The sequence below is a fragment of the Sminthopsis crassicaudata genome, chromosome 1 (assembly GCF_048593235.1).
Source record: "Sminthopsis crassicaudata isolate SCR6 chromosome 1, ASM4859323v1, whole genome shotgun sequence".
Classification (NCBI taxonomy): Eukaryota; Metazoa; Chordata; class Mammalia; order Dasyuromorphia; family Dasyuridae; genus Sminthopsis; species Sminthopsis crassicaudata.
Window position 1 is genome coordinate 216,478,150 of NC_133617.1, and position 144,179 is coordinate 216,622,328.

A 144,179-nucleotide genomic window follows, 5' to 3' on the forward strand; every position below is an offset into this window, starting at 1 on the left:
TAATAGACACAGCAGGACAAGGGGCATCTCTCAAAGCTTGGTTTAATCTGGTGACTGTTTCATGGAAAACAGGTGCACCACATAATGGACATCTATATGGAACAAATCTCAGCCTACTTCCATTGTAGGACATCTAGTGATAAGTCTTGAACTGTCTTAAGTTTCAGAAACAAAAATCTTTATGACAAAGTCACATAATACCTTTGTTCCATGTAAGAATGGTCATTCTTTTCTTGGTAGCTTTTCCTCAATGTTCCCAAAAGTGGGTAGCTAAACAGGCCTAGTGGGTGTGACTTTAAAAAGGGTTCATTAAAAACTACTGTTTAAGTTAATTGTCTCAGGAAAATAAGAATATGAAAATCTGGCTCACCTGGTACCTTTGGATACCCTTCTTTCATGATTCTACAGCACAAAACTCAGCAAATCCTGGGAAAACAACAGGCTCCATAGCTTCCTTCATAACACCTTAGGAAAATGAAAATGACATATCACTAACTGGTGAGCAATTTATAAATCATTGCTCTAACTTTATGTTTTACTATAAAATAACAAGTAAGATTCTTCCTTCTTGCCTTTAAGATGGCATATTACTGAGAATATCTATTTTCCTATCCAGGACCTGAAGTTGAATGGATCACTCCAGCTCATTCTATTGATGTACCAAAATTGAGACTTTCAGAAATGTCAAACCATCTAGAATAAGTCAAAACTTTGGACTGCAAGGTTTTCACCAGAAAGTCCTATAGAGGGCCATAACTCTGAAAAGGTATCTAGGACAGCATGGTGTTTATGGTGATGTAATGGTTGCACATGCTCAGTGTGTTGTAGTGATGTATTTAAGGGAGTCTCAGACACAGAAGGCTCTCTCAGCCACAACACAGAGAAGACTTCAGGCTCCAGGCTCTATCTTTGACCATCCACATGGTAGCTCTCCTTCCTCCTTCACTTCTCTACCTAAAGACCAAGGACTTGGGGTGATACCAAGGTCCTCCAGAGAGCTAGCCTGGACATTACAAAGGCCATTTTTATAATTATCAAAATTGCTCAGTCAGAATACTTTACCAGAGCTCAGTATGTTTCATTGATACTTTAATGAATTACAAGAATGAGATGTCTAATTCTACCAGGCTGTAGGGAGATTCTCAGAGGTGTACTTCCCAAAGATATGTAAACTGAGTTTTAGAAAAAGTAATCTAACTCAAGATACAGAATAAAAGTCTATAGATCAAATTACACATAATAGAAGTATCAAAATATTTTAATATTTCATCATAGCATAGAACTGTTCCCTGGCTTTGAAATATTTGTCAGTGGAATGCATGCTCTAGTGAACCCACCTACAAAGCTGGAAAAACTTTGAAGATGAGCTTAGTAATTAGTTTTGTATCTGTTATCTAAAGACTGCCTGTATCATTGGAGAAGTTCATTACCAGAAGGTTGGCCATCAAACTTGATGAATATTACTTATTAATATGTAAACAGATTGTAATATTTGGTAATTGAAAGAGTATTCAGAAATAAAATACATTTTGAAGTTAAAGAAGAATCACAGAATTTCAAAGGCACAACCATCAGGTTGAGCCTCCTTTAAAAATTACTTTATTTTTAATTTATCAAATAAAAGAAACATTTCCATATCAATGGAAAAAATAATAAAATAATAAAAAAATAATAAAAAGATTAATTCACGTGAAACTGCAGATCTATGAACAATTTGGTATTCTTTTAAAATATTCAACAAAATTGTCACATAAATTTGTTTTGTTTTCTTTTTGGTCTTCCCTATCTCCCCTAAAGATGGTCACCATTAGATGCAACATGCATGCATATACATATATATATATGTACATATATATATATATATGTATGTCTGTGTGTGTATGTGTACATATATATGTGTATGTGTGTATATATATATATATGTGTGTGTGTATGTGTATAATATACATGTACTGTTATTATATACATATTTATACCAATTCTTTCTTTGGTTGCAGATATCTTTCTTCATATGTCCTTTATAGTTAATTTGGGTATTTATAATATTTTAATATATATTTATAATTTATATAAATATTTATAATATATAATATAGTTAATTTGGATATTTATGACATTCAAAATGACTTATTAGCTCAAAGCTGTTCTTAAAATAATATGGCTATTACTATATACAATGTTATCTTAGTTCTGCTCCTTTCACTCTTTATGATTTCATTGACATCTTTCCTTGTTTTCCTAAGATAAATTGATCATAGTACATATCACAACTTGTTCATCCATTCTCCAATTGATGGACATTTGTCCAATTTCCACAAAAAGATCTGTTATAAATATTTTAGAACATATACATTCTTTTCCTTTTCCCCTAATCATCTTTGGAAATAGATCTAGCCATGGTATTGCTGGTTGAAAGGGTATATATGGTCAATTCCTTAATGAGAATTATACACAATGGATATCAGTTTTTGAAATTCAATAAAAGTTCTCCTTATCTGAGAGTACTCTCTGCCAACAGAGATTGGAAAGCATACATGACATAACAGATGATCCTTGATAGTTATTGTGGCCAAAAACCATACCTACTCTAGAGGTAACCTATTAAAACAATTCTGAATATAGCTAGACTGATCCTTGTATCATGGATGACATCTAGCACATTACTAAGAACAAACCCCCAAGATTATTCTAGCTTGGTAGGAACTACAAAACTCTTCTATTGTGTGTGTAATATATATATATATATATATATATATATATATATATATATATATATATATATATATATATATGTATTAAAAAAAAAAAAACTAGAGTCACATCCATGATATGATAAGGAATCAGGGTAGAACTTTAAAGGAAAAAATATTACATAACTGCATATAACTAATGTTAGAAAGGGAAATTGATTTTACTTATAGAAATGTAAAATGCCATAAAACTATTGAAAATGTTAGTAACTAGGGCTTAAGTAGTATGAAGAATATAGAAAGTTGGTGCATCTTGGAAGGAGTTAATAATCAAGTCTGCAGTAATCAGAAATAGTTCATTGTTTATTGCAAAAGAAAGAAATCTAGATATGGGAATCAGTGGAAAATATAGCAAGCTTCAATCAAGATATAATGGTATGGAATAAAAGTTGAGGAATCAGAAAGAAAAGTCATCATACAAACAAATATATTAATAATGGAAGATTTTAGGAGAGGGGATCTACACTGTTAGCTGGAATACTATGTAAACAATAAACAGGGATAGAATTTGGACTGAGCTATATGTCAAAATGAGCCAAAAGTTTTAGGAAAGCCAAGGAAAACTCTAAAAAAGCCAGGACCACATTTTTCTCACTGACTGATAGACTACTCTAGTGAATGCATTGTCATAGTGTTGTAGAAGGGATTTGCAAGTACTAGACATAGACATTTCTGTTATTTAAAGCTGTACACTCTCAGATTCAAGAAGCCACACACTGAATGAGAAACTTATGAACTTTAGAGGGGGAGAATATATTTATATATGTATATACATACAAATTTCCCTAGAAACTACTCTCATGGATGTATTACCATGTGTTTCCCTAGAAACAATGACCTCTGGGATAGTTTTCTAGAGCCTTCCATTATGTGTCTTGTGTACTGTGACTACATTTAGAACTGGCACCATTAGCTGGGGTAAATATGCTATTAAATACAATCCATGACAATATCCTCTCTGAGAGAACCAAGGATTGTATCTTTGACACAGAAATGTTGTGTCCCTTGTAAAGACATGGACAGGAAGGGAGAGTAGGAAAAAAGGGGGGAAAGAAAGGAAAAAAGAAGTAAAACCCATATCTAACTAAAAACTATTCTGAGGTTTTATTTCTTTGTTTTATGCTTGTTTTTGCAATTTCATCAATCCTACAATGACTGATTAGTAAGAAATGTCCATATCTAACATAATTCTGCAAATTCTCTGCAATATTTAGATTTAAAGTTTCCTGGACACTAAGAGATTAATTTACTTGTTAGTGACACATAGACAGTATGTGTAAAAAATAGGGCTTGAATCTAGGTCTCCCAAAATTTCAACCTCTCAATCTACTTTGATATACTTCCTTTGGAATATATAGAAATATAGAGATTTAATATACAATTATTATCCAGTGGAAAAAATACTGAATTGTACTGTGTGCCAAGCACTATCCTGGGAATTAAATAACAAATGAGTCAGATCTCTCCAGTTCTTAAATTATATCATTATTTTTTTTTAGTGCATGCTAGTTATTTCCAGCAAAAAGCACAGTAATAATGGCTATTATCTATTAATGCTCTAGTGGGCTTAGGAAGAAATTAGTCTCTAAAATAAATAGATAATTAGACATAAAGACATGCAAGTAAATAGTAAAATACTTAAATTGATAATGAATAAATAAATGTGTAAGTAGATAGTTGATAGATTTTAAAATATACCCATTATATATATATATTATATATATAACCCATTATATATATATATATGTGTGTGTATATATATATATATATATATATATATATATATATATATATATATATATACACATTATACATATGTGTGTTTGACACTAGTGAGACATAGTAACATAGTAGCCATATAGTTTGCCTGTGCTTTTTCTATGAGAAGCTCCTCATAGAGGAGTTGATGTATGGAATAAGATTTTACCTTTCCTAAGTTGTTCAATAAATAATTCTAAATTGAAGGAATGACTTTAATTAAATTTATATTTTGGAATAGAGACTTAGACTTTCATACTACTCAGTCTAAGTTATATCACTCACCTTTCTCCACAATGCTCAAAATCTTCAAATTTCAAGGAAATGTCATTATTCATTTCAATTTAATCCAACAAGCATGTATCAAGTGTCTACTATGTGTCAGGATTTCAGTTGGTTAATAAGCACTGACTATGTATTAATCACTATGCTGAGTGCTGAGTGCATCTTTCAGAGAGCCACAATTCTGCAGTTCAGCCAGTTCCATTTGGTAAATTGTATCCACATTTTCAATGTCAATAGAAAATGGGCTACGGAAAAGCTGTATGTCCTGTTCATGGAGATGAAGCTCTTTAAATCTAAACTTGAACTCCTTTTGCAATTTTCCAATGAATCCACATATGTTTTGTTTGGGAATGCACTAAGTGGTTTTTCTGCTAACAGATTTTGAGTTGTGGGGAGTTTTTCTCCTTCACTTGTTTGATGAGGAGGCCTAATTTTACTTCAAATGCTTTGACATATGATTGCATATCACAGATGAATTTCCCTTTCCTTGAAGTTGCTTATTGAAATTGTTCAGTAGCTCTCTTACATCTGTCAGAAAGGCAAGGTGCCATTTTCATTCTGCATCATTGAGCTCTGGTACTTCTTTATTTTTTAAAAGCAGAAAAGTTGTAATGTGTGGAAGTAAGTCATAGAAATGTTTCAAAACTCTCCCTCGACTGAGCCAACAGACTTCTGTGTGATATAGAACATCTTCATACTCAACATTTAGCTCAGACAGAAATTCCTGAAATTGTCTGTGATTTATTGCATTAGCTCTAATGAAGTTAACACAAGATAACATAATTTTCATAACAGAGTCCCAGTGATTTACTACACAGTGCTTGGTGGTGGATGAGGCAATATATGACTGTTGGATGAGAATGGTTATGTTTGTCCATCTCTTTGTTAATGCAAGCAATTACTCATTTCTTAGACCCCACCATGCTAGGGGCACCATCAGTTGTCACGCTGGCTAGTTTAGCCCAGTCCAGCTTCAAACCATTCATAGTTTGGCAAACCTTTTCATAGATATACTTTCCTGTAGTTGTTCCTTTGATACTTTGCAGTGCAGCAAGCTTTTCTATGACTTCAAAATAATCATTCATCCCACGAATAAAAATTAGAAGTTGTGCAGAATCATGAACATCATTGCTTTCATCGAGTGCCAAGGAAAAATAGGAAAAATTTTTGTGGAGTTTTGCAAATGCTGATGCAGATTGTCTCCCATTTCTTCAATCCTCCGTGTAATTTAGGTCCTGAAAGACTCACGTACTAAATAAATAGGACTTCTCTGGACACATCTCTTTGGCAACAGAAAGAAGGCATTCTTTTTTTTTTCTTTTAACACCATATTTTATTACATTTATGTCCTACAATTTGCTTAGACATTCCTTTTTTTTCCAAGGGTTTGTAATTTTTTTTATTAATTTTATAATTGTAACATTTGTTATAACATTATACCTTGTACTCCCCTCTGTTCAGAATTTTCCCCTACTTCCCTCCACCCCCTCCCCTAGATGACAGGCATTCCCATACATATTAAATATCTTATAGTATATCCTAGGTACAATATATATGTGCAGAACCGAATTTTGTTGTCGTTGTTGTTGTTCCAAAGGAAGAATTGGATTCGGAAGGTAAAAATAACCTGGGGAGAAAAACAAAAAAATGCTAACAGTTTATACTCATTTCCCAGTGTTCCTTTTCTGGGTATAGCTGATTCTGTCCATCATTGATCAACTGGAATTGGATTAGCTCTTCTCTATGTTGACAATATCCACTTCCATCAGAATACATCCTCGTACAGTATCATTGTTGAAGTGTATAATGATCTCCTAGTTCTGCTCATTTCACTCAGCATCAGTTCATGTAAGTCTCTCCAAACCTCTCTGTATTCATCCTGTTGGTCATTTCTTACAGAACAATAATATTCCATAACATTCATATACTATAATTTACCCAACCATTCTCCAATTGATGGGCATCTGTTCATTTTCCAGTTTCTAGCCACTATAAAAAGGGCTGCCACAAACATTTTGGCACATATAGGTCCCTTTCCTGAAAGAAGGCATTCTTTAACCAATTCTCCCTCCACAAATGGTCTGCCAGTGTGTGCTATACTTGAAAACTTGCTCACAGTGATGAAATATTTAGCTGCTTCTGCTTCACAAAAATACTTTGCTGAGTTGTCAATGTATTTTTCAGTTTTAATATTTTATCTTTTCTCACTTCTCTAACCAAATAATCATATTTATCTTTATGTTGAGTTTTAGAGTGTTGACGCAAATTGTATTTTTTGAACACAGACACTATATTCTGGCTTATCAGACATACAGCTCTTTCCTTGTACTGCATGAAAAAGTAATCATAAGTCCACTGTTCTTTGAATATCCTACACTCCAAGTCAAATTTTCTTGACATCATTATTTCTAAGGGATTTCAAATTGCTATTAGTAAAATACCAATATAGATAGATAGATAGATAGATAGATATAGATATAGATATAGATATAGATATAGATATAGATATAGATATATTCAGCGCTACCAAAACAATATACCAGCAATAACTTTGCCCACACAGAGACATACAGACTGCAATGCCCAACTTCCTCCAAGCTGCTTCTTCACTGTGATGCCTCCGTTTCCCGCACTCTCTCTCCCACTTCAGACCTTCACTACACACAAGTTACCACTCAGGAGGCCCTTCCAAATGCTCTGGCTTCCTCTGAATCCTGGGATCAATTCTTATGATCCAGTGCTACATGATCGTACGTGCTGCACTCGTAATTAATCATCATCTCAGGCAAGACTGGGCATATGTGTATATAACTGCACAATATATTATATGTGCAGAATGAGCTTCAATGACAAATCGTACATTGGGGCTTCTGGGGGAGGTCATCATGTGACTTGAAGCTGCATAAGTGTATGGTCATCTTAAGAATCTGGAGGGGGATGAAGCAGTACACCAGCTCTGCACCCCCTCATAAGATAAGTAGGGGGGCACAAAGGTCAGACTCCAGTCTGATTATGAGGTGATGACATATGTTAGCAATATTCCATCTCTTTATGAAACTACGGAACATACACACAATGATAAAACTGATAACCACAACAGCCAGACATGAGGTTACTATGGATACAGGGCCACAGCCTGGTACCAGGAGCCTCACTCTAGGTAACAATAGCAGTCAGTACCACAGCATGCGCTAGAGAGGAAGCTGTTACATTGTCATTACACCATAATGACAATGATAGAGTCAAGCTGGGACTTGTAGTACTAACTGTTACTATACCCATGCACCAGACACAGCCCATATATTCCTCCTGCAGTGGCTGTGACACGGGCTGCATGCACTGTACATCCCTTGTGCCTGTCTGTTGTGGTGGCTTCCATTACTTTACAAGGCCGCGGGCCGTAAGTTCTCCATCTTCTGCATCTCTCTCCCTTCCCCACACCATACACCCAGGCCTGGGAACTCACCTCACCTCGGTATCGCCTTACACTCTCCCTCCTCCACCTCAGCCCAGTGCAGGAAGTGTGTGTTGCTAATGGGAGTTTAGGTCAAACGTCACTTCCAGTCTGATTTTGCCATAACCTGGCAGGCCGCATAAACGTCCTCAATGGGCTACATTTGGCCAGCGGGCCATAGTTTGAGGACCCCTGGTATAGGGTGTTAGGTATTGGTCAGAGCATATTTTCTTCTATACTGTTTTTCAGTTTTCCCAGCTTTGTGTCAAATACTGACTTCTTATCCCAGAGGCTGAGGTATTTGGATTCATCAAACACTAGATTCCTATAGTCATTGACTATGGTATCTTATGAATCCATTGATCAATTACTCTATTTCTTAGCTAATGCCAAATGATTTTGAAGACTGGTGCTTTATAATATAGTTTAGTCTTGCTACAGCTAGAATGCAGAATGCTTTCATTTGCATTTTTTCATTAATTCCCTTGAAATTCTCGACCTATTTTTTTTTTCTTTCAGATGAACTTTGTCATTATTCTTTTCTAGCTCTGTAAAGTATTTTCTTGGGAATTTAATTAGTGTGACACTGAATAAGTAGATTAGTTTAGGTAGAATTGTCATTTTTGTAATAATCAGCTCAGTCTACCCTTGAGCACTTGATATTCTTTGACTTTATTTGTGAAGAAAGTATTTTGCAATTGAGTTCATATAGTTCTTTATTTTCTTTTCCCCCTGAGGCTGGGGTTAAGTGACTTGCCCAGGGTCACACAGCTAGGAAGTGTTAAGTGTCTGAGACCAGATTTGAACTTGGGTCCTCCTGAATTCAGGGCTGGTGCTCTATCCACTGCACCACCTAGCTGTCCCAGTTCATATAGTTCTTGATATTGTCTTGTTAGGTAGACCCCCAAATATTTTTTATTATCTACAGTTATTTGAAATGGAATTTCTCTTTGTACGTCTTGCTGACTTTGTTGGTAACATATAGGAATGCTGATTTATATGGATTTATGCTATATCATGCAACTTTACTAATGGTAATTGTTTCTAGTAGTTTTTTAGTTGATTCTCTAGGATTTTTTAAATATAACATCATAATATCTGCAAAGAGTAATAATTTTGTTCCTCATTACTTACTCTATTTCCTTCAATTTCTTTTTCTTCTTTTATTGCTAAATTTCTAATACAATATTGAATAGTAATGGTGATAGTGGGCAACTTTGTTTCCCTCTTGATATTACTGGGAATATTGTAGTTTGTTGGTGGTTTTAAATAGATGCTACTGATCATTTTAAGAAAAATTTAATTTACTCCTATGCTCTCTAGTGATTTGAATAAGAATGGGAGTCAGATTTTGTCAAATGTTTTTTTTCTGCATCTTCTTAGATAATCATGATTTTTGTTAGTTTGGTAATTAATATAGTCAAATATGTTAATAATTTTCCTAATATTGAACATGGCCTGCATTCTTTGTATAAATCCTACTTGGTATAAATGGTATATTGTCCTGGTGATAATTTGCTGGAATCTCTTTCCTAATATTTATTTTAAGTTTTTGCACCAATATTCATTAGGGAAATTGATCTATAATTTTATTTCTGTTTTGACAGTATCTGGTTTAGGAATCAGCACCATATATGTGCCAGAAAATTTGGTAGGATTCTTTCTTTCCCCGTTTTCCCAAATAGTTTTCATAGTGTTGGAATTAATTGTTTAATTATTAATTATTAACAGTAATTACTTTTTTAAATGCTTGGTAAAATTAAGTTGTAAATCCATCTGGCCTTTGAAATTTTTTTTCTTGGGGAATCCATTAATAGTTTGTTCAATTTCTTTTTCTAAAACATGAATATTTCAGCAATTTATTTCTTCCTCTGTTAATATGGGTAATCTATAGTTTTTGTACATATTTATATATTTCACTTAGATTATCAAATTTATTGGCATGCAAAGGGGCAAAATAGCTGCTAATTATTGCCCTAATTTCTTCTTCACTGGTGGAAAGTTCACAATTTTCATTTTTGATACTAGTAATTTGATTTTCTTCTTCCCTTTTTCTAATGAAACTTACTAAAGGTTTATCTATTTTGTTGGTTTTGTCATACAACCAACTCTGAACTTTATTCATTAGTTCAATAGTTTTCTTACTTTTAGTTTTATTAGTCTCCCCTTTTATTTTCAGAATTTCAAATTTGATATTTAATTGGGAGTTTTTCATTTGTTCTTTTTCTAGCTTTTTTAGTTGCATACCTAATTCATTGATCTCCTCTTTCTTTATTTTATTCAAGTAAACAACTAGAAATGTAATATTTCTCCCAAGAACTGTTTTGGATGCATTCTATAAATTTTGGTATGTTGTTCTCATTATTGCCAGTAACTGTCATTATTGTCTATTCTCTTGGATGAAATTATCAGTTGTGTCTATAATTTGTTGTTTCACCCACTCATTCTTTAGGATTAGATTATTTAATTTACAATTAATTTTGGTCTATTTTCCCTAGTTCTTTATAATATGTAATTTCATTGCATAGTGATCTAAAAGAATGCATGTACTATTTCTGCTTTTCTGCATGTGATTTTGAAATTTTTATTCCCTAATACATAGTAAATTTTTTGTGAAGGTTCCATGTACCATCAAAGAAAAAAAGTGTATTCTTTTCTGTCCCCATTCATTTTCCAAAGGGCTATCTTACCTAACATTTCTAACATTCTATTTATCCCCTTAACTTCTTTCTTAGATATTTTGTAGTTTGGTTTAACTAATTCTGATAGAGTAAGGTTGAGATCCCCCATTAGTATAGTTCCTCTATCTATTTCTTCTTGCAGTTCTCTTAACTTCTCCTCTAAGAATTTGGAAGTTAGATCACTAGGTACCCACTTGCTACCCTTGCTTTTTTCTTGCTTCAGCTGAAGCATAATAGATTCTGCTCCAGCCTTTTACCTTTACTCTGCATGTATCTATATAACACTCTGCTTTAAATGTGTTTCTTGTAAACAACATATTATATGATTCTGCTTTTAATCCAGTCTGCTATTTGCGTTCCTTTGCTGCAGTCATCCCATTCACATTCACAATTAAAATTACCAACTCTGTATTTCCCACTATCTTATTTCCCCCAGATTATACTTTGCTATTTCCTTTCCTCCTTTCCCTCCTCCACAGTGTTTTGCTTATGACAATTACCTCTCTCAATCAGCCCTCCCTTTTTACAGCCTTTCCCCTTTTCTTATCACTTTCCTTTCTACTTCTTGTTCTTATTACTTCCCCCTTTTCTTTCCCCTATCTCCTCCTATTTCCTTATAGGATGAGACAATTTTCTCTATTCAACTAAATATGTCTGATATTCTCTCTTTGAATTAAAATCAATGAGATTAAAGTCCACACAATGTTCATCCCTCTCCCTTCTTTCCTCAGTTGGAGTAGTTTGTTTTGTTTTGGTTTTTTTGGCCTCTTCATATGATGTAATTTACCCCATTTTACCTCCTCTTTCCTCTTGCAGTACAATCCTTTTCCACACTTAGTTTTCTTTTTTCTATTATCACAATAAAATCACATTATATCTATACCTTCTAAGTATACCCTTAACAAAAATACAGTTCTCAAGAGTTAAATATATAATTTTCCATATAGATTTGTAAACATTTTAACTTTAAAAAGTTTTTTCTTTCCATTTTGTTCTTTATGCTTCTCTTGAGTTTTTTATTTAAAAGATCAAATTTTCTGTTCAGCTCTGGTCTTTTTATCAAAAATAAATGACATTCACCTATTTCATAGAATATTCTTCTTTTCCCCTGATAGATTATGCCTAACTTTGTTGGATAGTTGATTCTTAGATGCATTCCAAGCTCCTTTGCTCGCCAGAATATCATATTCCAAATCCTTAAATCTTTTAAAGTGGAAGCTACTACATCCTGAGTAATCCTGATTGTGGCTAATTGATATTTGAATTGTTTCTTTCTGGCTGCTTCCAATATTTTATCCTTGATCTGATAATTCTGAAATTTAGCTATGATATTATGCTATTTCTTTTAGGAAGTGATTGGTGGATTCTTTGAATGGCTATTTTACTCTAGTTCTAGGATATCAGGGAAATTAATTTTCCTTGATGATTTCTTGAAAGATATTATTGAGGCTCTTTTTGTCATTGCAACTTTCAGGTAGTCCAATAATTCTTAGCTTCTTTCTCCTGGATCTGTTTTCCAGGTCAGTTTTTTTCCAATGAGGTATTTTACATTTTCTTCTTTTTTTTCTTTTTTGTTTTGTTTGACTGGTTTTTGATGCCTCAATGAGTCATTCGCTTCCATTTCTTCATTTCTAATTTTTATCAAATTATTTTCTTCAGATAACTTTTTTTAAATTTCCTTTTATATTTGCCAATTGAACATTTAAATGAATTGTTTTGCTCATTGGATTTTTTAACATTTAACCAATTCTATTTTTTTAGGGAACTGTTCTCTGTTTGTATTTCACCAATTTTGTTTTTTGAGGAGTTGTTTTCTTTATCTATTTTGCCAAATCTATTTTTTTTCCTGAAACAACTGGGGTTAAGTGGCTTGCCCAAGGTCACACAGCTAGGAAGTGTTAAGTATCTGAGACCATATTTAACTCAGGTCCTCCTGACTTCAGAGCTAGTGCTCTAACATACCATCTAGCTGCCCCCAAATCTATTTTTTTAAAGAAGTGATTTTCTTCAGACAGACAGTTTTTGTGTTTCCTTTTCCAAAGCTCTCATTTCCTTTCCCTATTTTTCTAACCCTCTTTTCTAAGATCCGTTTTGAATTTTTCCAAGAGAGCCTTTTGGATTAGAAAACAGCTCATATCAACCTGTGAGACTTCATCTGGAGATGTTTTTGTTTTGTTTTGTTTTGTTTTGTTTGTTTGTTTGTTTGTTTGTTTTTACGGTTTGAGAGCTAGTCTTCCCAGTCTCCATAAAAGCCATCAATGTATGGTTAGAGCTCTTTTTTGTTGTTGTTGTTGTTGTTGTTGTTTTGTTTTGTTTTGTTTTTACTGATTTTTAAGTCCTAGGTCAAAAAGAAGATTGTCTCTAGTTTCTCTACAGATGACAGCTACTTCCCACTATTCTGGGGACAATACTGTAGGCTTCCTTCCCCTGCTGGGTTGGCATTGCAAAATCCCACTTGTTATTCTGTGGTTCAGAAGTTCACTTCTTGCATTCTATAATTGTGGCTTCTGAACCAGGACAGAGTAGCCAGCAAGCTATATTTTGATTAATATCCTTCAGTATATTCCCCTGAGGCATGGAGGCCTCTCTGACTTGAGCTTTCCGGTGCTGCACCTGCACTGGACCACCTCCCCTCCTTGCCCAACTGAGACACATTTTTTCTTAAGGTTTTCCAAAATATTGTCTGCTGGAAATTTGTTAGACTACAAATATTGATGGGTTCTGTCACTCCAAAACCTGTTCAGAGACTTGATCTGGTATTGATGTTGGTGTCTTCTAAGGGAAGACAGGAATAATTCAAAGAACTCTCCACTCTCCATCATCTTGGCTCTGCCCTAAAATATGGGATTTTAGCTGAGATGTGAAGGAATCCAAAGATGCCAGGAAGCAAAGGTGTGGAAAAAGAGAATTCCAAAAATGTATTATAGTAAGAGAAAATTACTTCTGGAGCCAATAAATGGAAAGTCTTTTTTTGTGAAAAGGTAAGAAAACCACTTTATATCAATCACATAGTGAGAAAATAAAAGTATAAGAAGAATAGGATGGTAGGAGAGATACTGTTATATAGAGTTTTGAATTCCAGAGGATTTTATATTTGAACCAGTGTAGTGATAGGAAACCAATGAAATTGAATATTTAAGTAGGGTAGTGGGATGTTATAGTCAGAGTTTCCTTTTTGGAAGATCACTTTGGTAGATAAGTAGAGGACACACTAGAATATAGGGATTTTTGAGCCAGTGAAACTAACCAGGAAGCTATTAGAATACTATAGCAAGTTGATAAGCCAATAAAGGCCTACAGCTAAATGTTGATAGTATTATAAATAAGAATGAAGTATATTTGAAAGATTTTATAAAGATAAATTCACAAAACCTTAGTAACCATTTAGATATGAGATTAGGGCTAAGAAAGAAGGATACTGTAAAGGTTAAAAAGCCTCTGGAAGCAAGGAAGGCAGTTCAAGGCATGTGGGAGGACCTGAGGGATGAGAGGTTCTGAGGTGCAGGCGAGTCCTATGTGGAGGTGGGGCACAGCCCCATGAGGCGGTGTCTGATTCCAGGTACCACGCCTCCCTCCTTAGTGCTCTCAAAGCCTAGCACGCCTCCCTCCTTCTTCTCAGGCCAATTCCATTATGCCAGGTTCCTAGAGGACTTCCCCCTTCCCCCATATCATCAGTGGGGTATAAATATGTGCTATCTCAGAATAAAGTTCTCTTTTGCTTCACCCCTACCTAATGGTGGTCTGTCTCTATGGGATCCGGGTTGGTGCCCGAAGACGGGTAAGTGTGGCCTAGCCATGCCGTCGACGGAAGGGCATTAAGAATAGCTCTAAGGGGAGCTACCAGGTTAGAGTAGTCCATAGGGGTGTAACAGATACCATCAAGATTTTAAGAGTGATTAGAAGGATGGTGGATGGTGATACCTTCAAATACTAAGAGGGAACTCTGGAAAAAGGAAGTATCTGGGGGAAGTAAGTTTCATTTTGGACAGGTTGAATTTAAGATGTGTAAGGTCAGTTAATCAAAAAGTAGTTATTAAGTGCTTGCTCTGTAACAGGAATTGTGTGAAGTGTACCATTCCAGGAAGACAAATACAAACAGAAAAGCAGTTCCTATTCATAAGGAGCTCACATTCTAAGGGGATTGTGAGAATGAAGATAGGGTGGGAATAAAGGTATCTGGATCAGGATCATAGGATACAAAGTCTACAGATTATCCAATTAAAGATGTCTCATGAGTAGTATAGGTCACTGCTGGATAAATAAATTTGTGAATCATCAACAGAGAAATGTTAATTAATTCCACAAAAGTTTATAAGATCAATAAAAAGAAAAATTCAGTATATAGCCCTTACAAAAATGTTCCAATTCCTGCCCTAAAAGAACTTATGTTCTACCCTTCTCAGATAATTTTATATGTGCAAATCTGACATTGATAGATGCTTTACAATTTGAATGTATTCTCACACATACAATGTCTTCCACCCATAAAATCTGTGGAAGCAAAACGTGAAATATTATTAATTCGGTGTCACAAACTAGGCCAAAAGTATCACAAAGTGATGAAGTGATGGTTCCAAACTAAATGAATGGGAAAGTTGAGGCTCAAATTTAGGTCTTTCTGACCTCTGCTCAATGCTTAGATATCTCCACTACTTGGAGAATCTTTATTGCAGATTCCCAGAACTGAAATTTAGACTGAAATGTTTCTGAAGCAACAGAGTAAATGTCAGTATGTATGAATTTGAAATATGAATAGGAGCAAAGGATGCTGGCTGTTTGCCACTGTCACCAAAACAGGTAACTAAAAAGAAAAAAACAAAAAACAAAAACAGATTCTTTAACCTTAATGTGAAGAAGAATAATCTGTTGAGGTCATCTCTTTTGTTTAAGCTTCAGAATGAGGACACTATGATTTCCTTTTTTTCAAAGGCTTTATCAAGCCAACAGGGAGTCTGAGTATTTTATATCATACTCTGGGGGCTCATATCTTTTAGTCAACATAAAATGACAGAGGTGACTATATTCCATAACTGTTTCTATCTGGCATAGATCAAAATTGTTGGTGTATTCTGCATGCATATCACATAATCAACGAGGTATCAAGAGTCAAAAACTGCAATGTTGTTATCTTCCAATTCTTGATTTATGCAGTTACAAGGACAGGAGACTCTCTGAATGACATTTTCAAGACATGTGTTTAACCTACTTGTGAAACTCAGATTCATCCAGAATTGTGCAGGCATTTCTATAAGTGTTGGTAGGAACCAGGTTATTGAAACATTTCTAAATTGAATAATAAATCAGGCTACTAGAATCTCAGGACTACAATGTATATCAGAGGCAATCCAACACATACATGATCAGTTATCCTAGACTATTTTAACCATTTCAGGAATTAGAAGCTTTCTCAAAATACTCAAAAAAATCAGTCATCTCAAAAGAAGAAGCAGAAGAAGGAAAAGCTTATTCCTATGTACTAACTCACACAATGAAAGACATAATATCTAAAGAATATGTCATGAGAAAGTATTGGTCAGAAATTAGGGGATTTAGGGCATGCAATATATCTAAATATCCAATCACCAAGGGAAGAGAGAAAACAAATAAGTGTAAGTTGTGGAGGAAGGATGTGGTTGCTAGGTTTTTATGTTATTACTGGAGAAGCAAAGGGATATAACATCCAGGCTACACCAAATTCTCATTGCATTATCTAGTTTAATACAAGCAATTATTATGAGTATAGATATCTACTTAAATATAGACATCTACAGATGTTTTTGTTTTTTTCTCTAAAATTTCACTCAATGACTAGAGCAAGGGAATTCATCTTTGGAAATTTTCATTATCCTTCAAGATTAAATACCCCTGTCACATATCATCAGTATTCTCTGATCCTCTAATTGCATCCTCAGGCTGAAGAGCCATGATTTTCAAATCTACATTTAAGAAAGTAACAGCATAGTCTTCTCCAATCTATTTTATCTACCATCTGTACTGCTTTTAGATCCTTTTGGTCTTCTTCCTCATGCCCACAAAGTGAGTAGCTTCCCTGAACCTAGTTTCATTTATTTTTTACCTTTTTCCAATAGATTACACCTAAATATCTCAGATGGAGAGAGTACTGAGTACAGAGTCAGATCTCAGATACTCACTAGCTGAATGGCACTGGGCAATTCACTTAATTTGTTTGCTTTAATCCACTGGAGAACAAAATGGCAAACTGTTCCAGTGTATTAGTCAAGAAAGTCCCCTGGAGATTAATGCTGTATTATGATCCACAGTGTCACGAAGAGCTATATAATATTAGATTACAAACTCCTTGAAGACATATACTGTCTTTTTCCCCCTCTACTTGTATTTGATCCCCAGCACTTATCACAGTCTCTGATACATGACAGATACGTAATAAGTATTGTGTCTACAACATCAAACTGTCAATTCACATTGTGATCAAATATTGCAGATATCAAAATATTACCATATTGAAAATTACAACTCTGGGCAATGATATAAGTTGCCAACTAATTTATAGAATTATTAATTGATTTATTATGACCCAAATTAAAAAAAAAAAAAAAAACCTCTGGAAAGGAACATGAGGCTCACCTGCTCACCCTTGCTTTTGGATGAATTCCTAACATTATACTTGTTCACAGACAGATACAGCTGTGAATAATATAACTCAGGTTTGGTGCTCCCAGTTTATGAGTGAAAGCATGGGACTATTAGAGCAGATCTGTATGCACTGTGAGTGCCATAGAAGTGCCTGGTTTTACAGATGGTGACAACTTTAACAAGGCACAGAGAGTACAAAGCAAAAGGCACAGGAAAGAAAGGCAGATGGCATGTGGACAGAGGGGATGGGGTAGTAATGGAAGATAGGCAGTATGAGAAAAAGAATGGGGAGGTGGAGGAGCTCAAGTAGTCATTCTGTAATGGGGAATCTTTTTTTTTTTTTTTTTTTAGAATTTTTTTTCCACAGTATATATGCATGAGTAATTTTTTTATAATATTATCCCTTGTATTCATTTTTCTGAATTATTCCCCCCTCCCTCCATTCCCTCCCCCCAATGACAGGCAATCCCATACATTTTACATGTGTTACAATATAACCTAGATACAATATATGTGTGTAAATACCATTTTCTTGTTGCACATTAAGTATTAGATTATGAAGGTATAAGTAACCTGGGTAGATAGACAGTAGTGCTAACAATTTACATTCACTTCCCATTGTTTCTTCTCTGGGTGTAGTTATTTCTGTCCATCATTGATCAACTGGAAGTTAGTTGGATTTTCTTTATGTTGAAGATATCCACTTGGATCTTCTGGTTCTATTCATTTCATTCAGCATCAATTGATGTAAGTCTCTCCAAGCCTGCTGGTCATTTCTTACAGAGCAATAATATTCCATAACCTTCATATACCATAATTTACCCAACCATTCTCCAATTGATGGACATCCATTCATCTTCCAGTTTCTAGCTACAACAAAAAGAGCTGCCACAAACATTTTGGCACACTGTAATGGGGATCTTAGTTAGAAACACTTGGACTGCAAAAACCCATAGCAGATAGTAGATTGTGGGAGTGGGTGTGAGGAGGAGAGGAGTTAGGAATTTTGTTTTTATAGAGTTTTGGTGATGGAAGAGAGACGTATGCATGTCATCTTAGTTTATTTCATTATCTTATCCACATCATTTCAAATTTATCAACCAACCTCAGGATTAGTTCTTTAGCATAAACTTTATTGGTATTCTGCTTATCTCACTATGAATGCTTGAATTTATTTGAGGCATACAGACCATAGGTAGCAGGACCAAGGTTCTGTTACTTTTAAGCCTAGTTGGCTTCCCACAATTTAGAACATCATCTCAGGATATGAACTTAGTTAATTCATAAGATATTTTCCAGTTGTTCCTTTGATTCTCTAATTTATGAAACAGTGTGCAAGTAACTATTATGTTCTTTTAATTTATTACAGGTAAAATTTTCTAGTTCAATCTTATTTCCTAATAAGGTTACCTTATGCTAATCACATATAAACGTCCTTGCAATATTAGTGGAGGTGGGATAGCTGGTTGGTGGAGTAGAACAAAATACGATTTCTGAAAAATGACTGGGTTGAAAAGGAAACAGTATGCATATTTGGAGAGTATAAAAATATTCTGAGCATGTAGAAAAGTGAGAAAACTGAGGGGCAGAATTGGGGAGTGACTTTTTAAGAAGTGTATAGATTGGGATTTAGGAAGGTGGAGGAGAGAATGGAGGGACTTTTGGAAAGGTGTATGGACTGAGATTGGAGGTGGGGTGGAATGGGAATTGAGATTCTTAGAGAGGAGTGGTGAGCAGGATGGTGGGATAAAGTAAGATGGATAGGGTAAAAAGAGAAGCTATGAATAAAACCAGTTAAGTAAATAAATAGCTTATTCTAAAGAATAAGTGTGTATTATATATAAATATATATATGCATATATAGTATATATATTTATAGTAATATATATACATACACTTATTCCTTAGAATATATATATATATATATGTATATGAAATCACAACAATATATCACCATCATTATATACCACAACTTATTTAACCAATTAATGGGGATCTCTTTAATTTCCAGTCTTTTGCCACTACAAAGTGAGCTGCTATAAACACCATATTCACATACACACTTATAATTATCATTTGTGAATTTCCCTCTATCTTTATTCCTTAGAATGATGAGCTTACTGAACTTAGAAAGACAGGGAAAGATTTGCATAAAAGTGAAGTAAAAAGAACCAAAAGAATACTGTATGTAGTAATAGCAATTGTTGTTTGTCCTTCATTCTCAAAGATGATTATGGCATCAGGGAGGTAATGCCATGATATGCAAGTCAATTGAATTTAAATGATGGAGAGCTGTGCAGAGTTACCAGCTTCATTTTCTCCAATATCATCTCAGTCTAATGGCAAGATATAGATCAGGACTACTGGAAATGGCTCTGGATGCTGTGGGAGATCTTGGCCTTTTTAAGCTAATATCTTTAACAGATCTCAATTTGATTAAGGCAATGACTATTCAGTGATTAAGTATAAGTGATCTTTCTTATCATTCTGCCTCTCACTGATTGGCCCACAAAATGGGCAGGGTCCAGCTAGTCTTATTTGGACCCTGATTGTTTCAGAGTACTTGTAAATAGCAATTGTTTCTTTTTAGGCCAGAAAACCTAGGTCTTCCCCTCTAGATTGTTTGTTTGTTTTTTTTTGTTTGGTTTTGTTTTGTTTGTCACAGCAAAAAGAAAAGACCATTCTTTGTCTCATTTCTCTCTTATTTTGCCTTAATCACTGAATAGATAGTTGTCTCAATGAAACTGAAACTTGTTAAAGATCTTAGCTTAAAACTCATATTACATTAATAGCAATATTATTTTAAGAATGACTTTAAGGATGATGATCATTTTGACTATTATAAATCCACAAATTAAAAATAGATATCTGCATCCAGAGGAAGAATTGATTAAAAATAAGTATTTGTAAAATGATTATATATACATAAAATAAACTGTGTTTAGTGCTACTCATCTTTAGGGCAGAGAGGGAAAGAAAAAGAATGAACAAAAGAAATTAACATGATAACTTTGTTGCATATTTGAAGGAAATAGCAAATGTATATGGTAGATTTGCAGTTTCTTATGAAATCATCTTTTTTATTGTACTGTTATGAAAATGTTTGGGGTTACTTCCTCTGAATTGAACATAAAATTATATTTTTTTAAAGGTACAAATTCCACACATGATCCATAAATTTGATGTCAGCTACTAGGGAGGTTAAGGCTTTTGAATCTCTTGAACTACAAAGTTCTATGATATCACAGGCTATGTCACTTGGATTTTCACAATATATTTACCATTAATATTCTAAGTTCTCAGAAGTGGGAATCCATGAGAAAACTGGATGAAGTTTAGGGGGCAGCTAGGTGGCACAGTGGATAGAGCACCAGCCTTGAATTCAGGAGGACCAGAGTTCAAATGTGGCCTCAGACACTTAACACTTCCTAGCTGTGTGACCCGGGGCAAGTCACTTAACCCCAGCCTCAAAAAAAAAAAAAAAAAAAAAAAAAAACTTAAAGAAGTGAAACTGAAACCTAAGAAATGTAACATTACGATTTACAAAACTTATATATTTCAATAATAAATACAAGTGATGAGACATATTCAGGGTTAGGTTCACCTGGTGGAATTAAGCATCCCAGGATAGGCAGTAATCTCTGTAATACTGACAGTATTCTCTGTAAATTGGGATGGACTGAACTATCCAAATAATTTATTCAGGGGAGGGATTCACACTCACATGGAGAATTAAGCACTCTAGATAGGCTGTAACCTCTGTATTATCCAGTCAGTGGGAAATCAGGGAAGGGACTTGTGTTTCAGAGTATAAAAAGGTATGTTTTATTTATTTTAAGTATGCTTGTAAGTTTAGACAGCTTCTCTTTCAAGAACATAAAATGAAAGTCTTCTCTGGCTTCATAAGTGGGTCTGTAGAGTTCTCGATAAAATGCTTATCTCTTACAATCCACCAAGTTTAATGAGGAGCAAACCAGTGCAGGTCAGGAAGAAAACAGGTCAACATTCCCAAGTTGATGAGTAGCTGGATGTAACCTAGGAGTAGTCCCTGCATTTTTAGTCTAGGCGAGATGAAGGAAGGAAGGAAGGAAGGAAGGAAGGAAGGAAGGAAGGAAGGAAGGAAGGAAGGAAGGAAGGAAGGAAGGAAGGAAGGAAGGAAGGAAGGAAGGAAGGAAGGAAGGAAGGAAGGAAGGAAGGAAGGAAGGAAGGAAGGAAGGAAGGAAGGAAGGAAGGAAGGAAGGAAGGAAGGAAGGAAGGAAGGAAGGAAGGAAGGAAGGAAGGAAGGAAGGAAGGAAGGAAGGAAGGAAGGAAGGAAGGAAGGAAGGAAGGAAGGAAGGAAGGAGGAGTTAGGAAAAGAAAATTATTGCTTTACTCCTACCTAAACAAAAATAAAAATAGGCAAATCTATAACTCTATTGGCCTTTCTCATAGGAATAATTTGCACTGCACAACATCAAGCCAAGTCTAAGCTATCATAAAATAATCTAGCAAAATATGGCCATTCACTTGACTTTACTTCAGTTCATAAGATGATTAGATCTAAATGATTAGATGATTAGCTCTAAAACTGGAAGGACTGTGAATATAAAATCCTCATTTTATAGAAGTAAATGAGGCCCAGGTTAAGTGACTTAAATCTACTCAATTCAATTAACTTTTATTATGCATTTGAGAGGCACTAGGTTTTGAAAATTAAAAAAACAAAAATAAATCCTAACCCACCCCCCCACCCCACAAAGGAACAAAAATTGTCTCCAGGAAAATGTCTAAAATAGTCTTAAATTAACAGTGGAAAAAGGGATCTCTGAAGGTTTCTTTGAAATTTTTTTTTAATTTTAAAATGTATTCATTTTAATACCTATTGCTTTATGTAATAAGAGGAAGATCAGAACAAAAGGAAAAATCCATGAGAGAGGAAAAAGAAAAACAGAAAAAAGAAGTGAACATAAGATGTGTTGATTTCCATTCAATCTCCACAGTTCTTTTTCTGTATGCATATGTCATTTTCTGTCCAAGTCTATTGGGATGGCTTTGGATCATCACAAATTCTTGCTGTTATTGTATACAATGTATTCCTGGTTCTGCTTGTTTCACTCAGATGCAACAATTTTTTAACATTATATATTTAATATTTTCCTCCAATTACATCCAAAACAAAATTTTTGCATTTGTTGTTAAAATTTTTGAGTTCTACATTCTCTCCTTTATCCCTACCCACAATTAAGAAACCACATATGAAGTTATACAAAACATTTCCAAAACTGATTTAATGGGAACAGTGAGATAGTGAAATAGATAGGATACAGAGCTTGGAGTCAGGAAAATTTATCTTCCTCAGTTTAAATCTGGCCGCAAACAATTTCTAGCTGTGTGACCCGGGATAAGTCACTTAACCTTATTTGCCGAATTTCTCATTTGCAAAATGAGCTGAAGAAGGAAATGGCATACCACTCTACTCAGTGGTATGTAGAAGCAGCAATTTTCTTTCCCCCAAGAAAAGCCCAAATGGGGTCAAAGAATTGGATATGAGTGAAATGACTGAACAACAAAAATTATAATCCATCTAACAGTGCAGATCAGTCAGTATGTATTATGCAAAATTAATGGTTAGAACTTAGAAAATTGCCAGGGTCACAGGGTAGTTAAATGAGTTACCCAGTCACAAAGCTAAGATGTGTTGGAGGTCAAGTCAGGTCTTTCTTGACCCCAAATCCAGCTCTTTTATGACAATCTGCCTTTTTTATGCATAGCTCCATTCAAGATGACTCAATTTAATTTCACATTTTAAATGCTCAATTCAAGTAAGGCAGTTTGATACTATCACCAAGGTACAATATTCATCATGTGACTTGTGATTACTAAGAATACCAGACACTATACTAAATGTTGAGCATATAAATACAAAAGAAAAATAATTCCTCTTCTCAGAAAGCTTACATTTTAATGAAGGAAATTGAATGTACACATATGAGTATATGGATATAATTCGGGACTCAAGCCTTGTATTGTATGATACTCTCTACCTTAATGAGAACAATATTCCCTTCCTTGATAAGAAAGAGTTACCAAGAGATTGTGAGAGGAGAGATTTTTTTTTTTTTTTCCTTTTGGCTATGACTTTGAAAGAACACAAACCATCTATTCAGAGAGAGGTTTGGGGTGAGAGAAAATGCTGGGAAACTAGAGGAACCAATGAAATGAGCATGTTTCATTCAGTTTGCTACAGGAAAGATTCATGGTACTTTTCCTTTGGGCGAGATCAGCATCACTAAAATAAGATATCTTGATCTTAATTATCTGCATGTAGAAAAAGAATTTTGGATTTTGAATGTATATCAATACATAAGATGTTCACTTCTTTGTTCTGATTTTTTTTCTCATGGTTTTTCCCTTTTGTTCTGATTTTTCTCTCCCAACATAATTCATAAAGAAATATGTATTTTAAAAATTAGTATGCATATATAACCAGAAAAATAAAAATAATTTTAAAAAATAATTAGATGGGAAGAGGATAAAGACTTCAGAATAGCTAAGTGCAATCCTTGTCTGTTAAAAGATAACAATCAAATTAAATGAGATAATATTTGAAAAACATTTAGCAAAATGTCTGGCAAATAATAGCTACTTGATAAATGTTTATTCCCTTCCTCTTTGAGAAAGTACCTTGATCCTAACAATATTTTCCCTAAAGTAAGAATATTAAGGAATGTGACAATATATAACCAATCCTCTCTCAGAGGAGAGAAAAAAATCACACTCTTCTGTCCCAAATCTCTTGCTCCTTTCCTTCTAATTTAGAGAAGGGCTGGGTGGAAGCTATGCAAAAAATATCTATTTATTTCTCTCTGCAGGGAACATTTATTTTTAAAATGAATCTTATTGATATTTTATTTTTCTAATATCACCATATGTCAAATAGTATTCTTTTGGAGAGAAAAAAATCAGCCAAACTTGGAAAAATCTGAAGAAAAAAAAAAAAATCAGCCAAACTTGGAAAAGTCTGAAAACATGTGCAATGTGTAATATCTGTGGACTGCCTACCTCTACAAAGTAGTAGCTTGGGGATGGGTTCTCCACTTTCTTCAAATCCTGTTTGAGGTTTATAATATTTTTGTATTTACTTTTGATTTCTTAGTAAGTAGTTATTCTTCCCTTTATGCATTTTTATATAATTATGTATATAGTCTTCTTGGTTTTGCTTACCTCACTCTACACTAGCTCACATAAATCTCTTAATATTTTTCTGTATTCATAACATATACCATTTCTCATAAAATAATATTTTATTACATCTATATATCATGATTTGTTTGCCCAGTCCCCAATTGATTGGTGCATTCCAATTCTTAGCTATCATAAAAAGTTGTAAAAATATTTTGGAGTAAATAGGACTTTCTTCTTATTGATGCCCTCCTTGGGGTATAAGCCCAGTAATCGACTCACTGGTTCAAAGAGTATAAACATTTTGTTCATTTTATTTGTATAATTCTAAATTGCTTTCCTAAATGATTATATGATTTTACAACTCCACCAATAATACATTAATATGCCTATTCTCCCATAACTTCTTCAATATTGACTTTGTCATTTTTTTGTCATATTTGCCAATTTGCATGGCTTAAGATAAAATTTCGAGGTTACTTTGATTTGCATTTTTCTTATTGGATATTTGGAGCACATTTTTCATATGGTTGTGAATACTTAGCAATACGTGGGGGTTTTTTAGCTTTTTATTTTCAAAATATATGCACAGACATTTTTTCAACATTCACCCCTGGAAAACCTTGTTCCAAATTTTTTTCTTCCTCCTTTCTCCCACCCCCTTCCTTAGAGATCAAGTGATCCAATTTATGTTGAACATATGCAATTCTTCTATACATATTTCCACAATTATCATGCTGTACAAGAAAAATCAGATCAAAAATGAAAAAATAAAAACAAAACAAAAAAAAGCAAGCAAACAACAACAAAAATATGGAAATATTATGTTGTGATTGACATTTAATCCCCACAGTTCTCTTTCTGGATGGAGATGGCTCCATCACATGTCTATTAGAATTGGCCTGAATCACCTCATTGTTGTAAAGAGCCACATCTATCAGAATTGATCATTGCATAATTTTGTTGTTTCTCTGTACAATGTTCTCTTAGTTCTACTCACTTCATTTAGCATCAGTTCATGTAAGTCTCTTCAATTCTTTCTGAATCATTCTGCTGATCATTTCTTATACAACAATAATATCACATAACATTGATATAACATAACTTATTCAACCCAGCCAAGGGGCATGCACTCAGCTTCCAGTTCCTTGCTACTACAAAAATAGCTACTACAAACATTTTTGCACATGAGGGTCCTTTTCTTTGGTTTATTATGTCTTTGGGATATACGCCCAGTAGAGACAACCACATTTCTCATTTTGAGTACCTGTACTAGGACCCCTCCCTTCACAATCTCCTCCTGGAAAATACACTCCTCACTTCCTCCTTCCGCCTCCTCACAGCCCTTAAACTCAGGCATACTCAGGCTGGAAGGCAAAGGTTAGTTCTTCCCACAAGGAGGAGAGGAGACAGAATACACCTCCTCAGGCTTTGCAGAATTGATTGGGTGGTAGAAACAAGAAAGGAGATTTGTTCATATACTTTGACCATTTGTTCATCAGAGAATGGTTATTAAGCATATACAAATATATTTTGTTGTTGTTCAATAGTTTTAGTTATGTCTGATTCTTTGTGACCCTATTTAGGGATTTTCTGGTAAAAATTTTGATTCTTTTCCCAGAATTTTACAGATGAGCAAATTAAGACAAATAGGGTTTTGTGACTTGTTCAGGATCACACACCTAGTAAGTGTCTGAGGCCAGATTTGAACTTAGTTATTCTTGATTCCAGGTACAGTGTTCTATCTATTATGTCATCTAATTACCACACACACACACACACACACACACACACACACACACACACACACCATTAAATAAAGTCCATTAGCTTCCTAGTACCTCTAGTTCAAATATAATATACTTTATTTGGAATTCAAAATCCTTTTTGTTAGTCTCCTCTTATTCTTTCTGTCTTCTTATACTTTACTGCCCAATATATTGTCTTTGATTCAGCTCCACTGATCTCCTGGCTTTTTGATAAACAATTCAATCCATCTCTTGTTTCCAACCATTTTTTTCTGGCTATTTACCCTTGCGTGGAATATTCTTCTCTGATCTAATTTTTGGCCTTCCTGGTTTCTTTTAGGTATCAATTAAAATCTCATCTACTAAAGTAAGCCTTCCCTAATGCTCTTAGATTCCAAAAGTTTTCCTCTGTTAAGTATTTTCTATTTAGCCTGCATGCCACTTCCTTTATAAAATTTGTTATATGTTGTTTCTCTATCATACTGTAATTTCCTTGAGGGCAGAAATTGTATTTTGCTTCTTTTTATATCTTCATTGCTTAGCATAGTTCCTTTAAATGTTTATTAATTATCAGAGAAATTTGACATAAAAGATATTTTCTCTTCTTATAATCACTTTCCTTCTTATCCTAGATGTATTGATATTGTTTGCATGAAAACTTTTCAATTTCTAATAATAAAACTTACCTGTTTTACCTTTTATAATTGCCTTTTTCTCTTGTTTAGTTAAGAAAATACTTCCTATCCATAACTATGAGAAGTATGTTATCTATTTGTCTTCTTCTCAGGGTCATCAATCTATTTAGAACACAACATTTAGAAACAACCATGTGGACACACATATAACCTTAACATTCTACACATCTACTCCACATACCAGATATATACAAAATGAACACAGGATAATTTTGAAAGAACCCTAGTATCTGAAGTGATAGAAAAGTCATTTTAAAGAAAGCAGTACTTGACCTGAGTTTTGAAGAAAAGCAGGAGCTACACTCCATTAATTCTTTCTGACTTCTACAATGCTGGTTGAACTCTCTCTTCTTTGAACTACTACTTTGTTATTTCTAGCCTATACATAAAATTAGCACTTGGCTGATTTGAAAACTTGATTTGTCTCTCACAAACCAGATGTTTAATAGGTTAAGGAAAAGGACACTGCCTTAAAATGTCCCTTGGCTTAGAACATGACACTTAGCAGATCCTGAATAAATATGTATCTGTAGCCTGTTTGTGTACTAGACTTCAAGATCTAGCATCTGATTATAAGACTTTTAGCTTGCCAAATTATTCTGCACTGAATTTGAATTCTTTGAAGCAGCTGACATCTGTGGTCTATTTTCTTCCACTTTTGAAATTCCAACAAATTGCAGCAAGGGTTGTAGCAGCAGAAAAGCAAATATAGGGGATTCCCACTAAATGAGAACAAAAAGTCCTTCAGCAAGTTTCCAACATGAAAAATTACCTCAAGTTAAATTAGTATCCTCTCTCCTTTTGCTGCTTATGAGCAAACTCTTAGAGATGAAGCAAAGAACAAACAAAAATGTTCTAAAATGATCACAAAAACACTCATGTATAATGTTCCAAATATATCTTAATAAAAATAAGTTCTGTGTAAATATAATTTTATTTTGAAGCAAATGTCATTTGTCTTTGTAAGATTCAGCATTCTAATCATCTTCAGGTTGACTAGGTAAAATGAGCAGAGGGCGTATTGAAGTTGGGTTATTTGTGATCTTGATTGATTCAAGTGATTAATATTTTTGAGAGGGAGGGGGAGTAGTTTCCTGGAGATTAATGCATTACTTTGTAGCAAAATACTTAGACCATTGCTGAATGCCAACTCCTGAATTTAAAGAATATGAGATGTTCATTTTCTAACATATTTATATACTATTATTGCATCCTGTAAACCAGTGGTGAAGAAGGAGATAGTGGATATAGGTTGACAATAAAAATGTTAAATACACGAAGAAATGGTTGAATAACCAGACCCGAAGTATAATGATTAATGGCTTCATGTCAGCCTGGATGGAATTTTGTAATGATTTTTTTCTCCATTGGCATGGAAGGACATTCATTCTCTCCCACGCACTGCCAGGTAAAAGTAATTTCTTTATGGAGTATGGGTATGTTGTGTAATCTTAGTAAGGAATAGGGGAGCTTCTTGCTGGCCTCTTTTGAACCCTGCTGAATAGTTCTTAACTGATCCTATGGTCAACACAAAGAGTTCCATAGAACATGAGGTTGTGAAGCTTTTCCTCTGAATTCAGCTGGAGTCCCCAAATGAGGTGCTCCATCCCCTGTCAAAAGAAGAGGAATTGGTTTTACCATTTCACCATAGATTAAAGCTCAGAACCACCTCCTCTCCTGTGTCTCTTTTTCTGTTTCTGTCTCTGTGATTGTGTGCTTGTCTGTGTTTCTGTTTCCCTGTGAATGTGTCTATCTCTGTATCTGAGTCTCTTTTTGTCTTTCTCTTCCTCTTTTTTGTGTTTCTTTTTTGTCTCCATGTCTCTTTCTCTCTATGAGTATCTCTGTCTATCCACAGGACTGTCTCTTTCTCTTTTTATTTCTGTCTCTCCTCTCTCTTGATCTTTATCTCTCTCCATCTCTATGATTCTGTTTTTGTAAGTCTCTCTCTTTCAGTCTCTATTGGGGAATTTTTTTTTCAGGTATAGGTTGATTAAAGATAGCCTCTGAAGTTGAGGTCTCAGAAGTTGTTTCAAACTAAAATTTTGGAATTATGCTATTTAGAAGGTCTCCAGTGGATTGAGCAAATTCTTCACAGAAGGTTCCAGGTAAAGCATGGACATGAATAACACAGGATGAGAAATTTATGACATTCAGCTAGAGGGGAGGATGCACAAATCAATGAAATCTGATATTTGTTGAAGTATTGGAAGAAGGTTTAGTCATCTTCTGCAACTTTGGGAGGAAGAAAAAGAAAACTTAGTGGGTTTAGGGGATATTTTATTTTTGTTTATTTTTGTGATGAATGGGTATGATTCAGATCTGTTATTTCACTGATTTGAGAGTTCTCAGAATGAAAACTTCCTCCCAATGTCAGTGAAGATTGGCAACTACTCTTACTCAAAATATTAGTTTCCTGGGTCACTGAAAGATTAAGAGATTGACCTTTGGTCACACAAAATGCATGTTAAAAGTAGGATGCAATTTAAGCATACCTGTCTTTGAGGCTAATCCTTTACCCACAAAATGATACTGCCATTATTGGGAAAAGAAGTTCTAGGGTATATAGAAGTGGATATTCCTATTACAGAGCTAAAACTTGGACAACAGCAAGGAACAAGGCTATTCCTATGTTTTGGTCATTTTTAATTAGTTGCTTTTAAATTTTTGACATTATAAGTGTTCGTTAATGATATTCTAGCAAGTTGCTTTACCACTAAAACTTGAAATGTATTCCAATTAATCTGTCACTTGATGTAACAGTCTGAAGTTAAACTAACATATTTGATATTGTTGAGTTATAGTATATATGCATAACCTGAAAATAATTGCAGCCATAAAAAAAAATTCAAATTTTTTTTGTTAAGCCAGATTTTTGTGGGGACAAGTGTGTATGGAATTCAACTTATATTTCAAAAATATTTAGTTACTCTCCAATACATACAATGTTATCTGCAATTAGATTGTAACCATATTAATAAAAGACTGTGTTCTTCAACTTTGTATCCATTTCTGTACATAAATTAGAGTGTATTACTCATAGATAGTGTTTTATTAATGAATAAATTAAAAGAATGAATAAATAGTACAATTGTGGTTTTTCCAGAATATTATTTTAATGACAATTCCAATTCTATAGAAATTGAAGGATTGTAGCCAACTGCAGTTTCAAATAGATCTGATAGATAGGCAGTGACAACAGTTCTCATTTCATCAATCACTTTCTGACAGCTAAAGTATTTTTTTAATATAGGTTAGAATCACCTATCCTTAACAGGAGTTCTCCAGCACAGCTTCTGGTGTCCATGGTGACAAAAAAAAAAAAAAAAGTATCTATTCTTGCAAAATCTACCCTCCCTCCCAAGGTAGGAGCCCTGAATGCAAAACGTTAAAGAATCTAGGATCTAGATACAGGAATTGTATCAGGTCAAAAAAAAAAAAAACTTGAAAAAAATAGAAGAGAGAGAGGGAAAGATGCAAAAACATTATTAAAAGCCCAGGTGACATCCTGAGCAAGTGTAAACAGGTAGCTTCATACAGAAAGAATGGGAGTTTAAAAGGCATAGATGTCAGAGCCTTGGAAAAAAGTAAAGATGGAAGTAAGCTGCATTTTATTATTGGAACAATTGGATAGAGCAGCAAATATATGAAGGGGTACTGCTATGGAATTTCAGAATTTAGAATTTCCAACAGAATAATTTCAAGTTAAACTGAAAAATTTTAGCATATTATCACTTGCCTCCAGTACTTAGTGGATCTCCAGACCAGTCACTGAGATTGTTCTAAGAGGAGGCAAAGATGAATGATTATAATTTACTCCTGCTATCTATCTACACAATAAGGAGTATCTCCATACTCTTGGATTTTCCTCTAAGGATTTCTTCCCCATTTACCACCTCAAGAGGGTAAGTATTGGTCCTATTTATGTATGAGTAGCATATAATGGCTCTAGTAGATTTCATTTTATATACATTGTTTTCATACATTAATATGTCAACAACCTGTAACTGTATTGGTTTAAGCCTTAATTAAATTATTTTGCTAGTGAATTGATTACTCTTACATGATATGATAATAGAAAATGTTATATAAGATGAGGATTCAGACTATTGTTTCCATAGCTTATTACCCAAAGTTTTCACACTGATCAGGAGCCAGGATTCTTAGAATTTTCAGGGGCACAGTAGTTATACTTTAATATAATAAATTTGTTCTGTTCTACTTGGGCATAGTCTTTAATAATATCACTAATTTAATGAGAGTATCCTAGACTGTTTGCCTGTCACAGGCAAGAAATAGATATGTATTTCCTATTTGCAGTATCTATTCTGTTAGCATTCTTGCCTTCTCTTGTCTCAAAGGGTTGTAATTCCTGCCCTCTAATTCCTACCTACCCCCCCCCCACTCTTAGTAGTCAGGAGAATAAAAAGAATATTATGCAAATAGGAGAGAGAGAGTGAAAAAGTCCAAGTAGGAGACTGACCCTTTCTATTGGGTAGTCTGAACTCATCTCTGGGGATCTTCTGGCCCTCTTTTGAAGAGCACTGCAGGCCTCTGGAGTACACTATCACAGTTCTGCTTAGGCTTGTTCCTTAGATTGGTTGCCTACAGAGTGCAAACCGAAGATAACAGGCTCATCTGGGGGTGAAAACGCCAGGGATTCATTATGCCTAGTAAGCAAAGTAATTTGCAAAGTATGGACCAACTAATGATTAATGAGAGAGAGGAATATCACTGGTCCTGAAGAAAGCTCTGCTCAAGGCCGCCCTCTGGGATTCAGCCTCCAAATCAAAGTGACTGCTAGTTGAACAGTCTAAGAGGAAAGAGCTACAAAGATCCTTACCCTGCATGAAACAGTCAGAATCAGCTTCACAATGCAAAGTTAAGTTTTGAGAATTTCTTAATGACTGTGCAATATTTAATTATGCTAAAGCACCAATATATTTTTTTAAATTAAAAACAATTCAAATTCTAAAAATTGGGAAACTTTGTTTTAAAATTAATTCACTTAATATTCACTGAATAATTGATGTATGCATTGACCAGTCCTAGGTACTGTAGAGGATACAAGAACTCTCAATTATCTGGGAAACATTCATCAAGTAAACGCATCTACATAGAAAACAGATAAAAAAGGAAAAGAAAGGGAGGAAGTAAAAGCATTCCAAACTCTATTCTGCAAGCAGTATCAGAAGGTAATATACACCAAGGCTAATTTACTTTATTTATGGGAAAGCCATTCAAGGTGTCACTTTAGGTGATGCAATCTTATTTTAGACACTGTCTTTTTTTTTATTTAAATTTTTTTTGATTTTTTTTTTCAAAATTTATGCATAGTTTTCAACATTCATCCTCGCAAAATCTTGTGTTCCAAATTTATTTCTCCCTCTCTTCCCCCATCCCCTCCTAGATGGCAAGTAATCCAATACATGTTAAACATGTGCAATTCTCCTATACATAGTTTCACACAATTATCCTGATACACAAGAAAAATCTCATCAAAAAGGGAAAAAAATTATTTAAAAAAATGCAAGCAAACAACAACAAAAAATGAAAACACTATAGTGTGAGACACACTCAGTCCCTACAGCCCTCTTTCTAAATGCAGATGACTCTCTCCATCACAGGTCTATTAGAACTGGCCTGAATCATCTTTCTGTTGAAAAGAGCCAGGTCTATCAGAACTGATCATTGTGTACTCTTGCTGTTGACATGTATACAATGGTCTCTTGGTTCTACTCAATTCACTTAGCATCAGTTCATGTAAGTCTCTCCAAGCCTCTCTGAAATTATTCTGATGATTGTTTCTTATAGAACAATAGCAGTCTATAACATTCATATACTATAACTTATTCTCCAACTGATAGGCATCCATTCAGTTTCCAGTATCTTGACATTTTAAAAAGGGCTGCCACAACCATTTTTGCACATGTGAGTCCTTTTCCCTTTTTTTAGGATCTCTTTGGGATACAGGAGTAGAGACACTGCTGGATCAAAGGCTGTGCACAGTTTAATAGCCCTTTGGGCATAGTTCTATATTGCTCTTCAGAATGGTTAAATCAGTTCACAATTCCATCTGCAATGCATTAGTGTCCCAATTTTCCTATATCCCCTCCAACATTTATCATTATCTTTTCCTGTTAGACAAGTACTAACTTTGTTATCCAGTTTCCTAGCCCATAGTGGATTCCACGTTTAAAATGAAGCAAAGTGATACTTATTATTGGATCAGCTGGTTTGAATTGATGGAAGGAAAATCAGACAAAGTGGAAAATAGAGAACTAGATAATTAACAGTGAACTTGCCTTTGAATAAGATGTCTTTCCCCCTTTACTAATTTTTCTCCTACCTTTTAGATCAGATAGGTCATTCATTCAATGTGTCTTCAGTATTTGGGGGAGAAAAGAACAGTTTATGAATTACAGCTGCAACGGTTTTTTTGTTTGTTTTTTGTTTTTTTGTCCTCCTCATCCCTAACACAGAATCACACCTTCCAAAATTCCAAATCTGTGATTTAAAGAAAATGGAGAGGGGTTAAATGTAAAGCATTTTACAAATCATTTTCAAGTTCAAAGATCTTTCAATCACTTCTATATTATCTTCCTCTCCTTTTCTTTTTCTGAAAGGTAGAAAAAGCCACAGAGGTTTCCTGATTCATTTGCTCTAAAAATTACTTTCCAAAAATAAGAAAACTTTAGAAAGAGTTTAGATCGTCTAAAAGCCAATTGACTTTTCCACTGATTTGATTTATCACTTTTGTTCTTCAGGGTTTTTTCATGTTTTTGTTTTTGTTTTTTATTCCTGTCTGACTCTTTGTGACCCCATTTGAAGTTTTCTTGGCAAAGATACTGCAGTAGTTTGTCATTTCCTTTTCTAGCTCATTTTACAGAAGAGGAAACCAAAGCAAAAAGAGAGAAGTGACTTGCCCAGAGTCACACCGTTAATAAGTGTCTAAAATTCACCACTTCAAAATTTGATAACTTCAGTTGTATCGATGCTCAGGATCCTTGGATTTTATATTTAGAGCAGGAAGGAACTTGACAACCATGTTGTCATTTTACAAATAAAGAAATTGAAGCCTAGATAACTTAAACTACTTTCCTAAACTCACACAGTGATCAGGAATCAAATCTTAGTTGATTGGTTGTTGTCCTTTGTTCTTGAAGGGGACCAAAATGATACCACTATGTTAGAGTTGAATTACAATATGTCTTACTATAGCTAATCAGATAAATACAAGTTTAGAATATTTTGCCACAGGTCTGACACAAATTATACATATGAACATTTGGGATGACTTTTCTAACTTTGGGTAGCTCATGTTTCTTCTGAACTAATTGAATTCTTAGTGTCTTACACATAGCACATGTTTGCATAGCATCTTCTCTAATGAGGGCACACCATATTGGGCCTGTGTCTCTCATTCATATAACTGATTCTAAAGTTCTTAAGTGAGACTTTGAGAGTGGCTTTGTATTGCTTTTTCTGACCCCCTAATGAGCACTTGGCCTATGTGAGTTCTCCATAAAATAATCTTTTTGACAAATGTACATTTGGCATTTGAACAATGTGTCCAATCTAATGGGGTTGTGCTGTCTGCAGTACAGTTGGAATACTTGGCAATTAACTTCTATAAAGGACTCAATGTCAGGTATCTTATCCTACTAGGTGATCTTCAGATTTTCTCTCAGACAATTCATATGGAAGTTTCCTACCATGGTGCTGGTATGCTATCCAGCTTTCACAGACATATAACAATGAGGTCACCACAACAGCTCTGTAGAAATCAGTTTGGTAGTCAATCTTAATACCTCTCATCTCTCACACTTTTCTGTACAGCCTCCCAAAGACTGAAATAGCTCTGGCAATGAGTGTGTCATTCTTATTATCAATGTGGACATCTCTGGAAAGTATACTGCCAAGGTAAGAAAATTTATCCACAGCATTCAAAATTTCACCATTTTCTGTAATTCATGGTTCCACATATGGATGATGTGGTGCTGGTTAATGGAGGACTTGTGTTTTCTTAGTATTAATTCTAGGCCAAAATTAGTTCAGACAGCAGAGAACTGATCCATACTTTGCTGTATTGAGAAAAAAAAAAAAAAGGATCTACATGTACATAAATGTTTGGGGCAACTCTTTTTTGCACTTCTACCTTCTGGGTGTTTGTAGATTGCCTTACATGTCTGAAATGCACTGTCTGCTCATTTCCTTATCTTAGAATAAATTCAAGCCAGGTGGTGACTACTACCTTATGCTGTCCTATAGAAAGAAACAGGAGGCACCTAGGTGGTACAGTGGATAGAGAGGAGGAAGACCATACTTCATTGCATCTCGGCTTTGGGGGCTCCAATACCAACATTCCACTGTACCATACTACATCCTTTTCTACATAAACTGCATCTTCTGTACACTTTAGTAACTAGTGCCTCAGCAAGGTTTTATACTAAAATAAAACAAAACAATTACCATTAGTGTGCCTATGGCTGGAGCCAGCCTCTCCTTATCAACTGGTGCATCACTATATCTGGGCTAAGTTTTTATACTTTGCCACAGTTTGCCAGAGTATTACCCTGGAGGATATAGGCTTACCTCATGGTAAAACATTAGAGTCCAGTTACTGAAATGAAGCATGTATAATTTCTAATAACAAGATAGGATATGAATTCCACCTGTGACTTCATGAGATCAGGGAACTCCCAAATGAGGAAAGTTCCTCTACCATAGAAGGTTGACATAGTCAGTGCAATTGTATGTAATCTGAGCAATTCCCCTCTTGAGAGTTTAAGTAATTTGCCCCAGGTTACACAATCAGCATATGTCTGAGATAGAATTTGAATTCAAGTCTTAAGGTCTTTGAGACCAAATCTCTACAATGTTATGCTGCATCATTACATTACAATTCAGAATTTACTTTAACTGATAGTGATAAAATAAAAAAGAAATCATAAGTTCTGTTATTGAAATTGTTTTTAATTTGAAATTCTGTAGTTGGTTTAAGTTTTACCTATTCTGACACTATTCTTGTGAAAAACTAATTGCAAGTAGCTAACTGATATCAGGGATGATTTGTTAAAAAAAAAAAAAAAAAAAAAAAAAAGACTTCTTGGCTACATATCACAGGGTCAGGATTTCTGCCATACTGTCTCTTATTACTTCTATATTGATAGAAGTGAACATCTTTAACGGCTGGTCATAATGAGGTCTCTAAGGCAATGCAAAACCTCTAAGCATCTTCTGAATCATCAAAGAGAACCTGAATTATTTTTGGAACAGTTTCAGCATTAGGAATATTTCCTTGTATTAAATTCTCTGAATAATGGTGTTCTGAATGTGAGATATGCAGATCCATGTCTGTTACATATTTCCTATGTTTATGAGGTCACTCAATGCCAACTCAATTTCTTCATCAGGAAAATGAGAAGACTAGACTAGGTGATCTCAAATAGCCCTTCCAACTCAAACATTCAGTGATATTATTATAATGAGCTATTTTTGCAACTAACATCATATTTAGTGATAACCTTTGCCAATATGAACTCCCTGATACTAACAAGGAGTTTATGAAACCAAACTTAAATGCAAAATAGGATAGCAATCAAACACTTATTTTAATCACTTCTACTAAGTCACAGAATATTAGGTAAACAAAGGAAGATTTCTAATGGAGAGGTATGGTAATTCACAAGAGGCAATATACTTGAAAATGGGCAATAATAGTACTCTATAGCCCTTCAGGCAAGGAAAAATTAATTTATTAACATGTTTTAAATAACTACCTACTATGTGAAAGAGAAATAACACAATGAATTGAAATCTCTATGAAATTGTTTTGAATTCATTGGATGGCTAAGTGACTATAGAATATGTCATGCCTAGGATTTAGTGTTAGTATATATTTTTATTTTTTTTATTTATTTATTATATTATTATATATTATTTATATTTTACTTAAAAGAACAGGTTAAATGAAAATATAGCAAAATAATCTGGCACGTAAAGAAGATTAGTTCCCAAAAAGAAATCCATGAATCAGTAAAGGATAATACAGTAAAAAGTCTATAAGAGAAAGTAAACAAATAGGAGTTACTCTTCTCCATTTATACTATACGCAACCTAGTCAGAAAGTAGGAAATTAATGAGAAATAAAATAAACTGTTCACAAAAGTGTTATGAGGAGATAATGAAATAGTGATATATTGTTGCCATTATGTTTTGGTTTTTTTTAATCTGGAAAGGAAACAAATCAGATCAGCAATTCTTTGACTTTTTTGAACGTTTTTGAAGTCACTTGAGAAATTTATCGTGATAAATTAAGTGACTTGACTAGGATCACATAGACAGCATGTTTCAGAGGATACATTTGAATAAAGATGTATTTTAATAAAAGGTTACACAGGGATGATTTGAACTTGGATCTCTATCATTCTAAGTTCAGTATTACATAGCTAAGATCTTCAAAAATTCTATTCAGTCATAGATTTAAATTAGATGGTCGATATAGACTCAAATAACTCCAAAATTCTTTGATTTTTATTTCTTCTTCTAATTTTTTCTACCTATCAGAAATATATTTGTATAATGTATAGAAGGCAATAGGGTCTTCAAATTTGAGTGACACCCAAATCTTTATTTTTCAACAAAGTATTCATAGTAAATAATGATTCTTCACTGGAGAAATGTATTTGTATCTGTGTTTTCCATAGCTCTACTTTTCCATTAAGAGTAGCATATATTAGAAAAATATGTATAAATGATTACATATGATATTTAGTCTTCTAAAGCTATAGATATTTCAGCTTCTAATATATACTTGCTGTTGGAATGTACATGAGGAAAAGGAATTGCCTTTCTTTAAGTATACAGTGCTCTTCAAATCTAAAAGGAAGAAACCCAGCTATCTGCTTTACTGTGTCATATCAATTTGAATCTTGGAAATTATCACTTAACTATAGGAAAAGGAGTACTGAATCCCATTTGTTGCAAAGAGGGGTTCACATGTGGGGAGAACTTTCACTGAACTGAGTTTAAAGAGAATCACAATAAACATCTTTAGTCTCTTCTTCACCCCCATATCCCTTCACCCCATCCCCCCACACAAACATTCCTACAAGGAGAGAAAGTAAGAGGTTGGGGTTAAAGGTCAATACTTTACTCTCCTCAGAGAGAGTGGGTAGCAGGCTAAAAGTATATGTGTTTCCTCAAAATTCTTTATATAGGGGATATAATTAGGCTCTATCTAAGTACTAATAGATTTAGCATTTGGGGGAAGGTATACCTTAATTTCTGTATCCAAGGCCTCACCCCTTTTCCAACAAATACCAGTTTGATAAACAATACATATAAAAAATAGCAAAAACAATTTATCTAATTGGATAAGAAATTGGAATTATGGAATTATGGAAATAGATGAAAGATTAGGTTCCTTTAAAGTTATAAATCCTGTATCTAAGATTCCTTTTAATACATTTTGAAAAGAATAGTCTAAGATTTAGAGAGGGAGAAACTATGTGTTTATGATACAAAAGTGTTATAAATAATCTGATGTCATCAAAGGTCCCCTTCTCAGAATAAAGGATACAATAAAAGATTTAAGATTATAAGGAAAACCAATTATAATGAAATGAAGATTTCATTGTTTTCATTTTTAAGTTTATAAACCCCCTGAAATATATTCAAAATTCTTCCATGGACTTCAGGTTAAGGGCTTCTAATTTAATCCAATTATCTCATTTCACAGAAAATTATATTAATTGCTAATATTTAAATAGTAAAAGTTTCCTCAAATAAGGAAATTCAGTGTGTATAAAGTTTAAGCTAATAGGTGGCAGGATTTAAACTCATATTTTATTACTTCAGATATAATACTTTTCTTGTTGCTAGTCTTTCTTCTTCTGTAGAGCATATATTCTACCAAACTGCTCAAAGTGAATCCAACCTAACTATTGATTTTTAGTTAAAGAATTTCTTGTAACTAGCAGGAGTTTTGTGAGCACTATGATTGACATTATACCAAAAGATGAGAGGGAAAAATTTCACAGCAACAAGGAAAAATTCATGTATTATGTCCTTCTTCAGTATTGCAAATACAAAAAGAGCTTAAAATGGGTGTGAATCCTTATTGCTATATCACTTTGAAAGTAGCTGTTTTGAATGCTATATCACTTTGAAAGTAACTGTTTTGGAGGGCAAGAAACAAAGAGTTCCACTGTTATCTTGTAGGCCTTCTTTTCTCATCTACAAAGAAGTGCTTTTTAAAGTAACTTCATAAGTGAGTGACTGGCAGATACTAATTACACAATAGCTGCCTGGTTCTGTAAAGATTTTACCACAGCAAGAATGGAAAAATAATAATAATTTTAAAGTAATATGATTCACAGTTAGGTTTCTTCAATTTGTGAAAATAATCAGAAGCCAATTTTTAAAAGCTCTTTGATAATGCACATTGTAATGTAGAATGTATGTCATTTCAACATAATCAGATGAATTTTTGTTTGCAAATTATAAATTATTCAAGCATCTCCTTATTACAGCTGCGTGGCAGCTTATTGTGTCAGGAAGGATGAGGCTAACTTCATTTCCATGATGTGTGCTCTGAAAAGTTAGATGAAAATAGTGTTTGACATATTTGGTAGGCATTCCTGCTCCTAGCAAAATACAAAAGAAAGACTAATACAATATCAGAGATTCATTTATGAAATGATAATATGAAACTATTTCTGAATCTTGATACTAGCTTTTTTATTTATGAAGAATTACACAGGAGAATTGCTGAGTATGTAGTCATGGGCTTTATAAACAGTGGAGGAAGTAGGGTCATTGTCCTTACTGAAGGTCACAATACAGTTTTGACAGGAACAAATGCAGCAGCCCAAAGCAAGCTGCAACTTCTGTAGCAATCAAGCAGTTTCCATGGGGCTGATTGCCTAAAACTCTACCTCAAGGCATTTTAACAAAATGCCAGCTTAGTTCTTGATTAATCAACATAGGCACTAATAAACCAACCTTGCCCTTAGCTTTTCCATTCTCCTTGATTCCTAACTATCTCTTACATAGATAACTCTGAGTTCTATCTCAAGCCTCAGGCAGTGAGACCCACTCGTGGAGGTTTGGGCATTCAACTAGAGATAAGAAATAAAGGCAGAGAAGTGCAATCATGTGGTTGCTCACAAAATTCCTGAAAGTACTGATTAACTGGTTTGGTATAGACAAGTTTAAGTTTTAATTATCCCTCCTAATGGAGAGCATGGTGTGAAATCCTAGCCAAGATTATTAGGGAGAAATAACAATATGTTTATTACATACAACAGGTGCCAAATCTATATAAATGATCTATTCCAATATTTCATCAGGATATGGAGGAGATCCTGGGTTATATGGGCTTGAAAAATAAAGCAATAAGCACTGAGAAGTATTACTTTCACAAAAGGCTTTGAATATAGACCTATTAATAAATTGTGTGCTTATGGTCAAAGAACCATCCTAGCAGAGAGTCTGATTTTCAGAAATTTTTTACCAGTAGACGATTTATTTGGGGCCCAACTTATGAGAACTATTTACTAGATGCATATTAGATACTACAAAAGCTAGATGATTTAGCCAGTAAAGGAAATTTCCACATCATGACATCATAAATCTTTTGACCTGCTTAAATGCATGCCAATTATTTTAAAATTTCAATAGTAATCTAGGACATAGAGTAGCAGAGGTATGAAACTAAAGTCATGAAATGCATTATACATAATAGTAACATGCTTAATCAAAATAAATAAATAAAACTATAATACAAAATTGTAGAGGACCACAGATAGTGCAAACAATACACAAAATAGCAAAATGTTAATTTATTTATATATTTCTATTTGAGTTTAACATCACTGGATTAGAAGCAACTTTATAGGAGCATTCTGGGAATCCTAATATGAATTGAAATGTGAGTTACTATTGTTATCATTATTTTTGATCTCTGATAATGGCAGTGACAGTCATATGACAGGTTAAAGAGAAAGAAAGAACCTTGGACTTTCAAGTTTTCTAGGAAAGAAAGTGAACTAGGCACATACCAAGTCCAAGTACTCCAAAAGGCAGACACCATGATGATACCACAAAGGCAAGCCCTTGTGCATTCAAGAAAGAATCAAGAAGAGGCCTAGTTGGGTAATAAAGAAATTATTTTTAGTTGCTTAGGTGGAGCTAAGTCTAGAGTAGGAGACGAAAACTGTCATTTGAATCCTGGCTTCACCATATATGATCTGTGAGACTTTAGCTAATGTGCTTTATTCCTGTTGAACTGCTTCTTCCATTGTTACCTGAGAAGCTTGAATGAGATGACCTTTAAGGCTTCTCCTACCTAGAAACCTGTAATATGATATTTTTGGTAAACCTTGAAGTGTTCAGGTTCATTGGATAGGAGAAATCCCAATGGTCTCATTTACAATCCTCATCTCTCCCAATCATCCCCTCCTGAATATGGTAAGATTAGTTAGATGATAGGTTTTAAAATGAGATCTTCAAATCTTAGGGACTTGGCAAGGAAGTAGACACTAGAAATGTATAAGCAAAAGGTAGCTACATCCCTGATCTTGATGTGGGTTAAGATTCCTTTCTAATTCCCAACCTCCATGGGAGATATCCTGGGCTCTCCCAGCTCCCACAGGATCTGAGCCAACTTGGGTGTCCCAGCCCCCATTCTAATGATCTGCTCAGGTTTCCCAACCTCCACCCCAAGCACAAACACTTCCTTATCTAAAAACACATTGAATTCTATTCAAATTCTAAACCTGGCTGAAACCCAGCCAGGAGCCAATCTAGGACTCCACCCATGAGCCCCTCAAGATTACCAAGAGCCCCCCAATATAAAAGAGGGAAACTGGAGTCCACTCTTTGCAGGAGTCGCAAACATGGAATCCTTACACCAGCCATGTCAAGGGTTCCTGCCCACTGGTGCTAGCCCTGACCCTGTTGTCTTTCTACCTTCTAACCTTACTTCCAAACCCCACAATAAACCTCTTTTATTAATCTAGGTTTTCAGGTCTATAAATTCTTTTACAGAGGACTCTTGTGCCACTACTAAACCTCATTTAACTTTGTATCCTTGCACCAAATCCAAAGGGGTTGCAGGAGAGCTCTGTTTGACTCCTTGTACCCCAAACCTTCCACTAGACCTCAATTAAACCTAATTTCTTTTAGATACTCCTTATCTAATTCTCATCAATCTTTTGGCACCCTAGAACATAAATTGACATAATACTGGCTTAGCTTATGTAGTACAGGATGTAAAAGCATGTATATAATCCAGTTTGGAAACTGCCATTGCTGCTATTAAGGCAATCGATAAGAAGACTTATTCTACATCTAAGATATTAAAAGAAAGTTTTGGTCATGCCTAGATACTAAACAAATTAGATTTGGGTAGGGTGATGTGAGTACAATTTTAGTATTTGTATGAATAAATATTATGATTGTATGTAAATGCATACATACATAGATTCATCTGTAACTCAGAACAGAGACAAACATTTTATTTAGGATACAAGAATCTAGAATTACTTGTATATCTTTATCATTAATTCACCATCTTCCCCTATTGTATTGTTATCATGTTGTATGATTTAGAATTAATCTGAGCACTAGAATATGGACAGATGTAGTCTTTTTCTATTCTATTCCTCTAGATAAGGAGGATATGAAAAGATTTGCTTTTTCAGTGCCTAGTGTTAATTTGGCCGAGCCTTATAAAAGATATGAATGGACAGTTTTGCCACAGGGAATGAAAAATAGCCCTACTATGTGCCAAATGTATGTTGCAGCTGCTCTTGCTCCAGTAAGAAAAGCCTTTCCAAAAGTAATATTGTTACATTATATGGATGATATTTTGGGATGTGCACCTGAGGAACAAATGTTAGAGGCATGTCTACAAAGGACCATGGAAACATTAAAGTACTACAAACTGCATATAGCTACAGAAAAAATTCAAAGACATGCTCCTTTTCAATATTTAGGATATGAAGTATATCCTAAGACACTCACAGTACAAAAGCTTTCTTTAAGAACAGAGAAGTTGAACACCTTAAATGACTTTCAAAAATTAATAGGAGATATCCAATGGATGCGTCCAGTGTTAGGCTTAACTACCAATCAACTACAACCTCTATATGACATTTTAAGGGGAGACAGTGCTTTAAATTCACCACGCCAGCTTACAAAAGAAGCACAAAAGGCTTTGAGAGAAGTTGAACTGGCTTTATCCAATGTGGTTGAAAGAGTCACTCAAAAACCCTTGGAAATATCAGTTTTTGCTACAAAAGAGGCACCCACAGCAGTCCTTCATCAAGGAGACAGAGTGATTGAGTGGGTGAACCTCCCAGCACAACCAGAACAAAGCCTTACACCTTACCCAGTGCTTGTGGCTAGGATTTTATTAAAGGCTATTAAGAGAGTAACACAATTATCCGGAATAAGTCCTGAAAAAATATACACATTCTATACTAACGCACAGATTAATGTATGCTGTGAGACCATCCCAGAATGGCAAATTTTATTGGCCACCGCTCCAAATTTTGCACATGGATCTCCATTAAAGATTACCCGGCTACTACATAATTGGCGATGGATTTTTGAAGAAAAGGTTTCGAAGGTTCCTCTTAAAGGACCAACAATCTTTACAGATGCCTCCAAAGAAAATATTTGTGCCATATACTCTCATGATTTAACCATAAAGAGAGTAATCAGGACTCCTTTTCAATCCACTCAACAGAATGAATTATTTGCTATCATGCTAGCTCTCACTTATTACCCAGGAGACGTAAATATAATTACTGATTCAGCCTATTCAGTAGGTGTAGTACAAAGAATTGCCACAGCCCAAATAAAATTTGCAGCCTCCAATATTTATCAGCTCTTTAAGGAACTTCAAGAGCAAGTGAGAAAACATCCAGGCAAGATTTATATCTTGCATGTCCACTCACATAGTGGACTTCCAGGTCCCATTTTTGATGGAAATTCAAAGGCAGATAGCCTTCTAACCATGTTAGCCAGTAGTCCTTTATTTCAGGAAGCACAAGAATCTCATTCTAAATATCATCAGGCTGCTCGAGCTTTACGTTTACAATTTGGAATCACAAGAGAGGAAGCTAGGAGCATAGTAAAAAGCTGTACAGCTTGTCTTCCTTTCCATGCTCCTACACTCCCTCCAGGGAAGAATCCTCGTGGTTTGAGACCCAATGAAATCTGGCAAATGGATGTGACCCATTATAAATCTTTTGGTCGTCTATCTTTTATCCATGTAGTGGTAGACACCTTTTCAGGATTCACATTTGCAATGCCAGCAGCAAAAGAGACAGCCCGAGTGGTCACTGAATTCCTTATACAAGCTTTTGCAATTATGGGTGTGCCACAAGCAATAAAAACAGACAATGGACCTGCATATACGTCCAAACATTTTACACACTTTTGTGCACAGTATAAGATTTTACATACCACGGGCATACCCTTTAATCCTCAAGGGCAGGCAATAGTAGAGAGAAGAAACAGAGATATTAAGACACTCCTCCAAAAACAAAAGAAAGGGGGAGCCACAGGTAGCCCTAGGGAACTTCTAAATTTAGTTCTCTATACCATTAATTTTCTAATTTTTGACAAAGATGCACTGGCTCCGGCAGACAGGTTTTATAACCCACCAGAAGGGCAGTGTCCAGTGCAAGCATCTCCACTTTCCTTAGATAATCGACAGGTGATGTGGAGAGATCCAGAAAGTGGTGAATGGAAGGGACCAGATAGGTTAACTGCCTGGGGGAGAGGGTTTGCTTGTATTTCTTCAGCAGGAGAAGGAATCAGATGGGTGCCAACGAGTCGTATTCGCCTTATCCATCAGAGAGAGACAGAAAAAGAGAAAGACCTCAAAATAAAGGAGAAGATCTAAGAAACATCTGACACTGAAAGAGCATGGATAATAAGAAGACTGTTAAAGAACTTTAAAACCAGCAGGAATCATTGGACTTCCTCACACAAGATGAGACTAATGGACAATGGACTTATGGACATTTATAAATTTTCAATTTATGATTATGTTATATACTTCTAGCATGTGTTATGTTACTATGTTACTATGTGCTTATGTAATTTATGTAATTATCTGTAATACTTCCCATATTGATGGATTTATGTTTCAAGGTCATTTATGTAATTATCCGTAATACTTCCCATATTGATGGATTTATGTTTCAAGGTCATGACTGTCCTATGTTCTAAATCAAAAGAAAGGGGGAGATGTTAGGATTACTAAGTGAGAACTGAGGTTGTCTGGATAGTGACAAGGTGAGAATTCAGGTTTTCTGGACAATTACAAGGTGAGAACTCAGGTTGACTTGATAGAGGGGGCAAGCTCATTGGCTGGGGTGGTTCTTCCCAGAAGCCCTTGCATTATCCCACACCCATTCTCTGGGAGGATAAAAGAGACAGCACTGGGCGCAGAGAGCAGATCGGCCTGGAGAAGGATAAGAGCTGGAGGAGATTCAGAGCCAGGATTCAAGAAGAAGAGTCACTTCTCTGGACAAGAGTTAACAGCAACTGCCTGGAGACAACGGTTCACTACAGGAAGAAGAATCTGTCTGAAAGATTTGAGTAGACACAGCATATCTCTTCCCAGAGAGTGATCCAGCAGTTTCTGGAGATGACAGCACGCTACACTTCCCTTTGTTTATAATCCCTTGAAAGAAATAAAGGAAAAAAAAAATAATAAGAGACCCAATCTGGTAACAAATATTTACAGGCAAGCCAAACAAATTCTTTAATTGGTCATGTCTCAATTTGTACAAAATCCATTACTTCTGTGGAATGGAAAAGGATAGCATATTTCTTTTTTTTTTTTTTTAATTCATTTTTCCAAATTATCCCCTCCCTCCCTCCACTCCCTCACCCCATGACAAGTAATCCCATACATTTTACATGTGTTACAATATAACCTAGATACAATATATGTGTGTAAATACCATTTTCTTGTTGCACATTAATTATTAGCTTCTGAAGGTATAAGTAACCTGGGTAGATAGACAGTAGTGCTAACAATTTACATTCGCTTCCCAGTGTTCCTTCTCTGGGTATAGTTATTTCTGTCCATCATTGATCAACTGGAAGTGAGTTGGATCTTCTCTATGTTGAAGATTTCCACTTCCATCAGAATACATCTTCATACAGTATTGTTGTTGAAGTGTATAGTGATCTTCTGGTTCTGCTCATTTCACTCAGCAACAGTTGATTTAAGTCTCTCCAATCCTCTCTGTATTCCTCCTGCTGGTCATTTCTTACAGAGCAATAATATTCCATAACCTTCATATACCACAATTTACCCAACCATTCTCCAATTGATGGACAAAGGATAGCATATTTCATTCTAAAACCTTTGGAATTGTAATTGAGCATTCTGTGGAACAGAATTTTTAAGTCTCTCAAAAGTGTTTGTTGTTGGGCAGCTAGGTGGGGCAGTAGAAAGAGCAGCAGCCCAGAAATCAGATGAACCTGAGTTCAAATGTGACCTTAGACACTTAATACTTCCTAGCTCTGTGACCATGAGTCACTTAACCCTAACTGCCTCAGCAAAAAAAAAAAAAAAAAAAAAAAAAAAAAAAAAAAAAAAAAAAATTTAAAAAGGGTTTGTTGTTGTACAAATCATTTTCCTGGTTTTGTTCAGTTCATTCTGTCTCAATTCATATACAAGTCTTCCTAGGTTTCTCTGAAATTATTCCCATCATCATTTCTTACATTATAATAATATTAAATTAGATAATGTCATTGAGTTGTTTTGAAATTGAACGATGAATAATAATAATTAACTTATATTAACATACTATAATTTTTGCAGTCATCCCTCCAATTGATTGTTATTTTTTTTAAGGTTACAGTTTTTCTTGCAATCACAAAAACAACTACTATAAATTTTGTTCAGATAGGTCATTTCCCTCTTTCTTTTTTCCCTGATACCATAATAGTACTTTATGATGCTATTCTTTCTGTGTTATTTAATTTTTCTAAAATTGTTTCTCAGATTTAAGTTTTATGTTAGGGATCAGGTATCATGCACTTTGAAACTAAATGTCTAGGAGTTATTTGGTCTTTTTTCCCCCGTATATTCTCTTGGCTTCTGCTACTACTTACTTTATGAAATAAGCATTATATATATATAAACTTCAAAGGTCTCAGAATCAACTCAGACTGGGAACCTGAAGTTTCAGGTACAACTGAAGCATTTTGTTCAAATTGAAATCTGATCACCTCCCTCCCAGTTTGAGTTTTTCAAGTGCCTAATCAAGGTTTAGGTCTGAATAATATAATTGTGAGCTTACACATGATTGGAATGACAATATATTTTTGCTGACCATGACCACTGTCAGTTAGATGGAAAGCTCTGCATTTTCAAAATAACAAACTGCAAGCTTCTCTTGATCTAAGCTTCCTTCTTAGGTTAACATACTACAGACTTTCCCTTGGCTAAGGTTTAGATAGAAGACCCCTTTCCATTCCTGTGGTCAGAGTTCACTTCTGTTCTTGGTCCTTACCAAGTACACAACCTTGGACTTATGAAACTTCTCCTTGTCTTGGTCCATACCCTTAGAAATCTTCATAGGCCACACTGCCAAATTCTGATATATGAACAACAGAGCTGTCATTTGGCACCTGTTTCTTCCCTGAACAAGATCCTGTCCCACTGTGTGCATCTGTTCCTGCATTCTATAAGGGAAAAGACTCTACGTGGATAACCCATTGGTTTGTTCCCACTGTTCCACAGTGCCTGAAGACTTCTATCTGTTTCCATATACTGACCTGGGTATAGAAATGATTCGCTGATTTGTCCTTGGATTTCCAGGGCCCAGCCTGGTGTTTCCAGGACTTTGTAGAACTGCTATATGGAAAGTCTGTTGCACTGCTATCTCATCCTTGTGGCTGGCATTACATTTTACTGTTAATAATAATAAGTGCTTGTATTTATATGCAAATACAGTTGTTAAAGCACTTTTCTATATAATATCTAATTTGAGGCTCACAATGTTTCTGTCAGATAGGTAAGGCAAGTATTATTCCCATTTTAAAGATGAGAAAAAAGAATTTCTTTTCAAATGATTATGAATAGAAAGTAGAAGATCCTGAACTAGAAGCCATTTCTTCTAACTTTTGATCTAATATATTATTTTTTTTAACCAATCTACCTCTCAGTAAGTCATCTTCTTTTACTTTTTCATTTTAATCTCCTGATTATATTACATTATAATTTTCACATTAAAAAAGATAATTTATCAAGGACGGGGAATTTCATATTACTTAATTATCAGATAAAATTTTATGAATAATAATCATAAAATATTTTCAACATATCAAAGTGATATCTGGATATTGACATAAATTATTTAATTTCCATAAAGTACTTTCATGTACATATCAAGGGATGACAGTCACTGGAACCCTGATAAGACCAATTCAAAGTATCTGCTACCACTAATTAATTATTGCTATTGCTGTTTTAATTGGACACAGTACTTTTCACTTCCTGTCCTTAATTGTTGCTTAGAGATGCTTTGGGCAATTAAACAGCTATTGCATTTCTTCCCAGGAGGGACTGGATTTCAGTGGCAGTGAAAACTTTAGTATCCCTTAAATAAATAGCTTCCTGTTTACTTCCCATCAGGATTTAAACATAGGTCCCAGTCTATAAAAATCTTGGTGGTCTGTATCCTAGCTACCTAATTGACAATCTCCTTCCATATGCCACAAGCAAATAATTAGAACAAACTAAAACAACCAGCATTTTTACCTGCACCACCTGCTTCCAACTTAAGACTCTCCATAGCTTAGCTGACAATTCTGCCTATTTCATAGCTAGAGGAATGAAATGCTGAGAGGGTCAAGTGACTTCCATTCTCACGTCAGTACAGGTTTTACTACCAAGATGAAATGGAGAAATGCAGCCATTCTTCGGATGATTGAGGCCAAACCTTGACTCTTCCCTAAATTACCCATGTAATTCAAATGAAAGTAAAGGTTTTCTTCTTCCTGAATTGCTTGCCCTGATTCTCTGCTTCAATTTATCAGGGGACACTTAGCACAGTGAACCAACTGAGGAACCACAAGTGTCCCAGTCCTTTGCTTATACCATTGGGCAACTGATTTCTCATCTTTACCCCTATTAGAACCAATAATTACATATAAAATAAGCCAGGTGCTATTACTGAGAGTAATTATAGTTATTATTAATATTGATATTACTGTCAGTTTAGTTGACTCAAAAATAAAGTATTTATATTCAGTTTCAGATAAATAATAAATAGCATGATTGTAAAGATGTGGGGGCATATCTATTATTATTTTAAATATTTTATAATAATATTCCTCTTATTAGGTAAATTACTATATCTTAGAGAAGCCCATTTTTTTTTAGAATTATTCTATTCAGTCCAATAAACATTAAGCACTTTTATACAAAGTACTCTGGGACAATGGAGATACAAAAACAACAATGAGACAGGTCCTGTTCTCATAGACTTTATGTGGAAGGAGGGATGACAGAATAGTAAACTTGTAGACAGAATAGTAAACAAAAGGTAATTTGAGGAAATACAGAACATTAGTCACTTGGGGGTAGGGAAAGGGGAGGAAAAGAGACAGAGTACACATGCACTCATGGAAATACACAAAGACTGAGAGAGACAGACAAAAAGGGACAGAGACAGAAACAGAGAAAAAGATAGAAGCCGAGACAGAGAGGTTTTTTCCCTTTTATTCTGATTTTCTCTCCCAAGAAATGTGCATTTTTAAAAGTTAATATACATGTATAACCAGAAAAAAACAAATTTGAGGCCTGCTATGAATGGAAAGAATACTGTCTTAGTCTTCTTATGCCAGTGACTACAAGCCCTAACTATTTACCTGGTGCAGCATTGATGTTGCCCTGAAACCATGAAGGACTTTCATGTCTGATGTTGGCTGAGGGGGTGGGGTGAAGAAGTGCCTAGTGCTATTGGAGGCTGTAGGTTTCTGGCAGTTTACCTAGTGATGAATTGAGGCCCTACTGGTGCTGTCTGGTATGTACTGGAGCCCAATTGGGGTGTTTCTGTTTTCTTGGGGTTACACTGAAGCACATAGAGGTCTAGGCATTGGAGGACTAATTGTCCAGGACTAATAAGTATTTGTTATATTTTGAAAGGATCTCTATGATGAAAAAAGAAACTTCCTAAAGGAAAATATCAAGAAATTATATATTGGTTCAAACAAGAAATAATGTTTTTAAAAGAAAATATAATTATAGAAATTAGCTCAAAAAACATCACACTCAAAGTCAAATTAAATAAGGAAGACAAAGATTAGAAAATTTATACCATGACTAAAATAAACAATTTAAAATACAAAATAGAAATGCTATCCAAACTGGTAAAGGATCTGGAAAAGATATTTCAATTTTAATAGAAACAAAAAGAAAAAAAAACATTAATAATGTGAATTTGATGAGGGAAGAGAAAAAAAAATCATTTTGAAAAAGTACATGGATTCCATGAAAGCCAAATTAATTGATTTTAAAAACAGATACACATGAATTACTGAACTCTTTTATAAAGTGAAGGGACTGCAATTAGATATTTTTAGGACTCTATACCCTCTCTCTACTTGTCTTTCTATTTCTATTTTTCTACAACCCAATTGGTGGATTTATTTAAGGAAACATTAGAGATTAAGGAAATGAGACAGAAATGGGGATGGAGCTAGAGGAAACATACAACATGGGGTCCATGACATAAAAATTTCAGAAATAAAGGGAACTATTTCAACGACATATTATTACTAAGAGTATTATACAACCATTACAATTAAGACCAAGTTTAAGAATAAAAATAAGAGATTCATAGTTGTGAAGCTAGAGGAAAGCCTGTCAGAAGAATCCAAGATAAAGAACAAAGAAAGAGATTAATAATAATAATAATAATAGAATGAGAAGGACCAGAGGACAGAGAATCAAGAAATGTAGATTTAGGGCTCAGTTCACTAAACTTTGTAAGAACTGAAATCTTCATAGCAAAGGGAATGTAAAAATAGCTTTATAAAGAAGCTGCAGTAGAAACAGGATATGATTATACATGGCAACAAGAAGACTATTATGATGATCAATTCTGATGGCTCTCTTCAACAATGAGATAATTCAAACCAATTCCAATTGTTCAGTGATGAAGAGAGTCATCTACACCCAGAGAGAACAACATTGTAACTGAGTGTGGACCACAACATAGAATTCTCACTCTTTCTGTTATTGTTTGCTTGCATTTTATTTTCTTACCCAGTTTTTTTTCTTCTTCCTTCTTGATCCAATTTTTCTTGTGCAGCAAGATAACTATACAACTATGCATACATATATTGTATTTAACATATATTTTAATATACTTAACATGTATTGGATTATCTGCTATGAAAGCGAGGGGATGGGGGAAAGGAGGAAATAATTTGAAACAGAAGGTTTTGCAAGGGTCAGTGTTGAAAAATTATCCATATATATGTATATGTTTTATAAATAAAAAGCTTTAATTAAAAAAGAAGAAGAAGCTGCAGTATAAGTCAAAAGACCTATGCTTTAGTATTGGCTTTGTCCATCACTAGATTGGTAGCTTATCATTCTTTCAACAAATATTAGTTAGAGAAAAAATTTAAAATGCCTGTTGAAGGGGGTGGAGCCAAGATGGTGGAGAGGATACATGCTTCTTTCTGAGTTCTCCTACTACACTCACATTAATTATAAAATTCAGCCTTTGAAATAGTGATTGACTTGTAGAATCCACGAATATTAGGAGTGTAGCAAATTATCATCAGAAGATAATTTCAAAGATTGCCAGAAAAGGTCTTTTTTGATTGGGCGCAAGCATGAGAGGAGGCCAGGAACAGGCAAGGAGGCAAAGCTTGGAGGCCAGCATATGTACAGGCTGCAGTCTTCATGGGGCAGAGAATCTATGGGGAGGACTCTACCACAGTGTTGGCTACTCTGCCCTGGTTGAAAGCCAGTAGATCAGCAGAGAAGTTATAAAACATCCAAAACAAACACAAAAGGTAAAGAGTGTATCCCAGGGTGCCTGAATATAATGGGACCTGTTGACACCCACCCAGCACTGGGAGTAACTCAGCCTGATTCCAGCAAAGCTGCTGTTGCTTCCTAGTCTGTAGAGGAAGCTTGGAACTTCCTTGCTGTAAAAGCAGACCCCAACATTTTAAAAAATGACTAAAAAAGCAAAGCAAGCTCCAACTGTAGACAGTTAAAATTAGATAGGTAAAGAGAACAGATTTCAAACCCTGAAAAAACTAAAAGCAATTGTCTCCTGATGAAACCACAAAAGTTGATATAATCTGGTCACCACCACACAAGATTCTCCTAGAAGAAATTATAAAGGATATTAAAATAGAGCTAGAAGAAAAATGGGATAAGGAAAGGGTTCAGAATGAGAGTTAGGAAAAGGCATATAATTCATTAAAAGAAAGATTTGAAAAAGTGGAAAAATAAAATAACTCCCTGAAATGTGAAATGGAAAAGGTAAAAAACTCTGAGGAAAGCAGAATTTGTGGACTTAAAAAGGTAAAGAACTCCTAGGAAAAACAAAATGTGTGAATTGGAAAAAGAAAATAACTCCTTAAAAAAATTGTGAAATGGAAAAAAAAATTCCATAGAATAAAACAATGCATTTAAAAACTCAATTGGACAAAGATAAAAAGAAAATATAAAGTAAATGAAGAAAATAATTCATTAAAAATCAGAATTGAACAAATGGAAATGAATGACTCAATGAGACATCAAGAATCAGCCAAGCAAAACAAACAAACAAACAAAAAAAAAAAAAAAAAAAAAAAGGAAAAAAATGTTAAATACCTATTTGGGAAAACAACAGACCTGGAAAACAGATATAGGAGAGATAATCTAAGGATTATTAGATTCTCTAAAAATCATGATGAAAAAAAGAACCTAGACATTATTTTTCAGGAAATCATCAAAGATAACTGCCCAGATGTCATAGGATCAGAAGGTAAAATAGGCATTGAAAAAATTCATCGAACACCTCCTGAAAGAGATCCCAAAATTAAAATTTTAAGGAATATTGTGGGTAAATGTCAGAATTATCAGACCAAGGGAAAAATATTACAAGCAGCCAGGAAAAAAAAAATTCAAATATCAAGCAGCCACAAAAAGGATTACTCAAGATCTAGTAGCTTCCACATTAAAGGATCAAAGAGCCTGGAATCTGATATTCCAAAAGGCAAAGAAACTTGGAATGCAGCCAACAATAAACTACCCAGATAAACTAAGCATTTTCTTCCAGGGAAGAAGATGGACATTCAATGAAATAGGTGAATTCTATTTATTTCTGATGAAAAAAAAGAAAAAGAAAAACAGAGCTAAACAAAAAATTGGACCTCCAAATATAGGACTCAAGAGAAACATAAAAAAGGTAAAAAGAACTCTTAAGAAGTCTATTTCTGTTATAGGCATACATAGAGAGTGCATGTATAATTTGATTTTACTCTTATAATATAAAAAAGGAACTAGAGGACAAAAGGAGATTGTACTAGAAAAAAGGAAAAGTGGAAGTAACAAAGAAGGAAATTACATGTCATTAAGAGACAAAGGAAACCTATTGTATTTGAGGAAAAGAAGGGAGTGGGATGAACATTGTGTGAATTTTATTCTCACCAGATTTGGCTCAAAAATAAAATATTAGACATATTCGATTTACAGAGAAACTTCTCTCACCTCATTGAAAAGTGGGAGAGAAAAAGCAAAAAGGGAAAGGGAAGGCTAAATAGAAGGGAAAACAGAAATAAGAGGGGAAAGGTATATGAAAGGGGAGAGATTCTAATGAATAGAATTTAACAATACAAAGTATGTAATAATAACACATATTAATATTTTGTGCACACTATAATCAAACTGCAGTCTTACCAAAAAATATATATTTGCCTTTTTTTTTTATGGTTATGTCTTTATTTATTTATTTATTTTATTATAGCTTTTTATTTACAAGATTTTACAGCACTGACAATTGCCAAGCCTTTTGTTCCAATTTTTCCCCTCTTTCCCTCCTCCTCTCACTTCCAGATGGCAGGTTGACCAATACATGTTACATATGTTAAAGTATAAATTAAATACAATATATGTATATTTTGCTGTATAAAAAGAATCAGATTTTGAAATAGTGTACAATTAGCCTATGAAGGAAATAAAAAATGCAGGCAGACAAAAATAGCAGTATTGGGGATTCTATGTAGTGGTTCATAGTCATCTCCCAGAGTTCTTTCACTGGGCATAATTGATTCAGTTCATTACTGCTCTATTGGAACTGATTTGGTTCATCTTATTGTTGAAGATGGCCACGTCCATCAGAATTGATCATCATATAGTATTATCGTTGAACTATATAATGATCTCCTGGTCCTGTTCAACTCATTCAGCATCATCAGTTCATGTAAGTCTCTCCAGGCCTTTCTGAAATCATCCTGTTGGTCATTTCTTACAGAACAATAATATTCCATAAGAAGTGGTCATTTTAACCTTAAATGTGTACGGGGTAAACTCTCTCATAAAGAGGAGGTAGATAGCAGACTGGATCAAAAGCCAGAATCCTACAATATGTTGTTTACAGGAAAATTATTTAAAGCAGGGTGATACATAAAGAGTAAAGGAAAAAGGCTGGAGCAGAATCTATTATGATTCAGATGAAGTAAAAAAAAAAAAAAAAAAAAAAAAAAAAAAGCAGGGGTAGCCATTCTGATCCGAGATCAAGCAAAAGCAAAAATTAATCTAATTAAAAGAGATAAAGGAGACTATATCTTGCTAAAGGGTACCATAGATAATGAAGTAATATCAATACTAAACATATATGCACCAAGTGATATAGCATCTAAATTCCTAAAGGAGAAGTTAAAAGAGCTGCAAGAAGAAATAAAAAAAAAACTTCTAGGAAAATTGGAAACTAGTATGGCAGAAACTAGGCATTGATACATACTTAACACCATATACCAAGATAAGGTCAAAATGGGTTCATGATCTAGACATAAAGAATGAGATTATAAATAATTCAGAAGAACATAAGATAGTTTACCTCTCAGACCCATGGAGGAAGAAAGAATTTGTGACCAAAGAAGAACTAGAGATCATTATTGATCACAAAATTGATAGTTTTGATTATATAAGGTTAAAAAGGTTTTGTACAAACAAAACTAATGCAAACAAGATTAGAAGGGAAGCAATAAACTGGGAAAACATTTTTAGAGTTAAAAGATTCTAATAAAGGCCTCATTTCCAAAATATATAGAGAATTGACTCAAATTTATAAGAATTCAAGCCATTCTCCAATTGATAAATGGTCAAAGGATATGAACAGACAATTTTTAGATGAAGAAATATAAACTATTAATTTAAACTAGTCATATGAAGAGGTGCTCCAAATCATTAGTGTTTAGAGAAATGCAAATTAAGACAACTCTGAGATACAACTACACATCTCTCAGATTGGCTAAGATGACAGGAAAAGTTAATGATGAAAGTTGGGTGGGATGTGGGAAAACAATGTATATTGATACATTGTTGGTGGAATTGTGAATGAATGCAACCATTCTGGAGAGCAATTTGGAACTATGCTCAAAAAGTTATCAAACTATGTCCCTTTGATACAGCAGTATTATTACTGGGTTTATATCCCAAAAAGATCTTAAAGGAGGGAAAGGGACCCCATGTGCAAAAATGTTTGTGGCAGCCCTTTTTGTAGTGGCTAGAAACTGGAAATTGAATGGATGCCCATCAATTGGAGAATGGCTGAATAAATTATGGTATATGAATGTTATGGAATATTATTGTTCTGTAAGAAATGACCAACAACAGAATGATTTCAGAGAGGCCTGGAGACAGTTACATAATTGAAGCTAAGTGAAATAAGCAGAACCAGGAGATCATTATATACGGCAACAACAAGATTATATGATGATCAACTCTGATGGATGTGGCTCTCTTCAACAATGAGATGACGCAAACCAGTTCTAATTGTTCAGTAGAAAATCAACTACACCCAGAGAGAGAACTATGGGAAATGAGTGTGGAGAACACATAGCATTTCTACTCTTTTTGTTATTGTTTACTTGCATTTTTACTTTCCTTCTCAGTTTTTTTTTTTTGTTGTTGTTGTTTCCAGATCCATTTTTTTCTTATGAGGGAAGATAATTGTATAAATATGTATACATATATTGGATTTAACATATATTTAACATATTTAATATGTATTGGACTACCTGCCATCTGGGGGAAGGGGTAGAGGGAAAGAGGGGAAAAGTTGGAACAGAAGGTTTTGCAAGGGTCAAAGTTGAAAAATTACCCATGCATATGTTTTGTAAATAAAAAGCTATAATAATAAAAAATGACTTTTGCTCTCAAAATTCTAACTTCATTTCACAAATTCTCAACTTCATTTGTAAAATAAGTAGGATTTCCTGGATGGTTTCTATTGTGCTTTAAAAAATCTTTAAAATTCTATTCTTTATGGACTTTTTTCTCAAATATTTATTTATGGACAAGCACTAACTTAGTAATAATTCAGAAAGCAGTTCTAAGAAAAGTCCCACATGAGTTGTTTTGTTTGGTTGGGAGTCAGCACAATATATTTGAAAGGATTACATATTTGAAATCAGAGGATAGTGGTTTAAATCCCAGCCTGTGATTTAAATTGCTTAACCTTGCAGGGTCTTAGTTTTCCCCTCAAGTAAAATAAAAGTTTAGACTAGATATCCCTTAAGGTCCTTTCTCATTCTAAATATATAATCCTATGTGTACATGATTCTACCCTGAAATTCCCTCCCATTATCACAAAATTGACTTTGTACTTGAATCAAATGGGCAAAATAATGGGGTGAAATGAGGCCAGGGAGCTAGGATGTAGTCCTAGACTTTTAGTTTGTAGCATTATGCAATTCTTTTAGCTTTTCCATATTCCAGTTAGGATAGATAGATGATCCATGGATAGAGTGGTAGTCATGGAGTCAGGAAGACATCTTCCTGAGCTCAAATCTGATCCCTGGACTTACTAACTATATGACCCTGGTCAGTCTCCATTTACCTCAATTTCCTCAATCTATAAAATGAGCTGAAATGGAAATGGCAAACCATTCCAATAGCTATGCCAAGAAAACAACAAATGGAGTCACAAAAAGTTGAATATAACTGAAACAACTGAGGGAGAAAATTCTTATTTAAGTTCTATAAACTGAGAATAATAGTATATTCAATATGTCATAAGATTATTTTGGGGAATAAAGCATGGTGTAAATTATTATTATTTTTATGGTTGTTAATGGTTCCTGACAGAGAATAGAAGTGGGAAAAAAGTCTCTTTATAATTAGGAGGTCTTTAAGTGTGGGGGTAAGGTATCTTTTATTTTTTTCTCTTGGGTGGCAGCAATTAATATTAACACAAAATTGAACACAGGAGAAAAAACTTAGCGGGAAATTATTTTACTCATTTAATTATTTTAAAACAAATAAAATATGAAATTTCCAACATGGTTTCTCCAACACATATACTAAGATTCTGAAAGATTCCTTAATAGATACATTGAAAATTTTATTTTTAGCAATGCTCTAAAGTTTTTTAAAAAGGAGACATAAATAAAAAAACACCTTGTCAAAAGTGTTTTCCACTATCTGGGAGAGTGTGTTATTACAGTTATATAGTATTACAGTTAGTTGTTGTCCTTCATCTCAAAGAGATCCAAAATGACATCACTATGTTAGAGTCAAGTTATGGTGTATCCAACTGTGGCTCATCAAACAATAGAATCTCAGAATGTTCTACTACAGATTGAGCACAAATAGTCTGTAAAAACATTTGCTGTGGATTTGTTTCTGAATGTGTACATCTTACATTTCTTTTGAGCTTTTGCAACTCTGATTTGCTCATGAAACACAATACGGATACAACATGCAGGACAGTCCTTTGTTACACAAAGTTCTGCAAAGACACCTTGAGAATGTACATGTATCACTTCTTCTGGCCACAATGTGAACATCTTTATTGCATGAGTTCTTTGTAAAATAGTCTTTTAGAAAAATAAATGTTGGTCATTCAAACATGGCCAGCCCACTGAACTTGTGCTCTTTGCAGGAGAGTTTGAAGCTTGGCACTTTAAACAAAGACCCTTAGGGTCCAGTCCTTTATCTTGCCAGGTTGACTTGAATCTTCCTAAGACATTTCATATGGGAGCAATTCAGTGACTGACATGGCATTGGTATACTATACAAATTTAACAGCCATACAGCAATGAAGTTAGCACACCAACTTGGTATTCCTTCTGTTGGATAGGCAAACCTTCTGTTTGATTCTATTTGATACCTTTTATCTCCCACACTTTCCTCTGGAGACTTATAAACAAAGAGGTAGTTTTGGCAATATGTGTATCAACCTAATTGTTAATGTGTACATCCCTGGAAAGTATACTGACAAGGTAAGTGAACTTACCCACAGCATTCAAAACTTCTCCATTTGTTATAACAGGTGGCCTTACATTCCACAGATGGAATGGTTCTAACTGGTGGAGAATTGGTGTTTTCTTAGTGTTAATTGTTACGCTAAAATTATCATAAGTTTCAGATACTGCATTGAGTACACAATCATTTGCAAAGAAAAAACCTTGTACTAACTTTTCCTTTTTGTTAGTTTTGGCTTATAACCTTTTTAATGTAAATAATTTATTATTGGCACAATAGCTGACTTTGATGCCATATTCATCCTCACTAAAGATAACTGAAGATATTTGACAATACTGCTGAAAACATCATGCTAAAAAGCATGGGAGGAAGAACACAGCTTTGCTTCACTCCAATGGTGACTGGGAAAGCACAAGAACATCATACATTATCCAGATCGTGGGCAAACATGCCATCATGAAATTGACATATAATACCAATGAACATCTCCAGCCAATTAAATTTTGACTTAATTTTCCAAAAGAATGTCTGACTGGCAGTATCAAAAGTCTTGGTCAGATCAACAAACATCATGTATAGGTTTCTGTTCAGTTTGTGACATTTTCTTGGAACTGTTTGCAAATGCCATTGATTGTTCATTAGCCTTTTCTGAAGCCCTCTCAACCAGATGACCATCTTCCAAGTGAAGGATCAGCTTATTAAGGCAAGAATTTTGCCAGCAATGACTAAAAGTGAGACCACTACCCTCCCTTTTTTTTGTCATAGAAGATGGACAATAGAGGTATCCTTGAACTCCTGGAGCTATCCCTCCTCTTGCCATATAACCCAGAAAATTTTAGTCAGCTTTCATATGAGCAACCTTGTACATCTTAAATGGAATAGAATCATTACCAGATGTTTTGCTACAGAATGCCTAATGGCATTCCAAATCTCTTCTTCAATTAGAAATTTGGTTAGACTTCAACATGGATTATATGATAATGGCGTAAGCATTAATTGATGATGATTTATTGAGAATATTATGGAAATGCTTAGCCCAACTCTGCAGGATCATGTCCTTATCACAAATCAATGTAGCTCCATCTGCACTGAGTAATTGAAGTGCACTATACATGACCCATAAATAGTGTTCAAGTCATCACATCAATGCTTTGGATTGGTGCTATCAATGTAAAACTGAATTTCAGTTGCCTTCTTACTGCGCCAAGAATCTTGCATCTCTCCAAGCTTCATTTGCACTTCATTTTTGATGAAGTTAGTTAAAATGTTTCCTTTTTAGAGAGTGATGAACTATCTTGCTAATAAATCCTGTGGTGTTAATACTTTTCATTTAGCAGCTTCTGAATTTCCATCATTTTTATCAAACTAATTGGGATGATTGTATGATGCAGCATGCAGATGAGCAAATGCAGTGCTGTACACCAAATTTCTGAAAACTGCCCACTCCTTTTTAGCTCCACTAGTGCCAACCATAAATTGGCTCAATTTTTCCTTCAAGTTGACACTTGGAGAAGCACTTCTGTTTATATTATCTTCTCCTAGTTTTCTTGCCTTGGAGTCCTTGTTTGTTTAATTGCAATTAGCTAGGAGAGGATAAGTCTTTAATGAGCCAGCCCTCTGTGCCACACCTTGTCTTTGTCACTCTATCATCCAGTGTCTCTCTTCTCCTTATAGTGACATTATCAATTAAATGTCAGTATTTGCTGTAAGGGTACATCTATGAAATATATTGATTCAGGTAAATGGAAGATACAGTTGGTGATAAGGTCATGATATGCACAAGTTTTCAGTAATGTGGATCTTTGCTGTTAGTTTCAGATTTCAATCCTCTCAAAAATTCCCTGCCATGTCTGTACCTAATCTAGCATTAAAGTGAGTCAGAATTATAAGTTTCTCCTTTTTTATCACATTGATGATGAAAATGTCCAGGTCTTCATAAATTTTTCTTTGGCCTTATCAGAGTTTATCATAGTAGGAGTAGAGGCATGAAAATCAGATGGTGATAGTGTGGTACTTTGCAACAAGTGGTAATCACCTTGACATGATCCTGTCATTCACTCATTTTGGTAGGCATACAAGCTTTGTTGTTGAATAGATTCATTTCTTTGCAAAACCTATGCCATTTTCACTGTTCCCTCTCAGTGTGGTCACTTCAGAAATGCATGTATTCATCTTTGACTTTGGTAAGATGCTCTTCATTTGTCCATTCATTTTTTCAATCAAGTCTGCCATTTGGATGTGATACCTCCTGAATTCTCTTGCAACAAGAGCTGTTTGTTTCTCAGGTTTACTCAATTTAATGTTGTTTTTAAAAGTGCATATATGCCATGTACCAATATTGAGTAGAATAATCTTTGCAGAAGGTTTTTATGTGGGTTTTGTTGTTGTTGTTGTTTTGTTTTAATGTTTCAACCACAGAGTAAAGAAGACAATTTTAGGGCACCTTTTCTAGACCCTTTCTTACATCAGGAAGTAAACAGTGAAGTCCTAAAAAAAAACCTCTCATATGCCTATGGGATTGTCAAATCTCACGACTACTTGCAATAGTAGTGGCCTGGGCTGGGGCTGTCTGTGTGTACAACTGTCAGTGTATACAATCCTGCTGCTTAATCACTTCTTGTTGCCAAAGAAACTTTTAGATTGGTAAAAAAAAAAAAAAAAAAAAAAAAAAAAAGATTAAATTGAATGGATCATGACTTCGATTCATGCATAAATTGGATTTAAATTAAGCAGATCATCTAAAAATGTAAGTAAACCTCACTCTCTCTTCCAGAGCCGTCACTGTTCAGTGGCACAACAGATTCAAGACAACTGCTGATGGTTTGAGATACAGTGGATGCTCTTGGTGCCTTTAATGTCTAACCAAGCTCTAAAGCATTCCACAATACCTTCTACATCCACTTTCATAGCGATTAGAACAAATTTGTCTCGCCAGTTTATTCCACTAGGAGAAGTTTTCACATGCTTGGACTAGACACCCTCCTAACTCATAAAAAACTGGATCACTTTGAACCTAGTTTAACCCACCTGACAAAATAGTTTACCTGGTATAACCACTGCACATGCTAAAAGCTTCTTGGAGCCAAGGTAGAAAGGAATCTTGAAAAAAGCTCAGCAGTCCTCACAACAGGTGTGCCAGTCTTTCTGATCACACCCTATAACCTTTTTATGGCAGAGAGATCCAATGAAAGAATTTCCTCCAGGTGGTGTGGATAGATTTAATTAAATCCTATCTAGAATCTCATCAAGAATCTCAGTTATCTTATCAGTTAAGTTATCTTAAAAACATCTTATCTGAGATTCTTGATGAGTCAAGACTGTGGCCAAATAGAAAGTCCCAAGTGTGTGAAAAAAAATATATTATTCAGTTGAACAGTATGTTATTGTATGATTCATAACAATATTTTGGACAGGACAAATATTGTTAATAGAAATAGATCAGTTTTGAATCAGAGGAAGAGACAGCTGGATTGCATTTGGGAAACTGGGCAATGCTCCCCAAAGATGCTCCCCAAAACAAAAGCCCATCTTTTTAACACTACATATTGTACACCAAAGTTATTTTTACTATAAATTATAGAATAAAAGCATTTCTGAGCAAGCAAAATTACACATCACCAAAAAGCAATGGAGAGACATAGCCTAATTAGACTGTAACCTGACTATTTTCTCTCCTTGCCTCTCTTTTTTGGAATACCTGATTTACTTTTAGTAAGCTCAAGTATCTCTTTCTACATGAAGTTGTTCATGCCAATGACTTTTTCTCCTAGATTAACGTGTAGCTATTTATCTGTCTTTCATACATACCCATATAAAGCATTCCTTGTCTTCTCCTTTAGAATATCAATTCCTTGAGGGCAAGGAGTTCTTGTACTCTGTGTCCAGCACGCATTTTGTATTTACCCATACCTACTATAGTTGTGTAAAGAAAGTGACCCAGAACTGATGGATATCCTGGAAGCTGCATCTAATAGTCAGAGTCCTAGAGAAAGATCCCATAACCCAAAGGATATACAGAATTTAGAGAATGACGTAGGCAAGAGTGGACATAGGATGAGAAAATGTGATTAATTTGTGATCTGCGCCATTAGAAGGAGCAATTATATAGGTGAAATCACAGATCTATTTTAAAGCACAGAGTATGAAATAGTAAAAGGAAGAGAAAAGAAAATATAATTTAAGTAATTTCTCCTAGCAATAAAGCAATCTTTTAAAGGTTTTTAAAAAAATATTCCTCTTTTGACTAATTGGATTTTTTAATTAACCTTGGGCTTACTGAAACACATTATAACAAACCTTTTTTCCCCCTCTCTCTTATTTTTTGTCATCTGCAGGCCAGCTAAGTTCAAACCTAGCCAAAAGCATACTGATAACCTACTGGGATGATCATTAACAGTTTAATGAGTAAGTAAATATGCATGAGTCTTGAGAAAAAGAAAAAATGAATAGACTTTATTTTGTATGTTTGTGCTAATAAAGACAAGTTTGATCTGATATCAATAAACAAATTAAAACTAATAGAAAATTAGAGTGGCTCTAAAGTTGTTTACCAGCACCTTTGCAACATCTATCATTTGATACTTCTTTCCACTCCACTTTGGTACTATAGTCTTCATTCAATTTCATCAATTCACACCTGGATTATTGCAATAGTCTGCCATTTGGGTCTGTCTGCCTCAAGTCTCTCCCCTCTCTTCCATTCTCCCACCCAAGTAATTTTCCTAAAGTACAAGTCCAATCATGTCATTCCCTTACACAATAAACTCCACTAGCTTTCTATTTCCTCCAGAATCAAAAAAAAATTTTTTTGGAATTAAAATCCTTGTATGTCCTACCTTCCTCCACACACACTAACATACCCCTTTCCAGTTTTCTTACATCTTACTACCTAACAAGTAGACCTTGATCCAGTGATATTGGTCTTCTTACTGACTCATAAACAAGACACTCCATGTCTAGGTTTTGGATATTTTAGTTGGCTATCTCCAATGAGTAGAATGCTCTCCTTCTTCTGCTCTACCTACTGAATTCCCTGATTTCCACTAAGTCCCAATTAAAATTTCATGTTTAATAGAAAGCCTTTCCTAACTCTTCTTAATTCCAGTACCTTTCCTCTGTTTCATATTTACAAGCATATAGTTCTGTGTGTGTGTGTATATGTATATATGTATGTACTTATGCTAGTACTAAGCATATTACCAATGGTTCAAGATTCATGATCTTATGAATCTTGAGTCTAGGGTTGAGAAAATCAAGCTTTACTAAATACCACATATAAGACTCAATTATCTTTTTTATTCAGATATACAAGTTATAGTTAACTTTAAGATTCTCTCTATACAAACAAATGAATGGTTATAGTTGACAAGAGAAATCACCAACTAATCAATTATTTAAAGTTTGATCTTAAATCAGGTACATTGCCATGGCTCAATTGTGTCATCCATGTGTGAGTCTTCCAGACCCCATTTGGGGTGCTCTTGACAAAGATAATGGAGTAGTAGTTTGCCATCTCTTTCTCCATTTTTTTGTTTGTTTTTTTTACAAATGATAAAACTTTGGAAAATAGGATGAAGCAAATTGCTCAGAATCACACAGCTAGTAAATGTCTGAATCCAGATTTGAACTCATTTCTTCCTGACTCCACTCTTAGCACTCCATCTCCTGTACCAATTAGTTGTACCTTGGGTAACATTAGCCATAACCAGAACTATCTTTATAATTTTCATTTTTCTTTTCAGTTTCTGATATTTTCCCCCTCCCCAGATGTAGAATGTGTTAGTGAGTTTAGAGGGAGGAATGACTGTTCAAGACAGCATATTGTATTTTTTTTCTGCTTTATTCTATATAACTTCCTAAAAATGGAAATTTACACAATAGAGAAATAATGTGGATATGTGAATAATATGCATTGATTTTGAGATAATTTTTGCCTAATTTATTAATCAATAAACACTAAGGTACATAAATGTGTACAAGAAGGGAATTTAAATCAGTTTACATAATTTAATCTTTCAATTTACTTGTTAATATGCAAAAAGCTGATAATAGCACAAGTTCATACAACTTTTTTTTCACTAATGAAAGCAGAGATTGTACATTCTGTGTTAATCACACATGCCCTTGAGCTGTGGTTTGAAAACATTTACACCTCTGAAATGTATGTGTGAAGTGGAGAATTATACCACATTGCTACTAGTTTCCATCCTACCATATGTACAACAGACTTTATTTTTTTTTAAATAACTCTTTTTCTATCTGTTTTAGTCCTTACCTAGCCTTGCTTTTTAGTACAGAAATAAACAAGTGAACATGGAGTTTGCCTCAAGCAAGTGTCAGGATAAGTGGAGTGATTTGAGGGGCACTGAAAATGTGATTTTCTCCTAAGAAATCTCTCCCCTCATGCCCCAATATGCTATATTCAATTCAATTATTTTGGTTCAACAACCAGTTAAGTTCAAGAAAGTGTTAGGTACTTCAGACAAAAGAAACATGCAGTTCTGGCCTTCAGGAAGCTAATTTCTCCCTTTAGATACTAGCCATTTCTAAAAGAAATGTATGTTTCACTATTAAAGAGTCATTACTATGGGTGAAGAAATCCCTGTCAAAATGCCAGTACTCTTGAGATAGCAAGTACATGTGTACTTGCTATGATGGGCTTCAAGTGACACTTGACGTGTCATTAGAACAACAACTACCTGCATCAAATTAATATCTTTTATTTATTTAAGCACAGGACAAATAAGCTGTCCAACTAATTAACTTACTGCTTTCTAAGTTACAGTGTCCTTGCCCTTAAGAAAACCACCCAAACATACCAAAGCTTGGGCAAAAAAAGAAAGTCTTTGTTCCATGGTTCTGCATTCTAGGTGCATGAGAAATGAAAATTTATTTTATATTGTTGGAAAAGTATAAAACCATACCTATGACTCTATAGCTCCATCACTATTTGGGATTTCATCTTTTTATTATGATCCGCTTTATTTACAGTATTATACTTCATTAACCTCTTTCCTTCCTCACAGTACCATTATGTCCTAAACCCTCCTTTTTGCCTTCATTTCTCCCACTCTTTGAATGTCATGGGAAAATAATTGATTATATGTGGTTAGATCTTTAATATAATGAGTACAATATAAGGAAGTGGATCTTCTGCCAACTGCTAAGGTCGTATGGCAGCTGCCAGTTCAACCCCAATCAGGTACTATTCTTGTTACACTTTCTGATCTTCTCTGGATATCATAAAAATCTAAAAGATAGGTCTATAAAGTCATTGTTTTCAGCTCCTTTTGCCAGTAGTTGTCTCAGCTAAATTACAGGATAGCAAAGTGGTAGCAAGCCCAAGCTCCTTAGTAGTCACATAACACCATTGTTCTTCATTTTACTTTTGGTTTCCTCTCCCAAATGAATGGCTATTCTGGAATAAAGATTTGAATCTCCATGGTAGAATAGAGGAAGAAAACTAAGAGAATTCATTCATGTACTAAGCATAATTTTGACTCCATTATCTTTAAGTTCTTTGGTCCTCAGATTTCACTGCATTCAGGCCATCTTCTTGCCATGCTACAACCCACCAACTCCTACCCTCCCTCTCCATGCTTTGGAAACAGCAATAAAAAGCAACTCAAATATTTCTAGAAGAAACATCCATTGGGGCAGCTACATGGTACAGTGCATAGAGCACTTGAGTTCAGGAGGACCTGAATTCAAATTTGGCCATCCTACACTTATTATATTATATATAAGACACTTAGTCCCAATTGCCTCAGCAAAAAAAAAAAAAAAAAAAAAAAAAAGAAAAGATATCAATCAATTACCTTGTGACCACATATTACCCTTGTAAATCCAAAGACCAAAGTGCTCCTTACTGACATCCACTTTTCCCTATGTAGAATCTTCTTTTTTAGTAAGAATGTTGAAAGCAGCTATTATCTTATTTTTGTAACGATTTCGAATGCCAACACACCATACATCTGGTACATGGCTAATAAGTGCCATTTCACTTCTTCATTCATCCATCAATTCATTCATTATGAGTTTGGGCTCAAATTTGTATATATCTCCCCTGTTCTCTTGCCCTCTCCCATGGTTTGTGCCATAATAAGTGGGAGATAATTGTCATAGTCAAAGACCAAACTCCTAGAGGATATAAGAAGTAGGTATTGAATGATGGAAAGAGTGAGTTTTAATAACTATGTCATTTGAATTTTTTTCAAGTCATTTGTATTTTCCTCCAAATATATGAGGAAGCAAATATTTGGGACAACTTTGCAGCTCCAAAGAGTGCCCTATGTTGAATCAAAAACTTCATTGATTTAGTTCTGGAAAGTGCCCTCTTTTCTAATACTCTCATTTTATAAATAATTTGCCCAAGGTCTGGTAGTTAACAAGTGTTTGAAGTGAAATTTGAACTCAGAGCTACCTGATTCCGAATCTAGCCCACTTGCTATTATCCCAGAGGTTTTAGACCCACAACATCCTGTGGCTGAAATAGATTAAAATATAAATGGTAAATATTTAATGAAAAAGTTAAATGTAATAAAACATAGATAATATTAATATGTGGTTTTCAAAATCAACATGCAGTCTATTTACATTTAGTGGCCCCCATTTTAATTTTGTTTTTGTTTTTGTTTTTTATTTATTTTGAATACACATTGCTTTGTGAATCATGTTTGGAGAGGAAAAATCAGAACAAAAGAAAAAACCATAGGAGAGGGAAAAAACAGAAATAAAGAAATGAACATATCATGTGTTGACTTCCATTGAGTCTCCATAGTTCTTTTTCTGGATTCAGATGGCACTTCCTGTTCAAAGTATATTGGGATTGCCTTGGATCACTGAACCACTAAGAAGTCTTTCACAATTAATCATCATACATTTTTTTGTTGTTGTTGTTGTTGTATACAATGTATTCCTGGTTCTGCTAGTTTAATTCAGAATTAGCTCCAGTAAATCTTTCCAGACTTTTCTAAAATCAGCTTGTTTATCATTTTTTACAGAACAGTAATATTCCCTTATCTTCATATACCACAACTTGTTTAAGCCATTCCCCAATTATTGGACATCTATTCATTTTCCAGTTCTTTGCTACCACAAAAAGAGCTGCTACAAACATTTTTGTACAAGTGGGTCCTTTTCCCTCCTTTGTGATTTCCTTGGAATATACACCCACTAATGGCATTGCTGGATCAAAGGGATTGCACAATTTGATAACCCTTTGGGCGTAGCTCCAACTTGCTTTCCAGAATGGTTAATCATTTCACAACTCCACCAACAATGTATTAGTGTCCCAGTTTTCCCACATTCCCTCCAACATTTACCATTATCTTTTCCTGTCATTTTAGCCCCATTTCTATTTGAGGTTGACAGCACTGTGTTTCATCATGTGGCCTCTCTAAATAGTGTTCCTTTTTTTGTACAGATGAGGAAATTAAGTTTCAAACAGGTAAAGTGACTTGTGTTAGCTACATAGCTAGTAAGTATTAAACCAGGATTTGAAACAAACTCGGTGATCTTTCTCTTGCACCAGACTATCTTATAGGCAGAAGTGGAGATAGATGCTGGTTTAACAAGTTTTCCAAAAAATATCATGCAGAACACATTTTTTAAGCTTAATCTGCATCATTAACATTTTTTCCAATATTTTATTAAGTCTAGATTCCAAGCAATCAAAAAACTGTAAAGCAAATGATGATGTGGCAACTGTGACACTGAAAATTTAACAATTGATTTTTAGGAAACTGTACAAACAGGCTGGAGCACACAACAGTTTATATGTCCTTCATTCCTTTTGGCTGTTAATTAACTTAATAAATCTCATCCTCCCCCTCAACCCAATTAGATTTTATAAAAAAGAGCATGTGAACACTGAATGGAAGATGAAAGAATAAAGCATTTATTAAGCACTTATTGTATGCAAAGCACTGCGCTAAGTGCATGGAGATAGACAGAAAAATAAGACAGTTTTTGGTCTGAAAGGATGTAACATAATAAGGAGTTAACATATATGTGGGTGTAAATAAAATTGCAGAGAAGACCATTTAGTTGTGAAATATGATTGCAATGGAATACTATTGTGCTAAAAAATTATGAGCTCATTCATCTTTTAAAAAAGAAAGATGGAAAATCATGAATAATGAATTTAACATAAGTGTTTTCTTTAAATGGAAAACTCTTGTTACATATTTTGTATCCCCTCTCATGTTCTGCTTGGCACATGACAATGTTTTGTTTTATCTTTTTCCTTTTTTCTTTCTTTTTCTTTTTTTCCCCTTATTTTGTATTTAATTGTAAGTAAATAAATATTTTAAATGGCAGAAAGACTTGCACAAAAATAATGAAGAGTGGAATAAGCAGAACCAAAAGAATAGTGTATATAATAATAGCATGATCATTTTCACTATTATAAATATCCAAATTAATTATAAAAGACATATGAGGAAAGATACTATCTACATACAGAGGAAGAACTGATAAAGAGATATTTGTACAGAATAATTGTGTGTTTGTGTGTTTGTGTGTGTGTGTGTGTGTGTATGTTTACTGGTGTTCATCTGAAGGGGAAGGAAAAAATTATATGATAATTTTATTGTATATTTTAAAGAATAGCAAATTTTACATAATAGATTTGCAGTTTCATGTATAATCATCCATTTTGTTATACTGTGTTATGAAAATGTTTGTTTTATTCCATAAATTAAAACTAAAATAAATAAATGTGGGGAAAACATCCTACATATAACGAAACTTTCTATAAGTCAGATGGAAAGATTGCATGGTCCTTAGGGTACAATGATAAAACAGATGGTAATGCATCCTCTTCAGTTAAACTGAGTACCTGAAATGTGGTGGAAGTGGCCATGAGGGAAACATGGAAACTAAGAAAGCTACCCAGATGGCAAATAGGGACAGGAAGGAGGCAAAAAGACAAACCCCACTTACTTAATACCCTGCCCCTTAGTTCTTCCTTTCTGCCCTCACATAGGAAATACCGTAATCTGTGTCTTTATCATTCTACCCCGGCAAGATTAAACTATCACAGTTTAAAACATATAACTGCTAACTGCCAATGTGGTCGCTCTCTCAGTAAAAATATCCATTCTTCAATAAAGCAATAAAGAAAATTGAAGTGAGATGCAACCACTTTGTGACTGTTGGGAGGTTTGTGCACTGCCCACATCCCCTGCAGGTTCTCCTGCTGGGCCTGCCTGTTGGTCTTTTCACTGCTCATTAGCACTCCTATTCAAAAAAAATAAAATAAAAAAGGCGGTGATTCCCTTGTCTTGTATCTTGTATTAGCCACATTATAACAATGGATGTTTTAGGCAAGGTTCCTGACTTTGATTCCACAAAAATGTCCATTTCTATTTGAAAATTTTAATTGGCATACATGAGCACAATTCAGTGCATCAAATTTAAGGACAATTAAATTCTATTCAAAGCTAGCATTTCTTAATTGTCTACTATGTGTAAGGTATAGAGGTATACCATCAACAGACTTTAAGTGCTTACTATGGGACAGACACTGAATTATATGCTTGAAACAAGAAGAAATGTAAAACCAATCCTTACCCTGGAGGAGGTCATATTCTCTCCTCATATTTTCTCCATTAAGAGGAAAGGGACTGGCTGTGCCTAGGATTTCATTGGTATAGTAAGTTTATATAGGAGTTTTCCCACACAATAATGAGAAAACTAATCAATCAATACAATTAGGCACCTTCTCTGAAACTGAGTCTTAGAGAATTGTCTAGAGAATTGAGATTGAATTCTGTATCCAAGGTCTCATAGTCAGTATGTATTTTAAAAAATGGACTTATCATTGCTTCAATGTCAGTTTTCTATTCATTATGCCAAACTTCTTCCTCTAGGAAGACACAAAGGCTAAATAGGTTCATAGGATAGGTATAGAGATGTATAGATAGATATAGATAGATGATAATGGAGAGAAAGTCAGACAGGGGAAAGAGAGAGATGGAGACAGAGACAGACAGAGACGTAGAGAGAGAGAGACAAACACAGACACAGAGAGATAGAGACAAAGATAGGAGAGACAGAGACAGAGAGAGACAGAGATGGAGGGAGGAAGGGAGAGAGTCAAGGTGGGAAGGATGGAAAGCTGGGAAGACATTAACAACCTGGGACTCTGGAAAAAGCTGTCAAAAGAAAAATCAACCCTGTTGCTCCTGAGTTTCAGAAGGTGAGTCTACACATATAAGAAAATGAAAAATAATTTGAGGAGAGAGAACATTGGCAAGGAAAAGAAATCTAGGAAGGTTTCCTATAGGAGGTGGTGCCTGAATTGAACCTTAAAGAAAGCTAAGTATTTGTAACAAACACTTTCCAGTACATTGACATTCTGTCCTTGTTTCATCTGGTTGGTATTCTGAGATTCACTATGAGTTAGAGAAAGGCAAGCAAAACCATAATGACAGGTAGCATGGAGGTGAGACAGCACAGGCATTGGTCCATATAGCTGGATATGAAAATGGAAATTGACAGGAGGCCTTCCAACTCTAGCCCTTAAGCCTCTTACATTTACTGAGATTTTAGTAGCTTGAACATTACCCTTTGGGAGAATAAGCAAATGGGGATGGAGTGAAACCAACTAAGAAGAAGGAAGCGTGCCTGGAGGACAGTGACTAGTAGTGGAGGCAATAATTGAGTGGATTAGAGACTATATTTTAGGTGGATAAGAAGCACAAGGTTCAATGATTAGAGAAACCAGAACCAGATAATTCACAGAATTTAGCTCCTATGACAAGGCTGAAGAATTCCCAGACCCGGCAGATATGGTGTATTATGAAGTGGAGGGAGGAAGAGTGATGTCCAGGACAAGTGAGTCTTCAAAATTCTGTCTGCTTGAAAGTTGGATCTGAGCAAGTTTATATGGAATTAGAGATTATAATTGTCATTGAGTGAATGAAGAAGTAATCCTCATTTGTACCAAGAAAAGTTGTATTTGTTACTACTGTTATTATGTGTTTATTATTTTGATTGAAAATTTATTATAACTTTGCATAAAAATAGAAAAATTAAGAAACACAAAAGGAAATGAAAGGGAGAAAAGCTAGTACATAGTAAGGACTTGTATTATTACAGCAGTTTTATGGGATGGGAGTCATAATATATGATTAGGTAATATATTAATTTAAACCCTATATTAACAAGTTAAGCAAAAACCTTACACACACAAAAAAATTAAAATTAAAATTAAAAAAAATAAACAGAACTCAGGAGACAAAGAAGGCCAATCTTTGAGATATAGAACTTGGTAGGCATAAACAATACTTGTTGGGTGGTAATAGAGGCACTTGATAAGTATTTGGTTATTAATAGGATCATAAATTTATAGGTGAAGAAGAATTTAGAAGCCAAGTGCAAATCCCTTCTTTTAAAGCTGAGGAAACTGAGGCTAATAGAGTTTAAATGACTTGCCCAGGATCACAAAGCTTATACATGTCTGAGACAGCATTTTATTCCTGTCTTCCTAATTCTGAGTTCACCTCTCAATCCATTGTGCCACCTAGCTGCTTCCTGATTCTTTCTATAAAACAGCATAAATTAGTAGTTATTAGTACCACTTGACTTAAATTTATTCTCATATAAGGAAATGAGGAGATAGTGCATTTCAGGCATGTAAGGCAAGTTGCAAATACATAGAAGGCAGGAGTGCAAAAAAGCTGCTTCAAACATTTTTGCACATGTAGGTTTGTTTTCTTGTTTTGTTTTGGTTTTTGCTCAATGAAGCAAAGGATGGATCACTTCTCTGCTGTCTGTGTATATATGTATATGAATGTATTTGTGTAAATATGTATATTTATCTTTAAGTGTATAAATAACTTTAGTTATAATCTCATTTTTTGCCTTCACAATACTCTGGAAGGAACTGTTATGACTGTTTTTCAGTTGAAGAAACTATAGCAGGGAAGATAAATGATTTGCTGAGGACAGACAGCTAATGAATGTCTGGGTGGATATTTGAATTCAGATTTTTCTTATTTCAATTCCATCACTTTATCTATGACTTAAGCACATTTTTGAATGTATCTTCTGCATATACCCATAATACCTACAAACTAAGTCAATCCTAATTATAAACAGAATAGGAAGACAAATATATAGAGTAATTTTAAGTATACTGCAGTGTCAATTGCCATGTCTAGAAGTACTAACAGCATAACTAGAAGTTATTTTTTGGGTTAAAATACTGTCTCCAAAAGGTTCCCATTAAAATAATATGTTAGCTGGGGTGGGGGCAGAGAGGGGAGAAGTTTATATCTTAGTCTTAAAGTACAGGTTCAAATATCAATATGGATTAATTTGACATATTATATAGCTATCACTTTCATTAAAGAAATGGTATATAGAGCTGGCAAACAAAGGAAAGAGCATCTGACTTTGATTCAGATGACAGTATTTCAAATCCCAGATCAGACACTAGTAGACCTTTTGAAAAATCATTAACCCATCTCTAGACTTTGATTTTTCTCATCTGTAAAATGAAGGGGTAGAATTTGATGACTTCTGAAGTCCCTTCCATCATGAACTATGAAATTCGACCATAATGAATAATGGGATAGAGAGGAAGAAAGGAAGACCAATAACATCTATTCCCCTACTAGTTGTGCTTCTTTCTTTATGGACTTCAATAATAGGAGTCAACTAAAGTCTCACTCCAGAAACTCCTTCAACACCTGAGGTCTCCTTATTCTGAAATATCTATCATTCTCTTAAGCTTTCTCACTCAGCAACATCCTTACAATTTGTTAGCCTCTTTTTTGTTTTGGAAAGTTTCTTCCAATGCCTTCATTTTGGGGAGAAGCATAGGTCATTCCATTTTCATTCCCTGAATGGACATGCTTTTGACTTTCTGAACTTCAAGCCCATATCTCCTTATGAATACTTTCATCCATTACCATTTTCAGCTGCCTTTTGTGTATTGTCTTCTTCCTTTAGAATGAAAGTCTCTTGAGAGCAGAAATTATCTTTCCTTGTGTTTGCATCCACAGTACCTGTTACAATTTCCAACATGTAATAACATTGCCTTGCCTTGCCTTGCCTTGCAGGAAAGGAATCCTGCAATGTGGTGTGTAGAGCAGCACAATGCTACTATCAAGGCAAAAAACATTCCTAAAACTGGAAGGAGCTAATGAAGAATTGGGACAAGGACAGATAAAGTAAGGTAATCACAACAAACCTCTTCATTCTAACTTTCCTGAGCACTGACCAGGCCTGTGAGATTAATAGGAAAATACAGATATAATCAAGTGTCACCAAATCCTAACATTCTGTGAGGAGAATATTTATTTACACATCACTTCAACTTCTCACAATTATTTTTCATGTGGTCAATACTCACAGTAACTGAGTCATTCATTTGGTTACTATGATTAAAGGCATAAAGCTTACTCTACTTCTGGAAGCTCATCTCTTTACACATAAGATCTCTTATTTACTTTTCTTTTGTGTCTGCCTCATGAATTTTGAGAAGAATGAAAGGATCTCTTCTAAAATTCATTGCTGCACTTTTGAAAAAATGACTAAATATAAAGGTGAGAAAAGGAATTTTCACCAATAGAAAAACATAAGGTCAACTCTGTAGGAAGGATGTGAGAAGGAAAAAAAAATATCAAAGTGATTTTTTCATTCCACAATAGCTGTCAGACTGGAAGTTCCATTTTTCTGGTATTGAATGAAGAGTTTTTTCAAGGATTGCTAAGATTTGCAAGGTTAACCTCCAGACATCCATTATTCTCTTTTTCATAAAAGAACACAGTGTCCATAACTCTTGTTTAATTTTCTACCAGGTGGAGAGTGAATACTGATTTGAATTTTATCAGTAGATACTTGATAAATGCCTGTGGAATAGATGAACTAACAAATGTGTAATAGAAGCTGGTTGATAGGGGCTTAATCCTTAAGAGCATCTGCTTGGTGCCAAATAATATAGAGATTTGGTGCACCTGCATCCAGAATTGTGTGATGGAAAGCCTAGAGCTCTTTCCCTGCTAGAATCAGAGGATTTATAGGTATTCTGATTATTTCCTTTCAAGTTACTTTAAGGAGACAAAAAGCCTTTTAATTGATTACTGAACCAGAATTGATTTGCATACAAAAGGATCAAACTGTGAAAATTTCTCTTCCTGGTAATCCAGACAAAAAAAGCTGCTCTCCCCTGGATAAAGGAGAAACCTTAGTCTTTAGCTAGCCATTATGAAGTTGTGAAGGCATGTCATTAAGTGTTTCACTCTGTTGTATTTATTCTTTCCTAAGGCATCAGAGACAGGTCGTTAAAGTTTGGACTTATGTTCTGTGAAAGTCTGGGAAACCACATATCTGGAATAGAATCCATAGCAAAGTCATAGTCAAGAGCACATGAATTGTGTGACAATCCAGCCCAGAGGAAGAACTTGTCTGTACGCAGCCTACCAGTGAATTGGCCAGAAGCTGAGACACCATATTCTGCAATCAAGGGAGCTATTTATTCAGTAGCTCTGCACACCAAGAAGGGAACATTGTAGGGAGATTATTAATAGTATTTAGTCACATTAAGTTCAAGTATACTCTGCACAGAAATCTTAATGGTCTGAGGAGAGTGCATTCCAAGTTTCAGAAGCTTTTGTATTTTAGTTCTTGCTATATTTTCTCAAAAAATAATGCCTTATAGTATATTGATTGACATTTAAGGGAACTCAACTGCTCAGATTAATATTGAGGAAGTATTAATTATCTATTGATATAGGAAAAATGAAGCAGATAGGGACTTATGTTCCATAGTATTAAAGAATCCCCTAGGCCTTCAGAGTTATCCCTAGAATCCTGTTGAAAAGCCTTGCTTTTTCTAGAGATGCTGATGGGGATGATAGCCCCTTTAAGATTCCTTATTCTGATCTACAACGTCCTTTGGAACTGACCTTTGATTTACAAGATCTGGTCAAAACCACCCTTTTGTATTTCTAGGGGAAAGATCTGTATCTGAGCCAGTTTTGGCTTGTACCCAGCCCCCACCGGGTCTGAGCTGGCTTGGATTTTCTCAACCCCCAACTATCTGCTCAGGTTTCCCCAAAACAGTTCTTCCTTATCTGAAAAGCCCACCAAGAATCTGGCCATTGCCTTAGGCTTCTTGAAGCAAATAAAAAAGCCAAGGTGGAATCATCCCTTGGCAGAGAGTTGAAAGATGCCAGCAAGCATGCTTTGCATCAGAGACTCTCCGTTCTGTCACTTATAGTGTATTTCTTCCTCTATCTAATACCTTTTACTAACCAGACTTAAACCTTGCTTCCAAACCCTGCAATAAACCTCTTTTTATCAATCTAGGTTTTGGGGCTTGTAAATTCATTTACAGGGAACTCTCTCCTCCACTAGACCTCATTTAACTTTGTATCCTTGCACTGAATCAAAAGGGGTTGCAGGGGAGCTCCATTTGACTACCTGTACCCCAATCCTGCCACTAGACCTCAATTAATCCTAATTTTATTGAGGTTATACCTCATCATTAGGCATTTACCTCATCAATGCAACCTACTAGTCAAAGTGTAGTTGGGAGAGTGAGCTCTGAATCAATTAATTACAAATGATTGATTAAATGAATGAATAAATGAACACAGGAAACCCTCTCATACTCACCAATATGGAAATTCGTCATTCTAGATTGTATATTTATAGTGAATAATGTGTCAATTCACAGTTTCTTCCAGGGCAATAAGTCTATTTGACTCAGCACTCTTGGGGTGCTAAACCACTTGCAAAGGTATGGGCCATCTATGTAAGATGGATGAGGTATGAAGAAATGATGTGTAGTTGCAATCCTAATTCCATATGCTTACCTTATGATACATTGTTTAATGGAAGAGAGATACTGATGCAAAATATTGTTCTTCTTCTCCCTCCCTGTCCTTATGCAAACCCCATCAATTACAGATGTTATGGATTATAGGGCTAATATTGTTAAATATGCATATTAGCTGAAAGGTTTAAGTCTATTGATCTTGAGGTACCATTGTCATATCTATTGGATTGGCCAATATGACAGAAAAAGAAAATAATAAATCTTGGAGAGAATTTGGGAAATTTGGGATACTCCTGCACTATTGGGGAAGTTGCGAACTGATCCAAGCATTCTGGAGAGCAATTTAAAACTATGTCCAAAGGGGAATCAAACTATATGAGCCCTTTTATCCAGCAACACCACAACTACATTGAATCTCAAAGAAATCATAAAAAAGATGTTCATGTACAAAAATATTTATAACAGCCCTTTTTTGTGGTGCCAAAGAATTGGAAATTGAAGAGCTGTCTACCAATTGGGGAATGACTGACTAAATTGTGGTATGTGAATACAATGGAATGCTATTGTTCTATAAGAGATATTGACCAGGTAGACTTCAGAAAAAAACATTGCAGACTTATATGAATTGATGCAAAGCAAACTTAGTAAAATCAGGAGAACATTATACACAGTACCAGCAACTTTATGCATCGATCAACTATTTAACTTTTCAGCAATACAATAATCCAGGGTAATTCCAAAGACCTCATGATGGACAATGCTATTCACATTCAGAGAAAGAACTGATGTCTGAATATAGATTTAAACATACTATTTTCACTTTATTTTATTTTGGGATTTTTCTCTATTTTTTCTCACAACATGAGTAATATGGAAGTATATTTTACATAGCTACAGATATATAATCTGCTTCAAATTACTTACCACTTTAAGGAGAGGGGAAGGGAAAGAGGGAAAGATAGGAAAGATGAAAATTTGAAAACCCAAAAACTGTAAAATGATTATTTAAAAAAAGAAGTCTTTACATGTAACTGGAAAGAATTAAATGTTGTTTTTTGTTTTTTGTTTTTGTTTTGTTTTTTTAATTGTGAAACTTGGAATTCACATAAATAGCCATTCTGTGGGTAATGGACTAAAATGAAAGAGGCAGCTTGGAGAAAGGGGAGAGTTCAGAAAAATGTCCAATGTTAATCAGCCTCAGATATATATGTTAGCATAGGTTCAGAAGTAAATTAGGAGGTTAATATGAAATAAAACCATATAATTGGAAAATAATAGGTTTTCAAATAGAAAGATAATGATGATGATGGCCTAATCTCATCATTTTCTATGATTCAGATTAGAAACCAATCAGGTACTAAGCAAAAGATGTAACTTTATCACCAGAACATACAGACAAGGTGAATTTCCTTTCGGCTGATCTACCAAGAAGAGAGAAAAAGAATAGAATGTTATATAGGAGTCACATCACAATCTCCTGTATAGGCAAAAGCAGACAAGAGCCCTAAAATCCAAGGGGAGATAGCTTGCAGACTAAATAATGAAGATTTAGCCAGTGGTCAATAGATCTCAAATTATCTAAAGAAGGAAATGGAATATTACTCCAGTATCTTTGCTGAGAATACCCCCAAATGGGGTCACAAAGAGTGAGATAAAAAATTGAACAACATTATGTTTACTACATTAGTATTTTTGCAACAGCCCTGAAAGACAAGTACTATTCATTTCCCCCATTTTACAGATGAGAAAACTGAAGAAAACAGAGGTTAAATGTCTTGCCAGGGTTATACAGCTAGTAATTGTCTGAAGTAGGATTAGGACTCAGATCTTTCCTGATTCCAAATTTGGAAGAATTGCCATGTGAGAGAAAGGTACTGATAAATGAAATGCATAACCATTAAAAACTGAATTTAAATTACTTCCTAATTTATATCAAAATATAAATTTATTATTTTTCAGAAGATAAATTCTTTGAGACCAGAATTCTATATGTCAAAAGCTGTCACATTGAGTCTCAAATAGTAAGTGCTTGATGAATTAATAATTGAATTGAATTAAACTGATCCAGCCTTGCTAGAATTATAGAGAACAGGAGATTCTGGCCCTTTATCTTTACTTTGATATAAACTGTCCTGAGAAAATTATAAGTGTAGTTTGATTATTAGTTATTTCACTATAATAATTAAGATCTTATTTTCCATTAAGAATGAGATTGCAAATGATATGATACTTCTTTGATCTGTGTACAGGAACTGCCAGCCTGAAACTGTCTCAGAACCAATTGCTCATTTGTGTTCTTCATGAGTTCATTCTTTAAAGATAGCAAAGATGACAGGAACTTTCTTATGTATGTTTAAGTTGATGGACTTAATAAAGGTCCATCAATTTGATTGCAACTTAAAGTTAACAAAGCACTCTTTGACAGTACGGTAACCAAATCTTGAGTATATAAAGCAGAAGAATTGAAATTGAAAAGCAGCACTATGAAGAGTTTATGTTTACTGACTCTGAATGTTGAATAGTATTGTGACTTAGGAAAAATGGAAAATTTATTTTTCTTGAAACGATGTTCTACACTATCTCAAGGATTTTCAGGAAGTTTTGCTGTCAGATAGAATATGCATTTTATTCATTGAGATTAAATATTATTATTTTAAATACTTTAGTGTTCTTTTTATAGTCATCTCTACTTTTCCAAATTTTTTGATTCACTTATTCTAAGTGAGCCATTTAACACTGATTCCTACTAGTACATGTTCTATATATCTGAAAAGTCATTTTCCCTCAAATCTCACATTTTATTCACAGTTCTCATGATTTAGAAATCAAAACCACAAGTATTTCATGTTTTTTACAAGTAGGAAGACAGTTGGTTTCAATCAATCTTATAACTTCCAAACTCATATCACAGAGAGTCTATGATTTTCCAATGGCAATTTCAAATTCCTTTTTCTCTGATCTGTAGCTTGAAGGCTGGGATGTCAAATTCACTGATGGGAGAAAAATTTGTCCTCAGGAGGAAAGTGGCTCTCCACAGGACTGCTCTGTCAGGAAGCCAAATAAGCCAAATGAGCTATGGACCTGAAGAAAGTTCAAGGCCACAGCTCCCATCTAGTTATTGGAACTGACTATGAAGTGTGCCAAAAAAAAAAAAAAAAAAAAAAAAAAAAAAAGATGTGGAGCATGGAAAGAAAGACTTGTCTTCCAGTATTTGAAGGATTATCAAAGGTGAGAGATTTGATTCACTCTGTTGCTGAAGAAAGTAGCTAAGATCAATAAGCAGAAGTGAGAAAGTAGGTTACTATTCAATATAAGAAACTTCCCAAAAATTAAACTTATCTATAAAAAAATGAGGTGACTTGAGATATAGTGAGTTCCCTATCACTGAAGATGTTTAGATAATACTTGGATGTTTTACTTGTCAAAAATGATTTATGTATACATATTTTGATTGAAACTGAGTAAAATGACCTCAAAGATTATTTTCAAATGTAAAAGTCATAAGATTATAAAACCCATGGCTCTAAAAGGGATCTTAAAAGTCACCTAGTAAGATTTTCATTTTATAGCTGAATAAACTTGGGGTCCAGAGAGATTAATTAGATGGCCAAATTAATAAGAGAAAAAATTTTGAATTTTAACTCAGGCTCTGGTACAAATTGTTCAAGGCTCTTTTCATTGCACTGAAAGTTTCTGAGTAGAATTATATAACTTTGTAACAGCAAAAAGTGTTTGCTTTTTCCCCAGAAAGTTGAATGGTACATCTGCATATGGACTCTCTGTCTCTCTCTGGCTGTGTGTGTGTGTGTGTGTGTGTGTGTGTGTGTGTGTGTGTGTATGTATTTTTCTTGTGTTTTTTTAAGGGGGAGGTCTTATTTTTTTCACATGATTTTTGTGGAAATGTTATGCATAACTTCACATGTGCTTTCTTAATGGGGGCTGATAGTGGGAATAACATAAATAATCTGAAACTCAAAATTTTAAAAACAAATGTAAAAAATGATTTAAATATAACTGGGGAACCATAAAAATACAAATATAACTTAAATACAAAAAAAAAGATCTATCAATAAAATAAATAAAATATTATTTCTTTCCAGTTTTCCTTCCCCATTCTTACCCATCATTCAAGATACAATTCAAATGTCATCTTGGTCCCTAGGTCCTCTTAAATAAAAATGATATTTCTTCCTCTGTACTCTCATTGACGTTTACTTAAAACTTTCTTATACTTTCATATTCTACTTCAGAACTAAAATCTTCTATCATTATGATCTACATTTGGAGATCAGGGATAAGATATTAGGTTTTTTTTTCACTCTCCTCATCTTTAAATATAAACCTGTCATCCAACAGGAAACCCTCTGAAAGATTTAAGGTTGGACAATAACAAGTTTTACTTAATTCAAGGGAGTATCATAAATGGTTTACTATCTGCATTGTTGGAGACGGTAGCCAACTCAATCAAATTACAGATCCACTAAAATATCTTCTGATACTTAGTAGTAATTGGCTATTTAATAAATGTATATATGTATGTATGGATGGATGGATAGATGAATTCTCCAGTAATTCTTTAGGGAACAGAATGATTGCATAGTTATTGTCACTGTGCTCATAGTAAATAATCAATCATCTATTTAAGCAAACAATAAATATGTTAGAGTGACTCTTATATGCCAGGTATTGTGCTAGTAATATAAATACAAAGAATAAAACAATTCTTATTTTTAAAATGTTACACTCAAAAAAGAAAGACTATGAAACTGATATGTACTAAGTAGTTAAATACAAAATAATTTAGAAGTAGAGTGTTAAAAGTTGGAAAAATTAAGAGAGTCTTCATGAAGAAGATGGTCTCAGATGTTTTCTGAGAAGAAAAGGACTCTGAGAAAGTTAAAGATGAAAGTAATTATAGATGTGAGTAACAGTATGGGAATGGGAAATGAAAAATACTGATTGGCTGGACATGAATGAAGTCCTCTTTGCCAGATTGTAGTGAGGGGGAGAATAGGAGAGCCAGAGGAAGCTTTTTTGTTATTGACTGAATAGGTCAAGGCCTATAGAGAAATGTCCATGTTCCCTTTAACCTCAGGGAAAATTAATTTCTACCTACTCATAAAGGAATGGAGCTGAGCCCCGCTGCCTTTAGTTAGTTAAGCTTTATTATCTCCAATTGAATAAAGGATTCCATAAATGCAGGGACTATTTAATGTATAACTTTGTATTTCCAACAATCTCAACAGTATCTGGTATATACTATTCTTTTAAAAATTCTTGTAAAGGGGATGTGGAAAAATTGGAACACTAACACATTGTTGGTGAAGTTGTGAACTGATCCAACTATATTGGAGAGCCATGGAACTATGCCCAAAGGGCTATCAAACTGTGCTTTAATCTACCAGTTTCTCTACTGGATCTGCATCCCAAAGTGATCATAAAAAAGGTCAAAGGATCCACATGTGCAAAAATGTTTGTAGCAGCCCTTTTTGTAATGGGAGGGAACTGGAATGTTTCATGTGTGGATGCCCATTAGTTGGTGAATAGCTGAATAAGTTATGATATATGAATGTTATGGAATATTACTGTATTCTAAGAAACAATCAGCAGGATGGTTTCATAAAAGTCTGGAGAGACTTACATGAACTACAAGAGAATATTGTAGAATACTTACAACAAGATTATATGATGATCAATTCTGATGGTCATGTATCTTTTCAACAATGAGGTGATTCAGGCCAGGACCAATTGTCTTGTGGTGGAGAAAAACTATCTGCACTCAGAGAAGACTGTAAGAACTGATTGTGGATCACAACATAGTACTTTCATTTATTATGGTGTTGTTTGCTTGTTTTTTGCTTTCTTTCTCATTTTTCCCTTTTTAATCTGATTTTTTTTTTTCTGCAGCATGATTCTTGTGGAAATATGTATATATTTCCACATATTTTGCATTACTTGGCATCTAGGGGAGAGGTGAGGAGAAAGAAATGAGAAAAAAAATTGGAGCATAGGCTTTTGCAAAGGGGAATGTTGAAAACCATCTTATGCATGTTTTGAATATTTTGAAAATAAAAAAGTTTTAAAACAAAAAAAAATTACTGCAAAGAAAAAAAATCATAAATGTTGGAGGAGATGTGGGGAAAGTAGGACACTAATGCATTTATTGGTAGAGCTATGAACATATCCAGTCATTCTGGAGAGTATTTTGGAACTATGCCCAAAGGACTATAAAACTGTGCATACCCTTGTGATGGCAAAGAAATGAAAATTGAATGGGATGCTCATCAATTGGGGGATGGCTGAATAAGTTATGCTATATGAATATAATTGAATATTATTGTTCTGTAAGAAATGATGATTAGGCTAATTTCAGAAAAGCTGGAAAGACTTAATGTGGACTGATGTTAAGTGAAGTGAGCAGAACCAGGAGAACATTGTACCCATAACAGCAAGATTATGTGCTGATCAATTAGCTCTTCTCAGAAATGCCGTGATCTAAGACAGCTCCAATAGACTTGGAAAAGAAAATGCTATCTTCATCCAGAGAGAATTATGAAGACTGAATATGGATCAAAGCATCTTATTTTCACCTTTTTTATTGTTGACTCTTTCTCATGATGAAGTGAGTTGGCAGGGGAGGAATGGACAAGATGATATTGTTTCTCTTCTACCACTATATAATCTGGAGAAAAGTATTTTAGTTTTAGATTGAAGCCTTCTTCAAGTCATGGGAGCTATTTTACATGTTGTCCAATGCCCATATTAAAGGTAATGTTATGGTTGTAGTGCAAATAAAAATTTAGACCATATTGTAATTTACTGACCCTCATTCAGTTTCTATATGGTAACATGGTGAAAATTATTAGGAGAGATTGTTAGGTTTTCCAGAAAAAAAAATTAGTTACTTTACAAAATATAATAGATTTTCAATTGTGTTTTATGGCAGAAATTTTGGATATTCCCACCTTAAAGAAAAAAATACACATTATCTTTGGGAAAAAAATAGCATGATTCAGAAAAAATGGCTTTCAAAGCCCATGAAGTTTTTTTTAAATAACAGAGACTTCCTACTGTTCATGTTTTATTTGTGATCACTGAGACAGATTTTTTCTTCACCTTAGCCAGTTTGTTGCTGCTATTTGTGTTAGCAAAGACATACAGGGCACAAAAAATAATGGCTGACTTTCCAGTATAATTTATTAGAGGTACACACTTCTCTCAATTTGCTATATAAAGTTTGACTTTTGTTGAGGGTTTGTTTTCTGTTGATGATGTTGTTTTTTTTTTTTTTTTATTGTAGGTTTTTATTTTTTTTAACCATTAGCAAAAAATACAGAAAAGCTCCAGGACCCAGAAGCATAGAAAAAGGGTTGTTTTTGGTAATTTTAAAAATAAAGTCATTTTTACTGCAAGACAAAATGCCTTGGGCCACTTTTACATATTTTTCACTCTATCTGTTTCATTTCCTTTCTGGGATTGTTTATTTTTTGACATTGCCTAGGAGCATTTTCTATTCACAAGACTCTAGGTTTTTCAAACAATCCCTTCTGCATCTTTTTCTGTATTTATGTAATCCATGACAGCTAATAATATTCTAGTGTTTGATTTTACTTCACTAAGCATATAAAACTATTTGCATAGATTTTGAACTTTAAGTATCATTTTCCTTTTTTATTATGGTCTTTGTATAGAGTTTTATAAATTTTAATTTTGAAAAAACATTATTTTTAGCAGATGTGCTTTAAAATTTCAAAATAATTATATGTTATTGTGATTTTTAAGGAATAAAAAAATAAATTTCATATTGTGATGTTCACAAAAAACATCTAATATATCATTATTAAGTTTGACTTTAATGACTAACATGGTGCTTGGTATCAGCAGTGACTTAATAAATTTTTTGTTGAATGAATAACTTTTCTTTTTTGCCATTTATTTTATTTTTATTTACAAAGCATATGCATAGGGATTCAACACTGACCCTTGCAAAACCTTCTGTTCCAAATTTTCCCCTCTTTCCCTCCACCCCCTCCCCTAGATGTCAGATAGTCTAATACATGTTAAATATGTTAAAATATATGTTAAATCCAATATATGTACACATATTTATACAGTTACCTTGCTGCACAAGAAAAATCAGATCAAGAAAGAAGAAAAAACTGAGAAAGAAAACAAAATGCAAGCAAACAACAACAGAGAGAGTGTTTGTTTGCTGTGTTGTGGTCCATACTCAGTTCTCACGTTCCTCTCTCTGTATGTAGATGGCTTTCTTCATCACTGAACAAGTGGCACTGATTTGAATCATCTCATTGTTTATGAGAACCACGTCCATGAATGAATAACTTTTCTTCTATAAAATATATCATATACTTTTCTGATGTTCTTAAAATGTAGAGGTCAATAGCCTTGTCTTTCTAATAATATCTTCCCAATAATTATGTATTAAGTATAGAGAGGATAATTAAATTCTAATGTTAATTTTGATACTAATAAATTAAATATTCAACATCTACCGTCTATTGAATGCCAGGTACTGTCTTAAGTATTGAAGATAAAAAGGTTTAAAAAGGAAAACATAGCAGTCTCTGCCTATAGGAAATTGGCTAAAATATACATTTAAAAGCGCCTCTGGGTAGGGAAGAATTAGGAAAGGATTTATATAGTAAGTAATATTGGGCTGAATTTTCAAAGTAGCTAGTGATTCTAAGAAATGGAAATGAGAAAGGAGAATATTCATTCTACATTGTGGAACAGCCTTGCAAAGGTGCACAAATAGAAAAGGAAACATTTTGTATAAAAATCCAAGTGAACTAATTTATCTAGACTATAATGTGGGAAAATAGGCGAGAAAAGATTTTGTGTTATTCTATTAATAGAGCACTGGATCTGGATTCTGGGGCCCTGAGTTCAAATTTGGCCTCAAATTCTTACTAATTGTACTCCTTACTCAAGTAACTTAACCTTCATGTGCCTCAGTTTCCTGAACTGTTAAACAAAGACAATAGTAGCATTTACCTTTGAGGGTTATTGTCTGGATCAAATAGTTGTAAACTGGTTAATACAGTGCCAGGTATATAGATGCTTAATAAATGCTTGATCCCTTCCTTTCCCTGACTTCTCTTTACCTCAGTTTCCTCATCTGTTAAATATAAATGATATTAAATATAAATGATATCTATCTCATAGATTTATTGCAAAGATAAAGAAAGATGATGAATATGAACCAAAATCTCTGTGAAAACAAAAGCTAAATGTCTTCTTCAGAAAAGACATCCTTGGTTCTATCAAACATTATGCCAATCTACGAAGTATAAGTATTCAATACATAAAAATCTGAATGAGAATAGGAAAGATTATTTTATAACTAATATTAGAACCACTTACAGTTGATTGACATATTAGTTTAGTACAATAGATCTGATGAGGGGAAAGTTCCAGAATGATTGGAAAAATCCCTGAGTAAGAAAGGCAGCCAAGAAAACCAAAGTCCATATTTCTATTTCCTCATCTCCATAAAATCTTTGTGAATATCACAAACATAAATATGAAAGATTTCTTTCAAAATAATTTGCGAAGGTTTTAGGTTTGGTAACTGGTATTTCTGCAGCAGACACCACATTTGTTTACCCTGTTTTTTGTTTTTGTATTGTGATATCTGTAAGAAAAACTCCAAGACATTTGTTAGTCTAGAGACTTTTATCTTGCAAAACAAGCAAAATATAGCCAAGAAATGTATTTGTAAAATATATTTATTCAAAACCCCATTTTTTTCAAGCCCCTTCCTCAACAACAACAACAAAAAAATCAAGTACTTATTCAGTTCTTATTGGTTACATAAAGGGAATATAGAAAAATAAATTCTGAGCTTAAAAAAATCCACCAAACACCTGTTTAAAAAGATATCAATGATATATGTTATAAACTGTTACATGCAATTAACAGAGACATCTGCACAGACAGGATATAGGTGATTATGGTGCAGATAACTACATATAAAATATCTTTTGGAATAGGAAAACATAAGTTCAGGTATCTCTTCAGGTATGGCAGCTTTTTTTTTTTGTTTGTTTGTTTCATGCAGAAATTGGATTTAAGTGAGAGAGTTGCATGAGATTGCCAGACTCACTTTTTCTTCTAAAGCCGTCATTGTCCAGTGGCAGGACAAAGTCAAGATCACTTATGACTCAAGATGCAGTGGATAACCTTGGTGTTTAACCAAGCTCTGAGCATCACAATATTTGCTTTTCTTGCCTTCATGATCATTGGAGCAAAGTGTTCTCATCCTCCCGTTCCACCAGGGGAAGTCTTTACATGCCTGGGGTACACGCCTCCCTCCAATTCACTATAGGTTTGAGTGTAGAGAAGACTAGTAGCTCTGGTGTGAATGCTACTAAGCCCTTTACAGGACTGCTTTCTACCTGTCCACCTAATCCCACCTAACTCTCACCAGTGGCTCCAAGAAGCAGTAACATTCTCAGTGGCCACATTCTGTTAAATCGTTTCAGCAGATAGGCTAAATCAGGCTGAGGATAACCAAAGGGTCTCAAACTTTAGGATCAATACAATAGCTATACCCTGCCAAAACTATCTCAGCAGATGGGCTTTAAAACAGGTTCAGGGTAAATGACAAGCCTTAAGCCTGTCAGGGAGCTAGAGGGGATGTCTACCCCAAGCATGTGAAGATTTCCCCTAGCAAATCGACTAAAAGAGAGCAATTTGTTCCAGTAACCATGAAGGTGGCTGTGGAGTACTTAGGATTTGTTCATACATTAAAAATGCTAAGATCATCCATTGCATCCGAGGCCATTGCCAGTCATCTTTGCTTTTTTCTTGCTACTGAACTTTGGTGATTCTTGAAGTGAAGCTGATGACTTTGTGCAATGCTGCTTCATTTAAATTCAATTTCCACAAGTCAAGATACCATGCCATGATCTCATTGATTCTCTTCAAAAGGAAGAATGAACAACTAATAAAGTGGAATTCACTTGTTGGTTTCCCTCACTCTCTCTTTATGTGGATAAATGGTATGCCCCTTTAGTAGAATCTAAACTCACAATGATCAGGGACTGTATTATTTTTGTCTTTAATGTCCTCAGTGGAGTTTTTTAGACAAAAGGAAATTACTAAAGGTTTGTTAAATCTAATTGATTATTTTCTTATTCTAGCTTTTGACAAGAAAGAGGAGTATGGAATCACCATGATTAATGATCTGTCATTGCAAATATTTCTACTGCATCTAAACTCTTTCCTGACTTGTCTTTTCTGGGTATTTATATTCATTCCTTTTAATTTAGAGTTTCTAATATTCAAGAATTGTGGCTAATTGTGTATAGAATAGCATGCCAATTTGTCTTAAAGAAATATTTCTATTCATCACATTATTAAAATTATTATTGTGTGGAGAGGTAGATGTTAAAAAAATATCATATTCCTAATGTGCAATAGAATTATATCAGACAGGAGATAATTCAAGTACTTGTACCTAAATAGATGTTTATTTTATATTCATACATGCACAGCATTTACTGTTTGCTTTGTCTATTTGGTGTACTTTTCCATTAATTATTCTTTTTTTTTCATTAAGTCAGAATCAGGAAGGGATTCTGAAGGGAAAACATGGTATCAGGAATTCTAAAGCCCCGAATGAGTCAACATGGGTTTAGGGCAATGATGTTCTGGAAAGAATACCAACAAGGACATATTATAGAACAGTGAAAAGTCTTTAGTACATTCCATATGAAAATGTTTTGAAGGAAACTTCAGAAGTTTATCCTGAAGAAAAGATTACTAAGTTGGGATGATAACTGTGTTTTAGTATTTAAGTCTGTCATGTCCAGCAGGACTTATATTTATTCTGCTTATTCCTAAAGGGTAAAAGCAGGAGCATTGAGATGTAGTTAAAAAAAAAAAAAAAAAAAGCTTGATATAGTGAAGGGTCCTAATAATTAGAATTGTAAAAAAAAATGTACAATGGAATAACCTAAGAGAAGAAGAACTTTCCCCTTCTTGAAGGGTTCTAAGCAGAAGTTAAATTATCACTTGCCTGATATTTTGTAGTGAGGTTTTCTTTTGAATATACACTGGATTAAATGGCCATTAGACTCACTTCAAAATCTCAAAATTTGCAATTCAGTAACATTTTTCCTTTTATAAGGAAGAAATAGAGCTATACCTCTTTGTTCTACCTGAGATAGCTTGAGGGTCTGCTTCAGCTATATAGGGACTCACAAGCAGTAACTTGCCCTTGAGATGAAAAAGTCCCCTTATTGTCTGTTGAGTTAGAAGAACTTATAATTCAGGGCATGTACAAAAGGAATCAACCAGTCCCCCTCTACTCTTTTATTTTACATCTACAAAACATGTTAGGACTATTTCAATCTATTTCTTGAAACAGAAGTAGGGGAAGAGATGACTGTGAGCAAATATCCAACTAGTGAATTGAACTCTGCTTCTGTCCAGCTTAGGAAAGCTTTCCTAAGGATTGGATGGTTGTGGTCCTTGGATCTTGAAGAGAACCAAAATCACATGTTAGAGTCAAGTTATAATATGTCCAACTCTAGCTGATCAGAACAATTCAATTTCATAATGCTCCACTTACAGGTAGATAACAAATAATCTATACGGATATTTGTGGTGGAGATGACTAAATTTGCACACCTCCCACTTCTTTTGAACTACTGCAATTCTGCTTTGCTCATAGAGCCCAGCACTTTCTTTGATGAAGGCACATCATGAGAGGGAGCAGTCCTTTGCCAGCATCTCTCATATCACCCAATTAATTTTCTAAAGCTGTTCAGAGAGAACTTGGGAGGGTTCTTGTATTACTTCTTCTGACTATCATGTGAGTGCCTTCTTTGCATGAGATCTGCCTTAAATCATATTTGGGGCAAGTGAATCTTTGGCATTGGAGTTTCTTTCTCTGCAGTAGAGATTGAATGTTCAAGAAAGGGCCTCAGTGTCCTGTAGCTTGTCCTGCCAGATGACCTTCAAAATTTTCTTAATTCAAATGGAAATGATTCTTTTTTCTGGCATGGTGTTGGAATACTGTTCACAAAGCATACAACAATGAGGTAAACAAATTGGCACTGTAGACCTTCCGTTTGGTAGTCAGCCTAATACCTCTTCCAACTCATACTTTCTTTTGCAGTCTTCAAAACATTGAACTAGTTTTGGCAATGAGTGTGTCGACCTCATTTTGTTTCAGTCATATTCTATTATTTGTGACCCCATTTGGGATTTTCTTGGCAAAGATAACAGAGAAGTTTACACTTTCTCTCTCCAGTTCATTTTACAAATTAGGAACTGAGGCAAATAGGGACAAGTGACTTGCCCAGTCACACAGGTAGCACACATCTGAAGCCAAATTTGAACTAAGTTGTTTTCCTGATTTGAGGAGCCACACTCTATCAACTGCTGCCACCTAGTAGCCCTGAAAAGCACTACAAGGGAATATAATTTCTGATTAGCTAAAAGACTGGTATACAGCAATGCTATGAGTTATAAAGAGTTAGTTTTCTGAACATTCTGAAAGAGAATCTTGAAGAGATGGGTCAGGGGAAAGGCAAAGTTAAAACTCTGAATAGTGGACTGTGTTACAGAAGTCAGACTCCATCATGTTCCTTGACTTTTATTGCCTTCAGGAATAGGAACTACTGAGATTGAACTCTCTCTCTCCTTGATGAGATCATACTCTCTTTTGTTTTGAGCTGGAGGCTTATCTGATTCCAAGTTGAATAGTTCATTTACTCTTGTGTATTTCTTGTATGTGATTTAATCTATATAACTTCTCAAACTTCTTTTTTACTGCTCTATTTAATAAAGAATTTTATTAGCTATTCTTGACAACCTTTTAAAAATTAATAGATTTTATTGATATCTTTTGTTCTTCTACCATCTAGCTTTCCTGCCCCATTCCTTTACATATTCACCATTTTGATCCAAGACAGCCAGACCTTATTACAAAAAAAAAAAAAAAAAAAAAAAAAAAAAAAGAATATGTAAGAAAAAAAGAAAAAGAGTAAGTTTGAATCTGGCTGGCAGAAAAGGATTCTTCTGCTTTAGAAAGATTAGCTATATCAACAGCAAAGTTATCAGTATAGTGCTAAATTGATTCAAAATATAAAATGCCTAATTAGCCACCTTGCAAACCTGTGATATATTGCTGAGTTATAAATATTAATCTTTGGGCATATCATAATGGTAGTTTTATATTACAGTATCTGAAATCTGTCAATGCACAATATGTCTTTACCATCCCTTACCTGTTTCATAATGTGAATTAAGACTCTCTTTTAGTTTTATTTCCCTTTTGGGGAGATAGAGACATCAGCTGTATACTAAAATTTAATCACATTTTTTTTTCAGCAGAACATCATGAATGGGTGCTTATGGAACAAAAGATTTTGAAAATTGGAAGCCTAATCTTCCAATTTGAGGCAAATTATTCCAGGTTCGAACTTAGTTGAAACTGAATACCCCCTTTGGAGCTAGAAGTGATCTTTCAATGATAAATTTGCATTCATTTTGGCCTCAAAGCATCACTTGAGATGCAAAAGTGCACGAATTGTCTTTCCTTTTTCAACTGATCACCAAGAGCTGTAATGCAATCTCAATGACAGTGGAAAGGGTGGAGCATAAATCTCCATTGGCTATTTTTCCTCCCCTCTCAGCACAGGAATTCTAATTGGTACATAAGGAATCAGGCTGACCATAACTTCCCAGTTTGCTATTGATTTTGCTAGAATCAGTATTTTGCAGTAGAGCTATTGCTCAGAAAGTTTTGGATTATGTTTTCTGAGGGACTAAGCAAAAGAAAGAAGAGAGGAAGGGAATGGGTGGATGTCATTGGAGGTTGGGCACCTTGGTTGGCAATCAAGGGACAGCAAATTAAGGCAGAGGCATCCTTCCTGGATGTGCCCAATGAGCCCAAGCCCTTACTTTGGGGAAAGAGAATTGCAAAAGCAATATTCAAACTGTGTGAATTGTTTCAGCAGCTGATGCATGGCTAAACCAGAAACTGGCATTTCCTGAAATTTGATTTACAATCCATTGGTTTGTGGAGTAGTTTTCCACATGTACAAAGCTGATGAGCATCATATATTCCGTCCACTTGGATGTGTGCCCTGTTTTAATAGGGGCTTAGGATTTCCTTTTACACTCAGGTGAAGTCAAATTGCTGAATATCTAGAAACATGTCCTGCAAGTGTGGTGAGCTGTACTACAGAGTGGAATAGATGGCATGCAGACTGAAAATCTTATAAAATCTAAGCAGAGACCTTAATGAAATGGAACAAGTAGGAATGACATTGGCCCTTCTGGACCAAAGAATGCTCTTGCAATCTCTCAAACTTGCCACTATGATGTCAAAAGCAACTGATAAAATATCAGACACCAAAGAACAAATTCCAGTTAAATCAAGTGTCTCTGATGTACCATACTCTAATGGTTTAGCGTCTGTTGATGGAGAGTCTTGTCTTATGATGCTCTTTATCAAGCTACTGTAGAAATCACTAGAGGTTTGGCTATTATATTAGATATCCTGCACATTGCCACATGAACTATCAGTATGTTAAATGCAAAACAAGTGCTTCTCCAAGTGAAATGGAAGAACAAAATTCTATAGAAAGCTTGAAGATTAAGAACTCAAAAGACTGTGAACATTACTATAAGTATGAGATAAGAGCAGTTATTGACCATAATGTTTCTGGTCAGAATCCCCAGTCTAAACAAAATTACCAATGATTTTTGCTGTGACTTGAATGAAAGTTTTGATAGCACTTCTGCATTCTATAATGATTTTTATTTGGATGATATACATACAATGGTAAGGGACCATAATGGGGATTTTAGTAGTGAATCAAATCTATATAATTTAATAAATAGTGAATGTGCATCCTGTGATGGAGCTTTTCCTACTCATTCATTTTCAGTAGCAGCAAAACTTGGAGAAGGAATATAATCTAGTACTTTGCCAAATGGAACATTTCAACATATGCTCTTACCAGATGAGTGCAATGAAGGGGAAATATTAGACTGGAGAAAATCACAACAAGAATGATTGAGAAATGTGGATGTCCTTTCTTTAATTCTACCCCAGTCATTTAAATTGTTTAATTCCTGTTGATTCAAAGCAAAGGAATATAAAGCAGAAAAGACTACAAACTTGGAAGCTACTGAGGACTCCTTGGATCTTTAGGAATTAAATATAAACATAGCTGTTTTGCTTTTTTTGTCTAGGAGATTCTCCTAGTGGAAGAGGTGTTTCCAATAGTTGGTTTTTTGTTGATGTATGTCATGTTGACTTTGGGACTCAAACTTTTTCACTTCCTTCTGCAATTTTAGCCACAAATGAAATGGTAAGAAAAATAGCTTCTGATTCATGTTGTAATGTAATCCCACACCTCTCAAATACACATTCTTTTCAGACACTTGGGCTGGATTCAGTATTACAATGTGTGACAAGATACCACATCAAGCAATATTTAAGGTTTACATTTGTTTGTGAACAATTATTTAGACGAAAACAATTTTCTTCTCATTGTAAGGATATTCATGGTAACATTTATGCTGAACTCAAAGGCTAGATGGAACGGAGGCATCCTTTAGCTTATTATTGGTGTAAGTACTAGAGGTATAGATTTTGTTCTTTGACTCCAAGGGCTAAGATTGTGCATAATCACCATCAGATTGGGATCCAGTCATGTATCAGTATCAGTAGAAGCTGCTAAATATGACTTGCTTTGCCTTACATAATGACCATCTAAGTAGTTTACTTTCAAGGTCCTACAACATGTTACTGGATTTTTAGATGATTTTAGTTATGTCAGTTTTCAAATATATCATGGCTAATGAGGTACGTGTGTAGCAGTGTGCTTCAGGGCCATAGAGTGGTCAACTTTGTGTGGGAATAAAGGAAACAAATTGGACATTCATCATGACAGGGGAAAAAGTATGGTAGTTCAGGACTACATTTTGTTCTGTGAATGAGTTTAAATATGTTCATATCCTTATATGACCACTTGAAGAAATGTAATTATAACATTGTAGAGAAAAGGAAAGAAGCTATACCATTACCATATATGTGTGTAATACAGGAACTCACTAAAAAAAAAAAAAAAAAAAAAAAAAAGATCACTATGCTCAATTATGAAACTTGTACTTTAAATGATAGTTACTCCTTTTGTGCATATATAATCACATCTACTATCATCTCTGTGTAATATATGACACTTTATTAATGCACAAAAAGATGTCAAGCAAAATCTTCTTCAAAAACTGAAACAATTTAGTTTGCGGTATATATTTTAGAATTTAAAAATCATTAAGCTATTTTAGTAATTCTATAAAAGCTCTATGGCCCGCTTCTTCTTAATATCTTCCTTTAACAATTGTTGACACAAAGCTGACCCAGAATATGTAGTTTAGAAAGATGTTAAACAGTGTGATTGAAACATTTGTTGTATCTGTAAAATACCCAAAATTAATTTTAGTGTATTTGTAAGAGTCACACAAAAAGCAAAACTATATTTTCCTATATAAATAACACCAAACTTCATGGAAATATAGTAACAAGTTAAAATAAAATCATTAAAATTGAATGCTTAAAAAATATTTGACTATGCATTTTCTTTAATTTTGCTAGATTTTTGATAGAGTTTTAAGAAAGATGGGTATATTGCTTATCAAACTATTTGGACTAAGATTAAGTGAAGAGAGATAGGGAACATAGATCATATTTTAGGTTTGTGAATTAGGAAAATCAAGTGCACAAAATTTAAATATTCCAAGGACTTAACTCATTCATATTATATAGGCCTTCTGGGAGTATTCTGTTTTTTAGCTTTGGTCAAAAAATGGCCCTGTATGTTCTGAGGGTGATCTTTATATATAATTAACAGTATATTGTCTTCATAAGATGTTTTCATAAGATTGGCTACATAAATACATCTTAAGCCATTCTTATTCACCTTTGAAAACACTACCAGAGAGTTTCTACAAAGTTTCCCATAACAGGAAACATGTAGAAAAGGTTAAGAGAATATACCATTAACAGCATATTTAAAGTATTTTATTAGTTTTCAGTTTTCTGTAGACTATTATTTACTTGATGTGGTTGATGACTATATGAATGAATGGATCAGCATTTGAGAAAATTAAAATGGAAAGGGGGAGGGGAGGACATAATTTCTCGCACTTGGTAACTTGCAATAGTGGTAATTTGCCATCTTTACATCTATAAATTCTGAAGCAATTATGTGTCCTTTTTTATTCCCTTTCCTAAGTAGGATCCCAAATGGGCTATATTATTACTAAATTCTTTATTTCCATGTATGTCAATCAGGCTGGGTAGAAGCATTCCTTAGCCAATGGAAAGGGGTTCTGAAACAGTTTAAGAACTGTTTTTGCTGAATTAGGCCTTTATTGCAATTGAAAATATCATACAGCTGAAGAACAATCAACTCTTTTTTTTTTTTGCCCATCATTTAAAACAGTATAATTATTCTCATTTCTCAGTGCCTATACCTGATTTGTTATATGTGAGATGTTACATAAGCAAATATTGCTTTCATAAGAAATTAGAAATGAAAATAATAAAGTTCTGCTCTGCAAAATATTGCAAATGTGAACAGGAAAGTATGTATATATTCAGGGTAACAGAAACATTTCAATTTCCTTTGATTCTGTCCTGGTATGAATTTAATCTATTGAGGTTATAGTAGTAAAGCTCTTGTATTGACATAGCTTCCCAAGGCACATTTTCTATTTCTTTTCTCATATATCTTTAGTAATATTTTTTGTTTGTGTTATACGCTGTATTTCCATGTTATAATTTGGTTTTATTATATTATCCAGTAAAAGTCTAATAAAATTAATGCTAATTAAAAAAAAACTTTGAATCAAAATAATTAGATAAAATCCTAAGAAACTATAACTGACTACCCAAGCTGCTCTCTGATTGTAGGTGAAGCATTTAAAAACAGTGGCCACCTGATAAACACTCTCAGCTAGATTTGAAACAATTTAAGGATAAAGAGATTTTTGGAACATAGACCAGTAGTTAATGTCCTTTTAATTTCTGTTTGTAGTCACTTGTCACAACATCCTACATTTAAATAAAAACATCCTTAAAATAATACTTTTCTCCTCTCTGTTGTTATAAATCGAAAGGGAAAGATAAATTTAAAATGTTTTCTATACTTTGCCATTTCTCTATCATATGACATTTAAAAAAAAATTTAAACAAATGTCTATTCAGCTTGATGATTTTATTAACCTTAATCCAAAAGAAAATCATTGGCCTATTGCCCATGTCCTTGCTGAAAAACACATTATTAAGATGAATTATTCACATATCTCTAAATTGGTCGTATTCACTCATTCATGCATTTGTAATTTGCCCCAGTTACCACAGTCCTGAGAAGGATACCATTTTAAATATTCACCAGGGACTTTCTCTGTTTGGTTATCTCATATTGCTATATTTTGTAATGAAACATAACCACATCAGGCATATAAATAATGAAGTGCCAGCTTCTGGCCAAAAATGCAAATAAAATAAAAATGAATCTTCCTTCAGATAGGAAGCGTCTATCATATTGTTACTGCAAAAATATTTTTAAAAACCCAAGTTATTTTTCTGGGCAGATTTGTCTTGCTAGTTTGTAAGTGAAATATGATTTTAAAAGGATAATCACCATAATTCTGTTTCCATCATTTACTCTACTTCTCAGTCTTGTTTTAATATCCTTTAGACATTTAAATTCAATATTCACCACAACTGTGTTGGCTGCTTCTCTCTATACCCTAGCACTTATTTTTTTTTCTTTTGCTTCTTTATTTTAACCTTTTACAATGTCCTACTTAATTGTTTCTTATCCTGAGGATGGACCTTTCATGTACATATATAGCTCTTTCCTTTCATTCATTTTTTCCCTTATAACTTTTGTTCTCATTTTAACAGATGGAATTCTGAATTGTAAAGTAGTTAAGTTCATGGCATAATTCAAAATAATAGAGCTTAGATTCAACCTCAGGGGTCTGGGTTTCTTTTTCACTGGCTCTTCAAAAATATACTGTTTCCATTTAAAATTAGCCTTTGTTGTTATTGCTGCTGCTACAGCCCAATACCTAAAATTCTTTATTTAGTTTTGTTGATTTTGACTGACATCTAAATCTGACTGACCACAGCACAATGGGGACCTTAATGAACTCTTCTCATGTAATTTCTTTCAAATTTCAAGAACAAAGCTTCACCTACAACCTAACAACTCACTCATTTCTCTCCATCTATAGTTTATAATAAATTTCTAGTATAGACTTCCTCCTGAAGAATTTATTTATTTCAATATGGTCTTTTTTTTTTTAAACCATAGTATTTTCACCTTTTTATTTGTTTGGAGGAGACGTACCCGCAATACAAAGAAAATAAAACAAAACACAAAAAGTACATTATTTCAAAAGACAACCAACGATGCTTCCTGACCTATATGATTACCTCATCTCTAAAAGAATTATTTTTTTTTTAATTCACTTTTATTTAGCATTTTAGGCTTAATTCATGATGGTTAATATCATTAATGCATACATTTATTTTCCTGACTTGATATTGAAGATACTTATCAATATCAAAGGATAGTTGGACAAAGTTATATCTGTAATCATGTTGTTATAGAATGGAATTTTAATAGCTTTTTATTTTAATTTAGTATCATGAAGGAAGATGTCCTTTAAAAATCCAAAGAAAGGAACATCCTTAATGGATGATGAGTTTCTCCAGAAACCTTTGAAAAGGAAATTCTACTGATTAGGTCAATCCTAACAATAAAAGGTTGTCACAAGAAAATCCATAATCACATCCACATTGGAAAAACAAAGCATATGAAAAACATGGATTCCCAGAGTATAACACAGTTGAATGGGGAGGTCATTCTAACTGTGTATATATTGGAAATTGCAAATATTTTTAATGATCCCAAGCTACTGTAAAAGCCTATCTTTGGTTTTTTTTTTTTTTTTAATTTTTTATTAATTTTATAATTATAACATTTTTGACAGTACATATACATAGGTAATTTTTTACAACATTATCCCTTGTACTCCCTTCTGTTCTGAATTTTTTCCCCTCCTTCCCTTCACCCCCTCCCCAGATGGCAGGCATTCCCATACATATTAAATATCTTATAGTATATCCTAGGTACAATATATATGTGCAGAACCGAATTTTGTTGTTGTTGTTGCTGCAAAGGAGGAATTAGATTCGGAAGGTAAAAATAACCTGGGGAGAAAAACAAAAAAAAAAAAAAATGCTAACAGTTTACACTCATTTCCCAGTGTTCCTTTTCTGGGTGTAGCTGATTCTGTCCATCATTGATAATTTGGAATTGGATTAGCTCTTCTCTATATTGAAGATATTCACTTCCATCAGAATACATCCTCATATAGTATTGTTGTTGAAGTATATAATGATCTCCTAGTTCTGCTCATTTCACTCAGCATCAGTTGATGTAATACGTCTCTCCAAGCCTCTCTGTATTCCTCCTGCTGGTCATTTCTTACAGAACAATAATATTCCATAACATTCATATACCATAATTTACCCAACCATTCTCCAATTGATGGGCATCCATTCATTTTCCAGTTTCTAGCCACTACAAAAAGAGCTGCCGCAAACATTTTGGTACATACAGGTCCCTTTCCCTTCTTTAGTATTTCCTTGGGATATAAGCCCAATAGCAGCACTGCTGGATCAAAGGGTATGCACACTTTGATAACTTTTTGGGCATAGTTCCAAATTGCTCTCCAGAATGGCTGGATTCTTTCACAACTCCACCAACAATGTATCAGTGTCCCAGTTTTCCCACATCCCCTCCAACATTCATCGTTATTTGTTCCTGTCATCTTAGCCAATCTGACAGCCACTATGGTCTTAAAAATATTTCAAATTTAGTAGTGAGGTAGAAAATTTCAATGAACTTGAAAATAATTTCACTAAACTAAATTGGTTAAAACCTTGTTTTACAAATATAGATTCATAGAACCTGTCCGTATTACTATACCCATTTCTTTTATTCCCCAACATACTTTTTCAGTTTCTAGGCTTGTTGTGGAGACAGAGCAACATTTGCTGACAATTGTAACTCATGAGCTCCCCCAATGTATGTATATGTGTTTATATTTATTCATCAGAGGATACATTAGTTCAAATGAAAGTATATTTCATTAAATAACATATGTGATAAGAATTCCCCCATTCTCACAAAAATACTGTATCCCACAGGTTATCATACAGCCAGTGGAAAAGAGGACAGATTCTAACACATGTGAACTGGGAAAATAAGTATCCAAGGCAACTCCAGCATTTGACACTGAAGATTTCCAATGGACTCTGGTTGTACTCTATATGTTATTCTGTCCTATCATCTGCTTGGTCCTGGACGCATCTACTGAACTGTATTTTAGCTACTCTAAATTCCAGGAATTCTACTGCTGCTGTCTCCATGGATCTCTAGTATAATCTGCTTGATTTTTTACTTCTGTACAGTTTCTTTCCCATAGAAAAAGGCATTTTCATGCCCTTTTGTTATATAAATGTAACCTAGCCACATCCAATAAACAAGTTAAAAAGACTTTGAAACTTTTTTTGAACTTTATTTTTCTCCCCTATCACTCCTCAAGTTTAATTCTTATCAGAGTTATGGACAGAAAATTTCTTTATTCCCCTGAACTGAACAAATCATTCATAGATGCTCTCAACTTAAAAACTTGAAAGGAGCTAGGTTAAAATGTAGTAAGAAGATTTTTCTTATTTATCACTACCCCTCTCTTCTCTCCTTTTATGCCCTCAGATTCTATGAAAATAATGGAAATTGGGCTAAATGGAAAAAAAAATTTAAAAGCTGCTAAAGTTTTCCCTACTTTTCAAGTAGGGAATCCTATATATTTATTTAAAATGTTAAAAAAAAAGTTATGTATTAGTAATAGTATGTCTGCAAACACATTGTGAAGTGTATTTGACAAAACATTGGTGGTTAACAAAGTAGCTTTGGCTAAATGAATATTTTTTTTCCTTTTCTTAAAGACCACATGGTAGTGCTTGATCACTTGTATTTTCCTAGTCAAGCTGAATTCTTAGAAAAAAAGTAGTAATTTCTTTCTTTCTTCAAAATTTGTGTCATAAATTGTTGATTGAAATTTAATGACTTTCACATCTCTGATTTTTGTTTCAGCACCAGTTTCTTTGAGGATTTATTGATGTTGAGCAAATTATTCAACTCTTTGAATATGCTTCAACAGAGTATGTGTAATTTCTAGTTCACTGAAGCAGAAATGAGTTCAAATATATAGATTGATGTTTTTATCTATAGGCAGGGGAGTGCCTTCACTTTGAAGTTTCAGTAAGATGAGCATTTTGCCCACTTAGATATAGTTCTAATAAACTCAAGAAATAAATTAAATGAATGTATTTACTACAGTTCTTTGAATAGCTTTTCAACTCTTCTTCTGGGAGTTGGCAAACTTAGAAGGAATCACCTTAATCATTTGGAAGACTTGTTTCTGGGTCTAGAGGGAAAGGAGGATGGGGAAGAATACAGGTCAGTTATGATAGGAAATAAGCTTCATGTTGAAACTTAAAACACTAATATGATTTTTTAAAAAAGCAAGCAGGGATGACTACAAACAGATTGAAAATGGACCCAAGAAAAAGATTTGAAAAAGAAATGGCAGATATTTTGCAAGAAAGAAGAGAAAATATTTTCTTAACTAAATGATGATGTTAAATATGTCTCTCCAAATACAACTCAGATATAGTGCACTGTTGATTATTGGATAAATTCAGAGAAAAGATAAGAAAGATTGGTATATTTGCTTCTAGAAAAAAAAAAAGAGAAAGAAAGAATCCTTAATGGAAATAAAAAGGGTTCCTAAGAATTACAATTGCCAAAGGTTTTCACATAGTTCATAATTATCATCATGGAATATATATGTTCTCCTGGAATTATTTGGGGAATTTTGGTACCCACTTTTGGCTATTTGTATTTCTACTCAAGATCACAGAAAATTGAAACTTTCAAGAAGCAAAGATCTCTTGACAATCTTCCCTGATCTATTTCAACCCTGTCTAAAAGCTCCCTAGTTCTTTTTTATTTTACATACTACCCTAGTTACATGGTATATATATGCATAGATTTGTACCCCCCTCCCAACTGGAGAATGTTTTTTTTTTACATTACAAAAGACATCAATGGGCTAGATTTGGTCCACTGGTCACAGCATGCCAACCCTTAGTTCAGGAATTTAAAAAGGAATATCCCATTTAAGAAAACTATTTGGAATTCAATTCAAAATATTACTCTACAATTATAAATATCTTTAGTAGTCTATGCAAAGTAATTTTTGCAATACCTCTGAACCTCAGAGACATGGACTAAAACTACATAGTGAGTGACTTAACAACTCTTTTCCCTTTTTTTTCTTTGTGGCCAAGAAACTAAGACCAAACCTAAAATGCTAAGAGACTTTGAAGAGGGAAATTGCAAAAAGCAGCAACTCAAGTGCAGTGAGAAATGGGGAGTTTTATTTGGAAGAACTGAATAGGTATTCAGAAGAAAAGGGCTTCAGAGCTGATTGGGAGTGCTAAGGTGGCAAATTTATGCTGTCACTCAGAGAAAGTACTATACCAGGGCAATTAGAAGAAGCAGGTAATTAAAGATTCTAGTCTTCTGAAAAAAGGCAGGACCAGGAACAGCCAGAAGCAGCAAACTTGACTCTAAAAGGAGTCAGGAGCCTGTGAAATCTAAACCATAGACATCCCTGCTTGGAGGGAAGCAGATTCAGCAAGGCTCAGACACTAAGAAAAGATGGAGGATTAAGATGGTTTACTTCTGATGAGGTCCTGGGTTACTGGGGTTGGCAAAGAAAGCCTGAAGTACTGATAAAATTACTTTCTTAGGCAAGCAGGGAAGATCCCTAATAGGAATCAGTTCAACCTTATAGTTTCACCCTCTGTGGAGGTCATGGATGACTCCACCTTGCTATGTCCTGTCAGAAATCCAAATTATGTCATACCCCTAAGCTACATTTCCCCTATAAATCTTCCCTCAGCTCATATCATCTTTGCTGAACTCCTTTGGGGTTAAACCCACCACTGCATTCTGCTTTATGGTGTCTTTCTCTTTTAGGGTGCTCAGTTCCTCCATGGATTTAGCCTGCCACTCAATGGTAATTCTCCCACCTCATATTTCTTTTCTCTTTGTTAATTGTGAGTTCTAGTAGAGAACTTGTCTTTTCCATTGTTATTTGTTAAAACCTCTTTCTTTGGTAACCCTATTGCTCTCCCAAATCTTTTTTTCATATTTATCATTCATAGTGTCTATTATGTCTCTTCATTTTGTCTGTAACCTCTTCTCCTAAAATAAAACTACCATTTATCAAAGAGATTGGCCATTGTGAATTCTTCACATAACTGAACCACAACATTTGGTGTCTACAGTAATCTCAATATTTAGTGCTGTACCCCATACATATCACTTCGTCTATATTAAAGTAAAGAAAATCATATTCAAGTTAAACAACTGAAGGTATCTGAAGTTTAGCCAAAATAGTTATTATTCTGTATTTGGATATTTGGTGAATTATTCATGCCACAAACATTCTGTCATGTTTTATATGTAGGATACTGATGTAAGCATGAGAGAGAGAGAGACAAACTTTAGACAAACCATAGCTGCTGCTTTCATGTAACTTACAGTTCAGGGAGGAATTGAGACAAAAAGACACAAAATTCTATGATGTTTATTAGGGAGTTGGAAAAACCAAATGCTATATGAGGAATTTTACAAATATCTATTATAGATTTGAAAGGCAATTGATTATCAGCTGAATAAAATTGACCTTGTCACAGTTCACAGATCCAAGAATGCTTGAGGCTGACCAGACATTAGAGCTCCCAGTCTCTATTTCAGGGATTCCCAAGCTTAAACTTTCAGTTGTTGTGAAAAACAATTTAATTTGTAAAAGCTGAGAATGTCCCTCACCCTCAAATAAATTATAAGAACCCAATTTCTGCCTCCCCCCTTTAGATTCCACAGCATTTACTGTCACATGATATAACACTTACAACTCCCTTCCCTGGGATAAAGATCTTCCTTTTTGCTATATTGTCCACCTTCTCTTTAATTTAGGTTACCAGGTATTGTTATGCCACAGTTTCCTTTGATTACTCTACCTCAGTTTCCTTAATTGTTCTACCTCAATTTCCCTGAATTGTTCTGCCTGGCTGCAACATCCCCCCTCCTAATCATTAATATTGATATAACTTAAGGGCTAGCTACTCTAAGGTTATAAACTGTGAATGTTTAATCCAGATAAGAAGAAAGACCTTCTGTTTTAGACATCATGACTCCAGACCTTCCCAATTTATCAGAATATCCAGTGTTCACTCTGCCTCTCCCATCCTGTCTTTGTTCTTCCTAATCACTAATCCCTATAAAGAATCTCTGGGACCCCACATTGGGGACTGGATGAGAGTCCAATCCAGTCAATTAATTAAACTCTCCAATAAATTAATTATTATAACTCTCTAATCTCTATCCTGCCTCAGTTTCTTTGGCACTGCAGTATGAAGAAACTTAAGTCAGAAAGACCTAAATTCAAATCCACCCTATCAAGTTCTGAAATAAGTGGATGAATAAGACAACTTTAATTGAGATAAAACTATAGCAAAGTTGTCTCCCCAAAGGATGTGCCATTAGGAGATTTAGATTTGTAGAGATTAGGAAATCTTAGATTTGTTAGAAACAAAATAGGGAGGAGCTTGTGTGAGTTAAAACCTGATCATAAGATGCCAGCTGCCCTCAGCTATTGAAACAAGGAAAACTACTTCATTCTGACTGTTTTACCCTTCACACCACAAAACCCAACAGATATATGGTAAGGACATCAAAAGCTACTTTGGAAACTAGTCTGGCTCCAGCCGGCTATGTTTAGAAGGAAAGGATCCAGAGTGGGTCCTTGTTATGTGGTTCAACTCAGTTTAATCTAGAGTAATAGAGAAACAAGGATATTATGGGAATTTTTATTTATTTTTATTTATTTTATTGGGATCATTAAGAAGGAGTGGCAAGTAATATTACATTTGATATTAACAATTTATGTGATGAGCCTTAGGTTTTTATTAACTGTGTGATCCTGGTCAAGTCAATTAGTCTCCATTTGCCTCAGTTTTTTTTTTTTTTTTTTTTTTTTAACTTTACAATGGAGATAATAATAGCACCTGCCTCTGTGGGTTGTTGAAAGGATCAAATGAGATATTTGGAAAGTAGAACAGTATCTTAGGCACAAAATAGGCACTTAATAAATGGTTATTCCCTTTCCTCTTCCCTCTTTTCCACTTCACCCCTACTTAGTTCATTTCAAGATTCAAGTAAAGTATCTGTTAAAGCATCATCTCCTGTTGTGCCACAGTTCCCTTTTATTGTCCTGCCTCAGTTCCCCTAATTGTGTTACCTCAGTTTCCCTAAATTGTTCCGCCTCAGTTTTCCTGAATTTCTGCCTGTTTCCCTGGTTGCAACCCTCCTTTTCTGCCCATTAGAACTGAAATAATTAGGGGTGTGGAGATCTGACATTCCAGAAGATAAGACTCTAGATGTCCTATTTCAAATACCTAATTGGCATTGTTTCAGACTTACAGTCTCTAAGTTGGACACCTCCTTACCTCCCAGTTTGTTAGAATTTATGGTCCTACCGCACAACCTGTCAGAACCAGATTAATGGTTCCTGCCTGGAAATTCCTGCTCATCAGAGTTTGGACTCCAGACCTCCACCCCCAACTCCCCCCATTCCCACCCCTGCCTTTGTTTAGATACTATGTATAAATATATCATTGAGAACTCACATTGGCTGCTGGATGATTCTTGGAGGAAATAGTCTCATTCAGCCCTGGGACCAAACCATGGATCCATTTGGTCCCAGTAAATCTCTCCCTTTCAAATAAAACATTAAAAACTTTCTAGTCTCAGTTTCTCCAGCATTACACTCCTATATCAGGCCATTCCTGCTTTGTCAGTTATTAATACTTTTCCCAATGTTGATGAAATTATTTGGTGTTTAGTTGGTTTTCAGTCATGTCCAAAATGTTCATGATCCTATTGGGAGTTTTCTTGGCAAAGATATTGGAATGGTTTGCTATTTCCTTCTCCAACTAATTTTTCAGATGAGGAAACTGAAGCCAACAGGGTTAAGTGACTTGCTCGGGATCATATAGCACTAAATGTTTGAAGCCAGATTTCAACTCAGGGAAAGGAGTCTTACTGACCTCAGATTTGCTGCTCTATTCACTGGGCCACCCAGCAGCTTCTTAAAATACTATTTGTATTTGCATTTACTTTTCTGTATTCAGACTCTTCCTTCCTTTGCCCAATAAAACATAAATCCCGAGAAGAGAGCACAGAGTTTCATGAAAGTATACACACAGAGTCAGAAAGAACCTTATATAGAATTTAAAACAAATTCCTCATCTTACAGAAGAAATAGAACCCAGAAAGTTTAAGTGACTTAACTAGCATCATACAGATAATGAGTAGCTTAGTGGAGATTCAAACCCAAGTATGGCATGCTTTTTATTTTTATATTCACACACACAAGCAATATACCTGCAACTTTTTGTTTATTTTGGATGAAACTTGGGATTTCATTGATAATAGGAAATGACCAATGACAAAACTCTACTCCTCAGCTAAAGCTCTAAAAATTAATTTTAGACAACTTAACACATCAGGCATTTAATAAATTTAATGAATCTGAAGAATGAAATTATTATTAAGGCATGTGAAAATAATATATACATATATAGGTACATATATGTGTATATACATATATTATAAATATTTATCATGTATCATACATAATAATTATGTATATAATACATATAATTGTCCAGATAACTGAAATCTCCCTTTACCACTTTATCAATATCAAATTTCTGGATTTAATTCCTTATTGTATCCTCTATTATTTCCTTTCAGTCTAGTGACCTAAAATATACTCTGATGACAATACCACATCTATTTTAGCCTTTGTTGATTATTATCCCCAATGATTTACATCATGGCTTACCCTCTTCTATCTTTTCTTTCTATCCTGTTTAATCTTCTATGTTTATATTTTTACTGTTTTTTCTAGTTTATATTTTTACTCTAAGACTCTAAATATCTAGGCAAATAAAATAAAATCTTACCACCCCTTGTTATGTGCATTTCCTCTCTGATCAGAATCACCTCATTCCTGTATTTTAAACTGTGGCCAAAAATCCAACTGCTATTCTCAAACACCATTTTCTTAACTATCTATTCAATTCCTGAATATGCCTTTCTTTTCGGAAGCCCTTGACTTCCATCATCAACTGTGATCAAATCACTACCTGTGCTCTCAAGGTCTTCAATTTCTTGCTTTTCAGAATACTTAGCAATGGTTTCTAAATTACTTCTGGCAAGATGCTTTGTCCCTGCATGAATCATCAGAAGTAGATTTTAGTCATCAGGCTTGGCAAGATGCGAGAGGATCTGTGACATTCTGCCTCAGGAATATAGCAGACAAGTCTCCTACAAGGGTAGGAGTCCTACAGACTCCCAGTAGGGAGTCACCAATTACCACTGATAGTTTATTCCTCTGGGTATTACTTTGTCTGGAAGTACCAGTTATTATTCAACACACATTTTTAAGTACCTATTTTGTGTCAGAAACTGTTAGGCAGGCGCTAAGCAAGCACAAAGATAACAAAAAGTTCCCCAACAGTTTTCCTTGGAAAAAACAATAGTCCCCCTCCTCATATTTGTTACTTATTTTATGGTCCTTCTTGCCTTTCTCTTCTGTAGCATATTCTAACCTTCAATTTTCAGAAGAAATCAGTATTTCTCTTAGCCTTTTACATTATTTCTAACTTGCTTTCACATTGGAGTCCTGATCCCCCATAACTTGGAAAGAGAATAAATGCAAAAATTTTACCTTTCTTTCCTGGATTAATAGAGGGGCCTGGCCTGCAAATCAGAAAAATATGATTTCAAGCCCAACCTTTGACATTTACTGGCTATGGACCCCAGATAGGTCACCTAATTTTCCATTTCTCTAGGCAACTCTCATAAAGCGATAAATTACAGAAAAAGGTACCAACTTGCCTTAAAATAAAACCTGAGTCCCCTATATCAATGGATTATTATCTCTATTCCCTATACTTCTAGCCTAAATTTAGAATACTGATATTAAAGATCACATACTCTATAAAAGTCATTGCTTAATTAAGTCTGCTTTTCATCTTTCCTTACCATTTCTATTCCCAATGAAGGCAAGTTCTTGATAATTTCTCCTACTATTTGAAAAAGTAAGGCCATTTGGTTTAGTTTGGTTTCCAGGAACTTCTACGTTGTGAGCCCCATTGTCCTGATTGGTGAGTACCTCACCTGGTCCACTATTTCAATCGCCATGCTTCAGTCACTCCATACTTCCTGACTATCATTCTGTCAGTTGCTCACATAGCCCACCTGTACCCTTGCTAATTCTCTCATTGCCAGACTTTTCTTTCCAGTTTCTCATTTCTTGAATCATGATCAAAACAATTCTGCCCTTGTTCCTGGAAGGAGCATCTTATTGTTTCACTCACCATATCACACCAAAGTTTCCTTCCCTCCCCAAGGTGAGTTATCTATCTCTTCCAAATAGAATGTAAGTTCCTTGAGGGAAAAGATCTTTGACTTTCTCTTTGCATCTCCAGTGTTTAGCATATTGCTTGTCACTTGGGAAAGCAACTATATTCAAGCAAGCTGAAAGTCCAGGATTGTCCTAGGTGTTTTCCAAATACCTTGAAGTAGCTATCCTAACCCCTCTGAACCACACTGCCAGAAAGTTCCTAAATTTGTGATTTTCTATTTTTATACTTATACAAAAATATATTAATATATTTTTTATTAATATACAATTTTATTGTATATTACAATATTGTATTGTACAATACAATACAATAATATTGTATATTACAATACAATATTAATATACAATATACAATATAATATTAATATACAAAAATATTACAGTCTTTCCTTCAAACCTAGAAAAAAAATACTGCTATAAATTTTCCTTTTTTATGTTTTACTTTATCTTAATGGTAAGCTGCCATAAGACTGATGACCAAAGTATTGGATAATCTGCTACACTTTGAATCTTTATTTACTTTTGAAATACTTAAGAAGAGAGAAGAGATTACCTTTGGAGGCTATAATTTTCACTTCTGGATGCCTCAGATTGTTAAGAAGGGTTTTCCTTACATCAAAACCTAAATCTGCTTCTTTGTAATTTCCTCCAATGATTCCTAATTCTTTTCTTTGGTGTCAAGCAGGATAAATATAATAAACATAAACAATCATTTAGCAAGCATTTATCAAATACCTATACAAAGATAACTATGAAAAAGCCTGTGCTCTAAAGGACCTTATGTCCTACTAAAGGAAAAAAATATATATCCATAGTATAGATAGATACAGAACAAATACATAGAGTTACAAGGTATTAGAAACTGGAAGAATCATTAAAGACTTCATGTAGAAAATAGGTATATATTGAGTATATAAAGAAGCAAGATATTCTATAAGCCAGAGCTAAAAAGGGAGTACATTCTGTTGTGCCACAGTTTCCTTTTATTGTTTTGTCTGTTTCCTTTTATTGTCCTGCCTCAGTTTCCCTAAATTGTTCTGCCTCAGTTCCTTGAATTGTTCTGCCTCAGTTCCTTGAATTGTTCTGCCTCAATCCCCCTGAGTTGCAAACCCCCTTTCCTGACCATTAGGAGTGAAATAATTATGATTGTAGAGATCTAGCCACTCTGCCATTCCAAAAGATAAGATTCCAGATGTCCTATCTCAGATACCTAATTAACATCCCCTATCTCTGTGTCTTCAGACTTATTGCCTCTAGTTTGAATACCTCCTTAACTCTCAATTTGTAAGAATTTATAGCTCTCACCTTGTCAGAACCGAATTTATGGTCATTTCCTTCTGCCTTTGTTTCTTTTCTCACTGAAGTCCTATAAAAATCAATGGAATGTCATATGTGATGAGACATCTTTGAGACGAAAGTCTAATTCAGTCCTGGAGGATTCTGCCTCCAGACTATCTCTCCCTCTTAGAAATCCAAATAAAATATTAAAAACTCCCTAATCTCTGTCTTACCTCAGTTTTCTCCAACATTACAATTCTAAACATAGAAAGTCATCAACCCAAAGATTTAGATAAAGATGAAATATCTTGTTTGAGGAAGACTATAAAGTCCAATGTAGCTGGATACTAAAGTACATAGAAGTAAATACTATGCAAAAAGGTAGAAGAGGAAATTTGGGACCAGGAAGTAAAGGGCTTTAAAACCTAAATATAATAGTTGATATTTTATCCAATGTGCAGTACAGTTTCTGGCACAAAACAGATACCTAATAATTGCTAGTTAATTTAATTTGACTTAAAATCTTAAGTATAATAGATAATCATTGGATTTTAAAATTCTATATAGTGAAATGGATAGATATTCCTTTAGCAGTTATGTGAAATGTAGATTAGAGTAAGAACAAATTTAAGACTAGCTAGTAATCCAATTGAGAGGTGAGAAGGATCTGAACTAGGATATGTGAATGAAGAGATGTTACAAGAATCAGAACTATAAGATTTAGTTACTGGTAGTCTATGTAGAATGAGAGAAAGTAAGGAGTGAAATTACAAAACTAAGAGGCTGGAGTACATGGATATTCTCAACAGAAATACATAAAAATGAAAGAAAAAGTAAGTGATGAGATAAAAAGTAAGCGATGGGAGAAATAATAAATAAAACTTTTGAGCATGTGAGTTTGTTTCAATTTGAAACATTTAATGACCTTCTACTCCTTCTATAACTACCTCAAGGCTTATGATGCTGGGCTCCAAAACAGTTATATATGTTAGCTCTTGATGTTCTTACCTCTCCAAATGAATCTATCCTACTTAAATGTCAATTCCTTTTTTCTTCTGGTCTTGTTTATACAACAAAAAAGTCAAATTGCCTTTGATTCAATTGCTGAGCAATACAATTATCCCTTCTACATAGTAAGCTTTAGGGACACACTGCTCCCACTATCTGAAATATCCTTGTAAACAAATTTGGCATTCTCTTCATATGAGAAAAGTCTGAATATTTTTCTTTTCCTTTTATGGAGTATTTGTAGTAATGAAATGTAAAATTTCGGTTATCTATTCATAGGTTCTGTCTCATATACTTGCCTTCACATACCATCTGCAGCTTCTGAAAAACTCTCAAAAAAGTCCCATTTAATTTCTTATGCTAACCTGTAATGTGTCAAAATAGTAACGGGAAAAGTAGCCATGTAAAGGGATAACTACATAACCCTGTTGATCACTGGAAAGGATTTCACATTTAAAATATCTATAGTCAAATAAGTTTATTGATGATCTAAAAGCTGTAGAATTAATAGCATCCAATGCCCACATCCCACTATTTTGTCACCTCAATATAGGAGCAGAAGGCACTATAGAGGATTGAGGATCATTTTTAAATTTCTCTACTTTGTGGTTGCTATGGAAAACAAATATTTTTGATCACTTGGCCAGATTATTAGCAATGCCCTTTTCTTATATAATTAGTTAAATGCTTGCAAAACTAACTTGCTTTGTTTTCTATATCATAGCAGAAGGCTTTCTAGCATGGCAGGACCTTATAAGTTTGTGGTCTAACTCATATAGCCCTCTAGATTTCAGGGTCACTCATTTCTCTACCACAAAGAAAGGCATCACAGTAGGACTTTGTGGATATATTATAAGGTTCAAATGAAACAGAGAATGCAAGTGATGTAGGATGGTCATTAGTAGTGAATTCATGGAGTAAAGCCACACAATCCAAAAAATTAGCCTGCCAATCCAAAGTCCTTTTCTAATAATTCCCATTTGGTATATTGATACAACCACATAGAGTATTGTTGACTCAGGTTCATGACTTTTAGAAGTATGTCAATTTTTCTTTGTGTACCTCTTGGTACCAAATGCCACCTCCTCTAGACTTCTCTGGGCTATTAAACCTTATATGAACTTTTAGGCATACCTGGCCGTTATTATAAATGACCTGCCCCTCTATATCCTTTAACCAGAACTTAATATCAGGGATTAGCAATGGTGGAAAATAGATAGCATATATATTATAAATAGTTCAGGGAGTACATAAAATACTCTATAAGTATCCACTATTAATATTAGTTCCATTTTTTTGAAATTACAGATGCAGAGACTATGGTTCATGAAGTATGAGTAACTTCTCTAGTTGATAATAGCAGATATGGTGTTATATTTAAAATCAGAAAGGACTAAATTTGCCTTAGATACTTACTGTGTGACTCAGAACAATTTACCTACCCTTTCTCAGTCTCAATTTGCTTATCTATAAAATTAGAATAATGATAAAAGCACCAACCTCAGGGTTATTGTGAGGATCAAATGAGGTAACATATGTAAAGCTCTTTGCAAAGAGTAGAGCACTATATAAATTCTAACTACTATCTGACATTATATCATTAGCTAGTCCCAGAGAACTCTTGTCCTGACTTCCATTTTAGTACCATTTATTGCTATCGAGGATATATTCAGCTGCTCCTATGGTCAAATTTCATTTTCTTATTGACTTACATGGGGAACTTTTATTTCTAAGGCAATCATCAGGAAGCTAACTAAATAAAAAACAAGATGTTTATGATACTTTGAAGTAAATGTTTATTCTGTTATATGCCAGCTGTCCAAGAAGATATTTGCCTCAAATTAATTTCACTCACAATGTTAGGTTTGGAGTTGCTAGGCTATTTGTACTAGAAACAACTTACATAATTCATTCTTTATTAAAAATAAAGAAGTGGTCAGGATATACATACTGCCTCTTTCTTACATGGGAGGTTTGTTGGTCACCTTGAGGAGTAGATATATTTTCTTTTCAATAAGGACTAAGTTTCCTATAGTAATTCTAGCTCAAATATTGATTTGTAAGAAATCTTCCCATGCAGTTTTCTTGCCACTTTAGTCTTGACATTTGAAATTGAGGATGTTATTTAGTCAATGAATTTTGTCTCTGAATGATAGAGGTTTTCTTTCAATTCCTGTGTTTGTTTGTAACATACAAACATACAGCTCACCCACAAAGGAAGTATATGTGGAAACATGAACTTTAATCTATAAGAGACTTTATCACAAATTACCATTGAATCTCAGGAAATTCATTTGACCTCTATAACTCTCAGTGGTCTCATTTGTGACTTTAGTATAATAAATAATGCCTGATTGAAAAAATGAAAAAATAAGATGATTGTGAGTTGAAATCAAATATATAAATATTTATTAAGCAAGATATTGTAGTATCACTTGGAGGAGGGTACAAAGGCAGGACATGCAAAGATATATAAAGCATAGTTCTTTCTAGGAAGTTATAATCTAGTAGTCAAGATAAATTAATAATTATAAGAAACATTAATAATAAAAGGCAAAAATAATATTTTAATTCAACAAAAGGTTTGGTAAGAGCATTTGATTGCCTGCTATGTGACATTTACTTCCCAACTTTTTCAAACATGCAAACCCTTTATCACATTTAAACATTTTTAGACACCCACATTCTAGCAGTTATAATATTTTATGCATTTATTCAGAAAATTCATAATGACAAATACTACGAATTCAATGACATTTTAATGAATTTGTATTGTATCAACCAAGAGTATCTGCATGCATTTGAAAAATGCAATGTGTATATGTGTAAGACATGATTTATTCCGTCTATAGTAGGTATGTGTTCTTATTTATCATTCTGAGTCACTTAATAAGATAGTTGCTGATCCTGTCTTGTAGCTTTCAGAGATTAGGAAGAATGAAATTTTCAGCCTTAGACCTAGAAATCATAAAGATTTCTGCATTCCCTTAAGAGGTCAGGAAATGTATTTATTGATCTCCAGGGAAGGCTTAAGGAGGTGAGACATGTGATGAATACTGAAGTATGGGTAGGAGTTAGAAATTTGAAAAAGAAGAGATGTGGAAAGGAATAGGTAAAAGTGAGAGTCATTCCAAGTAATATGGAAGTATTGAAGAGAGAAATTGAATAGTCAGGAAATAAAAATGTGTTTCCTACAGAAAGTGAATAAATTACGTAGACTGATGTGGAAAACTAATGGACAAAATTTTCTATCCCAGAAATCATCTAGTCTGCCATCCTTGAACTTCATAACTCTCCACTGATCTTTCACTATAGACTCTCAGATCTGCCAAATGACTACCCCGGATTTTTTACCTAAGCCTGAGCTGTCCCCCAATTTCCAGGAACCTAGTAGCCCATTATCTTATCTTTTGAACATTTTTACTTTCTCCTGGTATTAATACATTGACTTTTCCAAATGTTTGTTGCTTTTCTTTGCTATGCTTGGAGGTCAGAGGTTGTAAGCTATACCCAATTACAAATGACTCACCTCAAAACTATCCATGAAGCAATGAAGAAGAAAGTAGCATGTATTGTAGATGGGGTCCCAAGGCCTTCCCATGAATTATGTAGCTCATTTCCTATCTAGCTCCAAGCCTTCCTACCCTGCTCCAAGCCATGGTGGTATCTTGGCAGAGGATTTGAGACTCTTTGAGGCTCCTTATAGTTTTCTCTCTTCCTTCCCTGGTTGATCTAGATGACAGAATTCCTATTTATGGTTCTGTTCACAAAAGACAAGAATGACATAAAATAATACATAATGTCAATATTTCAGTTAATCTAGAATCTCATTTATCTGGTTATTCCCTTTATCTGTGACAATAATGACCTATCTATTTTCTTATTATTTGGGGAGTCTTAAATAAAATTTCTTTATAATGACCTCCACTGAGCATGCAAATATTTTCTCTATAATTTATTTTTTTAAATTCATATTTAGCTTCAAAGTTTGATCTCATAATGTTTTCACTGTGAGAAGAAGACTAGGAAAATAATTTCTTCTCTCTCTGATTGTTGTTTTTTTGTTTGTTTTCATTTTCTCTTGCTCTTAAATAACAACCAGAGAGGTTTCCAGAAGAGACCCTCATTCTTGAAGAACATGTATCTATTTCACTGCTGGAAGCAAAGAGAACACTTTTTGCATGAAATCACATTTTTCTGGCCAGAGTAAATAAAAAGGAGTAACACCTCAGCTGTATGGTCCTCATTACTATAGTTTATCCATTCTCAATCAAGCAATCAACATTTATTAAGTGCTTGTTATGTGCCAGGAACCTGGCTAGGCTCTGGGGATACAAGTACAAGAAATGAAATAGTCTCTTCTTTGAAGTCAGATGGTCTAGGTTCAAAACTTGACTTTGTTATGTATCACCTATAATGTAATAATTTGCAAATCACTTAATCTATTTGTGCCTCAGTATTCTCATTTCAAAAAGGAGGTAATAGGGCACTTAGACTTTACAGTGGATAGAGCACTAGCCTAAAGTCAGGAGGACCTGAGTTTAAATTTGGCCTCAGATATTTAACATGTATTAGCTGTGTGACCCTGGGCAAGTCACTTAACTTCAACTGCCTCACCAAAAAAAAAAAAAAAAAAGATAGTATTACCCTTTCTACAGAGTTTAGTCTAAAAAAGACAAACAAAGTTAGGTTATATCCATGGTTTTATTCCTAAGAAGCAGACACGCATAAGAACACAATTAGAATTGCACTTGGGGCATTGGTGTCAGGGGTTATAAAGACAAAAATAACAAATTAGGAAGTGGGGAGCAGTAATCACATAGTTTTCATACTAGGTTTGACCATTGTCCTTCTGGACTTGATTATTTCTTAGAAGACATACTGTGGTTTTATCAGGTTTATTCATTGTGCTGAGCTGCTCCTCCATGACATTTCTAGCTTAAGGAATGTTTAGCTTCCTCATTACTTGGCTGATTCTGATTCCAAAGACAGTCTGGCTTCTTTTGCATAGCAGGAGAGCTTGAACAAATGAAGATGGCTAGTAAAAAATTATTAACTATCTGTTTCACAATGATTAAGTATCAGGAGTTCCTTGTGACTCTAGATTTCTGATTCTATAAATTTGATATGGACTAGTACTCCCAAAAGACACAATTCTTTTTCCCAATTTAAAATCAAAATATCAGCAAAAAGGAAAATGTAATTATATGAATCATTGGAAAAAATGTTCAAAATTCTTAGCCTGAAGCAATGATGCTATAAGAAATAAAGATGAAGTTGGAGACTGAGAAAGAAACACTGCTCTGTCTTCTTTAATATAGACTAAACAGTGGAGAGATTTTTGTTATAAAGGATAATTGTAATTTGGTCTACCTCTCCCATCCAAACTCCCCAAAAATGATAGAAAAGCATTTATATAGAGATTTAAGATTTACAAATTTGCAAATTGCTTTACAAATGCTATCTCATTTTATCCTGGGATATAGTTGCAATTGTTGTTGAGTCCTGTCTAACTCTTCATGACCCCATTTGGATTTTTCTTGACAAAGATACTGGTCAGCTCTTTCCCTTTCCAGTTCATTGAATAGATAAATTGAGGCAAATAGAGTTAGGTGACTTGCCTAGAATCATACAGCAAGTAAGTCCCTAAGGCTACATTTGAACTCAGATCTTCTTGCTCTATCCACTGAGCCACCTAGTTGCCCCAGATGCCATTAATATCCTCAATTTATATATGAGTAACTTGTCCAGGACCACGTATTTAGAAAGTGTTTGAGACCATATTTGAACTCATATCTTCCTGTTCCAGCTCTCTATTTACTGTATCACATGGATATCACAAAGCATTCCTCGTACATTATGTTTCTTATGATAGAACTTCTTTGAATCAGTTCAACAAAGAATTATTTCTATGGATCATTGACAGAGATTTATTATATATTATAATATATATTATATTGTACTGTTTTAATAATTATATCAATTAGCAGTGTTTACAGTCTGTTTCTTTAAAAAAAAAAAAAGTTCAGGAATGTACATATTGAAAGCTGGGAAAAAACACAAAAAATTTCAATAGGACAAGAAAAAAATATGTTGGAGATGGAGAAGATTCTATCTGCAGATTTTTAAAAATCATTATCCTTTTTACCTGGAAATATGAAAGGTTGTGAGATGAGGATTTTGAAGATTTTTAGGTATCCCTCAATAATAATGCAGCCAAGTCTTTTTTTTTTTTTTTTTTTTTCAAAACTAAACAGCAGATTGTTATGCAGCCATGGCTCATGATAAGAGTGCATCTATTACAGTATCTTCTATGTAGATTCTTATGAATCCACATAATAATTCCACTGAACTTGTTGGTCATACCAAAATGGGAAAACCTAGTAGAAAATATTTAGGTAAAAATAAGAATAGGCAAAAACAGGAGTAATACTGTCATTGCTATATGTTATAGACAACCTAAGAAGAAAGAATAGTTGGATTAGATAAAAAGTTTGGGGAGAAAATCAGAGAGGGAGTTGTGTCACCCTCAATCTCTACTGAATAAATTCCAATGGCTCTTTCTTTCTTTCTTCCTTCCTTCCTTCCTTTCTTCCCTCCCTCCCTCCCTCCCTTCTTTCTTTCTTTCTTTCTTTCCTTCCTTCCTTCCTTCCTTCCTTCCTTCCTTCCTTCCTTCCTTCCTTCCTTCCTTCTTTCTTTCTTTCTTTCTTTCTTTCTTTCTTTCTTTCTTTCTTTCTTTCTTTCTTTCTTTCTTTCTTTCTTTCTTTCTTTCTTTCTTTCTTTCTTTCTTTCTTTCTTTCTTTCTTTCTTTCTTTCTTTCTTTCTTTTTGCTGAGGCAATTGGGGTTAAGTGACTTGCCCAGGGTCACATAGTAAGTGTTAAGTGTCTGAGTCAGATTTGAACTTGGGTTCTTCTGACTTCAGGGCTAGTGCTCTATTCACTGCAACATCTAGCTGCCCCTCAGTGTCTATTTCTTCCAGGATCAAATACAACATGTTATCCCTTTATAACTCAGATGCATCTTACCTTTCTAGTCTTTTTAGATCTCTCTATATCCCTATTCTTTAATCCAATAACACTGACGAATTAGTCCTTCTACAAACAGACAAGACATTCTACAAATATTCCATCTGTAGCATGCATTTTCTCTGGCTGTCCCTCATGTCTTCAACTTTCCCTCCTGTACTCTATCTACTGAAATTGTTAGTTTCCTTTAAGTCCCAACTAAAATCCCTTTTACTAAAGCTTTTCCCAATCATTTTTAATTCTACTGTCTTCTCTCTCTTACTTTATCCTGTATTTGCCTTGCTATGTATATATTTGCTTGTAATCTCTCTCATTATTTTTTTTTTCTTCTGAGGCAATTGGGATTAAGTGACTTGCCCAGGGTCACACAGCTAGGAAGTGTTAAGTGTCTGAGACCAGATTTGAACATCGGTCCTCTTGACTTCAGGGCTAGTGCTCTATCCACCATGCAACCTAGCACAAATTGAAGACAGGGATTATTTTTTCCCCCTCTTTTTGTATCCCTACAACTTAACATTGACTGATACATAATAGGCAATAAATGTTTATTGATTGATTGCTTGATATGATAAGGATGGATTTCTCCCCCCCCAATATTGTGAAAAGAAGAAAAAGAAAGAATAAGCCTATTTCTTGGAATAGCTAAAATGATAACAATAATCAAGGAAGAAAAGCAGGATTGATAAATTTTTATGTTGTTGCTATTTAATCCTTCAAGAGTGAAGCCAAGAAACTGCTGGAGTTTTCCCAGTTTCTCTCCAAAACTACATGAAACCAAGCCTCTGAAATGAGACTGATGGAATGAAAGCCCTCTCCAGCTCAAGGTATAAAGGAAAAACTTCAAGAAAGCTCAGTTTCCCTGAGGTGAAAAGGCTTTTCAGCCCAAGTCTTTGGGAAAGCAAATGAGATGACCTTAATTGCATCATAACAACAACTGAAAGCTTTTATCCTGGCTCAGTTACAGAACAGACAAGTGAGCAGCCTCCAGTCCCAACTCAGAAGGCAAACTCAAAAGCCAAATGTTTCCTGGAAAGAGCAGGCAAAGCTACGCCTTACAAACACCCACTGTGTTCAGAATCAAAGCTCAGAGCTACACAAGAAGCTTGTGACAGCATCCCCTTTCCCTGAGGAATAGATAGATTGATCACAAAATTCACAAAAGGGGAAATGCAAAAAGAGAAAGAAAGAAAATGAGCAAGAAACACAAAAAAGTCTTAATCATAGAAAACTACTATGGTGACAGAGAAGCCTACAACACCAGCTCCAACAAGGACAAAACATCCACAAAAGAGATCTTAAAGAGTGATGTGAATTGGTCTCAAGCCCAAAGGGTTTCTTGGAAGTACTCATAAAAGATTTTAGAAGCCCAATAAGAGAGGTCAAAGAAAAAATGAAAAAAGAAACAAGATGTAGCAAGTGGAAGTCAACAGCTTAGAAAAGGAAGGAAAAAATTGACTGAAAAAAAAAATTCCTTGAAAAATACAATTGGCCAAATGCAAAAAAGAAAAAAAAAAAAAAAAACTACTGAACAAAATACCTTGAAAAGTAGAATTAATCAAATGGAAAAGGAGATATAAAAGCCAATTGAAGAAAATTACACATTAAAAACCAAAATAGTGCAAATGGAAGATGAATCTATAAAACATCAAGAATCAAACTAAAAAGAATAAAAAAATAGAAGAAAATGTAAACTACCTCATTGGAAAAACAGCCAACCTGGAAAATAAAACTAGGAAAGAATATTTTAAAAATTATTAGTCTACCTGAAGGTCATGACCACCCAAAAAAAATAAATAAATAAATAATCTTGGATAGCATTCTTCAAGAGATCATCAAGGAAAAATGGACTGATAAACTAGATCCAGAGGGGAAATTGTCATTGAAAGAGTCTACTGAGCACCTCTAGAAAGAGATTCCACAAAGAGAACCCCAAGGAACATTGTTACAAAACTTCAAAATTATAATTTTAAGGAATCCCTTCAAGGGAGAAGGGAGAATAATAACTATCAAATAAAATCAAATAAATAATCAAAAAAATATCTCTGATAAGAGAGTTTAAAAGATGGAAAGTATTAAAATTGAGAAAGTTGTTTTTGAATTATATTTAAAATGCTCAAATGAACTACATATTTTGGTACTGAAAGAACTGATGGCTGTAATTGCAATTCTCTCAGTTTTCTTTAAAACATAATGGGAGATGGTAAATGTATTGTAATTTTGGAGAAGGACAGATATCATTTAATTTTCCAAAAAAAAAAAAAAAAAAATAGAATAAGAAATGAAAATGATAGGCCAGTAATTTTGACAAACTTTCTGGGAAAACTTTATAATGCATAATAATTAAGAGCCTAGCTGGTCAACATGTAGAAAAAAGAGCAATGATCTCAAATAATCAAACTGACTTCATCAAGAATAGGTCTTTTCATACCTCTTTTTTTCGCCCTTTTATTACAGATTTTCTAGATGTCTACGTCAAGGTAATGATACAAATGTAATTTACTTACATTTTCATTAAGTATTTAACAAATTATTTCACCTTGTTGCAGAAATTAGGTCAAGAAAATGATATAATGAAGTGTATTTGGAACTGGTTGAATGATCAGATGCAAAGAACAATAATTACTTATTTTATGGAAACTTAAAAGAAAGTTTCAATGGAATGCTCTAGGGATCTGTGCTGAACTCTCAACTTCCTAACATTTTTATCAATGACTGTGGTAAGGGAAACTGAGGTCGGAGACCCTAAAAAAAAGTTATTTTGACTTTAGCCTCATGACCTAGAAGTCAGCTAACCCCACCTCTGTTAAGTACCACTAATTTACCTTTCTATAGAGTTCAGTTGACACTACTTAAGTTTTCTATAGCGCTGAACTAAAGCTAAGAACCCCTACTTAACTTTCAATAGAACTGAATTCATGTTAAGTACCACCCTTAAGCTCTATACAATTTGAACTATCACTAATCAAACTTTCTATAGCCTTACTGAAGCCTATTCAAACCCAAAAGCTCTGTATTGTCTCAAATCATATATACGAGGGTGGGAAGAATGGGCAGGTGGGCAGAAGGGACAGAACTCTAATTCCATTGGAGAGTTCTGCTCCACTGAGATCTCTCCATGACTTATAATAAACTTTTACTTTTACTTTTAATTTAGTAAATTCTTTTACTTCACCCGCGCCTTGTCTCACTAATCAAAAGCCTGGAAATCCCCAACAAAGCTGGTGGCCCACATGGGGAATTGACAGAGCCAGATGTAGGTAAAAGCCCCCTCTTTCTCTGAACCCCCATAGCTGTGAGCAGCCAAAGATCCGGATCAACTTTGTCTCCTGGAGCATTTTCCGCTCAAGCAAAATCCTTACTCATGGGGACGCTTGCAATAAGGTTTCTGTGATTTCTTTTTTCTCTCTCTCAAGGGACGCCTTGGAGAACGAAGGAGCTACTGGGAAAATTCAGGGTGCTTTATGGCTCTTAAGGCTTTTGCGTAATTTTTTTTGAGGCTTAAGGCAAGAATGGGTCAATTTATCTCATCCATTCCTAAAGACTCACCTCTAAGGTGTCTCTTAAAACACAAAGATAAGTTTGGCATAAGAGATCTCAAAACAAAAAAGCTAATTCATTTTTCCAAAAATACCTGGCCAAAGTACCTTCTAGGCAGCCAGCAAAGATGGCTCATATTCGGCTCAACAGATTATAGAGTTATTAAGGAGTTGGATTTATATTGCAGGAGACGAGGGAAGTGGTTTGAAGTCCCTTATGTTCAGGTCTTCATGGCTCTAGTGCAGGATACTGAACTAAGACCAAATTGCAAAGCGTTACTTGCCAAATCTAATGGAGAGGAAGAAATTGACCTTTTAGACGATCCTCTCTTCTCCACTCCTTCAAGGGCACAAGAAGCATTTGCTCCGCCCTCTGGCTCTCAGCAGAACACTTGCACTCCAGGACCACCACCTTATCAGAAACAGGACCCAGGGTCCCAAGATATAGGACTCCCCTCTCCACCGGAGTCGAGTTCTGGAAATGCCCAACCCCCACTTCTTAGTCCTTCTCATACACAAAGTGGGCTGCCTTTCTCCTCAACCCACTCCCTTCCTCCTCCCTCTGAGGCCGGCCAGTCTCAAGGCCTTTGCCCTCCTCGGGCTGAAGCTGTAGATTCCCCTTCTCCTCCACAGGAGCTTGATTCTGCTCCAGCTGTCGATCAGGAGCCTCCTCCTAATCTCTTCCCCTTGAGGGAAGTCGGCGACCCTCTGGGGGGAGTACTCAGAGTACAAGTGCCCTTTTCCATGTCGGATCTTTCCAAAATCAAGGAAAAATTGGGCAGATATTCTGAGGATCCTACTAAATATATTGATGGATTCAAAGCCATCACCCTCCAATATGATCTTTCCTGGGGAGATATTAATATTATAATCTCCTCTTCCTGTACCATAGAGAAGAAAAGGCAAATCTGGGATTTAGCTCAGAAATTTGGGGACGATATGGCTTCCTCCTCCCCTGCTAGGTATCAGGCAGGGGCTGTTGCTGTACCTCCACCAGACCCCTCATGGAACTATCAGGAGGGAAACAGGGATAGAGAGAGGAGGGACCACCTACTAACCTGCCTCATTGAGGGCATAAGGAAAGGAAAGAAAAAGCAAGTCAATTATGACAAGCTCAGGGGGATTTCTCAAACAGCTGAGGAGAATCCTGCCCTCTTCCAAGGTTGATTGGAAGAGGCCCTGAGAAAATACGCTAATCTGGACCCCACTTCTCACGAGGGTGCCACAGTTCTTAGCATGCATTTAATAACCAGTCTGCCCCAGATATCAGGAGGAAGCTACAAAAATTGGCTCTAGGGCCTCAGACCCCCATGACTCAACTATTAGAAGTTGCTTTTGGGGTGTTCAATAATAGGGACCAAGCAGCAGCAATGGAGAAGGATCACAGGGCCAGAGCCAGAAATAAAGAACAGGCTCAGCTTTTAGGGGCTGCCATTTCTAGAGATCAGACCCGTTCCTGCTTTAAATGCAAGAGGCAGGGTCACTGGGTAGAACATGCCCCCAGAAAAAGTCTCCAGGTCCTTGTCCTACATGCCACAAGGAAGCATACTGGAAAAGGGACTGCCCAGAGAGGAGTAGAGCCACTGCCTCAAACCTCCCCTTCCAGTCCTCTCAGGACTCGGAATGACGGCCCGGGTTCGTCAAGGCCCCACCTTTCTCCATCAGTGCAGCCGAACCCAGGTTGACTCTAGACGTAGCAGATAAGGACATTAATTTTCTATTTGATACTGGGGCCTGTTTTTTGGTTTTATTATCCCACTCTGGTCCAATGCGCCCCTCCCCCCATAAAGTAATGGGGATTGAAGGGAATCTCCAGAGCTGCTTGGAAACTTTTCCTCTACCTCGTAGATATGGAGATTTGCTGTTTCCATATATTAGGATTTGGAGCAATGAGTCTCAAAAAAACAAACAAACAAACAAAAAACAACTATTTCCAAATCAAAAAGCAAAGATTTTATTAAGCTATTGAAAGTAACTCAACTTCCAAAAATGATTTTCAGTCATTAAAAGGGGAAAGATTTGGGCTAAGCTCCTTAGTAAAACTTAGCATTAACAAAAGAAAGATACTATTAGATATAGCTAAATTATTGGAGAACTAGCAACACCTTAAGACAAGCTGAATTCCTAAATAAGTTGTTGGGGATTATACCATTGATTGGTGGCCTAACCCTAAAAGAAATTAGCCTCCTAAAAGTTAATTATAACAAGGAGAAAGATACCATAAAGCATGATTACACCAAATTAAAAAGTTTCTGCACAAACAAAACTAATGCAAACAAGATTAGAAGGGAAGTAACAAATTGGAAAAACATTTTTACAGTTAAAGGTTTTGATAAAGGCCTCATCTCCAAAATATACAAAGAATTGACTTTAATTTATAAGAAATTAAGCCATTCTTCAATTGATAAATGGTCAAAGGATATGAATAGACAATTTTCAGATGATGAAATGAAAACTATTTCCACTCATATGAAAGAGTGTTCCAAATCACTATTGATCAGAGAAATGCAAATTAAGACAACTCTGAGATATCATTACACACCTGTCAGATTGGCTAAGATGACAGGAACAAATAATGATGAATGTTGGAGGGCTGTGGGAAAACTGGGACACTGATACATTTTTGGTGGAGTTGTGAAAGAATCCAACCATTCTGGAGAGCAATCTGGAATTATGCCCCAAAAGTTATCAAACTGTGCATACCCTTTGACCCAACAATGCTACTCCTGGGTTTATATCCCAAGGAAATACTAAAGAAGGGAAAGGGACCTGTATGTGCCAAAATGTTTGTGGCAGCCCTTTTTGTAGTGGCTAGAAACTGGAAAATGAATGGATGTCCATCAATTGGAGAATGGTTGGGTAAATTATGGTATATGAATGTTATGGAATATTATTGTTCTGTAAGAAATGACCAACAGGAGGAATACAGAGAGGCTTGGAGAGACTTACATCAACTGATGCTGAGTGAAACGAGCAGAACTAGGAGATCATTATACACTTCAACAATGATACTGTATGAGGATGTATTCTGATGGAAGTGGATATCTTCAACATAGAGAAGAGCTAATCCAATTCCAATTGATTAATGATGGACAGAATCAGCTACATCCAGAAAAGGAACACTGGGAAATGAGTGTAAACTGTGAGCATTGTTTTTTTTTTTTTGTTTGTTTTGTTTTGTTTTGTTTCTCTTCCCAGATTATTTTTACCTTGCGAATACAATCCCTCCTTTGCAACAACAAGAACAAAATTCGGTTCTGCACATATATATTGTACCTAAGATATACTATAAGATATTTAATATGTATGGGAATGCCTGCCATCTAGGGGAAGGGGTGGAGGGAAGGAGGGGAAAAACTCGGAACAGAAGGGAGTACAAGGGATAATGTTGTAAAAAAAAAAAAAAAAATTACCTATGCATATGTACTGTCAAAGAAAATGTTATAATTATAAAAATTAATAAAAAACAAGATTAAAAAAAAAGAATTGTAAATCAAGAATACCCATCAAGAAGAATGGCAAAAATAAAAAGCTATGGTATATGATTATGATGGAAAAAAAAAAAAAAGAAAGATACCATAAAGCAGGCAAAGAACCTAGAGAACTTATTGCCATAAGGTGGGTGATTCCTAATGTAGCTCCCAATATATAAGGTAGGCTAAATTCCCAACAATGAGTTTAATGGAGGAATATATCCTTGACTGTGAGACTAACCCTAAAAGGAATTAACAAGGAAGAGTAGTACAGATGGTCTCTTTTATAGGAGAAAAAAATAACCTCAAGGATTGTCATCATAACTTGGCCTTCTGATTGGATATAGGGTAATTTTGTCAATGCAAGGAACAAAAGGCCTGCTTGAAAGCCAAAGGCCCACTTAAAGCTGAAATAGTCTTGTCAGTGCTCCTCCCTGCTGCTTCAAGGAGTAGCTTCCAGAATTCATCTAGGACCCACTCGAATTCACCCTATCAGTCCTTTAGACACTGATCTCTGGCAGGAACTTGGCCTTTTACTGGATATTTATTCATCACATCAGTAAGTTAATTCACTTTTTGTATTTTTCTGATATATCATAATCTATGTAAATTCTCTGATTTCTATTTGCTATCAGTTCACATATTCATTATACAGATCAAAAAACTGATTTCCAGAGCTCAAGTCATTTCCCAGAGAAATTATTACACAAGTATATGGAGAAGAACTGAGATATTAATTCAGGTCTTCTCACCATCAATGCAACTATCTTTTCATAAACAAAACAAAACAAAACCATTCTGCTTCTTCAGTCATGACCCTACCTTTCTACCTATCTACAAATGCATATGCACCTTAAATCTAATATTACTTTTTAAATCCATTTTTTTACTTGTTATATTAGGTACTCTGAATCTGAATGCAAACAAATTTGATACACTATGGAACTAAATTACAAGCAGCTGCAGGGAAAAACCAGATGAATTTCTAGAGAAAATGTCTTTTCAAATCTATTTTAAAACAATAGTATTTTCTTTATCTGTCATTTCTGTCTGTTGTAGGCCCATCCCTCTCCCCACTATTAAGGAGATTTGTATGTAAATTCACTCTTTATTCCAAAAGAGTTCACTAGCCCCAGGCTGCTTAGTCTCACCTGAAGCCCTAATCCTTGCTTTTTACATCACAATTGGTAGCTGTGGAAATGATTATGTTGTCACAGCCAGAAGATTAAGGCTTCCATGGGAAATAAACAAAATGAGTAGATGAACTCCAGATAAATAGATATTCTGTTCTCATGCAAATATATCCTAAAAATGGATTGGCAATTGTGAGGAAAAAAGAAACTAAAAGACTACCCCCACTGTACGTAAGCTTGTCTCTAAATTGAAGGATTTGGGGGATTTGCTAAAGAGAAGTCAATCTCTTTTTCACATCACACCTGGGGGTTAAACTAATTTTATACAAAACATTCCAAAGGGCTGCAGGGAAGGCTTTAGTTTTTTTTGGCTTTGATATATTCCCTGTTTGGAAAGGTCAAAGATAAGAGATAGTGTGGAAAGGGCCAAAAATTAGAAGCATAGGTAGTGAAACAAGAATATAATACAATAATGTAAAATAATTTCTTAATAACAATATTAGTAATAGTAATGGTTTGGTGTTAATTGTGGGAAGAGAGTTCAATTTTGAGTAAAAGGAAATGGGTTCAAATCTTTGGTCAAGTTATTTAATTTCTCCAAGACAATTTAATTTCTCCTACAACCACAAACCATGATCTCTAAGATTTCTATCAGCTTTAAAACTTATGAATTGTCATTGCCAGGAATATGACCGCTAACCTCAAACAATATCATTTAGAAAAGAAATACTTAAGATCACTGAGAACTGAACTGTAGCAGTTTGGTAAAGAAAGGTCAGTCACTCCCCAGAGAAAAGGTACATATTTAAAACTAAACCTTCAGAGTAGGGAGAAAGTGAGAGGAAAGGGTTTCTTCATTCTAATAAGAGACCAACCAAGCAAAGAGACAGGAAAAGAATGCATGCGGGGAGTTCACTTGACTGCTGAATGGGATGGGGTCACTCAAACAAGCTGACTGGAGAATTGTAAAGTTGGAGATGCCCTCAATCTGAGTTTGAGGTCATACATGACTCTCTCAAAGTGATTGAGGGCAGTATATAGCCTTCAATGTTCCTTTTTCCTCCACTCCAGTCCCTATTACTTCTCCCTCTTTATAGACAGTGATGCCTTCTCCTATTTTCTCCTGAGTCTCTGAAGATTATGAATACCTCCAAGGTTTAATTGCTTTTGTATTTTATGCAGGAGACCTTCCCAGGGAAGAAAACTGTTTGTACTTTATTCCATGGTGGATACAATAATCTCTCTAGTGCACATTTCACTCTGTTTGCATGCAATATTCATCTCTCTCTAGAAAGGCAATATAAAAAGGCTCCTGTTTGCTCCCATTTGAATAAAACTATAACACTGTCAGCTATTCGAAGATAAATAGTCAATACTTACTGGAATGTTCAACAGCAGTCACTAGGCTATATCTAAAGCTATAAAATGGCATTTGAAGCCATCGGAAGATATTGGCAATCAGAGATCTAGGGAATAGAAAATGACTGTAATTATTGGTCCTTGTGTTTGAAAATATCAATTTTCTTCCCTCTTCCAGATAGTATGATCTCCTTATAAATTGTGACTTAGAATGTTCAAAAGTGTATATTTTCTGAGATATCAGATCATATCACCTTAGAAAGGGCTTTCATTAGTTTTCAAAGAAAATACCATTTCCCATTAGGGTAGTGCCCTCCAAAATCTAGGTATAATAGCAAGCATACAGAGTGCAAGTGATGTATTCATTGTCTGTTCTATCAATCCCCTGGAGCTAATGTTGCATAGCCCCTAACTTTAAGCACCTCCTACTGTGACAGCCTAGATGTTCCACTGAGAGAAAACTGTCAAAGGGGGATATTGAATTATACCACACTCCTGGTAGGGAAAAAGAATGATTGTTCCTTATGTCAATAGCTTCTGCATCCCAGTCACTGGCTTCCCCCATTCCCTTGTGACTTATGTCAGGAGTATGTCCTTCCTTTAGCATTTCTATGTCTTGGATTTGAATGAGGTATTGTTTCTCTCTCCCCATCCCTGGTGGCCTGCAGACTTGGAGGTTAGCTATCACACTAGGGAGTAGACAAGTAGTACTGGAGAAACCAGTCTCCAGACTTACTTTAAGAAATTAAAGCTATTTGAAAGGAAAAGTTGAATAGTATCTGACCTTGGCAGAGAGCTAAAGGCGAGGGGCTGAGGAGTCAGAAGAGTTTGGTCTGGTGTCCATCAGAGCTGAATATTTCTAAGGAAATAAAAAGGTCTTCTACAAAGTTCTGTGAAATAAGAGAAGGGAAAAACATTACTTGACACATAAAGCATGGAGAGTTATTCAAGGCCAGCTGAGATGACAGGCAGTTCCAGTTTAAAGAAATAAGTTCTGAGCTTCCCCATGACAGTTTCTATCCATATGAAAAAAAGCAAGTGAAACTCATTTGCAAGGGTCAGCCAACCTGCTTTCAAGCCCATTTGGTAATAGCATCAAGGACTCAGTACTCCTCAGATGGCTCATTAGCACATACATGTTAGCAGGGAGCATTGGTCAAACTGTAGAACAGTTCCTTCTGTTTGCACATTAGCCTGCTTCATTTTCATTTTCAATATCTTTTCTTTTCAAAGGGAGTTTAAAATAGTGCTCCTTTCAATAGATTCCTTTGAAAGAAGCTAGGTTAAAATTATTGCCTCACGTTTTCCCACCTTCCACCTCCTGATTTCACTTCAACCTTTCCACTCCAAAGTTTCAACCTAACACTACCAAACCTTCCAATGTATCCCACAGCATGCCTGTTGTTCAGGGAACAAATTTCCCTTCATCCTATATCTGTTCCTCTCTCAATCTTTTTATCTCTTGGCTATTACTGAGATCTGGCTTTGCTTAAATAACAGGTTTCCTGGCCTTCCTTTCAGTACTGGCCACACTTAACACTTTGCTCACTGGTTGAGTAGGGGGAATTGATATACTTTGTGGTCTCCATTGCCAACTCCATCACTCAGTAACCTCTCTTCCTTTAAGGTATATGCCATATACATTTATATCATCAAATCAAAATACTGGTACCTCTTGTGTATAACTTCCCCAAGTCACTTTCCTTCCTTACTTGATGAGGTTAATATATGCATTTTTGCCTACCTTCATTTTATTGACTCTCCTTCAAATACCCTCACCTTTTACTTTCTTATCTACTCATTTACCCATAGCTACTTCTCCACACACAAAGATGGTCATACTCTGATCTTATCATCTCTTACAAACACAGTTATTTGTTCCTAGGCAAATTGTTTATACTTAGGCTGTCTCAGTTTCCTGACATGTAAAATAGAGAGTTAAATGTCTAATTCAGAATTTGAAATCAGATTCTAATTTCTACATGGCTTGAGGTGCAAAGCAATTTTCCCCAAAACTGATTCTCTTTGTGGGTCATAAGGTCAATCATCTTTTCATAGGATTAGAATAAAAAAAATAATAATTCTTCTATTCATTTTTTTTCCTTTCCTTTTTGGCAATGTTCTTTCAGCTAGAAATATTTGGTTATTTTGGAGAGAGACACACACAGACAGAGAAACAGAGAAACAGAGAGAGATGAATGGATAGATATATAATTTATATAATTTGGAAGTTAGCTACCACACTGGGGAGTAGACAAGTAGCACTGGAGAAACCAGTCTCCAGATTTACTTTTAAGAAATTAAAGCTGTTGGAAAAGAAAAGTTGAATAGCATCTGACCTTGGCAGAGAGCTAAAGGCAAGAGGGTGAGGAGTCAGAAAAGTTTGGTTTGGTGTCCACCAGAACTGAATATTTCTAAGGAAATATAGTGCTTACTATGTGTCCTTTTCCAGACTTTGGTCTAAGAAAAAAGAGTTAGGTTGGATCTGTTGTTTTGTTTTTTTTTTTTTTTTTTTTTTTTCCTCTCCAAAGAAAGCAGACATGGGAACAGTTAGAAATGAATTCAGGGTGGGCTGAGGCAGCTGGGATTATAATGATAAAAATCACAAGGGTGGGTGTAATCATAGAGTGGTTTGATCAGATTATAGATAGGTCAGGGGGAATGGATAATCCCATAGTGTTTTCTATGTAGCACATCAGGTTATCCCTGGGCTGGGCTGTTTTCAGAAGGCATATTGTGGCCTTTGAGGTTTGGCCACTGGGCTGGGAGGCCAACATGAGTCTTTGAGTTGGTTCTGTGGTGTAGCAGGGGAGTTCCTGGTTCAGCAAGGCAAAAGATACAAAGAATTTCTGATGTGCCCAGTTTAAGGAATACCCAGTTTATCTCCTGCTTCTAATTCCTAGGACAGTCTGGTCTCTTCAGAATAGTAATGGAGCTCAAGCAAATCAAGTTGGTTAATAAAAATCATTAACTGCCTCAGTTTTACACAGGCTATGTATTAGGCATGAGGAATACAAACACTAGCAAATAAAACAGTTCTCAACTCAAGAAACTTATATCCTAATGAAGTAAAAGAGCATTTATGAAGATCCAGAAGGGAAAGGGGATGATATGGGGGTAGAAATGGTGGGTTAGTATGGAGATGACAAGGAAGTTAGAATTAGGTTTAGATGAAGATGAGTCTTAAAAAATAAATAAATAAATAAAGAAGTCAATTAGCAGGACCTTTAATTTCATTCAGGATTTTTTTTGTTTGTTTTTCCAGAATAAGAATTAGAATGGTTCATTTTAAAAGGTAGCCCTCTGATCCTTCACCAAAATAAAGTCCTACATGCAATTTAGAGCCTGAAAAAAACTTATCAGATCACCATGTTCTCTGGGAACTCTTCAAGTTAATGAATCCACTGAGAACCTGATTAAATTGGAGGGAGATGCAGGGAGAGGAGTGAAAGGGATGTCAGTGGGAAATCTCCAGGGAAAACAGCACAGAAATTACACTGTTTTGCCTCACTTTCATTCTGGACAATTATGCTCACCAACCCTTCCCAATGTTTACCACTTTTAGGGGGGTTGGTCTGCCACTCAGAAAAAAACAAAACAAAACAAAACAAAAAAAACTCCCCAAAATGAAAAACAATAACCAACTCATCAGTGTTGAGACATACAAATATTGGCAGCTGGTGCTTTTCTCATCCTCCTGTGCTCAATAGGTAAGCATCAAGGAGTTCAGCAGCTTTTCCAAGTGAGCCCAGGAGGGCTTCTTTGCTGATTTTTCATTCTCCATCTGTGCTACCACATCTCTCTTTTGCAAGGAGTGGAAGAATGAGAGTGGGAGTGGAAGTGGGAGAGGAGAATTTTTACATTCACCAACAATAAATTTTAGGGACTCATTAGCCCTTACCAAACCTCCTCACCCTCATCCAATTATGAATTGTCCTCTTCCCCTTTTACTTCTTTTTCTTTTTTTCTTTTCTTAATGAATTTTTTTTCTTCAGCTGATGAAACAAGCATCTGAAACTTCTGTAAAGTTTTTTTTTCCTTGATAAAGTGCAACCTTCTGTATTTTACAAGGTACTAAGGTACACCAGACAAAGAAAATCACAAAGGAATAAGATTTCACTGGCATTTATCATTTTTCTCCAAACATGAATGACAGCTAACAACTAGAAGGATACTGAGTAAACTTTCCATTTGGAAACAATGGGAAAAATCCATTCAATTAAAAAATTCTCTATTTCTTTATTCTTTATTCAAAAATAATAAACATATACATGAAAAGGAAATTTTGGCTTTCTAGCAGTTTATCTGATTTGGCTTTGAATTTCCCCTATAAAGCAGAGATTCGTGATTGTAGCAGACTGAGTTCTCTGTTAAGAGTTGATGCAAATTGGAAAATTGTTTTGTTTTTACTTGGATACATTTGAGTTTCAGAACTGGAGTTCTGGAGCCTTGAAAAGAGAGTTAGCTAACTATATAAGCTTCCTTACTTTTAAATTTGAAAGGACTGATTGTATAGAAATATATTCATATAAGTTTTATACACACATATATTGTTCACAAATAATGGTCTTGACTGTAATAAATCTACTTAACTCAACAAATTATTATTAAATGCCTATTACATTAAAACCCTTTGCTAGATGCTGGAAAAACAAAGCCAAAATTTAAATAGTGCTTGACCTAATAGAGTTCACGATTACTAAACTCGAGTGTCTCTCAAGATTCAATCCTGGATACTCTTCTCTTTTCCCTTTATATTATTTCACTTCATCTCACCAGCTCACAGGTCTTCAATTATTATCTCTATGCAAATGATTCCCTGATCTTTGTTTATAGTCATAAGGTATCCCCTCAGCTGCAGTAATGAATCACTAACTGCTATTTAAATACCTTGAACTGGATGTCCTTTAAAGCATCATAAACTCTTAAATGTCCAAGGCTAAACTTCCCTTTTTCTGTTCTAGTATTCTCTTAGATACCTAAATTCACAACCATATGACAGCTACCTCTTGCCAACTCACATGTCTAATCCATTTCTGAATTTTGTCATTTCTGCTTTCATTAATGTGACCTCTACATTCACATTATCACCATGCTAGTGATTTTTCTAAAGTTTAGTTCTGCCAATATCATAAACTATCCAATAAATTTGAATGATTCCCTATTACATCTAGTATCAAATATGTATTTTCTGTTTACCATTTAAAAGTCTTTAGAGTGTCGTCCCTTCTTACATTCCTATTTTTCACATTTTATCCCCTTTACTAACCCCTTTACTAACTCTACAAACCAGCTATTATTTTTGTAGTTCTTCTCACACAGTACTTAGTCTCCTAATTCCTATACCTAATATGCTATACCCCTCTCCCCCACCTTTAGTTTTTCTGTCTTCTTTTAAGATGCAATTCAAACACTTCCTTCTCTGAGATTTCCTAAGCTGTCCCCAAATTTCCCCCTATGTTGCTATGCTCTTTACCTATAAGATCTAGGTTTACTTGTCATCTCTCCTATTGAAATATAAACGCATTGAGCCCAGGAATTATATTTACCTTTCTTTGTATCCTCAGAGCTTAATACAATGTATGGAATAGTTTTTGTTGTTACGTCATTCGGTTATATCTTCATGACCTCAGAGCCATAGCACACCAGCACCTTCTACCATCCATTATCTCCTGAAGACTTTCTAAGCATATATCCATTGCTTAGGGGACACTATCTACCCATTTCATCTGCTGCCATCCTCTTTTTCCCAATAAATACTGCCTTCTGTTATATGACCAAAGTATATAAGCTTCAGCTTCAATATTTAACCTTGCAATTGATAGTCTGAATTAATTTAAGTATTGATTGATTGTTTTGACCTCCTTTCTGTCCAAGGGATTCTCAAAATCTTCTCTAGTACCACAATTTGAAAATTTCCAACCCTCAAAGGCATCCATTGTTATTGGAAAAACCATAGTATTGACTATAAAGACCTTTGTCAATAAGATTATGTTTCTGCTTTTTTAGAATGTTGGCCACATTTGCCATAACTTTCCTTCCAAGGAACAAGAATTTTAATTACAGTGCCAATCTGCAGTGATCTTTGAGCCCAAGAATATAAAACCTGACACTGTTCCCATTTGTTCTCCCTCTTGCCAACAAGTGATGAGACCAATTTCAACATCTTAGGGTTTCTGTTTTCTTTTGTTTTGTTTTGCCTGGAGAATAGTAAGTGCTTAATAACTGCTTACCTACTGATTAAATGATAGGGAAACAAAGAAAGGCAAAAAATACCTCCTATCATCAGTGATCTCACATTCTCATGAGAAAACATATAAATAAGTAAGTATATACAAGTTAGATACAGAGTAAGTAGAAGAGCAACTGAGAACAAAAGTAACTGAGTGGACCAATAAAGGACTTCTTCAGAAAGTGGAGTTTGAACTGAGTTTTAAAAGAAGCCAGGGCAGCTAAGAGAAAACTTCAAGGAAGGAGAGTATTCCAGATATGGGAGAGAGTTGACTCAAAGTCTCAGAGATAAGACAATAGCCATTAGGATAGGATGAATATATTAACTAATTCAAACTTATTTCAAGTGACACAGAACTAACAGCTATTAAAAATTAGGAAAGTCCTTGTGAAGATAGTGATACATGATATACTTAAAAGGAAACTAGGACTCATACAAAAATAAGGCATTCATTCTAGGCAAGGACAACATAGGGAATAGATTGCATCATTCGTTTTTATATGTGTGTGCATATATGTATAGATATATATACACAGAGAGAGAGAGAAAGAGAGAGAGAGAGACACATACACACACACATATATATATATTTATATATATGAGGAAAAAATATAGTGTGAGGGAAATGGAATTAGGAGAAGATAATAATTGTAGGAAACAAGAAAGTCTCCATGGAGGAGACGATGCTTCATTTATACTCTGAAGGAAGACATAAACTTTATCCCACATTCCTTTTAATGAAGCATTAAATGACTTTTGAAAAAAATCACTTAGTTTTCAAAAGATTCTATAGCTAGTTAACACCAGTGCCAAAACTGAGACCAAGGCCCTGTTCTAAGTTCAATATTCTTTCTATTGTCTGCCAGAGATAGAGTAGAATTTAATTTTAATACGGATAGTACAGGGAATTTGGGGCTTTCTGGATTTTCATGTTAAATATAGTCCTCTTGTATTTAGATCCTTGCTTTACCCCTTTCTTACTTGTGTGACCTTCAGTTGTTTCATCTGTAAAATGGGGATGATGAATTATCTTTGGGCTCCTCACCCAATAAGTAGCTAGAAATTTATCAAGAATTTTTAAAGCGCTGTAGTAATGTGATCTAGCTATTTTTCCTCCAAAAGAGCCATCAATTAGATTCACAGGCTGATGGCTCAGGCTATGCTTACATATATTTCACTGTCACCTCTCTTTTTTCAGTGTTTGAGCATGGCATGAAAAGTCTTGTACAGAACTGAACATCCCATAGGTTTAATATTGTATTGTAGACATTACACCTGTGCCCAAAAGTTCTCAGATGTAGGAACACAGAATACATCTACATCAGACAACGCTATAAGTACCTTGACCTTTTTGAAGCAGAGCTTGACTTTTTCTTCCACTCTTTTCCTAAGAGGTTTTTCCTTCGAGCTGGCAAGGAAGAATTATTCATTGAAGGTTTAAGGCTACTACCTAATCCTCCATTATATTTTGAAAAGTTTAAATATAAACCATGGGGACTTAGTGTTACTGGAATAGCTAGTTCATTTGATGTCTTAAAAGAACATAGGAAAAGGTTTCTGGTCCTGCTCCCCTGGTACTCATATTATCAGACTCATTATATCAGACTCCTAGAGTATTTCTCTACTTATTGTGGTAATAGATAGGGTCATTCAATCAGCAGGAATCATTTCATTGTGCTTTTCTTGTCCCCCTTGCATTCTTTTCCATGCTCTATACTCACAGAAATATCACTCCATTCAGAACATGGAAATTTCTTTCATGGTCCCAGCTACTCTGGGGCAACAGGAAGAGTAGGAATATTCTACTTTCCTCCCTACCATTTCTAGACCTAACCTTGGCTGCCAATACTATTTTACTCTGTGTTTGACTGTCTTGGCCATCATTCAAACCTTCATTACTGTCATCTAGATGGTATCAGATTATTCCCTCTTTATTTTAAGGAGTTTAATGCCTGAATCATGTCTTTAAGCTTGAAACATAGTCACCAATATAATGTCATTTCAAACACTATTTTCTCCAGGTTCATTCACTACTCAAATTTCTAATATCAGCATCCTGACAATAATGAACTACTTGGTTTCAACTCTTTCATTATCATAACCTTCCTTGCCTAGGATAAACTCACTCCCCAAAAATTCATGATCCTAGAGATTGTTTCAGTTTTGTTTTTCATATTTCATTACTACTTCAGTTGCTTCTCTTTCTGTCTCTGTCTCTTTCTCTGTCTCTTGTCTTTCTGTCTCTGTCTCTCTTTCTCTGTTTGTGTGAGTCTCTGTCTTTCTGTTTCTCTCTGTCTCTGCATCTGCCTCTCTCTATCTTTCTCAATTAGATTATAAACTCCTTGAAGGCAAATACTATATACATACATATACATATACATATATATATATACATATATATATACATATACATATATATATATATATATATATATACATATATAGAAATCTCTAAAGGAAAGTATTAGATTAAGAAGGTATGGGAAAATCTTCTTGCTGAAGGTGGGATATTAGCGGAGATTTTAAGGAAATCAGGAAGCTAATGTAGTAAGTAGTTAATGAAACAACAAAGTATCCTACTGTGGAGTCAAGGCTAAATGTTGAGGCAAGTGAAGAAGATAAGAAGGTGCAAGGAATGAATTAGAAAATGAGGACAAGTTGATTACCCTAAGACCAATATATCATTGAAGAGGAGGATTTTATATAAACAATAAAGTTGCAAATATGGAAATATAAAAATTTTAGGATAGAGAATGGAATACCAACTAAAAAAAGATTATTTTTTATTATAGTAATAATCAATTTTATATATGGAATGTAAAGATGCTCTTTTTTGCTTGCTCATTCAAAGCCCAGTCTTTCAAGGACATTTCTGACCTTGCCCCACAATTCATCTCTCCTAGACTACCTTATTTGGTGTAATTCTTAGTGTAACTCCATCTTTCTTCAACTAAAATAGGACTATATAGAGAATAGATTATTTTGTATAGATTGCTAAAGTGAAATAATCTGAGAGTGCTGACATAATCAAAGGCACTTCTTCAGCTCTTTCATTATAATATTCATTCCTCATTAATTGTTAATCAATCAGGGTTGATCTCTGCCTGTCAGGAACACCCACTTTTCCAAAGGTATTTAAGACATTGTGTCTACATTAGGGATATTTGGTTCAGAGAGAGATCACTGACCTCAATTTATTAATTGTATACTTGCCTAATTAATAAATTGATTATCAATAACCCAGAAACTATTCTCTGACTTTTCATTCCTTTTGAAACTTCAAATTTTTAAGGTAGTACAATTGTTTGAGATGATGAAGTCTAAGGAAGGAACATACCAGTGCTTTAGTGAAATGCAATAGAGTATTGAACAATAAAGCTGAGGTTGTTAAGAGTTTTCATTAATAATCAGTTGTCAAAAAAATCTTTATTAAGCATTTACTATTGTCAGGTACTGGACAATGCAGTTGGGGTACAAATATGGAAAAAAAAGAAGCTGCATCATCAAGGAATTTATAATCTGCTAGGGAAAGAACATACAAAAAGAGGCTGAAAAGCTGGGGGAAAATGAGAGATTTGATTATGGAAGTAGAGAATATGAAGATATCAGAGAAATCCCAAAGTAGGGCAGCCAGATAGGAAATGAGTCAATATTTGTGCTCAACCCTTTCCTTAAATGGAGGATTTGGAGTTCATGTCTCCCTCCAAAAGGGCGGCAAAAATTAAAATGATATGTGTGTATCTTTTACTATAGTAGTATAGTCTAAAAAATTCTTGAAACTATACTTGTTTTAAATTTAATCTGTAACTATACTTTGGGATATTAATATGTTAATAGCTCATATTTCCTTAGAACTTTATAGTTTCCTTAACTCACAATTATCCTAAGGACCACATGATCAGTATATTATTATTCCCATTTGTTTTTGAGGACACTGAGGTTCAATGAAATTAAGTGACTTGTACATGGTATCATGGCTAATACATTATATTGACATTGATTTCAAGACCAGTCAATGTATTTCCACATTCCACTACACTATGATACTTACCAATTCTAAGTTAGCTGATAAGGTAATGGTATTATTATTAATATTATTATGATTATTATTCCATAGCAACTAAGAAAAATAGGGAAAAATTTAAATGTCTCTTTTCTACTTCTCTAGTGATAGGCAATTATTAGAGTGATAGGAAAGATGCAGAGAGTAACAAAATGACTTAACCATCAATAAACATTAATTTATTTTTTTTTAATTTTGAAATTGATGGTTGGCCTATGAAATTATTTTTTCCTTGCCACTTGATATGGAATAAAATCAATTCCACCCACTTTTATACTTGCCCCTTCAAGGAGAACCTGTGAAATATTTAATTCAACAAAAACATATCTAATGATAATATTGTTCTGCTACATGGCTTTAATTCATGGAACACATGAGTCTTAGATGCTATGAGTCAGAACTTGAAACATTACAATTTAGAGAAAAGAACATTACACTTAGATATTGTAAGTGATCCAAAGAGCAAAGTAAATAGGAAAGCTGATTGGAAATATGCTGCAATAAAAGAACAGTGATGTTTTTAAACTATATGTTGTATGAGAAATAACACCTTGGGTATGTATCAGAAAAAGAGATATGCCAGTCAGGTACTAGAATGAGTTAGAGTAATTATTACTCTCCAAATATTAAAAGATTGATCTGATTTTTTTATGGATCTATTAATTATTGCTTTCTCAATTCTTCTCTACTCTTGCCTGCATAGGAAGTAAATATAAGGTTTGTACATACATATAAGGATTTTTTATTTGGTGGGAGGAGGTGGTATGTATGTAATACATATCACTTAGTTATACATTTAACATGTGAAAATGTATGTTTACATATGTGTATTTACATTTGTATATAATGTTTTCCATAGTAAAATATAAGGCCCTTGAAGGCAGGGATTATTTAATTTTTATTTTTGCTATCCCATCATGCAATACAGTGTCTTGCAAATACCAGATAATTAATAAATAATTATTAATTGATTAATTGATTTTTGCAGGTCTGCTATGAAAGATTTATAGAAGGACATAAAATGGAGTTACACTGAATGGAGTAAGATCTACACTAGAAAGGAAACTAGCTATACAGATAAGGAAGCAGATTTATTTGTCAGTGTGAAAATAAGTATAATTTTCTTCCCAATGACTTGAAAAAAATAAATATTTTAAAAACTGCTTGCTCTTCTCTGAGGTAATTACCACCCACCCAAATTATTTAGTAGATTCCTCTTCGATGAGGAGACACTATAAAATGAAAACAAAAACTTCAGGTTTGATTTTCTTGCACCACTGCCTTTTAGTACCAGTGTTAGCTAAGAAACTGTGATTTGCTACTTACTTAAGTAAAAGGATGTATTTTCCTTAAGATGCTTTCTCAAATTTTATATTCCTTGCATCATAGAATACAGTATTTCCACTTGAAATTCCTTAAGATGAAAACATAAATTATTGTAGCCAACAAGATTATTCATCAGTTGCTATTGCAAACTACAAATGATGGGGCTAAATTATTATAGAGTCTGAAAGTTGTCTAAAAGTGTTTCTTTGACTATTTTAGATTTTTGCAATTTTTATCTTATACAGATATGTTCTTATCTTCATTTTAAAAATAATGTTTTAAATGATGACTGGGATATCCTTCTTTCTCTAAGCTCACATTTACAAAATATTTCTTTTTTGCTTTCCCATCATTGAAAGAGTTTCTGTACTTGTACCTCTAGTCTTTAAGTAGGGGGAACTCTCTTTAGAAAAAATGAAATGGTTTCCTCCATTGTGTAATTCCTAACACCATAAAAAATCATATACTAAAGAATATTCAGTCAACTTGACAGTGAATAGATAAATTCCCTCTGTAATATTCCATGATGAGATTTCAGATGATCATCTTATTCTTATTATTACATTTTGTGTTCTGTATTCTTATTCTTATATACTTATAATTATATTCTTATAATACAGAGCAAATTATGACTTGTGCCAATTTAATGGTATAGATAATATCAACAGTACATAATACATTTTACAGTACACATATACTATATGTGTATTTACTATATTTATGGTTTTGAGCATATGGTTTTTGAGCAACTAGATTTATGGTTTTGAGATTGGATACTATCATACTGTTGTAGCTGTCAAATGATACTTTGTTTTGTGGATATATACTAAAAATCTTTTTTCTGGTCTACTGTGCTACCTTGATTATTTTCAACTAACCAACATATCGGTCTTTAAACATGAAAAATTAAATGGGTCTTTTGAATCACTGCTTTGTTATGGTGGAGGGGCTTGTATAGCTTAATGAAACTATGGGCTATCTCTTGCATGGTTATCCAACAGAGACAAAAAGTGATCCATTGGAAAAGGAAATGGCAAACTACTCCAGTAACTTTGCCAAGAAAATCCCATGGACAAACTTGGACAGTCTTCAAAGAACAGAAGGCCTCGCATGCTCTGGAGTCACAAAGAATCAGACATAACTGAACAACTGAACAATAATTTGTTTTTCAGCTTTGACTAACTTATGTAATTTTTCTGTGAAGCCTTCATTGGAAATCTCAGAAAACTGACTATGTCACTTGGTAACTATGAATCTACAAGCTGACCTGAGAATAAAAGCTAAGGTTTCTGTAATATATTGGAAATTGGAAATGGGAACTTCCCTAGACAAGGTGGATGTGCCATTAACCTATAATTATGTAGTACAAATTTAGCATCCCCATTCAATCATTCAACAATATCTTACTATTCATTTTGTTGCTATTCCTCATTTCTTCCAAAGAGTATGCTTCCATTGTCTCTCCCCAAGGAAGTAAATCCATTTGTCTTTTAAAACTCTGTTCTAAGATTAAGTTGTATAGATTGGTCAATATGTATAAACTCCCATGACCCACTATATCTAGCCAACCTAGTCCATGATTCATATATCATGAACTTAGGCATCTTTCCATTTGTGCTATAGTTAAATGCCTTCTTCCATATAATATCCTTCCTCTTCTTCTTCTTCTTCTTCTTCTTCTTCTTCTTCTTCTTCTTCTTCTTCTTCTTCTTCTTCTTCTTCTTCTTCTTCTTCTTCTTCTTCTTCTTCTTCTTCTTCTTCTTCTTCTTCTTCTTCTTCTTCTTCTTCTTCTTCTTCTTCTTCTTCTTCTTCTTCTTCTTCTTCTTCTTCTTCTTCTTCTTCTTCTTCTTCTTCTTCTTCTTCTTCTTCTTCTTCTTCTTCTTCTTCTTCTTCTTCTTCTTCTTCTTCTTCTTCTTCTTCTTCTTCTTCTTCTTCTTCTTCTTCTTCTTCTTCTTCTTCTTCTTCTTCTTCTTCTTCTTCTTCTTCTTCTTCTTCTTCTTCTTCTTCTTCTTCTTCTTCTTCTTCTTCTTCTTCTTCTTCTTCTTCTTCTTCTTCTTCTTTTTTCTTCTTCTTCTTCTTTTCGTATTATTATACAAAGCCTAGAATAGCATCTGACACACAGTAGGTATTAAATAAAATACTTTTCATTCTTTCATTGTTTCATTATAACAATAGCTAGAGTTAGAGCTTTAGCTGTGGGATGCCAATAAATATTTTATATAACATTACAGCCAGATCCCACATTCTACTGTGAGTATGCATGCTTTATTGTTTAGTTCCTTGTTAAGAGGTACACTGGTGCTCCTTATCTCATGCCCAGAATCTTCCCATGAAGTCTGGAATTCTGATCTTTGATGGAATAAGGTGCAACATTTAAAAGGACCAAATTGGGAGAGTTGACATTATATCTGAAAGGATTATAAGAAGATAATTCCAAAATAGTCATGTGAAGCTATACAGCTAGTATTCACTTGTCTGGGAGATTCACATATATGTAATGCTAATAATGGAAATGTTACATATACCACATTTCTGTGTGGCCTATTATTTCATGAAGGTTTTGGATTATAAATAAGACCAAGATTTGTATTTTTACATACTCTCTGAAAATATAAAAATCAATTGATCTTGGCCAGGCATATAGCCAATAAAAAAGATTTACTTGATTAGAGCCTATCATGTCTTATCAAGAGAACTTTAAACTGAAAAATGGATATGAGACAGAAAATAGAGTTTACATCTGCTAAGACCCATATAAAGAGAATAGCAGAAACACATAGGCAGGAAAAAAATATAGAGGAAGATTAATTCGTAAAAGACAACAATCAAGAAGAAAGCAAGGGGGGCAGATAGGTGGTGCAGTGGATAGAGCACCAGCTTTGAATTCAGGAGGACCCGAGTTCAAATCTGATCTCAGACACTTAACATTTCCTAGCTGTGTGACCCGGGGCAAGTCACTTAACCCCAGCCTCAGGGAAAAAAAAAGAAGAAAGCAAGGAATAAAACCTCTATTATTAGATAAATTTTACAAAAGCATAGATTATGAGAAATAATATAAGCAAAAGAATTAAATGTGAAGAGATAAGTTTAGCCACACAAGGTATTATTGAGTATTGATGATATCAGGACCATGTCTAAAATATGATTCTGAAAATAATCACATTCAAAAGAGATAGTATATATAAGAGGAAATAAAGAGCCATTATATATATATATGTATATATATATATATATACAAAATAAAATAATAATTAATCTAGGCATCAGAATTGTTGGTATTGAGGTCAGGGATGAGAAATAAGGAAGAAGCAGAGATAACATTGTATTAGTTAATCAAAAAATATTAAAAACCTACTATATTCCAGGATTGAGATATGGGCCTGGGTCATATAGACAAAAATGAAATCATATTTGTCTTCAATAAGTTTATATTTTATTTGGAGCACAGTATATGTGTACATACAAACATTAATATATATATATATATATACACAAAAAAATACAAGACACCATTTTTAATAGCAGAATTTTGAATTTATTGATGGCTTGATTTTATTTTGGAGAGAAATTTCTAGTGCGATATTCAAAGGAACTATTCTTAGTCTTCTGTTTGAAATTTTTTATCAAGGACATTGACAAATTTATGGAGGAAATGTTTATAAAATGTTGTAATAGTTAAATATTAGCTAATAGAGGAAGGGTGGTTCAAAGGATTTCAATGAGCTAGAATTAGCTACTCAACCAACATTACAGTCTCAGGCATTCCATATACAAAGAAAACAGAATTAATTCTTGATTTCAAGGATATTACATTCTATTATTGTTCTACAAGAAATGATGTGTAGAGGACCAGAACTCTGGAGAAGTATACTTGAAACAAGGATACTTACTACAAGTAAGGATACTTTACTCAGTGGAATTAATGAGATAATGGTTTTCTAGTTCACATATATCTAGTATGATATAATGATATAATCACTTTAGTTTGATATGATGATATAATCACTCTAGTTGGCATATACTCTGTATGCTGTAATGATGTAATTGAGAGAACTGGGGACACAGTCAGTCAGAGTGAACAGATTGTGAAGGAGACAATAAAGACTTTAGACTTTATTCTTGTCAATCCTTGTGACTATCCTGCTGAGACCAAGGCCCGTCCCTAGAGATCTCCTAGAAAGACATTACAGGATGAACAGGTTGATTTCATGATAACTTGGAAAGACTTACATGAACTGATGCTAAGTGAAGTGAATAGAATAAAGTATTTTACACAGCAATAACAATACTATGTGATGATCAACTGTGATGGACTTGGCTCTTTTCAACAATGATTCAAAGGAATCCAATAAACATGTGATGTAAAGTGCCATTTGCATCCAGATAAATAGGAGTATGGAGACTGAATGTGGATTCAAGCATTTGTTGTTGTTTATTTGCTTGTTCTTTTTTATTGTTTGTGTTTTTTTTTCCCTTTTTTAATCTGATTTCTCCAAGTATGGAAATATGTTTAGAAGAATTGGACATGTTTAACCAGCTTGGATTGGATTCCTTGCTGTTGGAGTTGGGGGGGAGATAGTGTAGGGAGGAAGAAAAATTTGGAACACATGGTTTTGCATAGATGAATGCTAATTACTATCTTTATACGTATTTGGAAAACTAAAAAAAGATATTAGAATGCCAATAAAAAAGAAAAAAGGATATTACATTCTAAGATGGAAGGGAATATGGATATAGATGTACATTCAATTATAAGGTACATATAATAAGTTGAAATTAAGTAGGTGTAGGTATAAATTCATACTCAGTTTAAAAAGATTAACTGGGCACAAGGTCAAGGTAGGAGACCTACTTTTGAGAACAGCTCACAGGAAGAATATTTGGATAATTTAGTGAACAGTTAAACAGTCTGACATGACAGCCAAAAAAAAAAAAAAAAAAAAAGCTAAAGTAGTTTTATGCCCCATTAAGAGGGGCATGGTGGGCAGAATATAGGAGGTAAGTACAGTTTAGTTTTTGTGATACACTTTAGCAAGATAACTGATCATCTAGAATTCACCCAGAGGAAGTTCTTTAGGATGGTATGGAATTTGTTAAAGCAAGTGAGGATTTTTAGCCTTGAAAAGAGAAGAAAAATAAGGCATGCATGTCACTCTTAAATATCTGAATGCCTATCAAGTAGAATACAAACTGAATTTGTCCTACTTGTCCCCACGGATTTTAACTTGATGAAAGAGAAAACAGTAATTAAAACTATTTTTTTCAATTTTTTAAATATATGTTTTATATATTGGAGGCAGCCAGAAGCAACATTGGAAAGAGAATGGGATTTGGAGTCATGAGGGTTTAAATTCAAACTTTATCTCAGCTAGTTATTGGCTAAAAGACCTTTTATAAATCATGGAGCTCTTGTCAGCTTCAGTTTCTTTATCTGTAAAATGAGATAATGATAGCACCTCACTTTTTTATTAAAGCTTTTTATTTACAAAGAATATGCATGGATAATTTTTCCAAAATTGATAGTTGCAAAACTTTTTGTTCCAATTTTAGCCTCCTTCCCCCCACCCTATCCCTAGTTGGCAGGTAGTCTAATATATGGTAAATATTTTGAAATACATGATAGATCCAATATATGTATACATATTTAATATAGTTATATTGCTACACAAGAAAGATCAGATCAAGAAGGAAGAAAAAGAAAAACTGAAAAAACAAACAAACAAACAAACAAACAAAATGCAAGCAAATAACAACAGAGAGAGTGAGAATGCTATGTTGTGGTCCACACTCTGTTCTCACGGTTCTCTCTCTGGTTGTAGATGGCTCTCTTTATCACTGCATAAATGGAACTGGTTTGAATCATCTCATTGTCCGTCAGAATTAATTATTGTATAATATTGCTGTTGCCATGTATAATGATTTCTTGGTTCTTTTCATTTCTCTTAGTATCAGTTCATGTAAGTCTCTCCAAGCCTCTCTGAAATCATCCTGCTGGTCTTCTTACAGAACAATAATATTCCATAACATTCATATATCATAATTTTTTCAGCCATTTTCCAGTTGATGGTCATCCACTCAGTTTCCTATTTTTTAGCATCTAACTTTTAAGGTTGTTATGAATATCAAAATAAATAACATATCTAAAATTTTTCAAACTTTAAATTCTCTCTCTTTATCTCTCTGTATCTTTCTCTCTCTGTGTGTATATGTAGCATACTATTTGAATATATAGGTACATAAATGTAAACTATTATTACCTATTTTTATTAAATGAGATGGGCGACCTTTTGAGATAGTGATAATGAAGTATGAATTTCTTAATTTTGAAGTTGTTTATACAAAGGCAGGAGGACTTCTTAGTAGATATGCTATAGAAGATATCCATGCTTCAGCATCTGTTGGACAAAATGACCCCTAAGATTAGGTATTTATCTATCTAGAGGAAAATCTCAATGGAAAATTAAAGGTATCCCTTGTACTGTCATTTACATTCAACTCCTGGTTATTCAGATCATGATAACTCCTTCAGAAGAAAGCAAAAGGAAAGATTTTGCTATTGCTTCATTCTTTTATTCCTCCTCAAAGTTCAGAATGTTTGATTTGACTTTGCTGGCAAAGGTAG

The 144,179-nt window shown here is 34.4% G+C and overlaps 1 long non-coding RNA gene and 1 pseudogene across 1 annotated transcript; both read left to right on the forward strand.

The window, feature by feature from the left end:
• The first annotated feature begins 30,556 nt into the window (after positions 1-30,556).
• Positions 30,557-75,949, forward strand: LOC141546452 (uncharacterized). Its single transcript, XR_012483306.1, has 6 exons — positions 30,557-31,049; positions 32,191-32,339; positions 34,984-35,067; positions 62,965-63,034; positions 73,702-73,817; positions 74,909-75,949. It is a non-coding gene; the product is annotated as an uncharacterized LOC141546452 (long non-coding RNA).
• A 15,313-nt stretch (positions 75,950-91,262) lies between these two features.
• LOC141549581 (F-box only protein 30 pseudogene) lies at positions 91,263-93,643 on the forward strand (annotated as a pseudogene).
• Positions 93,644-144,179: the final 50,536 nt, after the last annotated feature.